Genomic DNA, 144179 nt, shown 5'->3' with positions numbered 1-144179 from the left:
CTAAAATACGTGGTTTATATTAGAGTTCACTCTTTGCGTTGTACATTCATGGGTTCTGGTGAATTTATAATGTATATCCATCATTAAGAATTATACAGAATAGTTTTGCTACCCTAAAAATCCTGTTTTGCCTGTTAATACCTCTTTCCCCCACTGAGCCCCTAGATACCACAGGTATTTTAACTTTGTCCATGATTTTGACTCTCCAGAGTGTTACATAGTTGACATCATATAGTACATAACATTTAACATGGGTTTCTTTCAATTATTAATATGTTTATGGTTTCTCCATGCTTTTATGGCCTAATAGCTCACTTCTATTTATTGCTGAGCAATATTTCATTTTATGAATATACAACAGTTTATTATTTTATTAGTCACCCACTGAAGGCTATCCTGGTTACTTCCAAGTTTTGGCAAAACCACTATAAACTTTCATATGCAGGTTTTTGCATAAGCATGAGTTTCCATTCAATTCCATTGGGTAAATGCCAAGGAGTAAGACTGCTTTGAAGTTTATGATTAACTTGATTTAATATTTGTGAAAGGTGTAGAGTCTGTGTTTAATTTCATTTCCTGGAATGTGGATGCTCTGTTGTTCCAGCACAATTTGTTGAAAAGATTATCTTTTTCCATTAAATTTTCTATGGCTTCTTTGTTCAAGATCAGTTGACTATATCTATGTGGGTCTATTTCTGTACTCTTTATTCTGATCCACAGATCTATGTCTCTCTTTGCACCAATGTCAAACTGTCTTGATTACTATTTCTTTATAGTGAGTTTCAGTCTCCTAGAGTCAGTCTTCCTTCTTTGTTCTTCCCCAGTATCATGTTGGCTGTTCAGGGTTTTTGGCATCTACTCTAAGTTGATTTCTATAGAGAAGCAGAAATTGATTTGTAAGTGTTTATGGTATTTGTGAAAAATAAGGAACTGCTGTTCATGATGGAGATCCACTGACAATAATGTTGAGTTGGTTAGGATAGGATTAAAATTATTTTTTTCTCTTGCTCTCATTTGGAATATATTTTACTGTATCATTAATTAATAACATTAATAATTATTGTTAATAGTTATTTATAGTATCGATTCATAATTATAATTAATTATTTATAATTATTCTGTACAATCTTTAGAATCAGTTTGTTAGTATATACAGAATAACTTGCTATGATTCATTCATTAAATTTTCATTTAGTCGTTTCATTTTTATTCTAATTTTTTAAATCTTCAAATTTAAAACTACCAGAATACAAATATCCAAATTATTTTCTCCAATACTTTATTAATCTTAAGCTTTAAACAGTGCGTTTTATGTACTGAGGTCACAATTCATTTTGAATATCAGTTAAATGTGCTACATAATAATATATTTTCTATTACCTCCAGTCCAAAGTAAAGTTGTGGGGTAAGGATACAGCCCAGAGGTAGAATGCTTGCCTCTCATGTGCAGAGGATCTGGGTTCAAATACCAACCCTGAAAAAAAAAAAGAAAAAGAAAAAATATTGTGTCATTCTTATGATTTAGTTGACTTTGATTTTTACTTATTTTTATAGATATCAATTAATTTATATACAAATTTTAAAGAATTTTAATATCAGCATTTAATATCAGGACGTAAAACTCAGACTAGAAAATAAAAGTAGCAGCATTCCCATTGTCATTTCAGTTAATTTGGTACCCATCCATTATGGTGTCAATTTAATATGGGAGTCTCCTAAAATATTTACAGGGTTGTAAAAATATTGTATGTGCTAATAAACAATATTATTCATATATGTTTGATATAGGATATATATTTTAAGACCAACTTTGTGAAAAAAATTGCTTTGTACATTTTATTTATGGGTTTGTATTAATCTTAGATTAATTAGTGCAATAAATGTTACCTTTCCCAAAAGGCATTTCAGTTCACTTATTTCCAGCATTGTTTGATAGAGCAAACTTCAATATTTTTATAGCCTTCAAATTGCCTAGGGAATTTATATACAAAACATTTTACTTGTAATGGAAATTACTATATTTAGATCAACTCATTTATGAAATACATATTTACCATGTTGTTTTTGATTGATAATATTAATGCATAATGACTGCAGGCTCAGGGCCCTTTCTTTCCTTTACCTTGTTTGAGTCTCCCAACAACCACATGCAATCAGTAGTGTAAATGTTGTTGTACCTACTAAACCCTTAAAGAAAAATTGTGGGAGGAGAAACTAAATAATGTGCCCAAGTTTAAACTAGTTTCTAGTTATCAGAGCTGAATACAAGTAAATCTGGTTCCAAGTGGGATTTTTTTTTTTTTCCAAGACATTATCTCCAGACATGAAAGAACAGTGGAAACTCTAACAGGCTAAACTGGAAGGTAAGAAGTCCCTCAAATTTTTCATTCATCTCCAAAACAGAAAAGTGCTAGGATTTATCTGACACTCACTTGACTATGCTTACTCTTAACTTACATACTAATCTATAAACGTTCAAATAGTTCACAGTATCAGGAATCAGTTAATACTCTCCTTTTCTAAGCTGGGCAGAAGTTCAAAATGATACCATCATATACCAATGTTAACCAGATATATTTTTTGTGGAGATTTATTTGCACTAGTAGTATTCTCTACAGAAGATTTCCTATTGTCATACAGTCTGCCGTACATTCATTTTCAAGTACAATGCTATTGGAAGCCTTCAGGGCAGAGGCCACTGGAAAAAGATCAACTCTGAAGCAATCTGTTCCAACGTTATAGGAACCCTGTAATCACATTGAGTCACTATCTTCAATGAAAATTTCCCACGTTATTAGGAAGATGGCATTATGTATACATAGAATCCTTGAAAAGTCCAACTTGTTGAGTGTTTCTCCTTCATATCAAACATAGCACTTAATCAGGTTCCTAATTCAGAACAATATGTCAAACCTCTCAAGTTTTCCTGAAATCAACTGTTTTCTGGAATTAGTGCCTTTGAGAGCAACCCTTCTCAGGCTACGTAGGGGTCCATTCATGTTAATACCTAACCTGTCTATTCTTGTTCCATAGACATAGAATAGATTTCTTCTGTAGGTTTAATTCCCTGAGTTCTGCTAGATTATTTTACTTTCCTTGTGACTCTTATATCTAAAGGATATTAATATCATACTGCTGAGCATTTGAATGAAAGAAGTACGAACTCCTGATAAGCTTGACTTTATTATGCTCAGGAGAGAAGAAATTACTCATTTTTATCTTTGACCAGGACAGAGAGGAATTGTCACAGGCAGCTTTTGATCAGCCTTGCTGGTGAACAGGGAGCATCAGTCACACTGGACTCTCTAGCAGCAGCAGTCCATGGGCAGTCCCCAAAGCGTCCACCAGCCCAAGATCACCTCCTTAATGCTCTTTCAGCCTCTGCTGTCAATCCCAATCCTGCGTCATCCAAAAATTTGCTTTTTCAACTTTTGCTCTGACTTCTGAACTGTATTAAACAAAATGCAGAAATAACTGGCCTAACTTCATCTGGGTCCTTTCCATTCCTGTGCATTTATTTCATAGATCAGTTGATTATTCTTTAGTGAAGACATCATGATAATTTCCTAGACCTTCTTTCTCAGGTCTCCTGTCAACCTCTTTCTCCATCCAGCTCAGTTAATATGTTTTAAATCTGTCCAGAGTGCATTTCCAAGTTTCTCTTATTTCAGGTCATCATTCTTCTGTGTCTATACCTATATTCATCTTTTCCCTTTTGGAATGAGAAAAATTATTCCTGTCTAAAGCCATCTCATTTGTAGTAAATACTGATTTTATTCTTATCACTTCCTACATAAGTTATTATTCCAAGGAATAGAAATATTTCTTCTATTGTTTTCATGATCAAAGTTCCTCTCCCATCAGCATACAAAGGTCTCTGTTCATCTAACAAAACCAATGATAGCTCATTTCAACCATCTCTATCTCATTATTTCATTAGGGTCTGGACAACAGAAATCATTGTACCTGGGCCAAAGATCTGAAATTTGACAGACTTGAGCGTAAGACTTTGTACCACCAATGCTATTACCTACAAGCCTCATTTTTTTTTTCAAATATAAAAAGAAGCAGCCATCACCTTGATTTGACTACCATTTTGAACAATCTTCTAGTTTGGCCTATGTTTGTTTACTTTATTTCTGCCACTGGATTTATATGAATGAAAATTTTCTTCTTTTAGAACTTTGTTCTTCTTTCCAAAATCCCTTGTTCATGAAAGTGATACAGAATGCTCATTAATCCATTAATTGACACCCAAGTTCTATAAAACTTGTATTTGAGTGGGGAGTCTGGCTGCTAATTAGGAAAACATGACTTACACAGGACAGAGCCTGAAGTCCTATCCCAGCCAAATAATATGGCTATTAGGTGATGAGTTCCATTTCTCCTGGGTGGAAGAAAGGACTCCTGGGCCAAGTATGAATTAGATGCAAAGCAAATAATCTAAGGTGAATGAAACATGGCTCCACAGTAAACCAATAAACCACATGGGCAATTTGATTTCTCAAGGGATAAAGTCTTTGTTCATAAATTTTCAACCCAATAAACATCATAACCTTGCTTTATTATCTTTTTGCTTATCATTTATGCTATCTAGAACACAGGATCATATATAATTCATGAGCACTTGGTGTACATCTGACAAAGACAAAAACCACACGAAAGGAAATGAAGAAATAATACTGGTGTGAAGTCTGAGCCGTGAGAGTTCATTCCCAGTCAATCATTCTCTTATCCTTAGGAGCTGAACATAGATAACATTCGGGTTCACGTGCAGGTGCAACATAGAGTAAGTCTTACAAAGGAGAAACTTTTGTGAGTGAAAGCAGCAAAATGTTTAAACTAAAACTGTCCTGTGAAAATTGCCATACAACTAAGAAGAGCATTCATCCTATAAAATGCTGTAAACTGGACAGTCATTAACATCATAGGAGCATCTTGATATTTTCTCATCTCTAGCTACAAATTCAAAAGTGAAATATTCAAAACATACAAATAACAACAGCAATTAAGTTCCAATACTTATAATTCCATTTCTAGTGCAGGGTGAACCACAGAGACTCTCATAACTGAATAAAATTGAATGGGCAACTTTCCCGCTCTGCCAACATGGACCTTGTTAGTGTGACTATTTACAATTATGATGAATTTTTTTTTTTTGCTTAGTGTATATTTTAAAATATCTGCTATATGCTAGACACCAAGAAATATATAGCAATACAGTCAACAGATAGAGGATCTGCTGAAAAGATCTGAAATGGAGCAGAATATGAGTTTTGGAAGTAACCATGAATACAAAAATATACACTTAAAAATTATCTTTTATTTCAGATTATCCACATCATTGGTACTGAAAATTGTTCAAAGTGATTGAGGAAAAAATAAAGAGATACCAAGTCAAATTTTATTATATACAATATACAAGGTAAGATAACTAAAATGTTAATTTAATTATCACTTAAAATATGTCTCCCCAGGAAATTCACAGTCATGTGCTGTAAACAAAGGAATTGTCTAAACTGTCAGTTACACGTGTTTTATTCCATGAGAAAATGTGCCCGCTGTCTCCCATGCACATCAATCAATCAATCAACTGAAGCATTCATACAGTGTGGGCAAAACTCTCCTTTTCCATTGACATCACTGAAATTTTATGATTTTTCCAAATGGAAAGTTACTACAACGTAACCATTTGTTGAAATGTCAGCAGTCATGAAAAAAAACTAGAATGAGAGCTAGAAAGATCACACTATTGCCATAATCTCAGTATCTTTAAAGTAAAGCAATATTCCATTCAGCTTTGAATTATCCTTATATAACTTACAGTCAATTGACTCTCATCACCTATAAAATATTTCATGTTTCAGGTTTTTTGTGAAAACCCTATAATCACTGATGTCCCCTCCATCTTTCTTGAACAAAGTTAATTATGACATTAGAACTTAAGAAGCTATGCCTGCCAGGAGTCATGTGATACCATGATGTCATGTACCTGTAACTGAGCTTTAGTGCTTATGACTCATGCTAGTAATCCATAATGAATCAGGCAGGCAGGGCTATTTGTGAGTCATTTAAGTCAAAAGATTTCTTTCTTCATTGCTGAATGTTCCTTAAGCATATGCATCTCATATGTGTTGTACACAATTTACCTTCATACATTCACTGTTCTAAAACCCATGTTTCTAAGAGGAACATATATTAATTATATGAATTAATAGCTGATGGGAATTGAGGGACTGAATTTCAGTTTTATTTTTGTTTTTGTTTTTTTTTTGGTTTTTTTTTTTTTTTGCTATTTAACATATACAATAAATGAAAGCAACAGTATTAGTCCCACAAATTAGTACCTTTCTCTTAAAATTCTGGATAACAATAGAAGTAAAACTGGAATATAAAAAGATGCAAAGGTTAAATGAAGGTAGAATGTATCAATTATAAGAAGATAAGGTCAATGGATCATTACAGGAACCTGTGATATCCAGATTAATAATTGGCAATGAAATTGCATTCTAACACTTCATTGGACCTAAGTATAGACATTTTACCCCCATTTTCCAAAAGATTTAGAGCTATTATTTATTCAAATGAAATGTCATGACTATAAATATTATATCTATCCTTTAGTTCTTCTATTCTTCATGGTCTTTCTGTCAGTCTAAATGGTAGGTCAACAAAATCTATCTTTAGTAAAATGAGTTTAATAATATGCATAGCACTGCCTAATAGAAATGCTCGATTGGTTAATTATTTGTCTCAAAATGCATATACTATTTAAAATAAAAGAAGTTATGACTGTAGCATAATTTGCAAACCACAGGTAAAGTGCCAGGCATATAAATTCATATGTAATATTTAAATATAGTTAAGATCAGCATCTTCTAGCTTGTCTCACTTGACAGGGATTGGAGGAGGAGAAGTTGAGGCACATTTTGCATAATACTGAGTGCAAAGACTCTAGCTAACTCTGGCCTTCCTACTGCTTCCTTCACATCTCCAGTATGCCAAGATAGGGTCCTTTCTTTCCTTGCTTACTATTAAAAGCCTTGAGTTGGAGTCAACCCGGCAAGACCCTTAGTAAGGCTAAACAGATTGTTTGACTGAAGATGGAAAAGTACAGAAATATTTTAAAGAAGGATTTTCTTTAAGAAGGTCAAAAATATTCAAAAATATTTTTACAGTCCCAGAAATGCTTACATCTAGGTCTCCCCTTTGGCTTAATCACTCTCTCCATATGGCTTCTGATAAAATTCAGTCAAGTTGCCGCTGTAAGGATGAGGGGAATGAAGACAGATCATACATTAGCACACATCTCATCATAGTTTGGGTGTGAAATGTGCCTGAAAAGCTCATGTGTTGGAAACATGATATACAATAAAACAATATTCAGAGGTCTTCCTCGTCAGTGGATTAATCCATTTGAAGAATTAATAATTTGAATGGACTACTAGGTGGTAACTATAGACGGGTGGGGCAACGGCCAGAGGAAGCATGTCACTGGGGGCATGCACTTGGGAATCTTTTTTTGCCCTTTGCTCCTCACTCTCTGCTTTCCAGCTATCATGAGCTGAGTAGTTTTCCTTCACCATGCATTTCCACCATGCCTTTCCACCATGCCTTTCCACCATGATTTTTTTGCCTTGGAGTCAGTTGACCATGAACTAAACCTCTGAAATCATGAGCCCAAAATAAACTTTTACTCTTCTAGGTTGTTCTTTTTTTTTTTTGGGGGGGGGGGGCGTACTGGGGATAGAACCCAGGGCCTTATGCTTACAAGGCAAGCACTCTACCAACTAAGCCATCTCCCCAGCTCTTCTAAGTTGTTCTGATCAGGTATTTTGACCACAGTGACTAACATATACCTTAATCACACTTTTGATAAAAGAGCACAGTCCCAAATGTACAAAAATGCCTACTTGAAAAAGGCAGGATATGCAGAGGCACAATAGAGATTGACCATTGGCAGACATGAGGGTTACTTGGAGATTATAGTAGTAAGAAAACCAAATCATTCAGAGGAGGCTCTGGAGAGAAACTCCATGGGAAGTAGCCTGGAGAACCATGCCAACTCATATGCCACACATTTGTGTCAAATTCTCACTTTTTCAAGGATGTAGACTTCATCTGGTTGCAATCCTTTAATTAGAATGTATGTGATTAAATTCCAGCAAAGAAAGGGAGACACCATTTGAATATAAACACATGTAAATTGGTTTTAGATAGCAAATGTTACTGAGTTCTTTTAGACTTTTTAAATAGTCTTGAGTTTTATATAGTTAATTTTAATATATGTTACTCTGAGGCTGAATTGCTCTAAATTACTATTTTGCAAGTTAAAAGTGAAATCTATCAAACACAGCAAGAATTGGGAGCTGGGAATGTAGCTCCATGGTAGCATGCATGGGTCCTAGGTTTAATCCCCATTACAGCAAGACAAAGAAAGAAAGGAAAAACAACAAAAGTTAAATGACAGGATCAAGCAGATCACAGAGATAATGTAACTTGGTATTATAGTCAGGCAGACCAGGAAACCTGAATTTACTCCTCAACAGTGTAGTCATAGTGGGCAAGTAGCTTAACCTATTTAAGTCTTAGTTTCTTCATCTATAATATAGGTTGAAAATAAGCCTAGTAGAGTACTCAGTAAAATGATCACTGTTATTATACAACAATTATTGTTGGTTTTGTTATTTATTTGCTGCTAACGCAAATAAATAAAAGGCAACATGTATTCTAAAAAAGTTCAAGGTTTTATGAACTTTAGCATTCTAGAAGAGTTTCACAGAAGAGACAGGGCTTGTACTGGTCTTCAAATATTGAGGAGATTATGTAGGAAGAAAGGATTCTGAGTAGATGGAGGCTTCTTCATTCCATGGAAGAGAAATGGTATAGTATGCTGGCAGAAATACCCTTCATTTAAAGAGATACTGGTATATTGAATATATTGATACTGGTATATTTCTAATAAGAAATCTATTTTATGGAGACATGGGTAATAAAGGAAGAAAGGCAAATTTGTACCTGATCATATATAGTCTTAAATATTTGACATCCCTTTGGCTTTTTTGTGTAGACAATTGAGAGCAAGTTTTATTATGATCAGTGCAGCTATTGTAAACCAGAAGAGGGATGCAGTGCAGGATTGTGAAGAGGGATGTGATTGTAGTCCATAGGGTTCTTCTCAGCTCTGACATTTTAAACAGGTTATTGAAGATCATCTAGCCTGCATAAGTAGTCAGACTCTCCACAGCCAGAGAACTGAAAGACCCATTCTATTCTTCATTCTTGAAGTAGAGGTCATGTTCACATAATATTGAACATGTAATTACTAAACTAGAAAACCTATCAAAAAGTTGGTGGGAAGGGTTGACATTGTCAAAGAAAATGTTTATATATGTTGTTTGATAACTGAGGATTTTTTAATGCTCATATAGTAATTGCAGTTGAATCCAGCTGTCAGAATAGCCAGTGTCCCCAAATAGAGAAATATATATAGTACTTACATGATAATATATAGCACAAAAGTTGCATTTCATATTTACTATACTAGCTTATGGTATAGTATATGATAGTACTTTTCTTTATTTTTACTTCAAATACTTATTTAAAATAAAAATATATATCTATCATTCCAATGGGATAACATTTAAGTCACTTTTATATAGGCAAGGCATTCCTGTGTTTGATAAAAAAGGAAAAAGACATTTTTTGACTTGTAGCATGACCCAAAGCTATCTGAGTCTGTTTACTATCCATGCCTTTCAGGAATGTAAGGCATTTAGAAATGTAAATTTACCAGAGTTGTGGAATGTTTCAGGCTCAGTGTCAAACCAGAGATGGGCTAGACTAATAGCAACATCAGTTCTACTTTTTTTTTTTATTCCATATGTACAGGAAGCACATACTCAAGAACACTATATTAGCAAATGTTGAAGTAATTAATAGATTGTCATGTGAAAATAAAATGTAGACTGTTTCTTTGTAATGCCACAAGGTAGAAATTATTTTGTGTATAAAAGAAAAAAGTCAATTTTATCTTTGTGTAAGAAATATTTTATAGAATTTGTCTGAAAATAGTCTGCTTCATGAAAACAAAAGATCTGTTGTGCATGAGGTAAGAAGGAACTGTCAATTAACTAATTCAGGAATTCTTTTCATATTATTTGCATATTAGCATAATCAGAGGGGTTTTCTAAAAATTGTAGTAACACCAGGCCCCTCCTCACATCAATTTAACAAAAACTTTGGTGGCAAATTCTATGGGCATTGGCAATTTTGTAAAGCAGCAGGACTGTAAATCGATTAACTAAGGTAAAACTGGTTCTCCCATAGCATCTACCCTATCTGTAACATTATGAGGGAGACACAAAGAATGACCTTCAGCAATGTCAATCATGAAATGTTTTTATGAATGGATTTGATAATTTGTTCAGAGACAACTGAGACAAGGAAGGAGAGTCCATCTGTGAGATAACCGAGACTCTAATGAGGAATGTGCATCGCTTTTATAATCAAGAAAAAAGTACTTATTTTAAATTAGCAATAACTATTAAAAATGAAATTCAAAATAGTATTCCAGCTTCATCTTCAGTCTCACATGAGACCCATCACTCTCTCTTCACCCCCATCACAAGCACTCATTCTTATGTTCACTGATTTCCTCATTATAACTGGAAACAATAGTTTCATACCTCATGATTTGGGTTATTGAGATCAATTTCATAAGAATAACTGTCTGCCCTTCTCTGCCATGTGAAATCATATTTATTTCCAAGATCCTGCTTGACTCTCATCTCCTCCAAAGTTTTCCCTGAATTCCTAAAAAATAATTACTTATTCTATTTCTGTAATATTTTGAAAATACTCCCAGAATTAAATTTATCATATTGAATTTTAATTATTTTTATCTTGGTGGGGGGACCAGAGATTGAATTCAGGGGCACTCAATCACAGAGTCACATCCCCAGCCCTGTTTTGTATTTTATTTAGAGACAGGGTGTGATTGAGTTGCTAAGTGTCTCACTACTCTGCTGAGTTCGGCTTGGAACTCTCCATCCTCCTGCTTCAGCCTAGGTATGAGCCACCATGCCCAACCAGACACAGTGCTTTGTGTAAGGGATAAAAAAAGAAAAACATGCTTGGATGTTTCTGTCCTATTGGACATTCCAGTGAAGACTAGAATGGTGGGAATGGATTCTCCCAGGCAGAGGCAAACTATTTCCACAGCACAGGGCTAATACATGGGCACTAGGAATGCTCAACTTAAGAAGCTGGAGAAGGAAAAGCAATTTGTTGACAAGGTAGAGGAAATCAGGGAAGTTAAAAATGATAAAATTATGGAAATGGTCTGAGGGAAATAGCATAGTTTGAAAGTAATTATTTTAATCTGGGAATATTAGAAATAGATTTCTCAAAGTATGAATATTTCTGTGCAATTTAGATATAACTTCTATTCCTCTCTTGTTTTTGTAACAGTGGTCCACTTTATGCTTTGAATAGGTACGTGCTGCCCTGCCACTATGATTTATTTTTAGAAGGACGTGCTTCTTCTTTCCTCTCTCCTCCTTCTCTCCTCTCTTGTCTCTCTCTCCTCCTCCCTAATCTCAGAGGAAACAGAAGTACCTTTCTTCCCCATCCTAGGTGGAGTTTCTGCCCTAGAGCACACACCCACTGCAGGAAGGAAATAATTCAAACTTTGGGGATGGCAACAGAAGATATAAGAAATGACTGTCTTCCAAATTAACAAGTGAATTACAGCTCCAGACAGAGAACATGTGGAATGTAGCCTTTGAATCACCTCTTTAAGAACTCCTTGTTCTCCTTGATGAGCAAAATCACAGACTCTGCTATAGGAGTCCCCTATGCTTCTCATTTGCTAGCAAAACAATAAAACTTCTTTTTCCTTGTTCTCAAAACTGTATCCTTATTACTGGATTGGCATCTGGAACAAAGATTGAGCTTTCGGTAATAATTCCTGTGGTTAAATCTGTTTTCCAAAAATCACTTGTTTTCCTTCTTTCTTTTGGCTTTGTGGTAATTCCTGGTCCAACCACCATATGTGTTTGAGAAAGTTCTTCATTTAGCTATTAGTCTTTCTTAAGCTGGCAATTTCCTATGAAGACTGAAAACCTTTCTGAAGATTCATTAACTGTGGATGCATATGGTAATTTACTTAACAAGTAACTTAAAAGATCTGTAGTTCAAGAACCATACCCACTGTCACTAGATATAAGATTTGATACGGAATTTGTCAGTTCCAGTAAAAAAGTGAAAATGGTAAGTCTCAAAAATTGTTAAGAATTTCAAGATGGCTATAGCAAAGCATTAAACTTGGAGCCCTGTATGATTGAACAGATCATATATCCATGATCACCAAAGACTCATCTAAAAGCAGTAATTTAAAAGAAGGATGCTACCAAAGCCATTCAGTCCATCAGTCATTCAATCAATGTTCAAGTGTATCTCATCAATACCAATATTTAAAATAAACATATGTTAAAAATCATTTGTTGTTTATCTGAAATTCAAATCAAACTGTGGATCCTATATTTTTATTTGCTAAATATATTAAACTTTACTCCAAAATGATATCATTTGACTCTTTGCAAAGTATGTTAAATACATTTATCTTTAGAATATTGCCCTATGTTGAGGTACCTTATGAAAAAAATATTAGTAATTTTGAAGTAGCAATTTTTATAAGGTTGCCAACAAAGACATTGTTCCTACTGTTAAAAATTGTTATGTGAGAAAATTCTCTCAGGTCTCATTTCTACATATATTTACATCTCACTAGTGTTTGAATCATTCAGAAGTTGTAAATTATGTATATGACATTTTCTTTAAATCATTGGCTTCTTAGATGAAATTGTTTAATGTATTTCCCATAAGAGTATATGAAAATAAATTGGGCTTCTTTATTCCTGGTTTGTATAGTTTATCTCCTGGGCACATTTTATGTGCTTCTCAATATATTCATGTGTATTTTAAACATTTTTAGTTTTCCTCTTCATTTTCTATGTATTTTTGTGAGCAGCCACTTTTAGAAAATATAGGCAGAGATTTAATAATAAAAAAAATAATAAACAAATAAGGAAACTTCCTGACAGATTTACATATTGTTGGTAATGTCAAATTTCTTACTAACTCTAATATCCCACAAATACTTGATAAACTAAATATATACCTGTTTGAAGTAAATACACAAAAACTGTTATGGAGTCCTCAAATTATAAGAAAAAGATTTAGAACAAGATCTTACATAAATTTTTTGAAAACATTCACTGAAAATCTTTTTAAAGTTTAGACAAATCTAGGTCTACAATATTATTTAAAGGAGAATGTTAACTTGAAGTCTAGATATCTGAATGGCATTTTAAACTCATTAAAAAGTATACCTTTGTACATTTGCTTATACGATAAATATTTATTATTGATTTTACTAAAAGGTTGAAGTTGATTAGAATATCAAATATATTATGTAATTAAAAGAAAGTTTTTCAATAATTTAACAACTTCATTTCTTAGCATCTAAAACTGCCAAAATTTAAAAGCATTAGATCATTTGTTATGTAAAATTAAAAGTAGTTGTTTAGGCCAAGTTATTTATTACCTTGTCTCAATAAGATTGGTATGAATCATTAACTTTTAATGACGCTTCCCTTTTATTAACCCTTCATCAAATATTAATAAGGTACACATATTGGCCCATTTATAACAGAAATTTACTAAATAAGAATTTTTATTCATCAGGTAGATTTCTGCCACAGTAATCAATACACTATTGTTGTCCATTTCATTACTAAATAATTTTATAACCTGAAAGTAAAATGGTTGCAACTCCTCAAGTACAAAAATCAATTTCTCACTTCAATTTACTAACATGGAAGATTAGATGAATTTTTGTACATTAGAATATATTGAGAAAATCTGATGTAATATCCTTAATTATAGGAATAACACAATCTTTACCTATTGATATTTACTATATTTATATTTGCTAGAGGCAGAACAGATTCTCTCAGGTCAATAAACACAAGTCAGACATTGTTAATATGCAGATTTTTTTTTTTCATACATTTTGATTCATTCGGCCTGGGGGCGATGCCTAGAGTACTGTATGTTTTTTTCTTTCTTTCTTTTTGAGGTGCCAGGGATTGAACCCAGGGCCTCAGACATGCTAGGCAAGCACTCTATTATTGAGCTACATCCCCACCCTAGAACACTGTATTTCAACAAGCACAAATCACTCAACATGTAACCACCATCTGAGAGACTTTCTCATCACCTTTGAGACACATAGCTCAATAATTATAAATATGAACTGTCTGTAAAATATCTTCAGTACAGAAGTCAGGATGCTTCTGTGTGAAAGCAATATAATAGAAAATGTTAATAATGTGTTTTATTTATAAATTTTTCTCATCTTTTTATTTGTTAATTGGTACCTTATACATCATAAAGGGATTCATTATGTGATATTTGTAAATGCACACAAAATAATCTGATCAATCTCATTCCCCAGCACACTCTCTTTCCCTCCCCCTCCTTCTCTACTCCTAACTCCCTTCTAGTATTTGTTATTGCTATTTTTATTATAATTAGCATATTATAATTATATATATGATTGTAGAATTCATTGTGGTATATTTGTACACAGACATAAAATAATTTGGTATATTTTATTCCCCAGTACATACCCATGCTCTTCCCTCACCCCTTCCTTTTGATCCCCTTTCTCTACCCTATTGATCTTTCATTTATTTTCCTGACATCTTCCCCCACATTTTTCAATTCCTCCCCACCCTGCCTTACTCTTTAGCTTCTGCATATGAGAGAAAACATCTGAGCCTTGACTTTCTGAGTCTGGCTTATTTAACTTAGCATCACATTCTTCAATTATCTATTTACCTGTGAATGACAAAATTTCATTTTTTCTTCATGGCTGACTAAAACTACATTGTGTGTGTGTATATATGTGTGCGTATATGTGTGTGTGTGTGTGTGTGTGTGTGTGTGTGAAACGTGTCCTTTATTTAGGAATGCTAGGCTGGTTATATAACTTGTCTATTGTGAATTGCACTGCTATAAACATTGGTGTGCATGTATCAGTATAATTGACTGATTTTAAATCTTTTGGATGGTGGTTCCATTCCTAGTCTTTTGAGGAATCTCCTTATTATTTTTCCAAAGTGGTTGTAATAATTTGCAGTCACATCAGCATTGTATGAGTGTATCTTTTTCCCCACAATCTCAGCAGTCTTTATTATTAATTGTTCTCTTGTTATTGACATTTGAATTGTAGTGAAATGAAAACCTCAGTGTAATTTTGATTTGTATCATCTTTATTGCTAAAGATTATAAACATTGTTTCATATACTCACTGACCATATGTATTTCTTCTTTTGAGAAATGTATCTTTAGATATTTTACCCACTGATTGACTGACTGATTGTTTGTGTTATTAGTGATAAGGTTTTTGATTTCTTTATGTATTCTATTAATCCCCAGTCAAAAGAGTAGCTGGAAAGATATTCTCCCACTCTGCAGTCTCTCTCTTTATATTTTTTAAATTTATTTCCCTTGCTGTGTGGAGATTTTTAATTTTATGCCATCCCACTTATTAATTTTTGGTTTCATTTCTTGAGCTTTGCGAGTATTATAAAGGAAGGTGGTGCCTGCACCAAAATGTAGGGTTGTAGCCCTCATGTTTTCTTCTAGTAATTTCATTGTTTCTAATCTCATTCCTAGGTCTTTGATTCACTTTGCATTGATTTGTGAGCAAGGGTCAAATTTCATCCTTCTACTTATGGATATCCAGTTTTCAGAGCATCATAGGTTAAAAGGGTGAATTTTCCTCCAATCTATGTGTTTGGTACCTTTGTCAAGGATCATATTACTCTATGCATGTGAATTTGTCTCTCTGTCTTCCATTCCATTGGCCCTCATATCTGTTTTTATGCCAATACCATGCTGTTTTTTTCACTACAAATGTATAATTTGATATCAGGTATTGTGAAACCTCCAAACTTGCTCTTATTGTTCAGGGTAGCTTTGGATATCTGGGTCTTTAATTCTTCCACATGAATTTTGGGAATTTTTTTCTAGTTTTTTGAAGAATGTCATTGGTATTTTGATAGGGATTGCATTGAATTTGTATAATACTTTTGGTAATATGATCATTTTGACAATTTTAATTCTGCCTATCCATGAACATAGAGGGTCTTTCCATCTTGTAAGGTCCTTTTGAATTTCTTTCTATAATTCTGTTCTATAATTTTAATTGTAGAGTCTTTCACTTCTTTGGTTAGCTTTATCCCCTAGTATTTTATTTAATTTTATTTTTGAGACTATTATGAATGGAATTGTTTTCTTAATTTCTTTCTCAATAGTTTATTATTGGAGTACAGGAAAGTTGTTAATTTGTGTATATGATATTGTATTTTGCAACTTTGTTGAATTTGTGTACTGAATCTAAAAGTATTCTGGTGGAATTTTTGCCATCTTCTATGTATGTTTCGTGTCATCAGCAAACAGATAGTTTGACTTCATATTTTCCTATTTTTATCCCTTTAATTTTATTCTCTTGGCTAATTACTCTGGTTAGAACTTCAAGAACTGTATTGAATAAGGATAGTGAGAAGGGATATCCTTGTCATGCTACTAATTTCAGAGCAAATGCATTCAGTTTTTCTGTCTTCAGTATGATGCTGACTTTGGGTTTACCATAATATAGACTTTATGATGTTGAAGAAATTTCCTTCTATTTGTTTCCTTAATATTTTTTTAATCATGAACATGTTTGGGATTTTGAAGGTCTTTTCTATATCAATTGATATGATGATGTGATTTTTGTGCTTGATTCTATTTATGCAATGAAGTACATTTATTGATTTATATATGTTGAACCAACCTTGCATTCGTGGAATTAATCCAACTTGACCATGGTGTATAATTTCTTAATGTGCTTTTGAATGTGGATTGTTAATATTTTATTCACTATTTTTTATAGTTTGAATATAAAGAGCCCCTCAAAATCTCCTGTGCTGATATAGAAAATTCACAGGTGAAATGATTACATGAGAGATATAAATTTATCAATCCACCCTAGTTAGTGGATGTACTGGGTGGTAACTTTGCACAGGTAAGCTGTGACTGGAGGAAGTGTGTCACTGAGTGCATTCCCTGGAAGGGTTCATCTTGCTGCAGCCTTTACCCCTTCCTCTCTTGGCTTTCCAGTCACCATGAACAAAGCAGTAATCCTGTGCCACATCTTCTGAAACAAGTTTTTGCCTGAAAGAGGGCCCAGAGCAATGGAGCCTGCCAATCATGGGTGAAACCTCTGAAATCATAAGCCCAAATAAACTTTTTCTCCTATATGTTGTTTTTGTCAAGTATTTTTTGTCACAGTGATAGAATGCTGATAAATGCAGGATTTTTGCATTTGGGGATTTTGGTATGTAGTAATTTTTTTTCCTTGATAAATACTTATCTGAATTTAGTAGCAGCTTGAAACTGGCTTCATAGAATGAATTGGGAAATTTCCCTAACTTTCTATTTTATGCAATGATTTGAGGAGTATTGGCATTATTTCTTTTTTAAAGAACAGGCAGAACTCAGCTGAGAATTCATCTGGTCCTGAGCTTTATTTGTTGGAAATCATTTTATTTCTGTATCAATCTTAGTCATTTATATTGGTTTGCTAGATTTTCTGTAGTCTCTTGGTTCAATTTGGGTAGGTTATATGTTTCTAGAAATATGTTAATATCTTCTAGATTGTCCATATACTGGAATGTAAGTTTTCAAAACAGTCCCTAATTGTTCCCTGGATTACAGAAATATCTGTAGTGATATTTCCTTTCTCATCTCTAATTTTTTTGACTTGTGGCCTCTGTCTCTTTTGATAAGTTTTGTTAAGAGCTTATCAATTGTTTTTACATTTTCAAATAATGAACTCTTTGTTGTCTTTATCTCAGAATTCTTTCATTCTCAGTTTCATTAATTCCAGCTCTAATATTGATTATTTTTGGTCTTCTATTGATTTTGGAACTAGTTTGTTCCTGCTTTACCAGGAGCTTGAGATGTAACATTAGATTGTTTATTTCTTTTTTTAAAAAAATGTAAGCATGAATGCCATATACTTTCATTTTAGAACCACCTTCATAATGTCCCAAAAATTTGATACATTATCACTATTTTTATTTGATTCTAAAAATTCTTAAATTTCTCCTCTCAATTCTTCTATGATTCATTTCTCATTTAAAACACAATTTCCATGCTTTATGTATTTTCTATTTTCTTGCAATTGATTTCTAATTTCATTTCATTATGATTTGATTAGACACAGAGGATACATATCATTTGTTTCTACTAAAAGTTACTTTGGGACTTAAAATATGATATGTCTTGAAAAATGTTCCATATACTGCTCTGAAGAAAATCAAGTCAACTCTTGATGGACAAAATATTCAACAGATGTTTCTTAGGTCCATTTTATTTATAGTAGTACTTAGGTGAGATGTGTTTTTATTGATTTTCTGCCTGTATAAACTGTCTATTGGTGAGAAGCATGTGGTTAAATCACCCAGTATTAGTGTACTGGAGACTATCTGGGACTTAAAGTCATGAAATATTTTGTGTAATTAGGTGCACTTACATTGGGGCATAAGTTATATCTTCTTGTTAGATCATTCCCTTTACCAGTATGTAGTGACCTTACTTCAAATGAATTTTTGCTTGAATTATGCTTTGTTAGAAATAAAAAATAGCTAGTTCTGATTGTTTTTGGATTCCATTTGTATCAAATATCTTTTTTCATCCTTTAATTTTCAGCCTGTGGGTGTCCTTACCTATAAGACAGTCTCTTGCAAATAGCACATGATTTGGTCTAGTTTTTTTAATTCACTTTGCCAGTTTATGTCTTAATTGAAAATTTACAAACATTACATTCAGAGTTATTATGAAAAAACATTCACTTTTTCTTGCCTTTTTGGTTTATTTGCTATACTTAATTTGATCTTAATTTTCATTTGCTTTATTGCTCTTTATGGGGTGTTTCATCTGTTAAAAAGTTCTGGGTTTAATTTTGAGTTCTTCTGTGAGTAGTATTTCTTTAAGTATTTTCTTTACTGCTGGGTTAGTGGTACTGAAATCTTTTAGTTTCTTCTTATTATTAAAAGTTTTTATTTCTATTTTGATTCTTAATGATAGTTTGCCAGATATGTCAATCTTTGTTGGCAATTATTTTTCTTCAGAGCTTGAATTAACTCATTCTAAATTCTCCTGGATTTCAGAGTTCAAGGTAAGAATTCAAAGTAGGCCTGCCCTATTAGTTTACTGCTTAATGTGACCTGATGTTTTTCTCTTGTGGCTTTGAATATTTTATTCTTAATCTCTACGTTAATCATTTTGATTATGATGTATATTGGACAAGTTCCTTTTTATCTTTCCTATTTGGGGTTATATTTGCATTCTGTATGTGGATGTCCACAACATTTCTAAGATTGGGAAATTTTTCTGCTATTATTTCCCTTAAAAGGATCTTAATGCCATTAGTCTGTGTATGCATGCTCTCTTCTGCCCCAATGCCTCTTAACTTTGAACTCTTGATGTTATTCCAGAGTACTTGTATATTTTCTGATCAAGTCTTTTCTTTGTTTATTTCTTTGTTGCACACTGAGTGCTCAAGTTCATGAACACCATCTTTGAGAGTTGAAGTTTTGTTTCTAAATAATTTAACCTGTTGGTTTAACTTTCTAGTGAAGTTTGATTTATTATGCCTTTCATTTACAGGAGTTCCGTTTGATTTTTTAAAGAGTATCTCTTTATCAAAATGGTCTTTTAACATCTGCATTTGCTTTCTAAATTTATTTCTTAGATCTTTTAGAACTCATGAATCATTCTAATAATAAATTGCTTTTCATATTTTGCTGAAATCTCATCACTTTCAATGTCTGTTGGTGTCTTTGTTGGGGAATTATAAATTTGGGGAGACTTGTTTGCCTCTTTTCTCATGTTTTCAAGTGGCTTGTATTTACGAATTTGCTGAGATGGTTGCTCCTTTTATGAGAGTGTTTGTTAGTGTGTAGTTTTCTCTTTTGCAATAAGCACTTTGTTGTTGATATATCTTAGCTTCAACACCTATGCTCATGTTTTCCATATGTTAATTTCAATTGCTGTTGCCTCTCAATGTGCCACTGCAGTTTTGCTGACTTAATTCACTTTTTATGATGTTGAGGTGGGTTTCTTCTATTCCTAGTCTTCCATGATTTGATTATGAATGGGTGCCGAATTTAGTCAAAGTCTTTCTCTACATCTATTGAGATGAATATGTGACTTTTGTCCGTTATTTAGTTTATGTGGTAAATTACACTTATTGATTTGTGTATGTTAAAACATTCTTGTGACCCATGTTGTCATCATGTTTTATGTCTTGAATTGTAACTGTAACTTCACAATATGTTGTTGAAAACACTTTGCTAATATTTTACTAAGAAATTTCACACCTAAGTTCATCGACAATATTGCTCTGTAGTGTTCTTTCCTTGTTGTGTTCTTATCTGATATTGAGATCAGGGTAATACTGGTTCTGTAGAATTAATTTGGAAGTGTTCTGTCAATTTCTATTTCATGGAATAATTTAAGGAGCACTGATATTAATTATTCTTCAAATTTCTAAGAATCCATCAGTTTGGGGCCTTTTGTTGCTACTGTTATCATGCTTTTCATTACTGCTTTTATCACATTGCTATTTGTTGAATGGTTTCAGTTTTCTAAATCCTCTTGAGTCAATTTTGCAGGCCATATATAGTTAGAAATGAATTCATATTTCCTATATTTTGCAGTGTAAGTTTCAAAATAGTCACTAACAATCCAATGGATTTATTTGATGTCTATGGTGATTTTTTTTCATCTCTGGTTTTATTAATTTGTGTGTTCTCTTTTTTATTTTTGGTTACTTTGGCTGAGGATTTATCAATCTCTTTTTTTATTTTTTCAGGGAATTCACTCTTCATTTCATCAATCATTTTATTATTTATTTATACATTAATTTCAGCTCTGATTTTAATTACATCTTTCTTTATACTGGTTTTGGAATTGGCATGTTCTTATTTACCAAATGGCCTTGAGATGCTTCATTTGCTTTTTATTTGTGACCTTAGTGATTTTCTTATGTGGCACTCATAACTACAAACTTCCTCTTAGAACTGCCTTCATAGTGTGTCCAAGAGGTCTGGTTTTTTGTATCACTATTCTCATTGGATTCTAAAAAAAATTTAAATTTCTCCCCTGATTTCTTCTCTCATTAGTTATTCAAACCAGTATTGCTTAATCTGCATGTATTTCTACAGATTTTTAGAGGTTGTGTGTGTGTCTGTGTGTCTGTGATGATTTCTTATTTTATTTTATTATGATGAGATCAGATGCAATGAATTATGTCAATTATTTTGTACTAGCTAAATGTTGCTTTGTGTTCTAAAATAAAATATATTTTGGAGATAGCTATATAAATAATCAAGAAGAAAATGAATTTGGCCATTGTTCAATGAAATATTCTATAGATTTCTGTTAAGTCCATTTGATTTATATTTTTAGGTCTAAATTGTCATTACTAAGTTTATGTCTAGATGACCTGACCCATCTATTTGTGCAAGAGGTATGTTGTTATAACCCAGTATTATTGTGCTGGGGTCTATCTGGGTCTTTAAGTGGAGTAGTATCTCAATTTTGTAATTAAGTATGTCAGTGTTTATGGAATAAAAATCTCCTACCATAGTATCTTCTTGTTCGATTTCTCTTCTAACAATATGAAGTGATCTACTTTCTCTCCTCTGATAAATTCTTTTTAAAGTCTGCTTTATCTGACAAAGAGTAGCTACTCCTGCTTGTTTAAGGGCTCCATTTTCTTAATATTTCAATTCCTACTCTTTTGCTTTCAGCTTTTCTATTTGTCCTTTTCTGTGAGTCTGTTTATTTTTTTCCACATTTTAATTGGAGCATTATAGTTATACATAATGATATGGTTTGTTGTTGCATATTCATACAAGCAAACAGTATAACAGTAAGATTTGGCCAATATCAGTTCCTAGCTCCCCTGGTTCCCTTATTCTGTTGAACTCTCTTTGATTTGAATGAGACCCCCAATCTCATCTTTCTTTTCCTTGTTTCTCTCTATTTTTCACATATGAGATCATTGACCTGAATTTCACTTAATTCACTTAATGTAATGGTCTTTACTTAGATCCATTTTCCTAAAAATGACATAATTTCATTTTCATTTATGACTGAACAAAACTCCAGTGTGTGTGTGTGTGTGTGTGTGTGTGTGTGTGGTGTATGTGTATAACATGTCCTTTATTCAATTATTTGTTGATGGATACCTAGGCCGACTCTAAAGTTTGGTTATTCTGAATTTAGTTGCTATAAAAATGGTTATGTGTGTATCATTGTAGTATGATGATTTTAATTCTTTAGGATAAATATGGAGTAGTGCTATTGCTGGGTCATATGATGTTTCCATGCCTAGTTTCTTGAGAAAACTGTATACTGATTTCCCATAGAGAGTATATTAGTTTATAATTTCACCAACATTGTGAAAGTGTTCCTTTTTCTAGCATTTATTATTTATATTCTTGATTACTGCCATTCTCAGTATAGTTTTCATTTGTATTTTCCTAATTGCTAATGATATAGAATATTTTTCATGTATTTGTTGGCCATTGGTATTTCTTTGTTTGAGAAGTCTGTTTAATTCTTTTTCCCACTTATTAATTGGGTTATTTGAATTTTTGGTGTAAAGTTTTTTGCATTCTTTTTGTATTCTACATATTAATTCTCTCTCAGAAGAGTGGCTACCAAAGATTTCTCCTATTTTGTAGGTTCTCTTTACATTTTTAATTGCTTTTCTTGCTATAAAGAGGCTTTTTAATTTGACACATCCTATTTATCAACTTTAGGCATTATTTAATGAGCTTTAGGTGTTCTATTGAAAAAGTTGTGACCTGTGCTTAAGTGCTCAAGTGTTGACCTTACGTTTTTTTCTAGAATTTGCTTATTTTCTGGCCTCATTTTTAGGTCTTTGATTCATTCTGAGCTGATATTTGTGCAAAATTCTATTAAAAAGACTGTCTTTCCCCCAATATATATTTTTGGCACCTTCATCAAGAATCAGATGACTGCGTCTGTGTGGGCTTCTCGTATCTTCTATTCTTTTTTTTTTTTTTAATTTTATTGTAAACAAATGGGATACATGTTGTTTCTCTGTTTGTACATGGTGTGAAGGTATACCATTTGTGTAATCATAAATTTACATAGGGTAATGCTGTTTGATTCATTCTGTTAATTTTTCCCTTCCCCCCACCCCTCCCACCCCTCTTTTCCCTCTATACACTCCTTCCTTCCTCCATTTTTGCCCCCTCCCTAACCCTAACTCTAACCCTAACCCTAATCCCTCCCACCCCCCATTATGTGTCATCATCCACTTATTAACGATATCATTTGTCCTTTGTTTTTTTTTGAGATTGGCTTATCTCACTTAGCATGATATTCTCCAATTTCATCCATTTGCCTGCAAATGCCATAATTTTATCATTCTTTATGGCTGAGTAATATTCCATTTTATATATATATATATATATATATATATATATATATATATATACCACAGTTTCTTTATCCATTCATCAATTGAAGGACATCTAGGTTGGTTCCACAATCTGGCTATTGTGAACTGAGCAGCTATGAACATTGATGTGGCTGTATCTCTGTAATATGCTGATTTTAAGTCCTTTGGGTATAGGCCAAGGAGTGGGATAGCTGGGTCAAATGGTGGTTCCATTCCAAGTTTTCTAAGGAGTCTCCATACTGCTTTCCAGAGTGGCTGCACTAATTTGCAGCCCCACCAGCAATGTATGAGTGTACCTTTTTCCCCACATCCTCGCCAACACCTGTTGTTGCTTGAATTCTTGATAATCGCCATCCTAATTGGGGTGAGATGGAATCTTAGGATGGTTTTGATTTGCATTTCTCTTGTTACTAGAGATGTTGAACATTTTTCCATATGTTTGTTGATTGCTTGTAGATCTTCTGTGAAGTGTCTATTCCCATTTGTCGATTGGATTATTTGCATTCTTGGTGTAGAGTTTTTTGAGTTCTTTATAGATTCTGGAGATTAGTGCTCTATCTGAAGTATGATTGGCAAAGATTTTCTCCCACTCTGTAGGCTCTTTCTTTGCATTACTGATAGTTTCCTTTGCTGAGAGAAAGCTTTTTAGTTTGAATCTATCCCAGTTACTAATTCTTGCTTTTATTTCTTGTGCTATGGGAGTCCTGTTGAGGAAGTCTGGTCCTAAGCCGACATGTTGAAGCTCTGGACCTACTTTTTCTTCTATAAGATGTAAGGTCTCTGGTCTGATTCCGAGGTCCTTAATCCATTTTGAGTTTAGTTTCATGCATGGTGAGAGATATGGGTTTAGTTTCATTCTGTTGCATATGGATTTCCAATTCTCCCAACACCATTTGTTGAAGAGGCTATCTTTTCTCCATTGCATATTTTTGGCCCCTTTGTCTAGTATGAGAAAATTGTATTTATTTGGGTTTGTGTCCGTGTCCTCTATTCTGTACCATTGATCCACCTTTCTATTTTGGTACCAATACCATGCCGTTTTTGTTACAAAACATATTAAAAAGATAGTGCACCATGATCAAGTGGGTTTCATCCCAGGGATGCAAGGTTGGTTCAACATCAGGAAATCAATAAATGTCATTCACCATATCAATAGACTTAAAGTCAAGAATCACATGATTATTTCGATAGATGCAGAAAAAGCATTTGATAAAATACAGCACCCCTTCATGCTCAAAACACTAGAAAAAATAGGGATAGTGGGAACATGCCTTAATATTGTAAAGGCCATCTATGCTAAGCCCATGGCTAATATCATTCTAAATGGTGAAAAACTGAAAGCATTCCCCCTTAAAACTGGAACAAGGCAGGGATGCCCTCTTTCACCACTTCTTTTCAATATCGTCCTTGAAACTCTAGCCAGAGCAATTAGACAGACCAAAGAAATTAAAGGGATACGAATAGGAAAAGAAGAACTCAAACTATCCCTGTTTGCTGATGACATGATTATATACTTAGAAGAACCAGGAAATTCCACCAGAAAACTTTTAGATCTCATAAGTGAATTCAGTAAAGTAGCGGGATATAAGATCAATGCACATAAATCTAAGGCATTTTTATACATGTGATGAATCTTCAGAAAGAGAAATTAGGAAAACTACCCCATTCACAATAGCATCGAAAAAAATAAAATACTTGGGAATCAATCTCACAAAAGAGCTGAAAGACCTCTACAATGAGAACTACAGAACACTAAAGAAAGAAATTAAAGAAAACCTCAGAAGATGGAAAGATCTCCCATGTTCTTGGATAGGAAGAATTAATATTGTCAAAATGGCCATACTACCTAAAGTGCTATACAGATTCAATGCAATTCCAATTAAAATCCCAATGATGTACCTTACAGAAATAGAGCAAGAAATTATGAAATTCATCTGGAAGAATAAAAAACCCAGAATAGCTAAAGCAATCCTCAGTAGAAAGAGTGAAGCAGGGGGTATCGCAATACCAGATCTTGTATCTTCTATTCTTTACCATTGGTCTATGTGTCTGTTTTTATGCCAGTACCTTCTAGTTTTTGTTACTAAGGCTCTACAGTAATTCGAAGTCAGATATTTTGATGCCTCCAGCATTGCTTTTGTGGCTTAGAATTTCTTTAAATATACTGTGTCTTTTGTTCTTCTAAATGAATTTTATTTTAGTTCTGTGAAGAATGCATAGATATTTTGATGGGGATTTTATTGAATGTATATATTGCCTTTAGTAGTATGGCCATTTTAACCAAATCGATTCTGCCTATCCATGAACATGGGAGGTTTTTCCATCTTCTGATATTTTCTTCTATTTCTTTTTTCAATGCTTTATAGTTTCCATTGTAGAGGTCTTTTACTTCCTTGATTTTTTTCAGTTGTTTGTTGCTTTTTGTTTGTTTGTAGGCTATTTGAAATGGAATCATTTTCCTGATTTCTTTTTCAGCAGATTCATTATTGTTATATAGGAAAGCTATTGATTTTTGTATATTGATTTTGTAACATGCTACCTTGTCAAATTTGCTTATTAGTTCTGGCAGCTTTTTGATGGATTTTTTTTTTTTTTTTTTTTTTTGCTGTTTTTATTGTGTAGGTAAAAGAACATATCATCTGCAATTAGTGATAATGTGACTTCTCATTTTCTAATTTATCCCTTTTATTTCTTTCTCCTATCTAATTGTTCTGGAATTTCTAAAATTTCTTGCTCTATACTAAATAGGAGTGCTGAGAGCAGACATCCTTCTCTTATTTCATATATTTTAAAGAAAATCCTTTCTATTTTTCCCCAGAGAGGTTGTCTTTGGGTTTTATGATGTTGTGGAAGATCTGTAAAGTGAGTCTCTTGCAAACAACACAAAGTTGGATATTGTTTTTTGCATTCTTTCTATCAGTCTATATTTTTAATTTAGAGAACTCTAACCCTTTACTTTCAGTGTTATTATAGAGAGATATTAAAAATTACTGCCTTTTTAATTTATTCTAATGTTTATTCTAATTTGGACCTGTTACTAATTTTCTTAACTATCTTTCTAATGAGATTTGTCCATTTGTGCACTTTGGAATTTGTGTGTTTTTGTTTCTTTGTTTGTTTTGTTTTGTTTGTACCAGGGATCAAACCCAGAGGCACTTAACCACTGAGCTGCATCCCCAACCCTTTTTATATTCTCTTTTATGTCAGGGTCTCACTAAGTTGTTTAGGGCCTAGTTAAGTTGCTAAGGCTGGTTTCAGACTTCTGCCTCAGCCTCCTGAACTGCTGGGATTACATGTGTCAACACTCCAACATGGAATTTGTTTTTGATTTCTTCTGTGTAGAGTATTTCTAATTTTTTTCTGTAGTGCCAGGTGAGTAGTCATGAATTCCTTGTTTCTCCTTATCTAGGAATATTTTTATTTCCTCTTCAATTCTGAAGCATAGATTCATTGGACATAGCAGTATTAGGTAGACAGCTATTTTCCTTGTCCATTTTAGAAATTGGAAGTAATTCTGATTAACTTAAATCTAAATGTGATTTGATGTTTTCCTCTTTGCAACTTTATCCTTGTTTGGTATGTTAGGTATTTTAATTGTTTTACAGAGAGACTTGTTTTAAAATCTATTTGGGGTTTGAATACTTCCTGTATCTGGATGTCCATCTCAATTTCAATGTTTGAAAATTTTTCTGTTTTTATTTCCCCAAAGAAGTTATCCATAACATTAGCCTGAATCTCACAACCCTCTTCAATTCCAATGATTCTTTAATTGGTCTCTTAATGTTGTCCCAGAATTCATGTATATTTCATTATTACTTTTCATCTTTCATTGATATTGTCTGATCATTCAAGGCTGGCTGCTTTGCTTTCTAGCTCTGAGATTCTGCTTTCTGTTAGCGAGAACTTCAACTGAACACTTTGTTTGCTATATTCTGCTTTTCATTTTCAAGATTTCAATTTTGTTTTTATTTATTTATTTGTATTGTAAACAAATGGGATACATCTTGTTTCTCTGTACATGGAGTAAAGGCATACCATTTGTGTAATCATATACTTACATAGGATAATGGTGTTTGATTCATTCTGTTATTTTTTCCTCCACCCACCCCACCCCTCCCACTCCTCTTATCCCTCTATACAGTTCCTCCTTCCTCCATTCTTGCCCCCTCCCACCACATTATGTGTCACCATCTGCTTATCAGCGAGATCATTTGTCCTTTGTTTTTTTAAGATTGGCTTATCTCACTTAGCATGATATTCTCCAATTTCATCCATTTGCCTGCAAATACCAAAATTTATTATTCTTTATGGCTGAGTAATAATCCATTATATATATATACCATGGTTTCTTTATCCATTCATCAATTGAAGGGCATTTAGTTTGGTTCCACAATCTGGCTATGGTGAATTGAGCAGCTATGAACATTGATGTGGTCGCATCTCTGTAGTATGTTGATTTAAAGTCCTTTGGGTATAGGCCAAGGAGTGGGATAGGTGGGTCAAATGGTGCTTCCATTCCAAGCTTTCTGAGGAATCTCCACAGTGCTTTCCAGAGTGGCTGCACTAATTTGCACTCCCACCAGCAATGTATGAGTGTACCTTTTTCCCCACATCCTCTCCAACACCTATTGGTTCTTGTATTCTTGATAATTGCCATTCTAATTGGGGTGAGATGGAATCATACGGTAGTTTTGATTTGCATTCCTCTTATTACTAGAGCTGTTGAAAATTTTTTCATATATCTGTTGATTGCTTGTAGATCATCTTCTGTGAAGTGTCTGTTCATTTCCTTAGCCCATATGTTGATTGGATTATTTGTATTCTTGTTATAGAGTTTTTTGAGTTTTTTATATATTCTGGAAATTAGTGCTCTATCTGAAGTATGAGTGGCAAAGGTTTTCTCCCATTCTGTAGGCTCTCTATTCACATTGCTGATAGTTTCCTTTGCTGAGAGAAATCTTTTTAGTTTGAATCTATCCCAGCTATTGATTCTTGCTTTATTTCTTGTACTATGGGAGTCCTATTAAGAAAGTCTGATCCTGGGCCCACATGCTGAATATTTGGACCTACTTTTTCTTCTACAAGATGAAGGGTCTTGGTCTGATTCCGAGTTCTTGATTCATTTTGAGTTGATTTTTGTGCAGGGTGAGAGATAGGGGTTTAGATTCATTTTGCTGCATAAGGATTTCCAGTTTCCCCAGGACCATTTGTTGAAGAGGTTATCTTTTCTCCATTGAATATTTTTGGCACTTTTGTCTAGTATGAGAAAATTGTAATTATTTGGATTTGTGTCCATGTCCTCTATTCGGTACCATTGATCTACCTGTCTATTTTGGTACCAATACCATGCTGTTTTTGTTACTATTGCTTTGTAGTATAGTTGAAGTTCTGGTATTGCGATACCCCCTGCTTCACTCTTCCCGCTAAGGATTGTTTTAGCTATTCTGGGTTTCTTATTCTTCCAGATGAATTTCATAATTTCTTGCTCTATTTCTGTAAGGGATGTCATTGGGATTTTAATTGGAATTGCATTGAATCTGTATAGCACTTTTGGTGGTATGGCCATTTTGACAATATTAATTCCGCCTATCCAAGAACATGGGAGATCTTTCCATCTTCTAAGGGTTTCTCTAATTTCTTTCTTTAGTGTTCTGTAGTTCTCATTGTAGAGGTCTTCCACCTCTTTTGTGAGATTGATTCCCAAGTATTTTTTTTTCAAAAGTATTGTGAATGGGGTAGTTTTCCTAACTTCTCTTTCTGAAGATTCATCACTTATGTATAAAAATGCATTGGATTTATGAGCACTGATCTTGTAACCTGCTACTTTACTGAATTCACTTATGAGTTCTAAAAGTTTTCTGATGGAATTTCCGGGTTCCTCTAAATAAATAATCATGTCATCAGTGAACAGGGATAGTTTGAGTTCTTCTTTTCCGATTTGTACCCCTTTAATTTCTTTGGTTTGTCTAATTGCTCTGGGGAGAGTTTCAAGGACAATGTTGAATAGAAGTGGTGAAAGAGGGCATCCCTGCCTTGTTCCAGTTTTAAGGGGGAATGCTTTCAGTTTTTCACCATTTAGAATGATATTGACCATGGTTTAGCGTAGATGACCTTTACAATGTTAAGGAATGTTCACACTATCCCTATTTTCTCTAGTGTTTTGAGTATGAAGGGATGCTGTATTTTTCAAATGCTTTTTCTGCATCTATCGAAATAATCATGTGATTCTTGACTTTAAGTCTATTGATATGGTGAATGACATTTATTGATTTCCAGATGTTGAACCAACCTTGCATTCCTGGGATAAAATCCACTTGATCATGGTTCACTATCTTTTTAATATATTTTTGTATGTGATTTGCTAAGATTTTGTTGAGAATTTTTGCTCGATGTTCATTAAGGATATTGGTCTAAGATTTTCTTTCCTTGATGTGTCTTTGTCTGGTTTGGTATCAGGGTGATATTGGCTTCATATAATAAGTTTGGGAGGGTTCCCTCCTCTTCTATTTCATGGAATACTTTGAGGAGCATTGGAATGAGCTCTTCTTTAAAGGTTTTGTAGAACTCGACTGAGAATCCATCTGGTCCTGGACTTTTCTTTGTTGGTAGGCTTTTGATTACTTCTATTTTCTTGCTTGAAATTGATCGATTTAAATTGTGTATGTCCTCCTGGTTCAGTTTAGTTAATTCATATGTCTCTAGAAAGCTGTTGATGTCTTCGAGATTTTCTGTTTTGTTGGAGTATAGATTTTCAAAATAGCTTCTAATTATGTTTTGTATTCACTCGTGTCTTTTGTGATATTTCCTTGTTTATTCTGAATTTTAATAATTTGAGTTTTCTCTCTCCTCTTTGTTAGTATGGCTATGAGTTAATCCATTTTGTTTATTTTTTCAAAGAACCCCTTTTTTTATTTTGTCAATTTTTTCAATTGTTTATTTTGTTTCAATTTCATTGATTTCAGCTCTGATTTTAACTATTTCCTATCTTCTACTAGTTTTGGTGTTGCTCTGTTCTTCTTTTTCTAGAAGTTTGAACTGTATTGTTAAGTCATTTATTTGTTCATTTTTTCTTCTTTTATTGAATGTGCTCCATGAAATATATTTTCCTCTAAGTACTGCTTTCATAGTGCCCCAGAGGATTTGATACGATGTGTGTGTCTTTGTTCTCGTTTACTCCTAAGAATTTTTTAATTTCCTTCCTGATGTCTTCTGTTATCCAAATTCATCATACAATAGCGTATTATTTAATCCCCAGGTGTTGGAGTACTTCTGTCTTTTATTTCTAATTTCAATCCATTATGATCTGATGGAATACAAGGTAGTATCTCTATCTTCTTGTATTTGCTAACATTAGCTTTGTGGCATAAAATATGGTCTATTTTAGAGAAGGATCCATGTGCTGCTGAGAAGAAAGTATATTCACTCTTTGTTGGATTATATTCTATATATGTCCGTTAAGTCTAAATTGTTGATTATGTTATTGAGATTCATGGTTTCTTTGTTCAATTTTTGTTTGGAAGATCTGTTCAGTAGTGAGAGAGGTGTGTTAAAATTGCCCAGTATTATTGTGTTGTAGTCTACTTGATTTCTGGAATTGAGAAGGATTTGTTTGACATATATGGATGAGCCAATGTTTGGGGCATAGATATTTATGATTGTTAGTCTTGACGATTTATGTTTCCCTTAAGCAGTATGAAATGTTCTTCTTTATCCCTTCTGACTAACTTTGGATTGAAGTCGACATTATCTGATAGGAGGATGGATACTCTGGCTTTTTTGCTGTGTCCTTATGCATGGTATGTTTTTTCCCATCCTTTCACCATTAGTCTGTGGGTATATCTTTCTATGAGATGAGTCTCTTGCAGGCAGCATATTGTTGGATCTTTCTTTTTAATCCAATCTGCCCATCTATGTCTTTTGATTGATGAGTTCAGGCTATTAACATTCAGGGTTATTATTGAGATGTTTTGTATTTCCAGTCATTTGGCTCGTTTTTGTTTTTTGTCACGACTTGGTTTCTCCTTTATTTGGCTATTCCTTTAGGATAGTTCCTCCCTTTGCTGATTTACTTCATTGTTTTTCATCTCTTCTCATGAAATATTTTGCCGAGAATGTTCTGTAATGCCGGCATTCTGAACTCCCTTTCTGACATTTCTTCTGCTATGCTGTCATTGGGTTTTATTGATATAGCATCTAGGTTTGTTTGGAACATTTTCTTCCCTTGTTTTCTCATGTTGGTCAGATATCAGTGGGACTGTGAGATATTGCAGATTTCCTCTATTGGATTATAGTGTCCCTGTAGATTTCCAGTATGTCACCTCCTAGCCTTCAGTAGCCTGAAGTCTTGGAGGAACTTGATAGTGCCATGCTCCAAAGAATTCTGCCACTATGTCCTGGGGTGGGGGCTGGCTGTGCGCAGAAATTCTGTCCCTGGGCGGGCCTGCTCCATGCAGCTGCCTGTGGACCTGGCCTGCCACAGGATGGAGCCTGGCTGCTTAGGGAAGTCTCTCGCTGCCCTGCCCTGGTCCGAGAAGCTGCCTGCAGACTGCAGTCTATCGCTGGACCCCGGCTGGGGCCTGACTGTGTGCAGAAAACCTCTTACTGGGGAGGCCTGCTCCCAGCAGCTGCCTGTGGACCAGGCCTGCCACGGGAGGGAGCCTGGTTGTTCACAAAAGGGGTAGCCTGGCTGCTCAGGGAAGTCTCTTGCTGCCCAGCCCTTCTTTGAGAAGCTGTCTGCTGTCCAGGCCTCCTGCCCAGGCTGAGCTTCACCCAGTGGGAGAGACTCACCCAACAGCTGTGAGTTGGTCTGGGTTTCTCAATACCTCCCCTTCTTGAATCCTGAATTCTGGAGCAACAGGAGATGCAGTCACCCTCTAGTCAGCCATCTTGGAGTCTCTCCTTCAATTTGTTTATTATTCAATATCTCTACCTTCTTATTGAATTTCTCATTCATATCGTATACTGACTTCCTTAATTCATTCAGTTGTCTTCAGTGTTTTCTTATATTTCATTGATTATTTTTATAATTATTCTTTTGAATTCTTTATTAGTTATTTCCTCCACTTCATTATCTTTGGAGTCAGCTGCTGATTAATTATGAATTTCAAGAAGGGTAATATTGCCTTGTTTTTCCATATTTCTTATATTTCTGTTTGGGGTCTTATACATATGTTGGAATATAATTTCTCTTATTTTCTCTGTGGGAAATTTTATGGCACAACCTTCTTTTGGCAAACTTTTCTGGGATATCGGGTTGTCGTGAACTTTTTAAACATTTTTCCAAATGAGTTTTGTATTATATTTTCCCTGCTAGTTTTCTGGTTGGTGATGATTAGTATATCACACAACATGTACAGTTGTGCTAGATCTTGAGGATTCCATTTTCCCTGTAGATCTCAAAAGAGTAGCATTTTTGTAGATGTGTCAGTGGAGCAACTGGAAATGCTACCTTCCTCAAATCCACCATCTTGAAACCCCGTCAATCTTTTAAAATACAAATGAAATCCAAAAAGAGAGGCTACTTTATGAAATAATAATTGAGTAATTTTCACTGAGATAAACGACCTGAAAATCTTGATGTTTCCACCTTAAGGGCTACTTTCAACTGTACTGACATTCATTTGCCACATCAAAACCCTTTTCACCTCCATGTGGTAATATTTGAAGAAACTGAATCATTGGTAATCCTAGTAAAAGGTCTGAACTGGACCCAGAGGGTGACATATTTGGAAGCAAACACAGTTATTTATGAAGGAAAATGAGATACTACAAAATGGCTTACCATGAATTATAGAAAGAGATGGACAAAAGAACAACAAAAACAACTGGCAGGATGAACTGAATTGTACATAACAGTCACTTCTGCTTCCCACTGTAGATCACAATAAGGGTTTTGAACCTGAGATTAAAAAAATGGTCCAGTACAGCTTTCTAGACTCCATCTGGCTGCTGTCTCATCTAAGAAATGCTTTCTTCCCTAATAAACTATATATAATTTGAGTGAATACGTTGGAACTAGTGAAGGGATACTACTACTTATCAGGAGATACTAATTACGTAGCTCCTTAGCTTACAATCATATAACATGATAGTAATTGTAAATTCAGTAATATTAATACCACTAAAATATCAATACTATTTATATAATAATTTTAAATTGTTAATAATTTATAATTAATAAGTTGCTATTTACTTGTCATTAAATACATTGCATTAAATTTAATTACATTTGAATCAAGCATATATAATTTCTGTCTAAAAGAACAACATAATATGCATCAAATGATCTAGATTCTAGACTAAATACCAAGCTTTGACCCTAGTTAAATGTGACATTTGTCAAACTATTTTTTATTTCTTGAGATTTCATTTCTTCATCTGTAAAAGATAGTATATATTTATTTTGCAGAATTATATGACTATGATACAAGAGCATTATGTGAAAGTATTTTGTAAGTTGTTGAGCATTGAAAATGGAAGTCATCTTTCTATTATGTTGAATAGTATAGATTCTGCTGAAAATATAGAATACTTTTATATTTATTTTATAATAATTCATTATTCCATATTATGATTAACATGTTAAGATTGAAAAGAGGTATTCCACAAAAGCTCATGTGTGACACAATGTAAGAATTTTCAGAGGTGAAATTATTTGATTATGAAAGGTATAATCTCATCCACTGATGTGGATTAACTGGTTGGTAACTATAGGAAAGTACAATGTTACTAGAGGAAGTAGGTCACTAGGGATACGCCTTTGGGGTTTATATTTTGCCCTTGGTGAGTAGAATGTTCTCTCTCTCTTTTTCCTGGTTGCCATGTCCTGAGCTGCTTTCCTCCATCATACCCTCAAGCCCAAGGCTACAAAATTGGCCAACCATGGATGCAATCTCTGAAACTGTAAGTCAAAATAATTTTTTCCTCCTCTAAATTGTTTTTGTCAGGTCTTTCAGTCACAGTGATGAAGAGCTAATTAAAATAGTCCAGGAAAATTTTCTAGTATGATAAAGAGAAAAGTTTACAATCTGGTCAAAGCCTATGAGGACTGGAACTCTTAGGAAAGACTTTGTTTATTGGTTCAACCAGTTCCCTTAGGAAACCCGAGGGCTACATGTACCAATTAAATAACCATCTGAAAATGAAGATCTAGCATTAATAATCTTGAAACACAGATTTGGTTCTTTTTCCAGGTATACTAGATTAAATATACTTTTGGAGAAACATGCTTTATTTCCTTTCCATCTATTTTCCTAAACAACATCTACACTATTACATAGTATTACTTGTTTCTCTTAAACAGGTTCCTAGGCTTTTCAACATCCATTTCATTCTGTCAAATGGTCTCTTCGTTTTTTCCAGTCCAATCCTATAAGTTTAATCACTCTATTATTTATTATATTAAAAGACTGAAAACGTGGGTGGTTCACTTCCTGTTAGAAATGATAGTTGGAAAAAAATGTGTTCATGTATGATACCAAGTATATATGACAGATACTTTATGTTTAGAATATAATACAAGTATGTATGACAGATACTTTATGTTTAGAATACAATAATTTATTGAGAATTTAACACAACAATTTCTTCTGATAATACATTGAAAGTTTAATTCTTATTGCTATCGGCTGTTCAAGAAAAAATTAGTCTCCTCTAGGTTCTCAAGAGGGTATCCAGTTATTATTTTCAAAATATGGATTCTCTTTTGGATGAAAATGTCAGGGGAAAAATAAACTAAACTTTTTGTGTTTTAGGCCTGGGAAAGGTTGCAAGTGTGTATTAAAACCCTGATGGTAATTCTTAACAGTCTTTGAGCAAGTATAGCATCCAGAAGGAAAATGCGATGCCAGCATAGTATTTGGAATTGAGGTACAGGGGGAAGGGCATAGGAAGAGGGTCCGTCAGGGACAGAAGAGTGCCAAGACAGAAAGTTCTGTTAGGGATAAGTATTTCTAGAAAGCTTATTTTCAGTGTATTTCTTAGGAAACACAATCTTTTTTAAAAATAAAAAAAAATAAATAAAAAATAAAAACAAAAGGTTGCCTGGGTATCTGTGAGCACTGGAGGCTGAAGTAAACAGCAAGACCTAGGAGCCTAAGCAAGGAGCTTCAATGTAGAGCATGGACTTAAGAGATAAGAACCACAAATGGAATGGTCCAAATGAATGGGTTCTATTGCTTTTGGTGGGAAATCAGGAAAGACTCTGCATTTAGATGTAACTTCAGCATTGAAAAGAGCCAACAGACAGTCTGTCAAGACATTCTGCATCGAGTAGGAAATAAGGTTGCTATGGAAACCATTGACCTTTTTTCTGAATTAAGTCAATGTGTGAGTCTAACATGAGTGTACAAATACAGAGATAGAGAAGGAACTTCCAGAAAATGCTAATAGTGGTAGCTTTGGCTGAATTTACCTTGATTTAGGTAACTCAAAAACATGTAACACTTGTTGTTGTTGTTTTTCTTAATTTAACTTCAGTAAGAACACTTAACATGAGATCTACTCTCCTCACAAATTTTTAAATGTTCAATTGTTAATGGTAGGTACAATGTTTTACAGGATATCTCTAGAGTCTATTTATTCTTCATAACTCAAATTTTATATCTACTGAAGAGCAACTCCCAATTTTCTTCTCAGGCTAACCACCATCCCAATTACCACCAACCTGCATTCTATTCTCTGCTTCTATGCATTTGACTATTTTATATGCATCATCGTAATATCATTGTAATATTTGCCCTCTTGTGATGGGCTCCTGTCTCTTTGTATAATGTCCTCCAGGTTCACTCATATTGATTTCTTTCTTTTAAAGTCTTTCCATTGTTATTATATAACTTTCCATTTATATGTATATGTATATTGATGTATTCATATATACAATACGTACATGTCTACTTATATTTATACATACATACACACACACTGCATTTTCTTTATCCAATCATTATTAGAATGATTATTTCCACATTTTTGGCTGTTGAGAGCAATGTTAAAACAAATATGGAAATGCAAATATCTCTTTGAGATGAGATCCATGTTTTAATTCTTTTGGATAAACAACCAGAAGCGGAATTTGTGGATTAAATGATATTTCTATTGTTAATCTTTGAGGAACCTCCACACACTTCTATAGTAGTAACACTACTTTACATTCCACCAACAGTGTATGCAGGTTCCACAGTCAACACTTGTTAATTTGCTTGTCAATAGCCACCCTATAGGTGTGAAGTGATAACCTCATTCTGGCGAAAATTCGCATTTTCCTCCTGATAAGTGAGGTTGAAGATCCTTTTATTGTCCATTTGCATGTCTTCTTTGGATAGATGTCTGCTCCAGTCTTCTGCACATTTCCAAAATCAGATCGAGTGTGTGTGTGTGTGTGTGTGTGTGTTTATGTGGCTATTGAGTTGAAGGGGTTCCTTATATATATCTTCGGTATTAATCTTTTTTAGGCATAGTTTACAAATATTTTCTCCTGTTCCATATGTTTCATTTACATCGTATTCCAGTTACCTTCGTTACACATAAGGAGTTTTGTTTTACGTTGTTCCACCTGCTTATTTTTGTTTTTGTTGCCTGTACTTTTGGTATTATACCCAAGAAATTATTTCCAAGGTCAATGTCATGAACTATTTTCTCTAGGCCTTCTTCTGGTTTTATAGGCATAAGAGCTATAATTAAGTCTTCAATACATTCTCAGTTTAATTTTTAAGCATAAGAATTCAATTTCATTCTCTTTTGTGGATAGCCAGTTTTCTGAATATATTTTCTCATGTATACTATTGACATCTTTATTGAATACCAGTTGACTGCATATTTGAATTTATTTGTAGACTCTCTTTTCTGTTCAGTTAATCTACGTGTCTGTCTTTATGCCATGATCAAACTGTTTTAATTACCATAGTTTTGTAAAATATTTAGAAATCAAAAATTGTGATACTTTTAGATTTTTTCTTCAAGACTTATTTGATTATTCATAGTCTTCATGATTCCATATGAATTTAAGTTTATTTAAATGTCTATAAAAATGCCATTGGGATTTTGATAGGATTTCACTGAATCTGTAAAATATTTTGGGTAAGAATGGTCATTTTAATATTTAGTGTTCTGAGATATGGAAACAATGTGTTTCCATTTATTAGTGCCTTTAAATATTTCATCCTTCTGTGTTTTGTAGTTTTCAGTGCAGAAATATTTAAATTTTCAATTAGGTTTATTAAGTAGTTCTTTTTTCGATGCTATTGTAGATAAAATTTTAAAAAAGTTTTGTTTCATATTTTTATTACTGTACAGAGTTGTAACCCATTTTACATTGATTTGTATCATGCAATTTAACTGAATTAATTTATCCTGTTTTTGTATTTTTGTTGTTGTTTGGGATTTTTGTGTTTTGTTTCAAGATGTATTCTCACTGTTAAGTAGTGAAATCTGAAACTGGTTTTGAACTCTGGGCTTAGCCATGAACCTGTCTTAGTCTTCTGAGTAGCTAGGACTCTAGGTGTGCACCATGATGCTCAGATTCTAATTGTGCTTTTTCTTTAAGTGTAATCTTTGGGGTTTTCTACATACATTATCATGAATTAAACAGCACATTAAAGCAATCATATGCCATGCCCTAGTGAGATTTATTTCTGGAACTTGAAAATGGTTCAACATGAAACATCAATGAATGTGAAACACACTTCAACACAACAAAGAATAAAGCCCATATGATCATCTAAATAAGTACAGAAAAAAACATTTGCTAAAAATTTAACTTTTTTGTGATAATGTTTTTTAACAAATTAGAAATAGAAGGAAATTACCTTAACATAGTAAAGACTAAATAGGAAAATCCCACAGCTAATATCATACTCAATGGTAAAAATAAATGAAAGTCTGTCCCTATTTGTTTTTATTATCTTTTTAAGATAGGGTCTTGCTATATTGCCAAGACTGGGCTTGAACTCACAGTCCTCAGTCTAGGCCCCCTAAGTAGTTGGGAGAATAGATGTGCATCACCATGCCTGGTACCTTTCCTCTATGATCAGGAAAAAGACAGGGGTCTTACCACTTCTATTCAATGAAGTACCAGCATTCCTAGACAGAGAAATTAGGAAAAGAAAAAGGAAAAAAATTGGCACCACTTTTGTGACCTCTCTATGGTATGGGGGAGTAAAAGATAACAATTATACTAAAATATTGTTGTATTGGCAAAAACACAAGGTACTTCTTTTTTTACCATTGATTCTTTTTTATTATCACTAAAGCATGCACAATGTAAAAAAACTAAGATATTTCCATTTACTTATTTGTCCATTAATGGATAAGTTCAGCTTCTTTAAAAATGGTTCTGATTGAACATTACTGATAATTAAATTGTGGCATAGAAATCTTAGAATTCAGTTTGGCAATGGATATTTCACCATGAGTTATCTGAAATATGCTGAAATTGGGTTCCTGAGATTTTTGTTTTTCCCATTAAGTTGTATTATTTAAGGTCAGTTTATCTAAAAGTATTCTTATCACAATGAATTAAATTATAAATCATATACAGAAATATTTTGAATTGATTTGCAATAGGATGGTTGCATAGATCTGTCTAACTGCATAAATGATTTATTTTTTCAAATTTATTAGTATGAAAATACTAGATTTCTCTCAATTATTAGTTCTAATGTTACATAGTTATATTTCCTCCTTTACTCTAACCAAAGGTGGTGAGAGAGATTCTGCCTAACTGTATATATTTATGTATACAAATACACTGAACATTAGTCTCTCTTTGCTCTTAAGTATTTGCACCACATGTCTGTCAAAGATAAGTCCCTACTGATTTATTTGGCACTTTAGTATAAGAACAAGTTTTCACAATAGCCCAAATCTCTCAATTACTGGAAGTATTTAGATGAAGGTTCAATTGCTGTACATAATCTAAGGACTGTCTACTATGAGACTTTTCCATGATATTAGTGGTACTGTTATGACTAATGATTGAAACATTAAAAGCTATTTTCTCTTTACAATATGCTTAGGTCTGAGAAGAGTAAGCCTGGAAATAGTCCATAGATAAATAACCCTGTTTATATATGAGAAACATTTGTTAGGCTTTCTTGATCATATCCTATGAGTTTGAGGGTTTAGGATATTACAGATTATTTTGGTAATGCCCAGAGATAATGAATAGGGGTTAAAATACTGGTAGGGAGATAACAAACACAACCCTGGAAGTCTGCTACTACCAGTAGGTAGTTCATGTTTTTTCTAATCTAGTAAATCCCTTCTACCTTTTCTTCTTTCCTTGTAAAATTGAGATAATAATGTTCACTGATATTTATAGACTGTGCTTTGGGATACTCAGATGAACCATGTAATTTGATGTATAGAATATTACACAGAAATATTCTAATTTATGAGACATGTTCTGTTTGGCATACATAATCTAATTTAATTCTTGGGCTAAGTGTCTAAATATTTCTGTGTGATCCTGGAATCTAAGGAATAGTAAAGGTAAATGAGAGGTGCTGAAAGTAATATTTAAGTAAAGCATGGTGTTAAAAATGTCACAGAGTGGCATAAAATGTGGTATAGATCTGGATAGAAGCATAGAAATTCACTGGTACACAGAAGTTTTAAATGGGTTTCATGGGCTGTATCAAAGTGTCAGCAGGGCTGTGTCTTCTGAAAGTTCCAAGAAAGAATCTGTTTTCTGACTTCCAGAAGCTGCCCACATTCCTTGGCCCATCCTCCTCTCTGTCTTCAAATCCAGCAATGGCAGGTCTGGTCTTTCTCACATTGCAATCACTCTGGGTCTTTCTCTTTGGTCTCCCTCTTATGCTTATACTAACCCTAGTGACTAGGTTGTCACCCCACCTCAGATAATACAGGATAAACTCCCCATCCCAAAGCCAGACAATCCACTGCCTTAATTCCATCCACTTCCTTATCACTTCTTTGGGACATAAGGTAACAAACTCAGATTGTGGGGATAAGGACACAGGTTATTTGGAGGGTCATTATTCTGCCAAATACAAACAGCAAGAAATAAAGGCTCTCAAGTGCATAGTAAGCATATGAAAATCTGAAAACTTTTACTTTCTTTTATTATGTCTAAAGGTTTTCTTATTAACTAGGCAAGCTTTTTCAAAAAATCAAAAGATTTTGTATCTAAAATTGTTTTTTTTTTCTTATTAATAAGATAAGAATATTCATGGTCAGCAATTATTTGAAAATCATACAAAGAATTAAATCATGTAATTATGTGTAACCAAAATAATATCATTTAGCCAGCACAAATTCTCAGAATTTGCTTGGTTGTAAGAATGGGAACACAACCTGAGAGAAATTATTTGAGGCATTTTGAAAAGAAAGCACAGTCTCATAATAATGGTGAGCAGTTCTCTTCCTAGAAATTTATATTTGAAAGTGATCACACATATTTTATACTCCATGAAGGATTTTTTAATTTTATTATTGAGCATTGAAGTCACAGAAATTTTGTTACAGAATCATACTTAGTTAAGAAAATAATTTGTCATATAGTTTTTCAAAAAGTTGATTAAAATATATTTTCAAAGGAATTTGCCTATATAAAATACTAAAAATAAGGATGCTTTTTTCCTTCTCATTAATACCACTATTCTAGACCCTCAGTGTTATAATTTATTTTTATTTTCTTCTCTACAGATATCATTCTACAAGATATTATTCTTTTGAAATTATATTCCCACTATTGTCTATAATAAGCCTTAATCAATTCATACCAGGATTAAATAAGGACATACTTTAAAATTAATCTACACTGATTTTTAATTTGTTTTTATATATGCTTTATTGGTGTATTTTATTTATACATAGGATTGGGATTCATTGTGACATATTCATATGTGCACACAACATAATTTGATGGCCTTTGTTCTCCAATACTTCCTCGTTGTCTCTCTCCAACCTCCCCCATCTTGCTCCTCTACTCTACTGGAAAAATCAGCTCACATTTATTGAACAACTTGCTATATCCTAAGTAGAATTTCAAAGATTTAAAATTTAATATTGATTTAATTCTCAATTTGGCTCTATAAGTACTATCTTTAAACTAGTTTCATAGATGAGAAAACTGAAACATGAGAAAATTAATTAACATACCCAACGTTGAACAAGTACAAGTAGTGAAACCAGGATTCAATTCCACCATGGTCTGGGCTGAGAGTTCATATGAAAATGTTCATCACATTACACAGGCAATTTTTAAGGTGCACGTACATTTGTGTTTTCTGAGGTTCCTGTGACCCAATAGGCCAATTCTAGTATGTTTTATGTTGACAGATTCCACAGAGAACCTGATAGCTTGTTTGAAAGAAAAGAAATTGCTACTTGTGAAGGCATCCATTACCAAAGGAGGAGAGCAGAGGAGTAAGTGCTCCCACACTCAGATAGAAACCAGCAGTGTCCTGTTTCCTCAGTCATTCCTTTCAGTCTAGCTAGACACAGCTGCCAGGTAATTTGTCCAATAGCACATCTTGCATCATGTTATTCTCCTACCCAAAACCTAAAGTGACTTTGTTATTCTTACAGGAGCAAGTCCAAACTACTCCACCTGGCACTAAAGAGTCTTTTATTTGGCTCCATTATATTTACCTAATCTCTACTTCTTCCAAACACAAGTCTTTTATTCCAAAACCTTAAAGTGGTCCTGATTCCTCTTTCTCTAACATCTTATAGCCAATCTATCAGAAAATCCCACTGACTCTGACTTTGAACATCCCAAATACAATCATTTCTCAATATCTTTGCTGCTACCACCCTGCAGCACATAACTATCACACCTTTTTGAAACACTGAATTAGCTGACTAACTGGTTCAACTGCTTTCACATTTATCCTTCCATAGAATCTTCCAAACAGTGCAGTCAAACATTCTTTGCACAGAAAGTACTCCTTTGCTAAATCCCTTTAGCATCTCTCTATATCATGCAGGATAAAAATTCAAAGAAATTACAAGACTTAAAATTTGACACCATCAATCTCCCTTACTTTCTCTTAATCTCCAAGCTCTTTCTACTCTTCTATTTGATCACTTTATACTAGGCACATTAGTGCACGTCATTCTTAGTAAAAATTATCCAGGAATAATTTCTAAAAATACAAATAGTTTCCATGTATCACTTCGTGGAACATTATGATAGAAGATGGAAACCTTGAGTTTCACATAAAAATGTTTGTCAATATTTCTAGGGATAAAAATAGTGGTCATTATTGTTGGAATGATGGTCTCTGAAAAAATATATAGTTTTTTTGAAAAAATACATCACTGTAGCTGAACAAAACAAGAATTAAAGGTAACTGAAATTCTCAATAGTTTTGAAAAAAGTCATTTAAGGTAGACATAATGTACAACTAATAAAGAACATAATGAGACATTAATAAATTGATACTTCTGATGAGAGATTATGAATATAAATATATGGCTCTGAATATCTTTTATTACAGTAAGATTATCTAATTTAAATAGGAGAACATGAGCCTGCATGATAGCCTCTGTATTTCCCTTCTTGAGGTAAAAATCACTGTTAAAACTAATAAAAGTACATTTTACTGCATCTTCTTTTAAAAAGTACACGTCATAAAAGCCTCTAAAATGGATTGAAGAGTTCTTTATTTTTTGACACTTTAAAAAAGAATTCCTTTTTGATGTTAAACAAAGTGTAAAATTGACTAAGTAAGCCAGGCATGGTTGTCCAGGCCTGCAATCCCAGCTTCTCTGGAGACTGAGGCAGGAGGATCACGAGAGAGTGGAGACAGTTTGAACAGCATATCAAGACCCCATCTCAAAAATAACAAAGAGAAAGAAAAGCTTTCCTTCTTTAAAATTGGCCAGGTTCTTGTAATGACCAATGGATCCAATATTAAAATTAACAATATGAAATTATGAAAGTACTAGATGATATCGTGGTATGATTCTTATTTTAAATTATGGTATAATATACATAAACTTTGTCATATTAATCACTTTTAAGTCTATAATTCAGTGATAGAAAGTGCATTTGCAGTGTTGTACATCATTACCTCTATCCATCTTCAAGACTTTTTGTCATCTAAATGGAAACTCTGTACCCACCAATCAATACCTCCTTGTTCCCCTTTCCCCATACCTGGTAGCCACTACTCCACATTCTGCCTATGGATTTGACAATTCTACATACCTCATTTAAGTGTATCATATAAAATCTTTCCTTTTGTGTTTGGTTTGTTTCACTTACCGTAATATTTTCAAAGTTAATCCATGTTGTACCATGTATTGGAATTTCTTCCTTTTGAAGGCTGAATAATGTTCTATTCTGTGCATATGCCACATTCTTTTTATCTACTCATCTGTCAACATTTGAATTATTTCCTCTTTTTGAGTATTGTGAATGATGTTGCTATGATAATTAGTATACAAATATCTGAGTTCCCAATTTTAATTATTTTATACATGTATACCTAGAAAAAAGTACAATTGCTGGATCATATGATACTTCAATGTTTAATTTTTTTGAGGAATTTCCATACTGTTTTCCACAGTAGCTGCACATTTGACATTCCCATCAGCTCTGACCAATAGTTCCATTTTTTTTTTAATATCCTTTCCAGTACTTGTAATTTGTATTTGTTTCAGGACTTACACGTAAGTGAAATTTACTGAATTCAAAGTTATTTATTGAAGCATTGTTTATTGCTGAGACAACTGAACTTAACACAAATATTCATTAATTGGAGATCACTTAAATAAGTAGAATGCGTTTATCATATAATGTGGTTGAGGATCTGGTGATTTGACAGTAATGATGTTTGATGTGGGGAAACCAGCAAAAGCAAAAATTATATTGCTTCATAAACAATCTGAAGTTAATTTCAGAAACAAGCAATTTGAGGAATTCAACAATTCTTTGAACAATGTAAGGATTAGAGGTACTGCTTATAGTAGTGGTTAAGTACTGATGAGGTCACATCTATAGGGCATATGAATACTTGAGGGAAGGGTATTCCAGGTAGAAGGAATGGCAAGGCAAAGGCGCCCAGGTGGGATTCTGATTGAAATGTATAAGTAACTGCAAACAGGAAAATGTGAGTTTGTAATTGTGAGTTTAGGCGATGAAATCAGAGAGGTAGCCAAAGATGAATTTGTGTAGGACCAGGTAAGATATTTTAAAGACATTGGATATGACTCAAGGTGGGATGATATATTAAAAGGTTTTTTGATGAAGAATGATATCACCAGATGTATTTTTAAATTTTTGTTCTGGATTCTCTATGAAAATAGTCGAGGGCAGGAAGACCAACTAAGAGGAACTACAATAATCATGGTGAGGGTCTCTTTTCAGTCACGTGAGAACTAAGCTTCTGGATAGTTGTTCCTGCCAAAACAATGGAACATGCTGAAGAATACACTATAGGAAAGTGTGATAAAACTACTAGATACCTCTCAGAGTCTCCCCTCTTTTTATTCTCTGATAACAGTATGAAATTCTTAACTTGACACATTGATGGAAAGACTTCCATACTTCTCTACTTCTCTTACAGTGGTGCATAATCCAGTCACAAAGTTCTGATTACTAAGCCATAAGTGGAAGTTTTATGCAAAGTCTGACAAACATTACTGGAGGGTGTGAGCAATCTCTTCTCTATGACCGCTCCCTTCTTGCCCCTTGGAATGAAGATGGGTGCTCAGCTCGAGTCAACACAGGTTGTGAAGAAATTCTCTCAATATGAAAAAACAGTGAGATAGATAGAAGAAGCCTATGTCACTAATGACTGTGGAATCTCCAGAAATTTCTATCTTCTTTATATCACTACTGTATTTTCTAATTAAACACAGCAAAACCTAGGTTTAATGAACATAGGAGCAAAGGTGAAAGCAGGTTGACTAGTTAGAAGATTTCTGCATAAGAAGTGGCCAGGAATAGGTAGCGGAATAGTGGAAAATGGTGAGATTCAAGATATGTTCTAGAGAATAATCCAACATTTGTTTGTAAATTAAATATAGATTAATTATAAGGTTAGGATTCAGCATGCATCCCTGTTTTTATTTGAAATTAAAAAGAATGGAGTTACTATTCATTGAGTTAAGGAAGATGGTAGGTGGGGCAGTGTTTTGTTTTGTTTTGTTTTGTTTTTGAAGGGCAGGTGGGCCTGAACAAAATTTCATTTTTATTTTGTTAGTTTTAGATAGTGTTACATTTTTAAATTGAAATAAAGTGGAAATATTTCTTAGATGCTTCCACAGTTCAAGGGAGTAAACTGGGCTTGAAATACAATTATGAATTTACCTGAGATCACCAAGGGAATGAGCATAGAAAGAGAAGAGATCAAAAGGCTGAGGTGAGGGGTACTCTGAGTTTTCAAGTACAAAGGAGGACAATGATACAGCAAGAGAACCAAGCAGTAACAGTGAATGTGGTGTCTCGGAGGTTGAATGGTTGTATTTCAGAAAGAATGGAGTGATTGCTTGTGAAGGATGCTGCTGATAGGTAAAATTAAATAAAACTTAAGAACTGAGCATTGGATTCAGCAATGTGAATGACACGGAGAGCGTCGTCAAGAGCTGTTTGTAAAAAGTGGTGAGAAAATGCCTTCCATGGAGCAGACTCAGTAAAGGAAAAGACAGGCATGAGAGACTCCTGGAATCGACAGTTCTTTTTGGTGCCTTTGTTGTGACGAACAGCAGAAAAATGAGAAAGAAAATAATAATTATTATAACTACACAGCTGTTTTATTCTGAAATATTTCATTGTGAGTAAGCAGAGCCCAGCTAGTAACAGTAAGAGCACACAATGAAGCTTTGTTGAATTACAGACACCGAGGGTGACATAAGGGCAGGAGTGGCATTGGGCTTCAGAAGACAATGGAATTTTTTCATTTTCTTTTGGATGGGAAATATTATACCATATTTATATGTTCATGAGTAAGATTCAGTGCAGAGGATCAGTAGAAAGTCTGAATCATTGGAGAGAGGAAGCCACATGCTATCTTTGAGTGGGTGATTGGGGATGGAATCCAGTGCATACATGGATTTATACACATAAAAAATGGCACCTTCTCAGATATTAAGGAAATCAGTCTAATAGAGAAGGCAAGCATGAGAACAAATGGCAATGCAGGGAAAACACATTTCAACAATCTGTGACACATTAACGAGAAATTATGTAAGTGAAGAGTCGTTGAAAGGAAAGCCTTCTGGATCATACACAAGTCATCCCTGGACATAGTTCAAACCTGGATCCACCTTACATGGGTTTACTTGACAATCCCTGGTGAATTCAGCAGTATGAAAGAGTGTACAGAGTGCAGTGGGAGATTCCATGATCCAGCACTTTCTAACCCTGCCTGTCTATTGAATTGCATTATGGCGGGTCATGTCATAGGCAAAATTCCCTGTGGTTAATATTTTTCTACACATTTTACTTAGGCAGCCACCTGGGTTCTGTTCAGCTAGGAGCAAAGTTGTTCTTTCATGTTACTTCAAATTGTCTGAGTCATGTAAGCATTTGTTTAAAGTTTAAAGTAAGAACTTCAGCTAGGAAAATATCAGGGGAAACAAAAACTGAGTACTGAAGACAGAGTACGCTTACTGTTATCCCTTTGAACATGTTCACAAGATTTTTTCTGAGAACTTAAAACAGGCAGTATCAGTGGGCTACTGGGTATTTTGTTGTTTTGAACTGTTTTTTAATCCTAGGGAAATTTTTTGATCAAATAATATCTGCAGAGTGGTTCAAAATACCATCTGATGGATGATATTTACCTCCTTATCCCAAGTCATAATGGTGATTAACCAGCACAAAGAAGAGAACTTGCTACCTTCCTGGTATTATTCCTCACTTTTTGATTAGAAGTTTATTACAATATCACAGTTAATTGAAAGAAACTCAATGTTTATTGATTCTTTATTTTGTAGTAATAACTTACTTGAGTAATTTTATGTAAATATATAACAATATATAATATTCACTTCCATCATATTTAAATTGGGATAATAATAGCACTTAGATCAGGAGCTTATACTGAGTGAACATTAAATGTTTCCTGAAAAACTATGAAAAATGTTCAGTATGTATTAGCTAACATTATTATCATCAATGTCATCATAATTATTACTGTAACTACACAGTTGTTTTATTTTGAAACATCTAGTTATGAGTAAACAGAACCCCTGCCCCAGTAATAGTTGAAGTATACCAATGACGCTTCATTGAATTTCAAGAGACAGAGGGATGGCATAAGGCTGGAATGGCATTGGGCTTCAGAAGACAATGAGATTAGACCCAGGAGAGTCATCAAAATTCTTTTGCAATCTCTCTTGTGTATTTATGCACACCTGCATCATTTTTGCATTTCTGAATTATAGTTTTCCTGCTTTTTGTCCCTTGGTGGAATAACATTGTCACAGCATCTTATTTTACTTGGGGTAGTTCCAGTTGCAAGCCAAGACTAGCTCATTCATTCTGCAACCTATCTCTTCATAGGAGAAGATATGCGATCACACAACCTTTGTTCAGAAATCTTCTCCTGACCTTGCTAGCATTGAGGAGGAGTTGTTATAATATAAAAATGATGCCACCTCTTCCTCATGATGCTTGAGAGTTTCCAGAGAAAGGAGGATTACTGTTAGGATTGCAAAAAAAGATTGATTACATCCTACTCTTGATTTCTCAGCAGGCTTTCTTTTCATATATCTAAAGCTGTCCAATCCTAGCCATGATCCAACTAAGTTACACATAACAACAAACATACATAATTATTCCACAATTGAAGGAATCTGATCTTGTTTTGGTTATAGGTGCACCAAGGCCAACTGTTCTAGTGAAGAAAAAGATATTTCTATCTGAAGCCAATTCCACAGCACATGTTTACCTCTAAGTCTGGGAATGTAGGTAGGCAAAAGTGTATAGATGGGCTAAGGCACGTAGGTGAGCTAAGGATGCACTCTGCGATCAACACCTCTATTGAAACCACACGAATGGGGAAAGACTATGTCCACAAAAGTGGAAGACCTAATGGAATGTTTTTCAACCCATTATTGTATTTCAACCCCACCTGCCCAACATTCATATTATAAACACTTGTTTTAGGTCTCTACCTAGTATAATTCCAAACATCACAAATGTATACTCAGTTCCTCCCCAAAAGACAATGAATCCCTATTATCTCCAGATGCCTGCATCTGCTGATATGCATTCCCCTTGATCATGTCTGGATGTGGGTCTCCATGATGAATTTAACTTCCCTAACACATTCTACCATGATGGTGGATGGGAGAAAAACAACTACAATCAATACAATAAAACATAATTATGAAAAGATAAAGAAGAAAAACTAAAAAATATCTTTGTGAATCTTTGCATAAATCAAACTGTACAGGAAGGAGCATTAAGAATCTCCACTTCACTTGCATAGTAAATTCCATGTCATGTATCTACCTCACTGCTTTGAGTGCTGGGAGAGTTGCCAGGGTCCATTTTCCTCCATGGCTATGTCTAAAAGGAGCATTTGGCAGGATTTCCTCTGTAGGACTATAATTACTAAGACTGCCTGTTTTCTGTAGATGTAGTTAAAATAAAATGAATGTTAAATTAATGGTTGAGCAATAACAGATCTCTATTTTTCAGGTTTGAGAATTCTCTGACAATTAAATTTCTTAAAATGCCTACTCTTTTACTTGCAAATTTATTTATGAAATCTCCACAGGATAATAATTAGCATTATAGATCCTAGATCAGGAGCAATAAAACTTAACTCCTTTGATATTTCTCCCAATAATTGCCCTGAGTGCTCTGCTGGTCTCTTGAGACCAGTAAGTAACTTCCACTGAACCCACTAGTGATAATGGTAAGGTGAGTTCATCCCTGCTGTCCTTCTGCATCCTAGTAGGTAGTGTTTTATTCTAGCTATGACCTGAGAGAGAATTTCCTCTGTCAGTCTGGGAACAGATATTAGGAAATGTTTAGATGATGAAGTCCAGGTCCTAAACTACTCCTGAGTACCATTTTTAGATTTATTTCAATTAACACACAATGATTATACATATTATGGTGTACAATGTCATGTTTTAATGCAGGTGTACAATGTGTACCAATATAATCTGGGTAGTTAGCATTTTTATTATCATTTCTTTATGTGTGGAGTCTTTAATCTCTTCTACTTATGCATAACATACTTGATAAGTCACTGTGGATTACAATCACTCCACTGTGCTATAGAACACTAGACCTCATTACTTGCAACTATTTTGCTACTCCTTTGCCAGTCTCCCAATATCCCTCCTCAGTCCCACACTTTTCAGCCTCTAGTATTCACTATTATATTTTCAGATCAAATGTTTTAGCTTCCATGCTAAAACCAACCCATGCAGTATTTTTTTTTTTTTTTTTTTTTTGGTCTGACTCTAGTTTCATCCATTTTGCTGCAAATGATGGGATTTCATTTTTTTTATGTGACTGATTGATTTTCCATTGTGTTTATACACCATGCATTCTTTATCCATTCATCCACATGTAGGTTGATTACATATCATGACTGTTGTCTATAACGTTGCAATAAACGGAGTGCAGGTGTCTCTTTGACATACTGATTTCATTTCCTTTAGACATATACCTAGTGGTGGGATTGCAGGATCATATATGGTAGACATATTTTTAACTTTTTGAGAGTATTTTGCAATTTTCACTCAAGTTGTTTTACTTCCTTGATTAAATTTATTCCAACTCCCTGTTTTTGCTTACTGTAACTTTTGCTTTGAAGGAAATAATTTATTTCATTTTAGAATTTGCAAGGCACTATTTTCTGGCTCTCAGGCATCTCAAAACCTGTGTTGTATTTTACTAGCAAAGTTAAGTATCATTCCCTTTCTGTTTTCAACTTGCTCTCTTGAAAATTTAAGCATATTCTTTTCTTATACAATCTTTTTGGAGGTTCCTGAAAGTGAACATTATTTTTCCCTCTTGTCCACATTCTCATCTATTTGTGAGGTCCCCAAAGATCCCTCTGTGGAAACACATACTTCCAACCTCCAACTTCCCTTCCAGAGATAGAGATCATTACTTCTTAAAATTACATCTGGACTCAGACATTTTCTTATTTCAGGGTTTTGTTATCTGCAGTGTTTCTTTTCAAAATACGATTTTATGTATTACTACTCTGGGTGTTATGGTTTGGATCTGAATTGTCTTCCAAATCTCATGTGTTGAGGGCTTGGTCTCCAACACAGTCATGTTCAGAGGTGGGGTTTTGAGAAATGGTTGGATCATGAAGACTCTAATCTATCAGAGAATTAATCAATTGGTTGCTTCATGAACTACTGGGAGATGGTGAAGAATGTGGAAAGTGATACCTAGTTAAAGTAGATGGTTCCTTGAAGTGTGTCTTTGAGGACTTTTTCTTGTCCCTGGCAGCTTTCCACCTCTCCCTTTCTGCTCCCTGGTGAACAGTTTTCCTCAGACATGCCATTCTGCCATGCTGTTTCTGCCTCACTATGAGCTTAAGAACAGTGGAGCCAGTCAACTGACCATGGAATGAAACCTCTAAAACCATGAGCCAAAATAAAACTTTCCTCCTCTAAGTTATTTAAGTTAGGTGTTTTGGTCATAGCAATGAAAAGTTAAAACATGGGTCATAAAGACTAAGTCCAATTGATATCACATTAAGTTTAAAATGTAAACTGGATTAATAATTATAGATTTGGTTGTACCCAGAACTCAATTTCTCTCTCTCTCTCTCTCTCTCTCTCTCTCTCTCCCTCCCTCCCTCTTTCTTGCCTTCCTTCCTCCCCTCCACCCCCACACTCACACTTTATTTTTCTTCATAACTTGGTTGCATTTCCTCCTTCCTTTAAATATCATTCCTTCATGCAGTTAGGAAAAATTGAGTCCTACTCCAACTTAGGAATCTCAACACAAAGATAGCTTCTAATTTCTGTAATTTCAATATGGTATAATATATGGCATATTAGTGTAGTTTCAAAGACTACAAACTAATCCTATATATCATTTAGAGATACATATGTATGCAAAAACATATATCAGGACAGATAAGAAGGATAAACACCAAACTGGGGAGAGTAATCACCTCTGTAGGACCATAGGAGACTGAGCTGCAGTGGGGTACATAGGAACTTTGGCTCTACTGGTAGTTCTCTTTTTTTAAACTACTTGGTGTTTATATGGATGCTTGTTGCATTATCCATTATATATTTAGTATGGCCAAGATAAGTTTAAAAAGAAAAACATATTGTTAATAATGTTGGAGTTTGTATTTTGGATACAATCTCTGCTTGGTCCTATTGGATGGTTTGAGAAACTGTTCACTCTTATTTTTTCTCCTAGTAAAATGTGAAAAGCTACGTCATGCTCAAATCTTTTTGTCTGTGGGTAGAGTACAGTGGTCCCCAGTCCCATTGCATCCAGATGACATAAGGAAAATCTGGCATTCTAGGGAAAAAGATATTGGCCAGACAAAAATAGTGAAGGATCATTTTAGTCTGGGCTAATGTTCCTCAATAATCCTTTTTCTTTATATAGTTCATCCTCAATTTGTTCAGGCATGGATTTTTACCACATTGGATATTGTGATTATAAATTTAACCATACTCATCACATTGACCAACAATGGTCAAGGAAGAAAAGGATAATTTATTAATGAAATAAATTTTAATCTTTTCCTCATGCAGTGCCATTGAAGGCCATCCCCAAGAGGAGTATGAGGAAGGTTCTTCTCTGTGTGGGTGTGTGCTTGCACACATGCATAAGTATGCAAACACCACTTTACTTCCTTGTCCGTGTTTCATTTTTTTATATGAAGATGACCCAAGCACTTAATGCTCTGCCTGCTAATTGTTATCATGAGTCATTGTTGTTCAGAGTTTTATACTATCTTAAAACTCTTGAGCTGCTTTTGATTTCATTTTGGATGATTCAGTTTTCTATAAAAAAATTAAAATAATTCTGTAACACACTACCTGTGAAGATGCTCCCCAAGTCCTATTTTACATGAAGTCTCCCTGCCTGTATTGATGGTCCATTGCTGGTGTTCGACCTTTCCCATTTTTCTCTATTGAATGAAGTCAGCCACAGACTGAAGATGGGTAATAATGGGTGAGGAAGTTGCCTTTATTACAGTGACCCTATCATGCCCTTCCTCCTAACAATGTAGTGATGGAATGTGCTTTATAATGTAATGCCCAGACTACTCCTTTTGTGATCAAATGTTAGACAACTGTTTTAAAGATATTGGGGTTGGGATAGAGAGGATGATCAAGTTGGATATTAAGATCCTGGAGCTTTCATTCCACATCTATCTTACTTATAGCAACTGTAGAACCTACTTACTTCCATTCATTTGATTCATGGTGAAATTTTTTTTTTTCCCCTGGACCCGAAGTGTTTCCTATCAATGCCTCACCTTTTTCTTTGTATGCTTACAACTGAGCTCAGAACAGGAACATGACTGGTGTGAAACTAAAAATCTAGGGGTGCAGACAACATACTCCCACATGTGTGGGCCTTTGCTGCTGTTTTCACTGAAGTTTCATCCTTGGTAATCAGCCTGCTTAAGTCTCAAGAGTCAACAGATAATAGCTTTATGCACTTCTTTGTGATGTAGCAGGGACTACCAATTTCCCACTCTGGGTGGGAAAACCCTCCCTGTACCTGATCTTACCTGACAGTCAGTTCCTCATTCTCTCAGGGTTTTTTATCATCGGTATGTCACCTGGCACTAAAATAGGTTACTAGATAGTATTCTTTAGATCACAAGTAACAGAAACCAGCTGGTGTTTACCATTGTAGGAAAGGAGAAACATGCTGAAAGGATATAATACACATTTCACACAGTCTAAGGACAAGCTCAGATTCAAGTTCCATATTCAAGTCCTGACCTAGGGGGCAGAAGGCAATGAGGTCTAAGTTTCATTTTTTCATCCCTAAGTTTCCCTGTTTTGTGTTCTCTTCCTCTTTATAGGTCAGTTTACTTCTCTATGTAACTAAGTATGACTATTCCCCAGGTTGATTTTATAGGTTTAAACACACAGAGAACTTGTCTCTAAATTCCAAGAAGGAATCTGATTGACTTATTTTAAGACAAATGCCTTCCCCTGGTTCATAGGTGGTGCTGGGTGAAACCTTAATTCTGGGGTGTTATTGGTAATCGCTTTGGAACATGATCATCCAAGATAAGCCACCAGAATGGAATTTTGCCTCTTAGAGAACAAGACTTTGTTTCTGTCCTAATTCATCCTAAAACTTGTCTTAGCTTTGATGTCTGAAATAGGTGTGGAATGTCTGCAGTAATGATAACCATAGTAATATTGGACTTTTGTACAATAATTGCAGGTTTTCTAAGCTAAACAACCTCTCTTTAAGGTAGGTTGGCATTATTATAATTATGTCAGATTTAGGGATATAGCTATGGAGACACAGGAATTTAAGTAGCTATGCTAAAAGGTCATGACCAATCCAAAATGAAACAAGGATTTGAATTAAAATCAACTGTCTTTAAACTTGGGCTGAAACTTAGTTATTGTATTGTATTCCAAACTTTATTCCATCTACATTTTTATTTTCTTTTCATGTTTCATTCTAGATAATATAATATCCCAAACTTTTCATAATAGATTATTTAAATTAGAAAAATATATTCATTGTTAATAACAAATAGCAATGCAATCTACTTTAGCAATAGTATCCTATAAGGTTTTGCATTTTTTCCCATTGGTTGAACACTCTCCCTTAATTTTTACCAACCAATAATCATACTGAGTATGGATCTCATTTTTGCCTACATTTGTAGGCAGAATTGAAGTTTTAGAAAATATTTGCTTAAATGAGCTTTAGTGTTTAGTGGGGATTCCCATATAATCTCCACTAGAGAAATATAATTTGGGTTAGAATATGGGGCAAACAAAAACCTTGTTCAAAGTATTTCTATTTTTGTTTTAAATGTGAGCAATTTCACTATAATGATTGCTTAGTATAGTAATTAGGAGATACATCTTTGTGTTAGAAATTTGATATTGAAAAATATAGATGTTGAATCCATTGAAGCGCACAGTCTTACATTTACAGTTTTCAATACTACAGCCACTACAGAGAAAGAGAGAGAAAGGGAGAGAGAGAGAGAGAGAGAGAGAGAGAGAGAGAGAGAGAGAGAGAGAGAGAATGCAAATGTTATTTGGTAGAGTAAAAAAATACTCTTAGCTATAATACTTTATGAATTAATTTATTTCATTCATTCCTTATTCATTCTTCAAATATATATTGAGCCCAACTATGTACCTACTGTGCAGTAAAGGCACAGAGGTGAACAGAACAGATACTTATTCCTTGGGGAGTTCTTTGGGAAGCAGAACCTTTGGTCTTTTGCATGACTAAATCTAAAATTAGAATTATAATAGTTTTTAGGAAGAAAAAATAAATGAAAGCTTATAACCTAAAGCTGACTTGATCTGAAAAGTCAGGAAATTTTCCTGTGAAAAGTAGAGTTATCTCTGAAGGACGAGTTAGTTCATAGCAGATGTTTTTTAATCATAGAGACATTTATTGCAATATTGTGAATAGTGGAAAAGTAGTCTGAATAGAAACTTCTAGTCAATAGGGGAATGACACATATATGGTTAGTAAATTCTCACAGAGGGCTAGTATGCACCCATTAAAATAATCAGTTAGATCTCTCCATTTTCATATGGTGGGGTTTCCATGAAGCATTGTTGAGTGAAAATAATATGCAGTGAAAGAGAGGAACATGTATCTAGAAAAGCACAGGAAATAGTTCCAGAGGGAGGTTCCTTCCAGAAAGAGAGGGAAAGGAGGGTAAAGAATTTTTTTAGGCAGAATGAACCACATGTACAATTGCCCTGAGGAAGAAAAGATCCTGGTCAAACAGATCAACTTACAAGAGGTTGATGGTGCTGGAGTGTAGAAAGTGTGGGTAGAGGATGCTGAGGAGGGAAGGGAAGAGAGAGAACAGGTAAAGTAGAGAATTAGGTAGCTGGATCACCTAAGAGAAGGACACATTGAGGACTTAGGGTATGAATGTTTTACACCCTTGAACTATTTCTTCTTTAATCACTTAATGATTGTGTATCATTACCAGGCTAGTCCCGCTGAGTATTCAATATATGTTAGAATCTCAAACACTATTTCTGGCACAATGGAAATACTTGATAAATCCTAATTTTTCACTTTATTTTTTCTTCCTTTCCAGTCTTTCTCTCCCATGAATGCATGTAATATCATTCTATAGTTTTCAACTCTCACACTAAAATGCCTCTTATTGGTTTTAAAAGAAATATTTCCTCATGACCTCTTAAACAGTGACATAAAAGAACTTATTGATAATATAATTTAACCTATACATATATTTGAAAACAAATGTCATGCCCTTCATGCCCTAATAGAAATGAAAGTAACATACACAATTCTAATTTTAGTTTGTAAACATTCACCTTACAACTATCAAAAGACAGGAAGAAATTGTCAGATGTCTGATCTATGGATGCAAATGGAGACTGATGAGCTTACTCCGTAGCTCTGAAGCCATTCTGTTAATGCTATAATATACAAAAGGATGAATGATTTTCTTAACGAATCTTTAAAGTAAGCAAAATATGTTGTAATTGGGTTCCTGAAATTCAGTTTATGGTAAAGCTGCTAAAAATGTCTTGTATGTGTATGTAAAACAGAAAGAAGCTCTAGACTTTGGTAATTATAAATGGATGTTTTTTAAACTTCATTTAGGGATGTTATTTACCACAGGCATGAAATAGTTTTCCATGGTGAAGGACACATTATATATAGGTCATTGTCATTCTCTGTCTTGCAAATACTAGTAAAGGCTTCCATCGTTGTAATAATTTTCAAGTGTCCCCAATGGGTTGGTACACGGAGAACCACTGGAAGACAAGACCTGGGAAGATTATGCTATAACAGAAAACTTCAGTCATAGATCAGAAAAACAATAAAAGTGTTGTAATAAGGTCACATATTGTTAGCAGAGAGTAAGTAAAGGGATTAAGACAGATGCATTTCAAAGAACCCACACTAGTCAAAGCTGGAATTAGACTGAAGAGTAGAAAAGGGTCTCAAATGGTGGCTAATCTGAAGAGAAGAGGCAGAGAAGGAACACAAGAGCATCACAGGCTGAAAGCCACTGAGCAGAGGTGGGTAAAGGTATAATGGGAAATAAACATAGTACCTCTGGAAGACTGTGATACAGAGTTGCGACATCCCTAATTAGGCCTCCCAGAAAAAGCAGTTGGTGCTGGCAGTTCACTGCTGCTCTGTTTTCTTTGTGTGTGTGCCCTGTCCTTGTTTCTGCCTCTCTTTTTCTTAATTATAAATATGCAATTTATATCCCAGACCTTGGCTGACCTTTTTAAAATCAAGTCCAGATTGTGAGTGACTCTAAGGAGAGTGATCACTGCTGATTTCTACATAATTAATACAACATAGGGTAGCAAAGGGCCTATGATCACGTCAATGACGTTGGCAATAATGACTTCTGTTTATCACTGTGACAAAATACCTCTGAAGAGAGTTATTCATCCAAATCCATAACGATGGTAAAAACTAATGATTTTTCAGATGTTACATTTAATATTTTAAAAGATATTTAAAAGGATGATTTTCAAGTCTTATCAAATACTGGTAACAAAAAAGACTAATGGGTATTTTTTTATGTTAAATAATTAAAATAATCAGTACTTCATCTCAAATATCTTCTGTTAGCTCACTCCATGTCCTGTCCCTCTACCTAGCTCCATTATTATGAATTGAACTGATAAACACTTATGTGTTTTAGGAAAAAGGAAGCAACCTAATATTTTCATGTGTTTGATCCACCCAGGAGAAGAGGAAATGCATTCAGGAGATCTAGTAAGTTTAAGCTATTAAAAATAAAGGACCATGATTTTCTGCTCTTCTAATTAAGTCATTTTGTTTCTATTTACCTTATTCTTTAAAATGATTTGTTGTAATTACATAACCTTTAACAGATGCTTGCGGATTAAGAAAAATTTGCCCACTACTACACCACAATTTTGAAGAATGGAGGAAGGACTAAATATAATAATACATTTCTTATCCTTTTAAAGAAACTTAAGTGATGGGGAAAAAAAGCAAGAAAAAAAATTCTCAATTCACAAGTGTACTGAAGTCTAGGTAATTATATTTGTTTCTATGCCTCTTTTCACAAATGTTCATATCATTTTTCTGTGCTCCAATAGTATTTGTTTTTCCATCTTTACACACACGAATGCATTCACACAAGAAATCAGATAAACAAAGATACTTAGTCACGTTATCTGCTGTGCTATATTTATCCTCTGCCCTAGTGTCTGACATGATGTCTTCCCTATAGAAAACTCTCAATAAATATGTTGAACTTATTAAACTTATAATACTTTAACAATTTGAATATGATAGATATAAAAATGATTATGATGTTCATTCAATAATTTTCAGGTTTTACATGAAATGTCATAAGAATATTCAACTAATGTAATGATTCATCTAATGCAGGTTTTGCTAACACTAGTAGGAATTTTGCTTAAATTCCTCACAGTACTAGGGAAAAATGTTTTTAAAGAGCATATCCATTTTCTTGTTGTTAAAGGTGACATTCTTTCTATATCCATGGATTTATTTGCATGCCTGGAAGCTATCACCTGTAGTGTGTTAAAAAAATACATGTTTTAGAATTCTTGAAGGAACTAGTATTCTTTTGTATACAAATAATGACTAAGGTCTGGAAACCAATTGGAGTAACATTTCTAAGAAATTTTGAAGGAAAATATTTTTGTTAAAAACAAAATAAGCAACTGAAACAAAAATGTTAAAGAGAATATAATTTCCTTCTTTCTCAGTAAGTTTTAGACTATCTTCTAAGGTCTGTCTCTTTTACTTTTATCTGTATTTTTGTGCATATGCATATTATTCTCTGGATTACTATTTTTTGTTGTTTTTGTTAATGTTAAAATACTTAGATACAGGTTAACTTTTGCAAATGACTGTTTTACTTTTCCTGAAGTAGGACATATGTGCACTTTCATAAAACAGAATGAAAAGTCTTAACTCATGGGAGTTTCTGTAAAGACTCTGCTCCTCTCTGTTGAGACCTGAATTCCTTATATTTGCTTTTTTCAGAGTATAAGAATGATGTTCTGTGTGGTGAGAAGCAGTTGTCATTTTCTCTGTATTATACTATTCCATAACTGTTTTGTCCTCTCAGTTAAATGTTATGTAATTTAAGCACATAAATTACCCCTTTCAGCCCCCTTGTGTGCTTGAACTCAATATGGGAGGTAATTAAATGTCTGCTGGATATAATTTTCATATTTTCCTTGATCTTGGACTTCATACTAAATTTTGTAGAATAGGGTAAAGGTGCAATGAAGATTGCCTTGTTTTATTTATTTCGTTGTTCTGGGAGAACAATAATCAGATTGAATACAATCTTTCATTCTGATAAGTTACTTTTTGAGGATTCACTGCAAAATTCTAGTTCCTGTTTCAGTTTAATCTATCTGTTTAAAAAAAGAAACTCATAGAGTGAGGATGTATTAGGCATAGTTTTCATATGGATACTAAAATTTTGTGATTCCTTTCTTATCCCATCTAGACCTTGCTGGTCTCACACTGTTGTGTCTATTCTCTAGCATTTCCTTTCCACTGTCTTTTTCTGAGTACCTATAGTTACAGAGAGCTTCCCACCATCTTGAAAACACCTTTTACATGTCTCCATTTTGCCTCTTTCCTGTTTTCAAATACATGGTGACTTTATTTCCACTGCTGACTTTTGGCAGATTAAAAACCCACTTTTAAAAAAGTTTCTTTCCATTTCTCTTCCACAACAAATCTGACTCAAGTCACATTAGTTTTCACTCTCACTGGCTCTCAAATTTGTTCTCTTCCTTTCCATTTGTACTATTCCCACCCTAGCTATACTTTGCATATCACAGCTGGGCATAAACACTATTACTGACTCTTTAGAACTTAGTGCCAAAGGGCACAAATTATTAGATGAATTGTTGTATCCGAGTCAGTAGACACAGTCCACTTCAGCTTCGAGATCAAGGTTCTCCTTTACAACCTCACTTTCAGTATAATAGTAGTGGCCACTTATTATGGTATTAACACATATCTGAAGTTGGGATGTTTAATATATGGTATTTCTAATCCATAATTTTCACAATATTAGATTGTAAATAATACTGTAGATGAGAAAATCATTCCAAAAGTCATTTTAAATGTACCACAAACATGCTATGACCATGGCCAAATCTAGTAATGGATTTGCACATTTCTGGAACTTTGTTTTACTTTCTTGCCTCTAGCTTTACTCTTTCCACATCTAATCACATGTTGATTTCATTCTCCAGGTAAGTTTTTTCCTCAATTAGGGACAAACTCAAATTCCACAAGTTTCATGAACTTTTGTCAGCATTCCTCACCTACTTTGTGAGCTCCTTAAAACTTGAGGTCAATTTTATATATTTCCCAATTTCATAAAAAAATGGAAAACACATGGTCCAGGGTCTTCTCCCTTTCCACTTACATTTTTCTCTCATTTACTTGCTTTTAATAATGACCATACTAGTAGATATCCTCCTTTGTGATTTCACTTAAGTATGAATGTAAATCTTAATAAAATTATATTTCCTGTAGTCCATTAAAAATTTTTTTTGGCCAAAATATCTTTGCTGTGTGTGTGTGTGTGTGTGTGTGTGTGTGTGTTTGGTACAGGGGATTGAACTCATGGGCACTTGGCCACTGAGCCACATCCTCAGCCCTATTTTGTATTTTATTTAGAGGCAGAGTCTCACTGAGTTGCTTAGTGCTTTGCTTTTGCTGAGGCTGGCTTTGAACTCATGATCCTTCTCCTTCAGCCTCCTGAGCTGCTGGGATTACAGGTGTGTAACACCACGCCCGGCTCTTTGCTGCTGTTTTTCAAGTAAAATAAGCATATATTTACAAAGACAGTCTCAAATGCTTATAACTATTGCACCTTTAAGAAACATTGAGAATTATTTTTGAAGGATGAAGAAGCATACCAGTAAATGAGGTGCCACACAGAATAAAAACTGAGTCAAATGATGGCAGCATGTCAAAAATGAAGACCAGAATCCCAAAAATATCAAAATATCAAAATGCAAGAAACAGAAACTAGCAGAAACAAACCAACAAAATATTATATATATAATATTATATATATATATATAATATATATAATATATATAAAGACAATTCTCTACTTTTTTTTTTTTTTGAGGAAAGAAACTACAGATCACAATACTACAACCTGAAAGCTTAGATATGTACTATTCTTAAAGTTGCTTTTACTTTTCCTACCTTTATCCTTGGCTCAGATGTTTCAGTATCTCAACTATGTAAATTTTATTCTCCAGTCTAAATCAGCTCATCTGTCAGGACCTAACTTAAACCTTACACTTTAGCATTTTCTCCAAGTGTTTTATTCAGAACAAAATATCCATAGAAGTCATTGTTAAGGGCCTATTTCATTTTATGATAATTTAAATATCCTACAGAAAGCTTAAAATATACATATTATGACCCTATATTTCATACATTCTGGTACCAGGCTGCATTTTTAATATTTGCTGCAAATGACTATGTCTTGAAGACTGATTATACAAATTATTATAAACATGACATGTACTGAGATGTAAGGCAAGGAAATAATTATTTATTCTGTATTAAAAAAAAAAAAAAAAACAGGACTGGGGTTGTGGCTCAGTGGTAGAGCTCTCACTTAGCATGTGTGAGGCCCTGGGTTCGATCCTCAGTACCACAGAAAAATAAAATAAAGGTATGTGTCCACCTACAACTAAAACAAAATATTTTAAAGAATTTTAAAGAGCCCAAACTATAATGTCTCTACTTCCATAACACTGCTCCACAATATCCCACCTGGAGTGAGCTAATTTCCACTCAAGCTTCTCTATTTTAAATTATGCCCCTTTCCTCCCAAATCCTTCCAACAAATTTGAAAGTTGGTACCAAATCTTTGATATTTGAAACTCATCTCATTAAAAGGAAAAGGGAGAGCACTTTCCCCGCTCCTTGTCTTTTCCAAGTCTGGGACCCCTCAATATCTTCTATAGGTGTTGCATTGGGAACTGCTGATTGGGATGATCTACTGAGGGTTGAATCCTCCCCAGTCTCTCAAGGGTGATATGACCCTTGCTCTTAACCTATGGCCTCCTGGTGTCCTCCAGCGCATTCCCGAACACAGACCGGACGGCAGGCAGTACTACGGCGGCCCTGCTCCAAGGTTCACCTTTACAGGTGAGCGTCCCTGTCCTCTGGGTCTCTGCCTGCCTCAGCCCAGGTGTCGGGACTTGCAATGGCCTCGCAGCCCCGGGGCGAGCAGGAAAATAAGACTTTTTTATTTCGGGGTAGAGGATTGGGTTTTTGAGTTCAGACAGGTTCCGAAGCGCTTTCTGACTGTTCAGGCTGTGGTGTGACAAGACTTCGGACTTGTTGCAACCCGTCTCCACACCCGCCCCGTCTCAGCTCCGCACCTATCCCCAGGAGGCGCGGTCCCGGCCGGAATAAGCTTCCCTCCACCGACCTGACGCTCGCAGGTAACTCCCCCTGCCCGCCCCTCCCCGGCCCTCGCCGCTTCCTGGGAGGCGAACCTTCGGCGGCGGCGGGCGCGTTGCGGCAAGCGCGGCTGCGCGCGGCTCAGGACGCTCCTGGCGGTAAGTGGGGCCCGCGCTCCGCCGCGGCCCTCGGGGGCGGGAGGCTGGCGGGCTCTGGCTGGGGGTGCCCTGGGACTCGGCTCTGCCTGCCAGGCCAGAGGGAAGGGAAAGAGGCCTCCCTCTGGGAAGCGTGCGCGGGATTGGTAATTCGTTAGGGTGCAGAGCTTGGTTTCTTCTGTCTTTTCTACTTTGCTTTCAATACCGTGTGGGTGGATCGAGTTGGGAAGTTTGAAAAGTTGTCTCAGGCGCAGTAGGTTCGGGTCTTCAAGGACAGGCGCCGCCCACCGTGGACGCAGGCTTCGTTTCCTCTTCTGCTAGAGGAACCCCGGGAGAGGAAATGGGAAGGGAGGGTCCGGGAAGAACCTTGTGCAAGGAAATAGAGGGTGGCAGTGGGAAAATTGAGGGCACGGGGGTGAAAAATGGGGCGCTTGAGTTGTAGAACCGTGTGGGTGTTCTTTAGATCTCTAGTGCAGAGCAGAACTTGAAAAGGAAGACAAAGTTTTTCCAACACAAAATCTCCTATTTGCGTAAGATCCCATTTCTCTCCACAGCATGGTAGAGTTCTGTACTTTCAACACTTGAGTTGGCCTGTGTCGGGGTCTGGGTCCTGGACTAGTTCTCCAGGTGATTCTTGAGAGCTGTCCGTTCATCACCAATTGAAGAATTGCTAAAAGAGATTGCGCAGATTATGTACATGGAGACAAACCACACCATACTAAGAACCGCTTCTATAGGTTGGTGATCTTAAGAGGAGAGTGACTACAGACGTTTGATCCTGGAGAGGTTCTTGGAGGCTTTCGCCTTTTCTGTGCGTTGTTTCCTGTATACAGTGTATAAGGAGGCAGAGAATGTGCCTGTGTTAGTTACTTGGAATCATGGGTATGTGAAGAGACAATAGTGCTTTATAGGGAAGATACTGGGAGTTGTGGAGCGCTGGTCAGCATGTTGACCATTCTTGGAATGATAAGGTTGTAGGTTTTTGTGTCTCTGACCCAGAAGTGTAGATGAGAACTCAAGTGACCAGAACACCAAAAAAAAAAAAAAAAAAAAAAAAAAAAAGAAGAAAGACATGGTCCTGGAAACCAGTCAGAGCTAGATTATAAAGCCCAACAGCTCATTTCCAAATTCTCCTTGCTAAATATCTTCCCTCCTTACTGGCAGGCACCTCCCTTCTTTCCCTTTCTCATCCCAACAAGCACAAGGGCCCCAAGGAAATCTATGACTGATGCTGAATCAGTGCTGACAAGCAATGGGAAAGGGGACAGGTGATGAAAGGAACTTAGAAGAGAGAGCTCGGTATTTTGGTTTTTCAAAATGACTAAAGAAGGAGTATGATGTGAAACAGGATGAAACAGAAGGGTAGGAAGGTCTTTTCTGTTTGTTTTCTTTCTTCCTATATAGTTCCCAGAATGTAGAAGTCCCCACACTTTGAGATGGCTGTTTCCACTCCCTTACTTTTGGGGTTAGGGCACACGTGGTGTGTACATCCATTAAGGGTGTTGGCTGCACCCTGCAGAGCTTGCCTGAGGGAATGGGTGGAACCTGCCTTTAAAGCTGGCAGGCTCTTGACCACAGATGCTCAGAATTTATTGTGGGAAGCATCACCAATTGAACAATTGCTAAAAGGGATTGCGTAGATGGAGACAAACCACACCTCTGGTGCTGACTCAGTGATGTCTTTTGTGATTATGCTTTTGAGTTTATTACTTTATAACTGACTAACTTTGGGGTGGATTAATTAATTTTATTCTATTATATGCCTTCCTGCTACCACATCCCCTCACAGTTTACAGTGGAGGTTCTTTCATTGAGTATTTTCTTGACCAAGTCTTACCCTGCAGCAACTGAACTAGTGTTCCATTAAATTACACTAAACAGTGCAAGGTTTCCAGGGTGTAAAATTGTTGTATAGTTGCCTCTGCAGAATTTTGTGGTGAAACTGATCCCAGTGAAACAGATCTTTTCTAAAACAAATCTGGTTGGAGGATACGTTTTAAAAAGGCTCCACTTAGCTTAATTTAACTAATTATTTGTAAAATTACAAGTTGTCCTTGTCTAGCTAGTTAGGTAAGTTCGCATGTTTGTCCCTTTGCAAAATGTGTCTCAGGGATGTTTCACAATTCAGGTCTGTTAAACACAATTTTATTGTTAATTCTAAATGTTCTTGTGGTCACTTAATTTATACTCTGAAAGTGGGGTATGTTTTAGAACTTTGTTGGTGAACTTACCATTTGAAAACCAGAATACATTCCTCCTCTTGGAAACAGTTCTGAGTAGAGCCAGCTTTAAGGATGCTATGGATAAAATTTTGTTCAAATAGCACTTAAGCGCTATCAAAACCGAAGCCGCTAACATTTCTCAGAGAAAATGTGTTAGAGCCTTCAGAGGGAACTTCCTTCCTATTGAGGTAGACTGGCAGGCATGGGCACTGTATTGAGGCATCCCAGAACACAGGGTAGAGCAGTATGCCCAGGAGGGTGGGCACTGCCAGTCATTGGCAAGCTGAGTGCTGTAGTCTGCTGAGAGTGGGAGACCCCAGGAGAAAGAATGTGTGTGGAGATGGAAGTAGAGGTGGGGGATTGTGAAAGTCAAAGATGTTTTTATTGGTTTGATGCTGTGGACAATGATTTGGGTTAGAGGATAATTTAACTATAAGGGATATCCGTGGGCACTTCTGTATTGGGAAGTTCTTGAATTACATGATCATGGATGATGGGGGAAACTTTTCCTCTGGGAACATCTAATTACTACACAATTTGTATTTTGTTTTATTTTTGCACTGTCTTCCTAAGTGGAATCAGACACACCCTATGGGTGCATGCAATTTATATTTTGAACTATGTATCTATTTTACGTGGACTCCCCATCACTGTAGTAAAGTAGTAATAATCTGTCTCTCATGCATACTGGTATAGGGTAAAGTGTAATTTCTGTCTTACTGGCTGGAACCTATTTTAAAGAGTTTGTACAAAAGCGTTGCAGTGATGATATCTAACTGCTGTAACTTGTGTTCTTTTATGTATTAAACAGTTGAATTCATTAAACAGTTATTCATTAAACAGAGTTATTCACCATTATATGCCAAGCAGTGTGTTTCCCACAGGGGATTGGAAGCTGATAAGATTCTGTTCCTGGATCTCAAGAATATCCCAATTTATAGACTTTAAAATAATTATAAATATGCATAGAAATGAATGCATCAGATTCTCTGATTTATCATTTCCTTCATATTCTCCAAAGGTCCTATCCTGTGGTATGTATACTTATTAATCATTTGAGAAATTGGATATTAGCAGATATGGGTTAGTCATGATTTTGGACAAAATACTTCTATCGGTCTCTCGGGTTTTCCACTGTCATTGTGAAAGATTTGGAGTATACCGTAGCTCTGTTCTCCCACTCGCTCTGAAATTCTGTGTGATCACTTCTTACTGAGGGTACCATAACATAATGTTAACTAAGGGCTCCCCACAGTATCATTGGGAAGTTCATTATTTCCTTATCTATTGTCATATTTTCATTTCAAAGGGTTTTAGTTCTCTATTTAACATTAGACTGCTTCTCTGATTGTATAATCATTATTCACTGGGGGCAGAAAAGGCAGTTTTCACTACACTAAAGAGCCACATCTTCCATCCCAATGGCTGAGATAGAATCATTCAACAGGGGATGTTTGTCGGGACTGTCATTTATAAACATGTGCAAGCAATGATGGCTTTAATTCTTAACAGCACGTTGCTCCAAATACTTGGTCTCATCTGACTCATTGAGCAGCTGTTTCCTGATGTTTTAAAAGAATTGTATTTTCCTCAAATAGCATAACTTCTGAATTATTTGCTAGAGAATGGTGCAGACTAGCCAAGTTGTTTTTAGAGTAACAATTGACAGTGTCCCCCTGTGAATTTTTTTTCATTCTTGCCCTTGCTTCCTATCTAGCCCCACTTTATTCCTTCTCCTCCCTGTACCACACTTATGCTTCTCTTTTATTTCCTCTCTTGCTTTCCTTTTCATTTTTTGTTTTTTTTTCCTACTCTTTCATTTCTTTTTCCTTCTCTCCCATTCCCTACATCTTTGTCTATTTCTCTGTTCACCTATTTATTTATAGATCTTTATTTCTGTCTCTATGAGCAAAGTTCTACCTTAAAACACTATATGTTTCTGAAATCTATAAAACTCAAACAATAGAAAGTCAGATAATGAACATGTTACATGGGGGATTTTATTCCTTAGTAGCTAAAATATATTATCAATGAAATGACAATTATACTTTGGATAGTAAATACAATATTCAGTAACACCCTTCTAGCATTTTATATATTTAAGAATTATTCCTTTCTTTCACAATAGAACATGTATACAATGATCATCTAGTGAAAACTAAAGATCTGCTTCTTTGAACATGTTCAGTGTGTTCCATCTTTGCTTCAGTTATATTCAACTTAAGAGATAAACATCTGTAAAGTCAGGACTTCAATTTTTCCATTTTCCTGGAAATTATAAGTTCAATTTATATTATTATATTCAAGTAAATGTGTAAATTAGGGGAAAATGATATTATTGAAAGGCCATGATAAGCTGACAGTCCCAGTGTGCAGTAAGTAGAAATGTTTGATAATTGATGGATTAAACACAGGAATTATCAAAAGAAAGCCATTCTGAGTTTCAGTGTGTATGTAGAAAAGTCCAGGCTGTTCAAAGGTCAAAAGAAATGAGTACAAGGACACTTGTACATACAGTTTAACCTTTATTTTAAAAAAGGGTCAGCAGGAAAAGAGTTGTGAAGGAAATTACAATTACAGTGTATGTCTATAATTTCTGTCTGTTCATGTCAAGCAAAAAATCAAAGTCCATATACATTGAAAGTGATATAGAAGGTGCTTTATTACAGAAGCACTGATTTAAGCAATAGTAAGCCAATTCATGTACATTCAGATCCCTATATATTATCTGAAAAGTCAGTCACCTTAGGTTTGCTCTCAGAGACATGACTTAGAGCCCTTATGAATATAGGGTCTTTAAACTGAAATTTTGTTTATAGAGTAAAATTACTCCCATTTATCATGTTAAATCTTATAGGTAGAAGACTTCAAATAATAAATTTCAGAAAAAGAGTAAAACCTCTCTAAGGTCATTGAATCCAAAATGTGATTCCAGAAAGTTGAGACAGGGGCCCTTGAGCATGCTAAATAGGTGTGTGTGGATGTATCACATATACATGACTTGATAAAATCATTGACTGAGTTACAGAAACTAATCAATATTTTTATTTTAATGTAATAGCATAGTGATGCCATTCTCCCCCAAATAATTCAGTTTATTTTGTGTACATTTTGAACGAGTAAGTGTCTTGATTTGTATGGTGGATTGTTAAAACCGAAGCAAAGGCTGATTGATTTAGATGACATAATCAATCATGACACCATGGGAAGAGTGCCAAGGGGGGTTTTCATATAATAATATGTAATGTGATAAGAACTGAGAAGCACTAGCCACATGTCTTTGGGGTAAGCTAAATTGAAATACGAAGAGAAGAGGCCTGCCTTTGAAATCAGCTTGAGCTTTGAGCAGCAAAGGAATAAAAAAAAGCAAGATTTACACACTCGCACACATAAACACAGGTAACATAAACACAGGTAAAATGTGTGGAGCAGAAAGTAACCAGTACAGTACTGTGTGGTCAAGCTGTCTCCTTCTCCCTCACTGTAACACTGACACAGGGCTTGAGGACAAATGAAAGTGAAACAGAGGAGCTGCCAGGTACACTTTCTGGTTTAGGTGTGGTTTAGGCATCTGTGACCAGAGTCCCATAAAGGTCAGATTTGTTTTAGCATTACCTTCCAGTCTCCCAGGGTAGCCCCACTCTCAGGCTCCCAGATTGCTGTTCAGCATAATCCACAAGCCCCAGAAATACATTAATACAAATCCAGCAACATTTTGTACTTTTAAAAGATGAATTTATTTGTTCTGTATCTATTGATTTCCATGTGTGCAAGGACTGTATAAACAAATGAGAGGAGCCAGTGAAGATTATTCATAAAAGAATGAAAGATTGGACAAGAGTGGACTAGTTCCCAGTCAGAATTTTTGTTGGGAATTTCTGTGGAGAAATAAAAACACTTTATTTCAGTTTTGACAGCTGTTTCTGCAAACTTGATTAAGAGGGAGCCCTGAGGGAAATGCCTAATAAAGAATGGTAGACACTGGAGTTGTTTTAGATATTCTGATTATTTATATACCTCTTTACTGAAGTTAAAACAAAAGTCCAAGACTAGATTATATTGTAAAATTTAGTATTTTTTTTGGCATTCTAATTACATAAATTTGTTTCCACCTATACATTTTCCACAGAATTGTTTGTTTTAAAAGTTATTTTAGTAGAGTACTTTTCTGTCACTACAAATGTATAACACGTTGACTTTTAATGGATATTCCCAGCATAAGGAAGCAAAATATATTTTTGTTATTTATACATTTACTTTTTCATAGGTGAGGCACACTGCTCTTGTTAAAAGTGGAAAACCATTTTAAGAGTTCATATTGGAGTCTATATTTATTATGTTTTCCTATAGCATTTGTTCTACAAATGTCAACATGTACCAAGAATGACTTTGTTATTTTCTTAAATAGATTCAAAAGGTGGGACAAGAGTGCACATGTTTAACATTTAACTCCATGGGGTGCCTGTTGCCTGGGGTATTTTTGTCTAAATATATCTGCAATTAATTCTACTAAGGTTCTGAAACTGAAGTTGAAAGATCCTTAACCCTACTTCCTATGGCATTTGGGAAACTGTGGATGGGTGTTGTGAAGTGAGGAGGAGGAGAGGCAAGGCAAAAAAGACAGATCCCTGGTAACCTCTGCTTTATAAGTACATGCCGAAGGCAGAACTGAACATACTTGCCCTGTGAGAGAACAGGCCTTATCAAGATGGCAGTGAGAGGGCACTGATAAATTAGAATGCACCAAGCAATTGCAGCTTTAAGGAAGGAGCTTCCATTCTAGTGAGGTAATTCAAGCAACTGCAATAAATACCTTCATTATTTCACATGGGAAGATTGTCGGTTAAATTAAGTGGGGTGAGGGGAGTAAGCACCACAGTGAGGGTGAGTGCTCTTTAAAATGGGTAGGCTGGAAGACCTCTCTAAGGGGATGACAGAAGTAATCTTGGGAGGTCAGAAAGGAATGAAAATAGGGAGCATTCCAGGCAAATGGAAACACTGGTGGGAAGATCCTGGGGTGGGGATTAACTGGGGGTGTTAAATGTAAATAAGGAAACCCTCTTGATATCTAGGGAAGTGTCCATAAACCAGCTGGATATGTGGGTCTAAAGCTTAGGGGACCAGCTGGGTCTGGAGATTTGTGAGTTATTCACGGATCTAAGACTGGAGGAGACCCTTCTGGGGAAGAGTAAAGACTGAGAGGAGTAGGGTTCCCATATCCAAACCCTGACAATGAGAAAATTAACACTTTCTTGATATTTGTGGGAAATTCTTAGCCTTTCAAAGACCCCAGCACTCAGACTATCTCAACAATAATTTCAGACATCATTGGCACTAATAGTAGTCACCATGTAAAAATCACTTCCTCACCTGGTAGTGTTTTTAAGAAAAAGACATCATCCTGTTGCAAGTTTTCCTATTTTTAGAGTGGAGAGATAAGATAATATATTCTTTTTGAAGTCAGAATCTGGGTTCATAGCTGGATGATTTATTAGATAAAGTTAAACTCCACACTGCTCTATTTTGTCAAGTCGTAAAATATAGTCTTGTCAACTTCCCAGGGGCTGCTCTGGAATAGAGTTCACTCTAATTTCACCTTAATGATACATCAGACTTCCATAATCATTATTAAACACCCAACTAATCCTTGCTTCCTATTGAAATAAGTATATGTAAAAATAAAACCAACACCAGAAGCACAAGAAAAATGAGTCATGCTTCACAGCTAATTTGTATCACTTCTCCTTGTTGAAAAAATAAGAATTAGAACCTTATTTCATTATGATTAATTTAGATGTATAGAGACTGTGGAATGATTTTAACATAATTAATAAATTAAAAATAACCAATTTTCAGGGGAATTCCCCAAAGATACTTGATATCTCTGTTCTTTTAACAGAGTTCTCATTTGAAATTATTATTTTTTTAATATAGATCTATCAATTTATGGAATTGCTTTTGCAGTACTCAGTGTGTTTCTAATTATTCTTTCAAAAGCCTTCAATAAATGGATAGCATGTCTTATTTCCAAAACACTAACCTCCATTTAATGAATATGTGCTTAAATCCTAAAAAGTTCAGATATTTTGATTTTTTTAAATGGATGCTTCAACATTTTCTAGCTACCATACTTTAATCCACTCTCATCTGTTACCTTGAGTTATTAAGGCAGTACTCTTAGCTTATCACTTAACAATTATGTGGTAGACATTTAGAATTGTGCTAAATAGACACAATCACTGCCCTCCCAGACTCAGTCTAGTCTAGTGAGGAGAGTAAATGGTGCATCTAAATAAAGGCCGAGGATTGATGACATGAGCTGTGGATTGCTGTAGCAGCTCCTTACAGTTGCTTCAGCACAACCCCTGAAGGTTGGGTGGACACTGTGTCAGCTATTTACGAAATCCTAATTAAGTGCATCTGGTTCACTTTTTTTCTTTTATTGTCCTTACTCAAATAGCTTTAATTTCTGGGTATTTTGCATGTGTTTGTGTGCTACTCTGTAAGAGTATTAAGCTGCCTTTCACTTAAGGTTTCAAATCACCAATTACCATCAATTTAATGCATAAAGAGAGGAGAGTGTTCTAAAGTCAAAATTAACTATTCAGGTACTTTTTAAAATGTTCTTTTTTTCCCCTTTGCAAACTAATGCAAATTCATTGATAAATATGTGTTAAATATAGAAAAGTGAAAAAGGAGCTTTACAAAGTCTCCTGTAGAACCACCATTCAAAGAGAACCACCCTCATTTTCTGTGTGCATGTATTTTCCTTTTTAGATTAATTTTCTCCCATTATAATTTTGCTCTTTTATAGTATTGTAGCCTCCTTATTAAACACACAGCATTGTAACAAGCATTTCTACATGCTAGTAAAACCAGTAGAGCAGCCTTGGCATTCTTGTTTTTTATTTATTTTTTGTTTTTTTAATTATTATTGTTATTATTTTTTTTTGATACTGGGGATTGAACTCAGGGGTGCTTAACCACTGAGCCACATCCCTAACTCTTTTTTATATTTTATTTAGAGACAGGGTCTTGCTAAGTTGCTGAAGCTGGCTTTGAATTTTACATCCTCCTGCCTCAGCTTCCCAAGATGCTAGGATTACAGGTGTGCACCACTGCACCCAGCTATTCTTGGTTTTTATGATTTGAACGTGGTGTGCATAAAGTTGTTTAGTTAACTTCAAAAACAAACAAACAAATGTATAGCTGGCACTTCTGGATTAGGAACACATTGACTTGCTGGGTCTATTTCGATCACATGGCCAGTTGAGGCTGAGCACAGTGTGACCCTGGAGAAGGGAATAGCCTAAGAAGGCTTAGCCCCGCCACTGAGCAGCTTCAGGGTTTACACCCTGATAATAGAGAGGGAACTAGACCCTACTATGAAGTTGGGATTATGGGAAGAGCTCTGAATAACAGTTATCTGACCTGAATTCTTACCCAGGATGGGCCATTATGTTACTCATTTGTAAATCTTTAATTTACAGTGTTTCCTCTTCTTTTTTTTTTTTTTCAGCCCATTGTTCCACTAATTAAATATTTTTCATAAAATGCAAAAAAAAAAAGAAAAAAAAAAAGAAGATGAACTTTGAAAGCCAACTTAGAAAAATTTGGGAATAGGGTTAGTGGGCAGTTTGTTGTCACACCCCCTAATTACCTTCTCACCTCCAACTGAAGTTTGGTGAACATCACAGTTTTTTTTTTTTTAGCATACGAAATAAATAACATCTTAGCATTTTTGAGCAAGAGTATAACAGGGGATTTTTTTATTCAATAAAACTGTCTTGGATTAATAACTAACAACATTTTTACATTTTTTAAATGACAAATGTAAAGTTGAGGAGTTACATCTCATTTAGTACCCATAGAAACCCCTGAGGTCAATATTATTACTTTACCCATTTTCTTGATGATGAACCTGAGACTTAGAGCCTTTATATAACAGAACCGAGAGTGTTTACAATCAGTAAATGGCAAAATAGAAGCCAAAAGCCATAATGCCACTGAGCCAATCTGCAATTTGTCATTGGGTCCTTAAAATCTACTCTCCGCTTCCTAATTGAAGACTACTCTAATGCATCTCTCTTAGTGTTCCCTCTGCATTAAACATTTTGATTTCTCAATGCCATGACATAATGGGCTCCATACCTGCATAATTCTGTACTTAGATAGTTAACTTCTGATGTAAATTCAAGCCTTTAAATTTATTATAGTTCAACTTAATGCTGTTTATGTTTGTTTATTATCTATGTTAATATCATTTTGATTATTCTGACATATAAGAAATATGCATTTTTCCACAAATTTACCAGTGCATTTCCATTTATTCATCCAAACAATTATTATCCATATTGCTCAAGCTTAGACCAAGAATGGCACACACTAGCACAGCACAAGATGCCGTTCCATCAAGATGCCTGTGTCCTGTTCACTCTTACTTCTGGAAGGCTGATATTATGATAAAATGTAATTCAAGAATAATTTAGATGTTAGTGAAAGAGTAATTTACCTTACCTTCACTTGCACTTTAAACCATGCATTGAGAAATCCTCTATAATTTGACCATTCAACATAGACTTTCCCACTAAACAGTTTTTCTCATGAATCTGTTTATAGGAATTGCTCAGTATGTGCTTCCAAATGACATAGGAATGATTATATTTTAATGTCATTAACATTTATTTGAGACCATTTGCATTTGATACCAGAAATTCCTTGAGTTTAACTTAGGGACGGCAAGTGTATTGAATGACAGTCAATATAGACAAACCCTGGAATTATATTTATTATAAAAGTGATATTGCTATCCATACTCTATAATTAAAAAAATCAAAGAAATTAAGAAACAAGAAGTTTTAGGCAAATGGAATTTCCACTTGGGATTTGTAAAATGAATTGGAGGAATATCGATTTGGCCTTTTTGTGAACTTGATAAGATGAGGGATTCTGCTGGTGACCCAACCATGCAGATGTTTGTACATAGCACCCCATGACAGTGTGCCATATAGTCATGTATTCCTCAGCCTGTTGAAGGATGACTATCATCTATGCTTTGGGGCCATTTTCTCATGCATGTTATTATAAAGCCCGCTTAGACTCTTAATGAGTTTGAATGTCAAAATTAGATATCAATTAGTACTTGACAGCTAGGGTATTACTGTAAATTTTTAATTTAATTGTAACTTCTTTCATGTTTTAATTGTCATCTTAAATTTCTGGTAATCAAATTTGAAGACAAACACTATCTTGGCAGCTAAAAAATTGAAAATAAAAGAGATCTATGACTTTTAACTGTTCTGGGCCATAGATTATGATTTTATAAGATAGATGTTTTGAAGCAATGCTTTATGATATGTTTCCTCACTTTCTATGGGTGGGTATTTTGATATACAACATAAAATTAATTATCCAAAACAAGACTGATTCAAGAATTTTTTGATAATGTTTCAATGATTGCAAAATATTCATTTAACTTAGAGAAATAATCCCAGGAATTTTATAATGTAGAAAAAGTATTTAAAATATTTTCTAGATAACAAATTTAATATTTACTGGTTTTTTTTTTTTTAATTAAGATTTAAAAATAAGGGCACCAAGACATATTCCACAGTAGGTTCTTTGAAACACTGGGGAGAACCTGTGCCTTTGTCTTATCTCTGGTTGCTGGCCATCTTAGGCTTTCCAGTCTGCCTGTGTAGTCTCTTGATTTCTTCCTGTATACCTCCTCTTCTCTCTTTATAAAGACACCAAGCATACTAAATGAGGGCCTACCTCAATATCTACTTCCAAATGGCAGTGAGTGATTATGTTTTAATGTCTTGAGCATTTATTTGGGAACTTTTCCATGTGATACCAGAAATTCCTAGAGTTTAGCTTAGGAATGGCAAACGTATTGAATGACATCCAATGTAGACAAACCCTAGAATTATATTGGTATGAAAGTGACTTCTTTCTTATTTGAAGTGCTTTTCCTAGTTTATTGTAACTTCTTCTTAGCTTGATTTTATTTGTAAAGACCTTGTTCCCAAATAAGGTCAGTGTCACAGGTAGTAAAGGACTTCAATGCTTCTTGCTGGAGGACACAATTCAGAATCCTTAATACTATTCAGTAGTAGAAGAGAAAAAGCCTAGATAGGTTGGGGAAGGGACTGCAACAGTATTAGCACCTTTTTGATCCTTTTCACCATTGTTTTCAAAGACCTGCCTCAGGCTATTTGTGATTCAAGAAAGTTGTAGCTTCTTTTTGGAGGATTTTTCCACTAACCTATTATTTCAGAAGTCTTTTCAGTGTATCTTCTCAAACCAGAAACTAAACAAACAAACAAACAACAATAACAGCAACCACAAACAAAAAACTTGCCACTAGTTTTGTTTTATTGCTTTTGCAGATGATGAAATAATTTCAAATTATATGCCATTACTAAGGGTATGACACACACAAAAATTTTACCTCTTTTTATCTTAAAAAACTCTTCTGATCAAACATTTCTATTTTCAAAGCAGTTGTACTACAACATTGTGAAAGTGTTTTATCTTTATAGTAATTATAATGTAACAGATTGTGAAAATGTAAAATAGTTATAACCACATAATAGTAATATCAAATGCTAAGCACCTGAACTGTATTTCTTCATTTATCCTATAAAATGATCCAATGAGGTGAAGACTGTTACTCTTCCTCCTTATCCCCAAACTGAGACTTGTTGAAGTAGGTATTTTATCCGAGAGCTTCATGGTAACTGGTGAAGCAGGGTTTGGATCTGACATCCTATAGATAAACTGTCATCCTCTCTGCTAGTCATTTTGTGTCTGTCTGTCTGTCTCTCTCTCTCTCTCTCTCTCTCCCCACCCCCAAGCTTTGTGAAGTTGGGTATTAATATGATATTTTATGTAAACTTTTTTGGGGGGCAGGTATTGGGGAATTGAACACAGGGGCATTTGACCACTGAGCCACTCCCCAGCCCTATTTTGTATTTTATTTAGAGACAGGGTCTCACTGAGTTATTTAGCCCTTGGTTTTGCTGAGGTTTGCTTTGAACTCTTGATCCTCCTGCCTCAGTCTCCTGAGCTGCTGGGATTATAAGCCTGTGCCACCACTGTGCCTGGCTAAATTTTTTATTTTGAGATAATTGTAGATTCACAGTTGAGAGAGATAATACTGAAAGATTCCTTTTATTCTTTATTCTGTTACCATCTTGCAAAATGGTAATACTGTATCCCAGCCAGTTTATTTGCATTGGTACTGTCAAGAAAATGCAACAAAAATGCTCTTGTGGTCCTTTGGTAGCCCTGTATACCTTTCTCCCACCATAGCCCTTCCTTCTTCCTTGGCAACCACTAATCTGATCTCTATTCTGTACTTAATGTGATTGCAAGAATGGAGCATGTAACATATAACCTTTAGGGATTTGTGCTTTTTGTTATTGTTGTTTATCTTTGATCACTATACCTCTGGAGGTTAATCTAGGTTAATCCAGGTTGTTGCACAGATCAGCAGCTGTTTTATTCCTGAGTGGTATGTTACAGTATGGATATACCACTGTTTAATATGCACTGGTTGAGAGATGTCTAACTTGTTTCTAGGTTTTTGCTGTTACAAATAGAGTTTCTATGAATATCCATGGATAAGTTTTTCAGAAAGAGAAGTTTTAATGAGTCCTAAGAATGATATTGCTATAATGTTTGTGGAGTTTCACATTTATTTTATAAATGAAATTGCCAAAGTGTTTTTCAGAGCAGTTCATGAATTGAATTGAGATGTATATTTTTTCTATGATTTATTCTATATCATTTATATTTACAGAATGTAGTTTTGGAATTTCTACTTGCCAAAAGTGACCCTAAAAATTCTGTATCAAATTCAATTTATAATGTTTTTAGGGTTTTCTCCCCCCGACTCTGACTTACCAGAATGAATCACTTTATTAGTAGAGTTAGCCCAGTGGTCTGCTCAACATTTTATCCTAGGGAGATGTTATTTTTTATTATTTATTATATTTTTATATTATTTTTCTCTAGTCATTAACTCTATGTTAATAGAAAATATATTTCTGACCTATGATTTTTAATAGGTATTAATAAAATGATACTTTATTTTTCTAAATTTGAAGCCACACCTAATTTTGTCCTTAATAAGCCTTGTAAATTTTCAGTGAAAGTTTGCAACTGCTGTTCTTTCTTGTTCTCTGTTAAAATTAGTTTGAAGAAGTTTTCTTCACAAGAATCTCTTATAAACAGCTCTGTGGTAAAGGGGTATGTCTACATTGTTACCCACAGGACCAATACCAAGTGTGTTTATTTCTTAAGTTTTATACATAATGTCTTAACTTATTGCTCATAGTTGCTATGTTTTTCCTATATTGTGTTTTTCTGCATGGCACCTGCATTGACTGTTTGATTTTATACATAGTTCAAGAATGCATTTTTTTATAGTTGCAAACTATTTATTTACGTAAGTAAAGTTCATAAATTAAAACTATATTTAAAGCATTGTATGCATTTTAACTTCCATATAGATAACAGGCATTTAACATTACATATTACGGGAAATAATAAAACTAAAATACAGAAGTTAAGAAATAATGCTCAGAAAACTTGGATTTTTAAAAAATGAATGACCAGTAGTTGCCTACCATTTTAAATAATTACAAATAATAGATGTGATTTTTTTTTTATATAACCACATTTTTCCCCAGTATGGGATGGCATTATCAAAGGAAAACCGCACCTTACTAAATCTTAGGAAGATCAGTAAGCATATGGATTGATTTTGTAAGATGATCATGAACTTTGTTAAAAGTGAGCATTATGTACAAAAGAGAACTTCAATGAATGTTGGAAATATTATGAATCAGTATGATATCAGGTTGTCTTAGTCCATTTTCTATTGCTATCACAAAATACCCCAAATTGCTATTTTATTAAGAAAAGAGGTTATTTAGCTCACAGTTTGGAAGGTCCAAGAGCATGGCATTAGTGCCTGCTTCTGCTGAGGGCCTCATGCTGTGTCATTTCATGATGCAGTGGAAAGAGGAAGAAGTGAGTGTGTATGGAAGGAGCCTATGTGAGAGAGAGGCAGAGGGGGGTCTGACCTACCTTATAACAATGCTCTCTCCTGGTAATTGATTCAATTCCACAAAAATAACTCACTCCCATGACATGTAGTCCAGTCTCAAGAGAAGTAACCCAGTCTCTGGAGGAAGACATCAATCCATTCATTAGGGTAGTGCCTCTGTGCTCTAATTACCTACCCCAGGCCTCACCTCCTACAGACCCCAACACTTCACAGTACTGTTGTATCTGGGACCACGCTTCCAGCACATGAGCCTTTGAAGAACACCATAGCACATGTGTGTGAAGTGAGCAATGTGATAAGCCCTCATCATTGACAGTGTTAATATTTTGGGCCAGATAATTCCTAATTGTGGGTGTCTGTCCTGTGCATCATACTATGTTCAGCATCATTCCTGGTCCAATAGATGCCAGTCGTGCCCCTCCCTGCAAGATTTATATTTTAAAATATCTCCAGATATTATCCACTGGGGTAAGTCTCCCCTGTGGAAAACCACTGAACTTGAATGAAATGAGGTTTGGAACAAGCTAGCACCTCCTATAATGATGGAGAAACCCATACATGTGTCAGCATGTGTCCCTGGTGCATGTCAATAGATTAAATTAATTTTAATTAGGTAATAAAAAGAAAAATTGTCTTTCTATACCAGAGCTTGCACACTAACAGATGAGCAAGGTATTCCTTCTCTTGCCCTTGGAGGACAGCCTGTTTCTGCTGATTTTTGTCAAATCAACTTTTCAGTGCTTGTAGTACATAATGGAGTTATATCTTGTTTGAACCCCACAATGGTAATCATGACTTCAAAAGATTGAGAAGTCCCTTATCTGTCTGAGATAACATCTGCTCCAGTATCTCACAGGGTGCAGTCCTGAGTGAATGATTGAATGAAAAGCATTTTGTGAGCATTGTATGGGATTGAGCATGAGTTTGGATAGGAAGATTTTTATTTCTAAATCTCTGATTTACCTTTGATGTTCTAAATTTCCTACCTGTACACTGTTTAGTCACTATATTTCAGGTTTGTTTTTTGTTTGTTTGTTTGTTTGTTTATTTTTTTCATTTAAACCATCTCTTGAATATTTGTGTTACTTCCTCACTGTGTGTTTGAACACTGACTCTTGAGCTAAGTGACTGCTCCACTCCCCAGCTACTGCCAGACTAATTGTTTGCAAAGTAAGTTTTGATGACTCAAAAGATCTCCTGGTCCCTCTATACTTGTCTCCATCTTATCTGTTAAACTTCATCTCCTACTCCTAGTAAACGAAACCTATTCAGCATACCAGATTTCCCCGATTTCTTAATGTATATGCTCATTTCTGTTCTGTGCTGTTGCTTATATTTTTAGCCTTACATGGAATGAAAATGTTTATTCCTGTCACCTGATCATACTCTTACTCATAGCTCTTGGTTGAGTTGAAACCTTCCTCTAGCACAGGGCTATTCATATCTCCTGTATTCCATATTTATCTCTACTTGCGTTTATTTTTAAAGCATTGAATATAAGCATTAATTAATCAATTAATATGAATGCATGTTCATTTTGGTTTTTAGCAATAAATGACTTTAAGAAGATAACTAACAGTTTTTTGTGTATATTTTGCCACCCACCTCAGCTAATTAGTAAATTCCTGGAAGACAGGTTTATTTTTGTGTGTGTGTGTGTGCTTTTAACATATTTAGTATATTTTTATACACATAAGAAGTATTTAGTAGAGATTTATACTAATGGCTAGTCAGACATTGACTGTATTTTTATTCTATTTTAAAAGGGCTTGTAGAAACTGATAACTACCCCGTGTGGTCCTAGATTTAAGAATTTCTGAGTGTATTGAGAAAACAGGTGTATTGTCTTAGATGAGAAACTGGAAGTAGAGATAACTTGAAAAAGGAAAATCAAATAACAGTTTTTAGGAAATGTGTTTAACTGTAATATGTAATAGATATATGAATTGCAGTGCTATTAATGTCATTTTGGATATGAAATACATGTCAGTTTAAGCTTCTAGTAATATAAATGAGTAAATGTAAAAATAGTAGTTGACATTTATAATAAAATGTTTGAATACAGAATTCTGAATGATCTTGATTTTCTTCTTTTCAAACTCTCAGATACCTCTTGCAAATGGACATTTGAAAGTGCCACTGTCAAATTCTTGCAAGAATGGAGACCTCATCAATGCTTTCCTCATTGAATGAGGAGTGTAAATCTGACAACTACATTGAGCCTCACTATAAGGAATGGTATCGAGTGGCAGTTGATACCCTGATTGAACATGGACTAGAAGCATACCGAGAATTTCTGGCCAAGGAACGTGTTGCAGACTTCCTAGCTGAGGAAGAAATTAATTATATTTTGAAAAATGTTCAGAAGGTTGCACAAAGTACAGCGCATGGTACTGATAACTCCTATGATGATACCTCGTCTTCAGGGACTTATTGGCCCATTGAGTCTGATGTGGAAGCTCCAAATCTTGATTTAGGCTGGCCATATGTTATGCCTGGACTCTTAGGGGGCACCCATATAGATCTTCTCTTTCATCCACCAAGAGCACACCTACTTACAATAAAGGAAACTATTCGGAAGATGATAAAAGAAGCAAGAAAGGTAATTGTATTTTTACTTTGAAATGAAAAACATTTGAAATGTAGAAAAGCATAGTGAATACATAGATAATAGCCATGGCTATTATTTTCAGCAAGTATACCTAAGGATATATAGAAAGATTATATTTCCCATATCATGAATATATTTGAGAGAGAGGCAATAGGGCCCTGCTACAGGGGCAAATTTCCTTCTCTTCATAATGTACGCAAGAAGCCTTCTACCCTTGAAGACTACCGTAGATGGACTGGGAATAAGATGATTTGACACTTTCGTAAGTCTCTAAAGCACTTAAATATTTCTTAATCTTTGAAAAGAAATATATTGGTGGATCTGGTAAAGTTTTTACTGTTAGAAACTGTACTAAATACTGATTGTTGCTTTGGATGTGGTTTATGCTGTTATACAAACTAAGTTTCACTTACCTGTTTTCTGAGTTAATATGAAAACCATATAAAATCAACATGATAATGTAATATTCTAAAGTAAGATTCTGAGGTACTTAGCTTTTCAGGGCCTTAGTGCTCTTTATCAAATATTTATATTGGCTTATAAGTCTCACAAATCCTTTTTAAGAGCTCAAAAGAATTTGCAGAAATACTGTTTATCAGTAAAAGTTATTGGGAGTTGTTTTGTTTTGGTTTCTTTTTTTTCCTTTTTATGTACTGAGCACCATGGAAGGCACTTTGTAGAATCCAACAGATTTCCCAAGCACAACTAAAGTTTTAAAATGTTTGAAAAAAAAGATGATTTTTAAATCACAAAGTACATATCAGTTACAGAGACTTTGATTCAGAAGCTTAGATCTGAAAGGGGCCTTAGGAGGTACATATACAGGTCATTGCTTTCTTCCACTCAGCAAGACATAGAAATGCTTGAAAAAGTATAGTGTATGAGTATGGAAATAGAGGGCCCTCCGAGTCCTCAATGACATGACAGTTTGCAAGACAGGAAGTCAAATTTCTAACAATCAGTTTTGGGAGACAGTGTTCTGAAGTTAATGTCAAAGATAGGTTTCATAAAAGTGATATTTTCCTCCAGATTTCTTGAACTCAAATAACCTGACTTCTTAGCTAGGTTAACTCCTTGAGCACTATTTTTTAAATGTGAGGACTAATCTATTTCAGTTGTTAAAAATTAGCTATAGAATCAGGCATACAGAAGATGACCAGATGTTCTTTGAATAAGGTAAACTGTCAGTTCAATTTTCTGAATTCAATCTTTAGTATTTTTAAAACTATCCTGTGCTCTGTGAAACAAGTATACAATTGCACTTTGTAAAAAACAGAAAATTCAAGAATGTATATGAGTACTTCTAAAGGCAAAATACATATTGATAGTTAACTTTGTTAAAATCTGTTAGGGGACATAATATGCATTTCAACCACAATATTAAGGGAAAATTAGAAACATACCCATTCAGGTTAAGACTACACTGAGGTTACTTAGTAGGTATGCACATATCAGCCTAGGCCAGAGCTAGTCTTTGGGGTGTTGCATTTTTATGATGCCTAGTAGACATAATTCAAGAGATATCATACATTTTTGAGACTAATACTCACTTAAAACTAAATATTAGTTATGACCTTTTGATGTGTTTTTCTTTCTAATGTGGCACTGTGTATTTAATAAGCCTCTAAAAGTAATATCCTCTACCTGGTCATTTTCTACTGAGAACTCCTGCTTAAATTAGCAACAGAGGAAATTGAAGTCCATACTGTAAAACAATGTGTGTTCTGCTCTCTTCCATAAAATCAGAGTGGCATAAAAGAAGGAAGAGAATCTTACTTTTATTCAATTTTTATGTATATATGTATACACACACACACACACACACACACATATATATCCATATAATCTGAATTAAAAATATTATTTGATCTTACAAATTATATTGCAATTGAAATCATAACAGATCACTTTTTTTTTTTTTCAAAAGCATTGGGGAATATGCTAGTATCTGCCCAGATGCAATAAATATTGAAGTCAAGTTGTTTGTATACACATGGAAAGCTTATTTCTCAAGTATTTGGCAAGTTTATTCGTATGGTATTATGTGTACTTAAAGATTTTTGAAGGATAAAATATTCTAGGGAAATTATTGGCTCAGTTTTTTAAAAATTCAGATTATTTATCCCTACATCTGGACGAAGTCCTATAAACTTTTTGAAAATAAAAGCAAATAGTATGGAATAAAAACTTGTCAGAATATATTACTTTTAAATGATTAAGTGTGGTTTTTCTTACTGCCATGGATTCAGCAGAAAGCCACATTTGGTTTTAATCTCTCATAATCATTGGAAGCATATTAATCGTCAGAATAAACTTTCAGGTTTTAAATCTTTTTCAGAGGATAAATTCTCTTTATTGGCAACTTGGTGAATCATCATGACCGTATAAGAGGTTGATCTTTTTTCACAAAATGTTTAAATAAGGCAGAGTCTAATGAATAGAATAGATTTCTGAGGGAGATTCTTTTTGTAATCAACATTGTAAAACTGTTTGTAGATAAGAGGCCAAACAAGTAGGGCTAGGAACCAGCAAATCAGAACCCAGAAAGCAATCTTGGAAAAGAACTTAAATATACTTTTACTGCTCTGTTTGCAACTGAGATCAGGCATTTATAAAAATAAATGCCATATTATGAAAATAAATGCCACATTGTGAAAATAAAAATAAAACTTAAAAGAATTCAAATAAAATCTGCTTAGCAGTCCCAACAATGGAAGTCTGATCAATCATAAACATCAAGTTAGTCTTCTAGTCCCTTGAAAAAAGGATTAAAAGTAATAATACTCTCTCTGCTTTGTCTCTACCAAGAATATCTAATTTTTTCCCCACTTCATTGATGGGAATTGAACCCAGGGTCATGTGCTCCACCACAGAGCTACACGGCCAGCATTTTGTTTCTTAATTTTACTGTTATAATCCTATCTCTAGCTTGAGTTATATGACCTCCGAATCATGTTCCTTTTGTAATTAGAAATGATTTTATTATAAATTAAAAATCCAGATTTTTAAAATTTATATATTTTTGTCAGTTTTTACTTAGGATTATTTAGAAAACACTTTTTCTCTCTGTCTTTTTTTCTTTCTTTTTTGATGAATTTGCTTCATTTGAGCATTTTCCTTTGGAAAAATCCAATTATAGATAATATCTTACATGTGCCCTAAAGCAACATATTTTGATTTACTGGCAATTTTTTAACCCCTTTCTACTTTTTACTATGTGATTGACAGTTGCATTTGGATCTGCTTTTTAAAGTCTGAAAGTATCTTGCAAGAATTTTCCCAGGTAATTACTTGTCTCTCAAGAAGTGTTCCCAAGATGATATATGTATATATTCTTAATTACTGTGAACTCCTCTTATGAAAACATCCTCTCTAATAACTTTAAAAAGTCATCTTTCATTAATTTTTTCTAGCCACTCAGTGGCACATATTCACAAAGTTTTAACTTCTGGGAATGTTTAACCAGAATGTTATTTGCATTTCTGTTTCCTAATTCTAACCTGACTTCTTCTCTGAGATGTGCCTCTTACTCTTGTGAAATATGGAATCAAGAAGACACATAACCGAAAGTCTAGTGAGAATTAGGGCAGAACGATTCCTGAGGTGCTAAGTACCACATCACTCCCATTCAAGTCTTGGTTCATCCCTGAGTCACTGTTCCTGGGTGTGTCTGTTTGGCCTTGGGAGTTATTAGTAATACAGGACAATATGAACCATCAATTGGGCCCATAGATGCCAAAGAGGAGGTGAATAGATGATGGGGGATTTCTTTGGGGGGCTCTCAGCTGGTAGTATAGAAGTAGTACTGAGCTACAGGCTTGGTCACCAGGACTCTACAATAAGTAGTGGCATTGAACAAATCTTTGTCCCTTCCCAAGTATTTTAATTAATTAATAAAAGATAGGAAGCAGTAATCATCTGGTATTTTCTTTCTTTCTTTCTTTTTTTTAATCTAGCATCTTTATCCACATCTCTAATCATGCTTAAAATAATGTTCTACTCTTTGGTGAATCAGTTTGCGATCTGAATGATTTTCATTGTGGTGTTGTATTACTTCCATTCACTTCACTTTGCAACCATGTCCTGACCAGCTAAGTGTCATTTATGTGTTTTGCATCACTGCCTTCATTAGGCCAGGATCATCTCTCTCCCCTTTCATTCTTCGAATTTGAGTGAAAATTAGTTTCCTCCAGGAAATATATTTTGCCTAGTCAGATTTAATGACCTTTCTATCCTGTGATATTAAACTGAACATCTTTTCTCTGAAAAAAGTGCATTATATGTTAATGCATGTTTACATTAGAGTATTTGTGCCTGAGAAGGAAAGGTGGGAGGGTGATGGAGTAGTGGAGATTAGGGAGGTAGGGAAAAAGAGAGAGAGGTACTGAGAAGAGGGCGGAGAGAGAATAGAGAGACAACTTGTTAAAATTGTACTAGCAACTGTTGCTCTGCCTATATGGGAATAATCTCTCTATGCCAAACTTCTGGTGCTACACAGAGAGATAACACATCCCTCATTATTCTCAGTGATACACCCACTTGCTGTATCAGTAACCCTGGTGATATTAAGTATGTTATTTTCAGTGCACTTATTTAAGGGAGAAGAGAGTAAAGAAGGTACCATTAAGAGAACTTTTAACCTTCCTGTAAGACAGTTTGTGCTTCCTTGATTTACTTGATAACCTTTACGGGCAAAAGGAATAGTCTCTTTTTATTTTAATTACCCAAATTTAAATAATGCTCTTATTTAATAAAGACATCCTACAATGATTTGAAGGCTCAGAATATTGGAGTCAGCTTAAATCCCAGGTCATTTTATTAGACTTGGCAAATGCAGCCTCTGAGTTATTTTTCCCATGTGTGACATGGGAAGTGCTAGTACTCCAAAGGATCCTTGTGAGCACTGGAAGAAATGGCTGACTTTTCCAACATTACACCTGCCACATATTTAGCATTCTAGAAAGATGGCACTAAGATCTCTTCCCACCTCTTCCACCAGCTTTTCCTTTCTATTACTTTATTTCCTAATTCTGTCAAATTAAACTTGTTTTTGCAACCTTATTTTTGTATCAGCTTGTATTTTTGCATCACTGAATTAGCATTTCTTCTTCTAAGGTGAGAACAATTTTTTACCAACTTCAGGATTTAATAAGACAACATCTTACTAGGAATGCGAGCTACAATGACTAGCCATTTGTGATATGAACACTCCTGAAAAGATCTAAACATATGTCTGAAGGTATCTTCATGATTATGTACAGTAAATTAGTTGCAGAACAGCACAACATTTTTCAAATATTGTTGCTTAGAAGATTCAAATCAGGGAAGTAATTGATTCAACACAAGTACATTTGAAAATAAGACCTACTGTGAAGATAGCTTCAGTATATGTATTTTATATTCAGATTGTGCAAAAAGATATCTTCCTTTGTGAAAGAAGTGATGTTGAAGAAAAAAATGCCAAACTGTACTTTCTTACCTAAGGATCTGAAGATCAGAAAGATCCATAACTCTGGCAGAAAGCTAAAGGAGCGGGGCATGCTTTACAGAGCAGGAGGAAAAAAAAATCATTTTTTTCTCATACAGCACTTTAAAAATGACAAAATTTACTGTTTTTTAAAATAAAGATATTGTAGCAAGAGTTCTGTATTTATGAAAGATTACACGGTTTTGTGAATTTCTGAAGTTCTTATTAATTACAGCCTTGCTGTCTTGGTGTCAAAACTTCATTTAAGTATCTCTTAGTTCATAAAGTATTACTTACCAAAAATTTCTGATACAATTCAAAAGCCATGAAAAATATTTCTTATGGCCTGCCCTACTTAGTCTTCTTACCTTAAAAACAAAATTATGCTTTGATGACAGTGTTCCTGTTTTATGCTTTGTTGAAGCAAAAATTTGGAAAGGTATAAAAAATGAAGATAAAATTATATAAAATCTTCATCTTGGTTGCTCATCAAAATCATCAGTAACTTATGAGCTTCATATGTTTCAGGGAGTATTTTGTTAAATAATATCTAAAAATTCACTATGGCTTTTATTTTCAACAGATTTTCATGCTAAAATGGCAACTTACCTGGGCACAGTGGCATAGGCGTATAATCCCAGGCACTCAGGAGGCAGGAGAATTGCAAGTTCAAGGCCAACCTGGGCAATTTAGCAAGACCCTGTCCCAGGGGGAAAAAAAAAGGGTTTGGGAATGTTGCTTAGTGGTAGAGTACCCCTGTGTTCAGGCCCCAGTACCAAAATAAATAAATAAATAAACAAATAAATAAATGAATAGATAATATAGAGTTATAATAGATAAAATAGAGTTATTTACAGATGACAGGAGAAACTTTCCCTTGATAGTATTAACCCACAGCTCTAGTTAATACTTGGAAAGAAACAATTTAACATTGGAGTTAGTTAGGAGTGCATATGATTTAATGATTTATCTAAGAGAAATGTTTTTAAGACCATTTTATCTACTCAAATATTACTCTTTGGTTCTTAAAATGTCTTTTTTTTTTTTTTTTTCCAAAATAGGTCTGTGCTGATTGCACATGATGTATGCAATCTTTCTTTTGGACTCTGTGGGAATGTTATTGACGATGGTACAAAATTTAGCTGTGTCTTCTGAAGTAGGTCTCTGAAGGAATATCTAAAGTAGAATGCCTGCTTTTTATGATTATTTATGTTTGCTCATTTTCTTTCCTGTCACAGGCTTAAAATAAAGAACAGTTACTTATTGAAATGTGAATTATTTTTCTGATGATAGACCTAGAGTAGTTTGTTGAAATGCAAAGCTAATTGTCATCTAAAACATTATCATAAAACACTGAGATTTCATAATGCCTATATAACACCTAAATTCCATAGGAACAGAATTTCATAGTTTTTCAATCTCAGGTGCTTTAAGTCTAAGCCAGAAAAAATAACTGCAAAGGGAAAGGGAGCAAGTGATATCCAATAGTGAGTGAAGGAACATGGACAAAAAAGGGAAACTTGACCTGATGGTGGGCATTTTTGTTGAAAATATTATAGAGATGATAAGCTCAAGACCTCCAGGACACTTAGGGGCATCTTGTCAAAAGTTCATTTTCATGAGAATATGGGAATGTTGGTTTCCTTCACTTATCTGTCCTCTTGAAGTAATGATGTTTGCTGTGGGAACCTTGTTGAGTTAACAGAAGCTGTAACACTAGACTGACATTTTGTATTTTAAGGGTTCTGCCTGCTCTTACACAGTTGGTACAGATGCATCATGTGGTGTGTACCTTTATATAAGTTACTGGAGTCCTAACTGATCACTCTTCAGATGATCTTGAAAAACTCAGATACAACTGACCTGAACCAGAAGAAGATTATGTTAAATAGATAAGGTCAACAACCAGAATGCACGCATGATCAGGAGGTACTTTGAAAGGAAACAGGTATTCTGAGTTCATATATAGGGGAGATTTGAAGTGGGAAGAAAAACCAGACAGACAATGAAGTTGTCCTTTGACCTCTGCTGACTTCAACCTTGTGAGAGATCTGTCTTTGACCAGGTTTAAGAACTTTAAAGTATGGCCCAGGCCATTCATTCATCCAGCAAATATTTGTTTAGTGCCCATTGTATATCAGGTACTGTTCTAAGTTCTGATCATTCTCCAGAGCTCTTGGCTGGTGCTTACACACAATTGGGGAAGAGAGATAATAAGCATGATAAATGAGGAGTACTGTGGAGAAAACAAATCAAAATACAAATATGGTTGGGTAAGGGAAATTGGGAGAGGTGGTGGGGGTGATTTGCCATTTTTAATAGTGTGATCAGAATAGGCCCTAAGAAAGTGTCATTTGAGCCAAGATTTGAGGAAAGAAGGAGTGAGCCATACATATATTTGTGGGCAGAATAGACCAGACATAGGTGAAGGCTTAGGACAGAAATATGGATTCTTGTTTGCTAGAGAAAGAGCAAAGAGGTTAATTGGTGGAACCAATAGAGCAAAAGGGGAGATGAGTAGATGATGAGTTCAGAGCGGTAACCTAGAGGCCAGACTTTGTAAACCTGTGGACCATTAGGAAGAACTTGGCTTATGATCTGTGTAAATTAGGAACCACTGGACAGTTTTGGGCAAAAGAGAGGCATGCTCAATTTTAAATATGCTGCATTTTAAAAGGATGCCTTTGGCTGTGAAATTAAAAATTAACTGTAGAGGCATAAGTCAGCAGCATATTAGAGGCTACTAAAATAATGCAAGTGAAGAATGATGATGTCTTAGTAAGGATAGAGGCAGTGATAGCCAGGTTTTGGATGTATTTTGAAGATAGTGAATTGTAGTATGTGAATTAACTTGAAAAATACAAGTGTCTCCTACATGTTTGGCTTGAATAATTGGTAATGATGACCTTGTCATTTGAAGTTGGTATTAGAGGTCTCGAGAGCTAGGGTCAGGAAGAAGACAGGAAACTAAGATGCAGGGACCTTCAAGTTAGCACTTCACCACAGCCTTGGAGTGGCTGACCCATAACCTCAGGCTCTGTGACCTGGGCTGCAGACATGTCTAGTTCAAGAGAAAAGGGTTCACATTAGAACACAAACAGAGTGACTGAACTTGGAGAATAGTCATGACCTTGTGGGCCTACGTGAGAGAGAGATTTGGAAATAACTTGTATAAGATTCAGTTTCAGTGGAAAGGGTAAATAGTGTGACTAGATGCTGACCCAGGACCTATGATAAAAAAGATCATATATATGCCTTCCTGAGAAATAGAACCATCACTTAATTTTTTTCAAGCAAGTTTTACAGGGAAAAATTAAACAGTTCCTATGTTCTGGGCCAGGGAAGTAAAAGACAATATTAGAACTAGAAAGGTGTCACATAGAAAGTCACTTTTTTAAGAGACCTTTTGGGAATTTTTTCCCCGGGGTCCTTAGTAATGAACTCAAGGCCTCACACATGCTTTGGTGAAATTTTGAGAAATAGGAGCTATTTGGTGGAGATCATAGCATTTCAGACTGCAGAGAATGTGAGAAAAGTACAATCAGGTAGAAGAAAAAGAAAAGGCAAGGGATGCTTGCAACAGGTAGATTGGGGCAAAATTATAGAAGTTCTTTGATATAACTTTTTAAAACTGGAGTTCGGGAAGTCATGAAGTGTGTTTGAGTGACAGTGATGTCATCAAAACTGTCCTTGTACAGATTAATGTTTTGATTAGTTAAAAGTTGAGAAAAATAAAAGAGGTTATAACAAGTATTGAGGTAATGATCACCAACAAACTAATTGGCTGGAGCCAGCTGAAGTTCAATAGAAAACCAGTGTCTTCTTGGAGTATGAAGATATCTTCAGTTTACTACTACCACAGGGAAACTTAACTGCTTAGTCCTATGTCTCAAGGAAGGGGCCTTTTTTTTTTTTTATAATAATATTCAATGGTATACACTAGGCTTAAGTCTATATATGTTTACAAAGTACCTGTTATATGAAAGACATTCTTTGATCATACAGATGTGTACTGTGAGTATATTGGCATCACCCAAGTCACTGTTGTATTAAAAAGGGTCTGAATTTTTTCCATCATTTTGCTCATTAGGTATCAGAGGATGATAGAGACAGTTGTATTATAAATCTAAGATTTTCTTTTTTGTTATCAGAGAAATAACATTCCTTGTGGAAAACATGAAAAAATACAGAAAAGGTTTAAGAAAATAAAATTCAACTACAATTCCCAGTGGAAATAATAACTGCTGCTAGAAATTTTCTTCCCTATTAGATAACAAGATGGATAGAGAAATTTGTGCATACAAGTTTGTTGGTATGTCTTTCTCTTAATGTTCTATATAAATCTCTGAAAAGGAAGGTTAATATGTAATATACTTGATATATACATGTTGTATATAATATAAAAAATACCTCCTGACTTCTTTTTATTTATGATTTTTTCCATAGTAAAATAATTGGTTTTCTGTACTGAAATGTGATGATACAACAAAGTAGGACAATGGGTGCCTTCCCTAGGGCAGGTCATAAAGGGAGGATCCTGTTCTGTGGGGAATTTAAAAACAATAATAAGATTGACCAGAAGACTGTCTGTGCTTTATTGCAGCATATACTGGCAACTATAAATATTATCAGTGACAACATACTTTCCTTTATCATTGCTGCCTCCACCTATCTCTTACCCATTACTGTACCCCTTGGTATACCTGTGCTGATAGGATGAAAATCTCATGTTGTATACCTTCAGAACTATTTTTATACAAGTATTAGCTATTAAATAATTACTTGACTTCTGATGCTTTAAAATCAGAAAAATACAGTAAGTCTATATTTTCTTCCATAAGCCAAAACTTTCCTTTAGGCTATATTAATTTCTTAGTAATAATCACCTTTTTATTCCCTTCCCCCCCATGAATTCAAATACAGGAAATATTTTAAACTTGTAAATAAATGTGAAAGGCAAAACATTGTCATTTGGCTAAATATCAATCCAATATGTGCCACGGAAGAAAATCCATAATCATGAAAAAAAAATCAGTATCTGAGTCATAATAGTCATATTTAAACTGGCTGAAATTCTAGAGCAATTACTGCAAACAAATCCAATAGCCAAATAAACAGCAAGAAAGCACTGTGGTTTGTCTTTTTACACATGAGCAGAGAGAGGGAAATTGACAAAGTCCAAAAGTCCATGCATAGTCACCCAACTGATTAGTATACTTAAGGACTGATAGGTGTTTTTGACTTCTATTCCAAGACTCTTATATCGTGTTACTTCTACTTTCAGAGGCAAAGAACAAAAAGGTTAACTGATTTGTCCTCAGTTTTAGAAGTAGGAAATGATGGGCTTGGAATTGGAGCCCAGGCAGTGGGCTTAGAAGAACCTGAACTTTGAACCGCCGTGGTATGTTGCCTATGGTAGTCCATTTGGGCTGCCACTATGCCAACCAACTGAATTCTCCCAATCACCATGGATACTAGTACAGTTGACCCTGGGAATCTGAAGGAGAGAACTTTGATCCACAAGCAGGACACACAGGAGACTTTGTGCTTTTTCTATCTCCCTCTACTTTTTTTGGTTGGTTTTTAGTGGTTTGATACAGTCCTCTCATATGCCTGGAGTTTTATGAATGAATGTTGGATATTTAGTAGGAAGAGGAGTGGAGGATTTACACAGGATTTACTTTTCTTTGGGTTAGCAATTCAAGTTAGGACTGATTACCTTATTCCAGGAAGGGAGTGAGATTTTATGAGATGAGGTTTAGCCTTGGAATAGTGGTCTTGACCAAGCTTCCATTTATTCTCTGTGTATGTAACCTTCTGGGGTCTCTTATAGCCTTTCTTGGATCTCATTAAAAGCCTAAATGTGTGTTTGAGCCTCTTTAGGGAGACTCTGAACTACAATATTTATCTCCCCAGTGTGAATGTCATAAGCTTCTTACCCTCTTAGAGCCTTCCTTCTGTTTGGTTTCTCATGTTTTGTTCAGTGAGAAATTCAGACTTTGGCAAATGCTATAAGGGCAGTTACTGCATAGTTTCTTGGTAGTACTTTATCTTACTCTTTCCTTTTCTCTCTGTTTAAGGATCCTTAGTTCCTTTTAGCTTGGTGGCCCTCGACTCCAGTTATTATCTTCTTTATCCTTTTGAGATTGATGAAAAGCTCTTGGCCACAGTTTACTGTTTGGCTGCAATGTCTTGTACTGTGAATTGGCAACTGTGAAATTGTGAGTAAAAATATGGTTGAAAAAAATCTGATTTTATCTGTGATCTTGGCCCTTACAGTCCTGGCTATATTTATTTTATTTAAAGTATTCTTCGGCCCTTATTATTTTCAGTGAAGAGTTGATCTAGTACAAAGTACCATGGTCTGAAGCAGGAGATTCTTTCATTTCATTTTGAATGAATTAATATAATATTATAAAATCTACATGTGACTTTAAGAAAAATTATATGTCACGTATTAAAGGAGTTGAAAATACAAAGAAATAAAAACTACCAATATTTTAATGTTCAGAAAGATTTTTTAAGTTTATTTCTGTTACTAAAATACAACTTTTACTCTTTCAGTGAAATAGTTAGGGCTATTATGTTTTGAACATTTCAGATATTCTCATGGGTAGAGACCATTCTATATTTCATTTTTCACTTTCTGTGTCTTACTTTCCCAACATTTCTCCATACAGAGCACATCATGAAACTTATTATTTCAAACATTATCCTAGTGAAGACTTATTTTTAAAAATCTAAACTACATATGTTAAATCCCTGGGTTTAAAATACTCTTAAAAATTATCTACATGTGGGAATATGTGCATGTATAGCTAGCCTGTACCTGTAAGTATGGAGGATGTGTGCATGTGTGAAGAGACACAACCAGCTTCTGTTCCTCACTTCTAAAGTCTTAGAGAAAGACCTCTTGAGTCCTCACTACACACTTTTCAGTGCTTGACTCTAAGGGAGATTTAACAGGGTTTACATGTTCCTACTTTTAAAATCTTAAATTCTTTGTGTATATTTTAAAATATATCACACAACCATGTATAATTTAATAGTGAAGTGTATATATAATATATATGTAATATATATATACAAAGAATTTTTATATTTTAGCTATTTATGTTAAGCTTAACTGTTAAAACCAGCTAGTGCCCTGCAACCCCTTCTGCCACTGCCTTGTCCCTGCTGGCCAGAGCAAGGCCACCAGGTTTATAACAGCCTGACGTGACACTCCTAGGGTTGGGTGGCTTTGCTTTTGTTGAAACTTCCTCTGAATGGTTTTGTGAAGTCAACATGTTTTAATTACACACTCACTCTAACTTAAAATTATGTCTAGTTTTTGAATATGAAAATGAACATGAACAGTCATAAATCAAACCAAATACAATAACTTTATAGCATCATTCGTCATAGCTTTTTTAAAAATAATTTCATTCCAGAAAACAGATTTAGGAAAGTGTAATATTAAAAATTTTTAGTTTGTATTCATTGATCTTTTTTTCTTCAAAATCATTGTCAAGTTGAATCAATATAGGTACTCCTTGAGTCCTCTTATTTCTAAGTTAAGTGTTCAAATACTTTTTTTCAGTTGTTAATAACCCGATTTGAAAAACCGCGCAGCTCATTCCCAAAATAAAAGATTGCTTTGTCTGCTCCCTTTGATATTTTTGTAAAAGTAGACCAATTTGGAGTCCATCAAGGGTTTTCAGGGTTTGTTTACATACTTTCACAGCAGCCAAATCCCTAGAGCTAAGAGTCACAGATATCCAAGGGTTTAGTTTCACGTTAGTGCATGTGTCCACACTGTTTTATTTTTTAGGGTAAGATCAAAGAAGTTGAGGACCCAAATAATTAGTTAAAAATAACACTGCAGAAAAATGTGGCCCAAAGAATGCATGCATCAGTTGCATATGTAAAAATATGCCCCTCAACTCTAGAAGTAGACAAGCTCCCTTAGTTTTTTTTTTTTTTTTTTTTTTTTTTCCTGGTTACTACTAAAGAAACTGCTGTGTTGCTGTAACCCCTGGATCACTGTGTTCCCTTGATATGACCAAGGAGGAGCATGGTGACCCCCCCTGGAAGCGCCTGCCCATCTGTGGCTTAATGTGAAGACAGCACCTCTTCATTCTCCTTCCCTGAACACATCCTGATTGAGATGTTCAGGGTGCTTTCCTTTAAACTTCTCATCTATTCTCCTCCAACACCTCATTTCTGCTTCTTTTTCTTCTAATGTGTTTTCTTTGGAGAAGGGAGAAAATCTGTGATCTTGAACCCCCTGCATTCCATTTCTTTCGTCCTTACACCTTTAGTTTGTATTTACGGTTTTCTCTGCTTCTAGCCTGACATTCCTCTAGAGTGAGTCGCTTTCCTTTGTCCTTTTATCTTCTCATGCTACCATTCTTTCTTAACCTTTTAACCATTTTATATCTTTAACAGGAATTTTCCATCAAGTGTCACTATTTATTTCTCCTTCCTCTCAACCCTGCAGTCTGAATTTCACTTGTTCCTCTCCTAACCTGTGTGTCTCATAGGCCTCTTTTGTTCACATGGTGAAGCCATGCCAGCAGCCTTTCCATATCCCTAAGTCCCTCCACCTCTCCGGCTCCGTAGTGTCTACTCGTAGTTCATTTACCATTAGTTTCTCTGCTACTTCTCTTTTTGTTTTTCTTTCGCTCTCTAACTATTGCTGTTTAAACTCCTTTGCTGACTCAACTCCTGAAAGTGAATAGTTCAGAGATTTTTAATCTGTCTTTTGTGTTTTAATTTCATAAATGCTATATATGTAGCATGGTCTTTGGTAACTATAGTGTCTGTTGATTTAAGTGGCTCTCCCAAGTGTCCCATATTTGAATACAGGAAACAATGGGTCTGCCAAGAATTTGCAAATGTGATTCCTAGGAACCTTTTTTTGGACTTCTTCAATAGGAAGTGGTCACATGTTCTGTGTGGACTGTTCGAATTCTGATGAATTTCCTGATTTTGTTTAGGATGACAATCTCATAGATAAATTGGGAAAATATGATCTCCATTCTGTAATTTAAAGTGTGTGTTGTCTGCTAAGAAAATGCATGCATATGCCATACAAAATATATAAACACAATCTAGTCCATACAAGTATCTTATATTTGAGAGAACATATTTGAAGACATTTGCATTAAGAATATGGATCATCTTAGGGAACCTGAGAAATAGAACTCTACAGGAGTTTGTCCTCAACCATCTGGTGTTTAAGTTAACATTTTTCTTAGGGGAGTAGACTACAAAGTCAGCTCCTTGAGTTTTCATAGAGAACATAGCGGAAAGATTAACAGGCCCTTTAGGATTCAGGATTCAGATATAGGATGACGTTGTTTGGAAAAATATTAGAATAAGCAGATACAAATCTAATACTGTGCCTTCAGTGCAGAAATGCATGAAGCAGGGGTATAGGGCCGTGGAACTATGGATACAAATTGCCTGACTTTGAATCTCAACTCTACCACCTCACTTTTACTATGAATTTGGTATGGTGCAACCTGTCTGTGGTACAACCTGCCTAAAAGAGTATTTTAGCTGATCCTTAAAAACACTATGGGATTAGTATTAATTTTCCTTTATTTTTTTTTATCCTGATATAGAAAATTAGATTTCATATAGTTAAGTAGTTAGCCCAAGGTCAGCAGTGTGGGGAGCCATGATTGCAACCAAAGTCTCTGACTTGAAAGCTTAGATTTTAACTCATTTATGGCCAGGGCCTTTAAAGATTTTGTGACTCAGAACGGATGTGTTGGAAAAAGGAGAGTAACATCCCAAATCTGGATCAATGAGAAGGAACATTACAACGAGATCTGGAATAAATCATCACTGTCGAGCCTGGCTTAGCTTGAATAGCTATGTTCTTGGTCCAGTAGAGGGAGAGATTCAGTGTCACTGCAAGGTCCCTTCAGTCTGTCATTTTAGCCTTGCATGAAGTTCTGTTATATATTTTTGACTTCGTTGAAACTTACACATTTAATTTGGTAATACATATATTTTAATGTTTTTTTTTAGTAAATTATAATTATACCTAATAGAGAGGTTCATTTTGACATACATGCATGGAATATAATTTGCTCCATTTCAGTCCCCAATACTTGCTTTTTCCCACTCCTTTTCTCTCTCCCTATTCCCCTCCCTCTCCTTTACTGATCTTCCTTCTACTTATTTATTGTGTTTTTAATTGGTGCTTTATCTATATACATAAAGGCGAAGTTCACCGTGATATATTCATATAGGTGCGTAGCATAAGTCAGTCAGTTTCATTCTGCAGTTCCTCCCTCATCCTTTCCCTTCCCACTCTCCTCTATGCCCTTTCCCTACTTAACTATATCTTTTTTTATGTTCAGGAAAATATGCCAATTTATGATTCTGGCTTTTACTACCTTTTTTATTTTTTTTCCTTTTCTATCTTTTTACCTCTATAAAGCAGTTGTTCCACTTAAGAGTTTAACACACAGTCACATATCACGACATCACAAATTCTAAAAATAGGCATGAAATTCTTGTTCATAGTTTTCATTCCTCATGTATTGTATATAATGTTTGTTTCTGCTGAGAAGACCCTATTATATAGTTTGTCCACAGTCTTTACCATTGTCATTGTCTTCCAGTACGTTTAAATAGCATCAAATCTGCAGGGAAGAGTATTCTGTTTTAAAGTGTTTTCTATTCAAAATTGACAAAATGAAAATGACAAAAATATTTGGGTATTTAAAGTCACATTTCTATAACTGTCAGGGAAGTTTACCTGGTTTGAGTTTAAATGTTGTTATTAGAATTCTTGGAAGGAACCTGTGTAATAAAAATCAATTACATTTGTAGAAAATTAAATATAATCGACTGTTAGAGTCAAGTCTAGTTTCTTAGAGGCCATAATGAAATAGGAATGCAAAATGGTGTGAAAATACATTTTCATGCAATCTTATTAGTAGTTAGCTAGAAGTTATCTCTGCCTTTCCTTTTGGGATTATTTTTACTGTTCCTGTTGTCATTGCAACATTCCTTCCCATATCTTTTCTCTGAGATCCTTTAGGCTGCTCACTACTTTATAGCATAGTGGGTACAACTTTACCAGCTAATGGTTATGGCAGTGGCCCATGGTATGGCCTAATAAGGAGGAAAAAAAAAGAAGACAATCATCTGGATAGTGGGGAAACCGCAGATGGAAAACAGTCATGGTTATCATGATTAATCTAAATAACATTTATAATCCCTTTGCTGATAATGAACGTCTTAATTGCATTGTTATGTTCTGAGTAGTTTAAATGTTACAAATAGGAAAGCCCTTAAATGAAGTTAAACATTATAACATTAATTATATGTTATTTTATTCCCTAGAATTATGTTATAGGGACAGAGGGCTCAGAACAGTTTTCTCAGAGTTTTTGACAGAAATCCTAATAATTTCCATCTGAGAAATTCTGCAGATGTCTGGAAAAAAAGCAAAACAACACAAAAAGCTGACTTTCTAGCTGTCAGAATCCAGGTCAAAAGTTTAGTCTTTGATTTGGTAGATTTAGATCATAGAATTTCTTAGTCACTCTCTTTACTTTTGACTGGACTAGTAGAATAATGAAACTGTAAAAAAGAAATGTAAGTCGCACTAAGATATCCAGTAGGGGAATGAAACAAGCCACATGCCAGTTCACAACCAGTGTTGCTTTTGGCAAGGGCTTAGGGGTTAGACAAGTGTAAAATGGGAGTCATACCTGAACTAATTTCTAATCAGCAACCTTAAGATTGAAAGAACTTTGTTGTTCTAATGAAAACATAATCAAATAAAACAATCAATTATTTGGACCAAAGAGAAGATGGGAGTGCATAAGGAAAATAGCTGAATTATTATGTTTTCAGTTAGCATTATCAGAATTTTTTAAGATTATAACACTTATATTTCTTGGTTCTATAAAAAACATAGTTCCTCTTTTCCTCAGGTTGTTTTTCATGGAGTGCCTAATGATATATTCTTCTTCCCCTTTTTGGCTGTTTAGCTTACATGTTTTACTTAAACAGGGTTTACAAGGAACCAACATAGTTTTCTTTGCTTTCACTCTTAGAATTGATGCCTAAGAGGATCAAGGAGCATTTGGCACCCTTGATCCTACCCTTTGCTGCTTTCTGGTACTCTTCTCCCCACAAGCTGTCTCTAGCTCAGATAGCAATTCTCTGCTAGCCCACATCAGTGCAGGTATAACAGAATTCCTCAGGAGACTCTTCCCTAGCTCTGTGCTCTGTGAAGCAGATTGGGTACTCTCTGTACTCTTTGGGGACTCAGAGATGGAAATGGCTGGCCTTTTTAGTCATTGATTATGTGTTGAAAATTAGGACAAAAGCCTGAAGAACTGAAGTGCCGCTGGTCACCACCAGTTCACGGCTACTATTTTCTGGTTTTAGGGTTTGTAGGTTGTTGGTTGTTGCTATTACTGTTTTGTTGTGTTTTGTGATACCAGGGACTGAATCCAGAGCCTCATGCATGATAGGCAAGTGCTCTACCAACTGAGGATCACCAGCTCTGACTTCCCCGCCAGAGTGCCCCAGAGACCCCACACCAGTACTTCCCCAGCTGAACTCCCATCTCTACTCTGCTTCCAAACTGGACTATTGCATTTATATTTTCACACCAGAATAATGGTATCACCATCTAACTAGTCATCAAAGGAGTGACTCCTTCCTCTCCCCTCTGCCTTCCCCTAGTCCCATTTTTGTCAAGACTTGTTGATTCTGTCACCAGCATGTCAAATTGGTCCTATCTTCTCTATCTCTAATGCCATTTACTCTACTCAAGGCATGTGTGGTCTCCTCTGAACTATTTCAGGGACTTTGTGACTCATCTACTGTTGTCTCGCAGTGTCCTGCGTTTTCCTCTTGAGATTTTAGGTAGCCTGTCTTTGCTGTTGGACATTCATTCCCTGAACTTGCCCAGTGAGCTCAGTGTTAGCATTCCTCCTCCGCAGGCATGTTTTGTGTAGCACTTCATCGTGCAGCGATTCACGTCTTTGTTTCTGCCTCTCTTCCAACTAAACTTAGAAGTCCTCAAGAGAGCAAGTTTGTTTTATACATGTTAGAATTCCTAGCATGCAGTAAGTGCCCAGCTTATTTCTTCAATAAAAATGGTAAATACAAAAGTAGATTCTGATATGCTGTGAAATACAAAATTAGTGGTGTAAATCGATAAAATAAAATTGTAAAGCCTTTCTTATAATTTTTAAAAGGGCATTACTCATATAACATTTGTGTGAGTATAAAAATAAGTTCAAGGTTTTCCCAAGCACTTAAAAATTTCAAGAGCTGAAGGTATATCTCACTGGTAGAGTGCTTGCCTAGCATATGTGAGGCCTTGGGTTCAATCCCAGCACCACCAAAAATAAATAAAATTGCATAAAACAAAATAAAATAAAAATACTAGAAGCAAAGATAATTTTGCATTTAATTTTAGGATTCTTTGTTATAGTAAATGCAGCAACTCTAGGCCTGATTCAAAATAGGCATTTTCTTAGTCTGTCTAGTTAGCTATAACAACATACCATAAACCACTTAGCTTACAAACAGCAGAAATGTATTGCTTACAGTTCTGGAGGCAGGGAAGTGAAATATAAAGCACTGACATATTTTGGTGTCTGGTGAAGACCCATTCCTGATTCACAGACTGCCACTCTCTTGCTGTGTCCTCACAGGGTACAAGTGGCAAACCAGCTCTCCAGAGCCTTTTATAAGGGCACTGAGCCCACTTACAAAGGTTCTTCCCTCATGACTTAATCACTCCCAAAGGCCAATCCTAATGCCATCCTCTTGTGGGGTTTAGGATTCCAGCATAACAGTTTGGTGATAGGGGATGCGTGAACATGATAAGAACAGAGCAGTCCAGGAGCTTGGGAATGTGGTCAAGCAGATGCTGCTCAGATGCTCAGTGTCACATTTTGGTGACTGAAGTTCAGTTGGGCTCCTGGAATAAAAATGATCCAGAGCATATATTTTAATCCTAACTAAATGAAAGGATTCACATTAAAACAGATAAAAATAAAACCTGATGTATGAAATAAATTAGAATAATTTGTCTTATGGTACATAGTTTATATCATAGAATAGGTAAATCAAAACATAGCATCACATATAGCATGTAAAATTTTGCCAGAAGTCATTAGATATGTATAATATAATTATGCATGTAAAATTATTAATGGAAATTATTATTGTAACACACACTTGTTGGACTTTCCTGGTTTTAGTATCTTTTTATACATACAAGGCACAAACATGAAAGCAAGAACAAAGAGTCATTTTTAGATCTAATTTGAGATCATTGCCTTCCAGTGGGATGGAGTGAAAAAAGAGCAGTCCGGCTCCCCACTCCATACCAGCATGTCAGAATCTCTGGGGGTCCTTTTCAGGTGCTCATTCTCCTCGTCCCCAGTAGGAAGCACCAGGTGTCACGTAGGCTTTTACTTGATAGGACTGTGCTATTCCTGAAGAATATTGAGGCATCAAAGTGTGCTGTTGAAGGACAGAGTTGATAGTTGAGCTGATTTGTGTTTCATGGTTTGAGAGTATCAAAAATAAAATGACTTTTATAGTTTTAAATATCCAAAATGAAGTACCTATTAGAAATAATTTTGGTGCCAAAGATTCTATTTTTGCTGCTAATTATTGGTGACCAATAAGTAAAAAAAAAAAAATCAAGACTAGCTATAGGTATAATTGTGTTAGTGACAAAATACACACACATACATATGCACATACAATAAATATACACGAGATATTCACTGCCTTACTTAGGAAGACTCAGGTGACTCTACAACTCACAGCCAAATGATGGCCTTTCTCCAATAATATCATTTAACAAGAAAGTGAGAAAAGGCAAAACCAGAATGTGGTAGACCATCCCATTCCACTCAAAAAGCCTGGGGTGTGTGGCTACAGACGCACAAGAACTATATACTCATGCATAGCTAATAAGTAATAGCTGTCAGTGGAATGCTCAACATTCAAAGCAACTTCAGTTATCTATACAGACATTAAAGTAACCATAAATCAAAATTTAATTTTTAAGTAGGACCTAACTATTCTTTGATATTGGAAAACTTTGCTGAGTTGCAGACTTAATAGACTATTGTTGACATGTATGCAGAGCTGATCATCTATCTGTCTAGCAAAATGAAGATTCTTGAATAGTCTACAAAAACCTAGAGGTTAAAGATAATACATCTCAGAATATACTTTAAACTGATCTTACTTTTGGACTGTTATCCTTGAGTGCTATTGCCTCTTTCCTAATAGATTCACCATGTGTTCCCACATGATAAACAGTGAGATAGGGGGATTTGATAAATACCTAGCTCAATAATGAGTATCAGTAAATAAAATGGTATCAGGCTTACATTGTTTCTCATGATTATAAAAAAAAAAATCATGTTGTTGTCCTCTTGAACAAATGTGGTAGGTGCCTGTGTTGTAATAAGGCAAATAGAACTCATAGTCTTATTCCCTGAAGCCACTGTGTTAAAGAATTTCCTGTCATATGAAAAAATATATAATAAATCACATAGTTATTGAAAGAAAATTTTAAAGTGTTTTGACACAGCATTGCTATAATATAAAAATTGAGTAAAATATTATGGAGGTTCTTATTTAAAATAGCATTGTTTCCTTTATTCATTGCTTTAATGTTGTAACATAAATAGCTGTTGCTGGTTAAAATTATGCAGCACAATTTTTAACTTCTTCCTTGGGATGACCTTGAAATTTTACTATTAACATACACATCATTTTTATTCATCAGATCTACAGAGAAATAATTTTAGGTGATTAAGCACTTTAGCTCTGACAGGTGAATGTTATTTAGTGACAGATGTAGTGTTTGTACAACAAGTAGCTAGTTTGAATGTTCTATTTCCTTCCTATGGACTCTTCTTTGCCTCATTTTAAGCCATTTGAGGTCAGCTGCCTCTCCGTCCCTGAGTCCTTCCTATGTAACTGATAAGACTGATTTCATTCTCAGTCATAATTTGTGGATTTACTATCTTGTAACTGAATCACTTTCAGCATAGTTATTTCTTATCTAACTCATAGCACAGGGATTGACTGATTGGGTTAAATATTATTTCCTATACTTGAGTGTTTTGTTTCTGACATTGGCAACAAGTTGCATGTTTTTTTTTTTTTTTTTTTTTTTTTTTTCTCGTGGTGCTGGGGATCGAACCCAGGGCCTCGTGCTTGCAAGGCAAGCACTCTACCAACTGAGCTATCTCCCCAGCCCAAGCTGCATGTTTTGAGAAGGGAGAGCAATGATAATTTATGATGTAGACTTGGAAAAGTAAAGCTCTGTCCCCAAACACCCCAAGATCCATTTAAGAGGCACTTGCAGATCTATAAATGGTGATTTTGTTTTTAGTCATCTTGTGTTGTTTCCATTTCTTTGACTCTGCCAGCTTCCACAGATAGAAATATTGTAGGTCCACCATGTACTGCATGGGATTTCTTCTTTGGGAAAATATATTATTACAGATTGTCCAGTTCTCCTGTTTCAGTCATCAACTCTGTTGTGATCATAATGTTTCTAATTTTTTTTCTTCAGTGCCGGGTGGAGGGGCAGGAACAACACATGTTCTTCTTGATTGTCACAGTTATTTTATTTTTGACACTTTCCCATAATTTTGTGTTTGTCCTAAAATAAAAGGACCACAATTCTTTTTCCAGAGAAATCCCTCCCCTCATTCTGTATGAGTCAGATTGTTCTTCTCATTTTATGTCTAATACTCTATGAGTAATGCCCAACATTTTGTATACATCTAAAAAAATCCTATTAAGAAATTTTGAGGAGTGCTAATTATCTCCTTTGTTCTCTCTGTGAACAAGCATCTTGAGTGGTTTTTTAACTTCAGCTTTTGAAATAAAATGAAAATGACTTACATAGAGTGACTGACCCCCTAATGTGTAAGATGAGATTTATGCAGTTTATTTTCAAAATATTTAGAACAACTTATTTTGGTAATCAGAAAAAGCAGAACTAATTATAATGCTCATGCATCACAATCAATATATAGAAGTTAATAAAAATAACAATTTCATTATTATGGATTTTTTTCTATGTTTATTTCAATAAATGGGTTCCCATTTACCATACTTTTTTTTTAACTGGGCCTGTTTTCCGTTCTATGAGTATGCTATAAATGTGGTGCTCTGTTACATTTTGGACTATTCTGTTTAATACAAATGTTTGCAATTACAGAAAGTACATAAATCTCTGTAAATTTGAGTGAGGTTTTCTCCTCAGGGTAAGTTGAGAACTGAATGGTATGATAGAAGAATATGACTTATTTACCTAGTGTATGTAAAAAAACATTGCCAGACCAACATCCAGGAGTATTGACTCAAATTATACCACCACTGAGATTTCCTGTGAGTTTTTGGAAAAGATAATAAGCAAAACAGGATAGTTCAATTTTCAGTTTTCTGCTTTGAGGTCTTTTTATGTTTAATGACTGCATACTATTTGTCTTAATCATTTTTCTATTGGGATATTGGTCTTTATTTTTCCTCATTTCCTAATTCCATTAATGTAATACTCATTCTTTCTTAATTATTCTAAAGTCATCCTTATCCAAAAGCACCTTGAATGAGTTTTTTACTCATTCTTTTGTTTTTTATTTTTTCTTTTCTTTTTTGCAGGGTGCAGGGGTGTGCTGGGTATTGAACCCAGTGGTGCTACATTCATGGAGCTACATCCCCAGCCCTTTTTATTTTATATTTTTTTTTATTTTGAGACAGTGTCTTGCTAAGTTGTTTAGGGCCTCACTATATTGCTGAGACTAGCTTTGAACTTGCATTCCTCTGCCTCAGCCTGGAGTTGCTGGGATTTTAGGTATGTGCTACTGTCTCTGGCTCTTTATTTTTTCTATATTCCTTTCTACTGACTTATTCTTTATAATGCTAGCATCATACTCTTTTGTTCTAGCATTATACTTTTCATTATTATTTTCTCTGAATTTTTCTGTATATTCATACCTTTAGTTTTCCATGTAAGTTATTGCCATCATTGCTACCTACACTTCTATACCACTCGTACATGGGTAGGTTCTTATCTCACTGACCAGTTGCTTCTTACTGAGGAGTTCATGTCAGCCTTTGTCTAGAATGACTAGAAGAAGCATTTTTTTTGTTAGATTGGATACAGTCCTATGTGTCGTAGGTTGTTTTTGTCCTACTCTTTTTGGACAAGATAATTTGCTGCTAACTTTGTCTCCTTTGACTAATCCCAAATAGTTTGAAGTCTTTGCTTAGATATTGTTTAATGTTTGATTAAGTAATGAGTCAGTGTTTTAAAAAAATTACAAATAAGAGACTATTTTTCTATTCTAGAATGCTATACAAAGCAGTTGATTTTCACAGGTATTTAATGATGTTTAAGGGTGATGCATAGTGTATATTCTGACATGCAGGCAGATATCAAATCCACCTTGGCCAAAAACTTGTTAAAAAACATTGAATAGCATTATCTTCCAAGAGTCCGAAGGTACACTGTTGAGGGAATCCATAGGTACCACCAGTTCTGTCTACAAGTACTGTTGTCTAAATATTAAGTACTCTTCTAATCTATACCACTGCCACTCCACCCACTTCTAAGGTCATTGAAGATAAACAGTCCTCCATATGCCCTGCCCCATGCTGCAGCCTTGGTTGAATACTTCTCATTGTGCCTATCAGAGAATACAAGTTCAATATGTGCATTTTAAATAGGAAGTAATACAGTCCCACCTCTGCCTACCTGGTCTTGACTGTATTCTGTCTGAGTGCTCCAAAGAGATTAGACTGAGAGAGACTGAGTTCAGTTGATGACATCAGTGCTAGATCCCTGTGGGCAGGAAGTAATAAAAAGCAGAATCTGGCTGTGACCATGATAGCCATGGTTGGCAGATAGGGTTGGGTGCAAATGCTGAGAAAAGGAAAATATATAAAGAGGTCCAAGAAAGGAAAACAGAAAGAGAAGGAAAGGGAATGATAGGGAGGGGAAGAAAGAGAAATAATAGGAAGAGGAAGAGAAAAGAGAAAAGAGCAGAGGGAAAGGGAGAGAGGGGATGGGAAGTCAATTATGTGTAAAGGAAAGGAAAGATGTTCTGGCTGGGCATGGGTGTGCTTCCAGTGCAGCAGCAAGGTGGTGAGGCAGGAAGGGAGGAGGCAGATGGGAGGAGGAGCTGCGGGGCACCGGGGAGTGGTGTGCTGCTTCCCAGAGGGAACTCCTCTCTGCTTCCATTCAAAGAGGAAGAAGTGAAGAAGAGGACCCAGAGGGACATTTATTTGCTGTAGAGAATGTTAAAACTGTCCAGCAGTTTGGAGCCACTCTAGACTCTTGCTGGACTTCCATAGCAGCTTTCATATTGGCCAGTTACCAGGAATGCATTCATTTCTATTCAAAACTTGTAAGAATATAAACAGTAAAGGTAGACTTGAGAAAATTGAATAAAATGAAAATAAAATCAGGATTTGGCCGTAGGATCATGATCTTTCATCATACATTATTCTCTGTATTATGAATCTTCCACTTTTGTTTTTCCAATTTACACCCATAAACATGATTTTCTCTCCACTGAGGAAAAACCATATCCACCTGCTTATGCTACTTACATTAGCTGTGATCTTTCTTCTTTCATTTTATTATTAAGAGTCTCTAAAAAGTCACTTAAATGTATTCTCCCTGTCTCTCTTCTTTTACATCCATCCCAGTGTACCTACTATTATTTAAAAAAAAAAATCCTTATTAAAATCACCAGTTAAGAAGACTCTTTGTTTCAGCTAATCATACTGTTCTGTCTCTGTGGAGAATCTAAATTCTATTAAAATGGAATTTTCAAAAGAGCGTAACATACAAAATGTCTTGTTTAATTAAGAAATAAACTAGGTCATTTATTCCACTATGAACAGATAAAAGTGCTAAAACCTGAACAATGATCCTCTATAGGTAACTTAGGTGGGCTAAATTGAGTTGGTGCTTTGGTATCCATGTTTTTCTGATTTTATCATCAAAGTTAAGAAAAATTTAATTGTTTTTCTCAACTTAGATCTCAGTCCGATATAATATAGTGTTTAGTTACATCAAAACAAGATTTTTGAGTATTCCTTCAGTTAATAGGTGATTAAAAATGGTGATTTGATGGATAGAGGATGTGGCTAAGAATTATATTTAAATCTTGGTTATATATTTCAACTGAATAACACACAGGAGTCTGCATTCACAGGTGTAACCAGATATATACTCTCTTTCTTCCAGCATATCTTTATGAAACTTTTGGTTAGACATTCCTTCCTAATTACAATGAAATTCAGTCCATTTTGTTTTATTATTGTAATGTGTTCAGGGTGAACAGTATCATCAAAGTTAAACTTCCTTACAGTTATATGGAGAAAGCCTACTTTTAAATATATGCTCTGCATCCATTGTTCCATGTACCTTTTCCTGAATACCTGCTAACTGTAAAAAAAAAAAAAAATGCTAAAAATATTTTGCAGCTTTTTGTTGTTTAGTGTAGAAAAGTATAGAAAAGCTACTATCTATATTAATCATTACATTATAAATTAAAGAATATTTTTCCTATCATTGTTGATTCAAGTAATATTTAAGAATGTGTTACATTTTATAGATATTACTTATAGATCTCAATGGTTTTGAAAGGCTATGAAAAAATAAAAGAACCATAAAGAATTATTCATTATTGCTAGTCTAAAAATAATCAGAAGGGCTGATTTTTTGAATGAGGCTAGTAGTCATACTGATAAGCTTAACACTATCTCTTCAGTTCTTTATTCTCTTGGCTTTAAAATGAGTTTAGTTCTCAAGCTTCTGTATACCTTCTTGTTGGCTTTCTCAAAGGAGCATACTGAAGTAGAAAAGGGGTCTTAATAATATTTTCATGGGGAATGTCTTCAGAGTTTTTAAAAAACGAAATCATAGAATCTCAAAGTTTGATGGCATCTCAAAGATCAGAGTTTATTTAATGTATCTCTTCACTCATCATATGAATTTCTTCTATTCCACATAAGGTTCCATTTAAACACGATAGTATTAACTGAATTTCAGGATATGTATCAAGATTTGAAGGAATCTTAATCTCTAATGTAGTGCTGGTGATCCAATCGAGGGCCTCATACATGCCAAGCAGGCACTGTACCACTGAGCTACTTTCCCAACCCTAATGCTAACATTTAATATGATATGATGTAATTTTTATATTGGCTTGGTAAGAGACCTAAGGCCATGCATATTGTTTTAACACATTTAGCATGAATAAGTCACCATATAATTTTTATCAAAGGAATGGCAGGAAACAGATGTGATATAGGTCCCTGGTGTGAAAAAATATCCATCCAAGAAATACAAAATTAACATTACTTATTTAAGGCTCTCCTTGACCCAAAAGAAGAAGATGGGAACAATAAGTGGGCATAATACTTGGGAAATAAAAGTCATCTATTACCTCCTTCTTATTCCTTAATAAATAAGTCTTTCATTGTTAATATTGCTCCTAAAATGTGTATCCTCCAAGGAGAAGAGCTTCTTTAGGTACTCTGAAATGTATCTCATTTCAATGCTATATACATATTACCCTTATTGAATATTTTATTTATTGTGATTATTGAATTTTTAATTTTTAAATTAATGAGGTTTTTCAAATAATCACTTTCTTAGCTGTACATTTTTAGAAAAAATCTAACCAGAGTTTTCATACCTCATATAATTTATGCATACATTGAAACCTGTCCATAAAGAATTTAATACATTTGAAATTGAGCCTCACAGACTAAAATTCTGCCCAGACTGGCTTCAGATTTGTTCACCATAGGCTATAGGGGAGAAACAGTATTAATACTAGCTTCACCCATTGACAATCTCATGAAATGGCCAGAACTTTGAAACAGGTCTTAGAAGATGATAAAAGTATAGTTCAAGAATAGAACTCTGCATTCAACTATTCTTTGCCACTTATTATTAATGGAGCATTAAATGTACACCTAAAATCATATTCTACCAAAAAAGGTGGCCACTATATTCTAGAAACCCTCAGTGTATGCATTTCCCCCTGACTCAGGCAGGGGGCTGGGGTCATATGGAATGGTAGGGTATAGAAGTAGAAGAAAACTAGATCGAGTCATAGCTTTTTCACTTTCTGTGTGATTGATTTTGTATAAATATTGGTTTCTATATCTTTAGCTTTTTGTCAATGTCATTCATGTGTATTTGTATTAATAGAGATAGCACTACATGTTTAACCCAACACACAGAACTGTTCTTGAGAAGTTTGATCTTATAACACTTTCCACTATGCAAGTGTTATTATTCCAAACTTACTAGAATTCATGCTTCTTACAGTTTTTACTTTTGGCATTTAGACTATATTTTAGGAATACTGCCATTTTAAATATCAGGCACATGACCCTTAGGGTTCTTCTTGCTGTCTCATACATGTGTTCGTACATAAAATATTCCTAGAACCAGAAGACCAGGCAACAAAGCAGTAATGTCTGTCTGTCTGTTCGATCCCAGTTCCCAAGCAGAATACCATGGGTTTCAGATGAAACATACCTTGAGATACTTCTGAGATGGTGCTTTATTAAGAAAAATCATGGTTAGGAATGTGGCACAGTACTTGTCTAGCATGTGTGAGACCTGGGTTTGATCCTCAGTACAATATATAAAAAAGAAAGAAAGGAAGGAAGAAAGAAAACAAGCAAGAAAGAAAGGAAGAGAGAGAAAGAGGGAGGGAGAGAAGGAAGGAAGGAAGGAAGGAAGGAAGGAAGGAAGGAAGGAAAGAAAGGAGGGAGGGAGGGAAATCTCACTAAAATTTCAAGAAATTCAAAATGAAAACATTTATTTAAAAATGTATATTCATATATATTTATGTATATATTTGTGCACTATTTGAAAATATCTACAGTTGATGCTTTGGAGAAACCACAATGAATAATTTAGTAAATTTTATTGTTACATTTGGAAATTGGGATACAAAAATGACCAAGGTACATGCTCACTCTCAAATAGCTTATTACCCCTGAGAATGCAGTATGTAAATAACAAGGCTGAAAGAAAAAGCACTGAAGTACAAATATACTGTAGATGGAACACAAGTGAGGATGCAGTTAATTTAGGTTAATAAAATTGGCAAAGGCTTTGGGAAGGTGCCTATGCCTACAAGTAAGCTGTATCCTTAAAGATAAGTTGAATTTTTACAGACGAAGAAAAGATGGGGTTTTAAGACAAAAGGAACCACATAAATATGGTGTTTTGAAAGTGTATGCTTATCTGAACAAAATGCATGGAATATGCAGTGAGGAATAAAACCAAGAAAACGTAGTCAGATTGTGATAGATTCTGAATACCACTGTAAAGAATTTATATTTGATTCTATAAATTGTTTAAAAAGGCTTTATATTCAAAAGATAGAAAATTGGCAGCAAGGAATTTGATTCTATAAATTATTTTTAAATAGTTTATCCAAAAGATAGAAATGGGAGGCCAACCCCCAGTCTTACACCCTGATAACCAACTGATCATAAAAATTTCTACCCTTCTAAATCATAGATAGCTGAAACTGAACAAATCAGTCAAATCCATTCATTCCAACCTTACTCTGCCTATGTCTGTTATTGACAGCTGCGGTCACTTAGTCACCCAGTGCAGAAATGTTGAAGTTACCTGGACTACATCGTCTTTGTGTATCCTTGCATCCCATTGATTGTCAGATATTTTTTCCATGTAATTCCTAAATATCTGTAAAGTTGTCCTCCATTCTACATTGCTGAGCATGTTTCTCTTTGTCCCCACTGCTGCTCTTTTCTGCCCCTCTCTGGTTTTCTCAAACTGGTGCCATAGAAGGTATCACCTGCTCTTTCTTGCTGTTTGTATTTCTGGTGGGGAGCAAGTTGCCTAGTGGGAGCCACCAGTAGAATCATGGAACACTGGAGGGAGAGGAGTCCTGTTGCCCTTGCTGGTTCCCTTAACAGTGTTGACACTTCTGAAAATGGCCTTTTGATAAATGTCCTACTGATAAAAATTTTTAGGGAGATTTGGATTCCTTCCAGAATGCTGAATAATGTAATACCCTTTGCCAATTAGATATGATGCTCTCAGAACTTGTGATTCTCCTGCTTCAACCTCCCAAGTCACTGGAATTTCAGGTGTGCGCCACCACCTACATATTTTACACCTACATTTTTTTGCCTACAAACTACATATTTTACACTGTTTTGCAGAACTGATTTTTCCAAATGTAACATTACAACCGTTTGTAACAATAGGAAAGTATTTATTCTTTAATGATAAATATACAACATTCAACATTATATAATAAGATAATCTCAGCTTTATGAAAATATGCAAATACCAAGATGAAAGGAAAAGAAGCATTGTTCTTGGTTGTGAAAATAATGCTGTTTTTTTCTTAGAATTTTGTCTATAAATTTTCTCTGGGGATAGAGCAAGTGCAAAAGAGGAAGACAGACTGTCCAACTCTGTTTGTAATAGATATTTTATAGATTTTTTTCATGTCCTAAGAATATTACTAACATCTTATTTCTTTTTTTACCCAAATGCTTAGAATTCATACAAATACCCTAAATTTTACTTAAAACTTTTGAATTTAATTTGACAAAAGGCTATCTGATATAAAGTTTTAAAAAAAGTGAGATGATCTTTTAACTGAATTTTTAGTGATAAGGTTGTCATAAGATGTGAGGTCGGAGTCTGTTTTAGATGCTCATGAATTGTAATTTAGCTTAAAATTAAAAATTTATCAGAGTATTTTGCATGACCATTTTCTCTCCGAAGACAGATCACTTTGGGCCTCTTATCGGTTGTCAGACTTACTGTTGCATTTGATCAGCTCAATGAAAAAAAAAACCTAAAGGTTAGATTTTGTTTAAACTGCTTCACATTTTAATAATTTGGATAAATTTTCCTCTATTATGCCCTATCTGATTGCATTAATTTTCTTATGCATTTAATTTATTTCAAAAAGGAAGTCTTAGTAACCTAAATCGCAGGCTTATTTTCTTATGCATTTAATTTATTTCAAAAAGGAAGTCTTAGTAACCTAAATCGCAGGCTTATTTAAATTGCCTCAAAAAATGAAATTCCAACTTGAATTTTATGTGTCAGGATGCATGTACCTTTTTAATGTTATTTGTGTCCTTACATATGGAAGATAAAAAATGAAATTATTCAGGATGGCAATAAAGTTCTAAAATGCCATTTTGTATTTTTGCTGCAATAGCCAAATTTAATGAATTGCTCCAGGGGAATTTTTATACAGTTTTTCTCCTCCATTTTGTTCTCCTCATCTCATTCTGTTCCTCTTCTTTAATCATTAACTTTCAATTCCCCTAGATTTATAGTTTAACTGTCTGCTGGAGGATACATTTATATGGAACATTTTATTTTCAAATAACGTTTATTTAGAATATCAATGAAGTGTGATACATACAGACATGGAAAATCCTTAATTTTATGATACAGCAATTTGGCTTAATCTAATGAAAATATTTGAGATGAATGTGGTTATTTCAACCTTTGATAGGGCCAATATCAATTTTAATAAAATGTCAGTTTTTAGATGTAAAATCTGTAATAAACAAAAACAGCCTTTTAGCCCAGAACACTAAGTTCCTTTTTATGAACCTGCTATACAGAAAGGAAGTAAAAGATACTTTATAATTTTCCCAACAGAAAAAACTAAAGATTATATCAATGAAATTTTAATTATATTTTGAAGATTTGAGAATAGAAGCTGCTAATAAATATAAAATTTGCAACTTTCAGCGCAGCTGAAAAACATTTGCTATGTTTTGCTTTATATTTTATTAATCTGTGTGGAGTGACTATCATTAAGTATTCAAAATACTCAAGAAACTTGAAATGTGACGGGGAGTTATCCAGTTAATATTCTAAATAATATGGCTAAAGTTTTTCACTTTAGTTTGATGGACTCCTGGAAATTATTTCCAATAATTCTTTTAGGACAGCTGTTCCCTACCACCTAAGGTATACTATGTTTTCAAGTTTCAGTACACATATGGAAAAAAATACATAATTTATAAAAGCTGGTAGAGTGAAAATAATTCAAGAGAGGAAAGAAGAGAGAAATAAAAAAAAATTAAAAACATGTAAATTGACTATAGGACACAAGTGTAGGAATTCATTGCATTAAATATAACCTGCTTTTTTAATATTTCATGACCTTAATGAAACTCCTTTATATTTGAGTTTCTTATTCAATTGGAAATGAATATAGAATAAGTCATACTCTGTTGCCACATGGCCAGTTGGATTTTTTAATGTCAGGTTAATTAATTGTGTATAGTTGGTGTTGAATTGGAATGGTTGTTGCCCAAGTAAAGGATGCAGCCTCTTAGATGAGAACAGAAAGTTTTGCCTTTTTCTATTGTTGTTTTAATTGTTGGGAGGATCTTTGGTTAAGGTCAACAGGGTTTTTAAAAATATCATCTTATGGTCAATTTTGCTGCTTCTGTGTCCCCTATTCTTGCTTAAAGCAAATTTCATGCCACCAATCATTTAATTTCATTTGAACTGGTTTAGTATGATTGTCTGGAAGAAAAAAAAAGACTTTAAAAACAAAACCCACACGTAAATATCAAACCTAAACAACGAAAATGTCAATCATATTTTCAAATAACAAGTCAGTGTTGAAAGTTCCCTGATTGTTACATACACATCTTTTTACAGTCATTTTGTTAAAGTCTAAAGAAGGTCCAGGCCCCATATTACATTTGGTTGACATGTCCTGTAATTGTCTTTTAATCTATACATTTTCTGCTTTTTATTTATTTTTTTTTAAAGTAGCAGTTAGGTATTTATTTCCTGAACATTTTCTAGGTATCTTCTAAATGAAAGAAACCAACAGTTGTGTTCATATTAACACTAGCAAAGTAATGCTTCAAATAAGAATTCATTCATAAGGCATGTGTCATAAAACACTTGCCATAGGAAAAGACAAACCTAAGTTCACTTTGCACGATACAAGACCAAGCTTAATAACATAATAAAAAAATAACATTTATTTATTTATTGAATTCAGCACTTACCTGCCTCACCCTAAAAGGTCACTTTTCATCAGATCCACTGGACTTGAATTTGTGCCTCATGGTGATTTCTGGTTTCTCCACATTCTTTGCATCAATCTATCTGTGTCTTTAGATGTTGCTTAGTACTTGATGTCAGGACCCAACTCTATCAATGTGAAGGTAGCCCCACCATCTGCTCCCTTTGCTTCCATTCCAGGGCTTGTTGAACATTACTAGAAAATGTCTCAACAACGTGTTAAAACGTTAACTTTATATTTTTTAAGATTGGGCTCTTATTATTAACTCTGCCAATCTCTTAATGTCTCACTAAGTTCTTACTGTATTCTTCAGAGCAGTTTTTCTGAGTCTTTTTCATTCATATGCAGGCCCACTCTTTGAGTGTTCACTGTACACTCAGAAGGAAACTACTTCCAAGCAGAGGTGTGTTAAGGGCATCAAGTGATAGTTCCTTAATCTGTTTCCCTTTCTCTTCTATGTCCTACATATTATCAAAAAGTTTCCATTATAATGTATTTTCCTCTCCCTGTTGTCTTAGCATATTTGCATGGTCTATTTCTGATGTAAACTCTTTCTTCTGTGCTTATTCTATTCCATTTCAACACCATTGAGATCTTATAGTATCAAATGGATCTTGTCTTCCTTGTTTTATATTTTGGTGTTCATTCATCTTTTCCTGTATGTATAAACACGTTTAAATTAACACACAAAGAAACATGCATATTTGGACGGGTCAATGGTTGGGTGGAAAGTAGAAAGGAAAAACAACTTTTTAATCACATTTTACCCAGTTCAGTGGCTTTCCTTCTGCACATGAACAAAATGCTGTTTTTAAATGTTAGGTTTTCTTATCATGGTACAGTAATTTGTTGTGGAATATAGGTCTCTAGGCCCTATAGGTCCCTATTTAATCTTTCTCTCTTGTCCTTCACCATCAGTCAGCCTGTACGTCTTATCAAATCTTTATGTCACCCCCATTCCCTAAGGTAATTTGTTTTTTTCCACTGCTTTTTTTGATTTAAATTTTTAAAATTTTTAACTTTGTTCTAATAAGGATGTAGCTGGAGAATATTATACTAAGTGAAATAAGCCGATCCCAAAGAACCAAAGCCCAAATAAATGTTTTCTCTGATATGTAGATGCTAATTCACCTCCATCCCTTTTATTCTTGCTACCACTATCCATATTGGGATCTTATGCTAGATTGGGACTAAAACTCATTCCTCTCCCTGCTATTAGCTATTAACTCACCCTGCAGATACAAACATATTGATCTTAAGTATTGTTTTTAAACCACATTATTCTTTAGCTATGAAGTTTCAAGAGGTCCTTTCATTCCTTGGTGAATTTGTAGTTAACGTGGCATTGAAGGACTTCTATCTATAGTCTGGGCCAGATTTGCCTTCATAATCTTTCTAGCTCTATTGCTAACTCCTTAATGTAATTCCATTTCCTATCAGAAGCAGTCCCGTAACTTTGTTCTGCTTTGCCTCTGAACCTTCCTGATGCCTCAGTTCTTATTACCCAAACCACTCATCTTCATACTCTAATCTACAGCTTTCCTCACAAATCTGGACTCATGACATGAGTCTTTCTCTTGCCTTTAGTGTCCTTTACTATTTTTTTTTAATAATTGGTACTCCTTTATATCACTAAAGATCAAGTAAGGTAATAGCTATCCCAAGCCCCTGATGATTTTGTTACTGAGAAAAGGCTATCTCCCAAGAGGTCCTAGAAAAATACAAAATACCATAGCCAGTTTGCTAAGATCTAGATTCTGGACCTTAGACTTAAGAATTGAAAGCCCAGTCCATAAATTCACTTTGACTAGTCTTGGAACACTGATGTCTGACAACAGAATGCCATTTTACAGTGCCAGTTGCAATGGCTTACTGTCCTAATAGATTTGTGTTATCCAGCTGGCTCATTTTCTTTTTGTAGCAATATGTACACAGTTAGCCCTAATATACTTGAAGGCATAAAATCAGAACAAGAAGAACTCATATGATGTCTAGAATGCATCTGGCTCAGATGCCATTACTAAACCAAGTGTACCAAGCCAATATTAAAAAGATCAAATCCATGCCTTTGAATACCGACCCTCCCTTCTGGACAGTATTTAGGTGAACATGGGCGCTATTTGTATATGTGATTCTACTTTATTCCCCTGGCTTATCAACCAACTGCCATACTCTCATACTGACATATCTACTTTAGTATGTGTCCCTCTTATTCATTTGGCTCTTGTCACATCCTGTGCTCCCCATCCTCTCTGCCAGGGGACTTTGTGCTCCAGTGTTTTGATCCACTGTGCATTGATCTTGAATTCTTAGGAATGTCATTATTCATTTATAAAATGTGAGGGGATGTCTTATTCTCCAGGTACTAATGACACAAAATTCTTAGAAGTAATTGTTCCTTTGGTTTGGTCATAATTTTTTATAACCAGTTATACCGATTTATAGTTTTATGAATGAATTATTCACAAAATCATGTGCTCCTTGGGAACAGGCAACATGTAAGCACTGCATCCCAACAAAAATTTATTGAACATCTGATATATGTCAACTATTCCTACCTTAGAAGCAAAGTATAATAGTAAATACGCTCAAGTTATATCATCTTGATTGTGGAAAGCTCTAACTAGCTTTGATGAACATTTATTTTCTCCATAATAAGTTTTCTTTGAAATATCACCAGTAAATATAACCAGTTACACATATTATTATAGTGCAACTTTGGAAGGTTAATAGCAAGCTATTAAGAAATTAAGTAGAACAATATTTATTACTTTTGTTGTATGGCCTTTGATCGTCAAACACACACACACACACACACACACACACATACACACACACACCTCTGTTTTAGCAAGTTGCCTTCTGTATGACTGTGCTCACTGGCTAACTCTGGTTGAAATATAGTCATAATTGAATTTATTTAGTTTCTTGCTCTAAATTTTGATCCAAAATTATGAACATTTATCTGTAAAATTAGATGAAATACAACAAATTTTTAATTTTTAAAATATTGATGATGGATTGTAGAAATGTATTATTTTAACTTTTCTATAAATTTGACTTTAATAATAAAAGTGAAAATGAAATTAAAAGACATAAATAAATACTGCAATTTTATACTTTATTCCTAGTGAGATAATACTACCGTATCTGTCTATACTTTATCTATCTACCCTGAAATATTAAAGTACTACGTAGCATGTATTTTGTGTTCAAAAAATTATGAATGTATCATGATTTCTCAGCAGTTTATGATTGCTTTTCAATGAATATATAAACTTAACTTTCTTCTTCTGTTTTTACAAATGTTTTTAAAATTTGACTAAAATGTAACCCTGATTCTTTAGTAGCAGTACTTCAGAAAAGATTAGCATTTCTAGTTGCCTAACTTTATATCAGTTATCTCAATTTTATAAATTTTTAAATAGGTTTGTTTTTTAAATGATACATAAAAATACAAATATTATACGTATTAATGGGGTACCATGTATACATAGTATAATCAGATTAGATTTATCTCTTCCAACATTTATTTCTTCTTTATGGAGAAAACATTCAAAGTAATTTCTTCTAGCATTTTGAATGTCCAGTACATAATTCCTTTCTATTGTTTCCTTATTGTGTAATAGCATGCCATAAATTCTTCCACCTAGCTAACTACAACTTAGTACCCAGTGATCAGCCTTTCCCTGTCCTCTCTCCACTTTCACCTGCCTCTGGCCACCACCATTACTGTCAACTTCTATGAGGTCATGTGGTGCATGTCTTTCTGTGCTTGATTTACTTCACTGAAAGTACAAGTCTCCCATTCCATCCCAGCTGTTGCAAATGACAGGGTTTCATTCTTTTTATGGCTGAATAGTATTCATTGTGTACTTGCACCATGTTTTTATATGTTTTCAGTTGATGGACATTTAGGTTATTTACATTTCTGGCTATTTTGGATAGTGCTGCAGTGAACATAGAAGTACAGGTTCTCCTCAACACACTGATTTTACTTTCCTTTGTATATATACACAATAGTGAGATTGCTGGATTATATGGTCATTCTGTTTTTAATTTTTCAAGATACCTCCATTTAATAATGGCTGTAATGATTTACATTCCAACAATAGTGTGTATGAGTTTCTTTTTCTCCACATTCACACTAGCAATTGTTATCTTTAGTCTTTTGATAACAGCAATTTCTCCTTGAGTGAGGTGATAATGTAGAGTGCTTTTGATTTGCATTTCTCTAATCACTAGGGATGGTAAGCATTTTTCATATACCTATTGGCCATTTTTATTCCTTCTTTTGAAAAATGATTTTTAAGTTCTATTGACCATTTTTTATTATTGTTGTTTTTGTTTGTGGTACTGGGGATTGAACTCAGGGCCTCACACATGCTAAGACAAGTGCTTGACCACTGAACTACATCCTCAGTCCTGTACTGACCATTTTAAAATCAGGTTATTTGTCTTTTTTACTGTTGAGTTTTGGAGTTCCTTACATATTCTGGATTCTGACCCCTTGTCAGATGTATACTTTGCAAATATTTTCTCCCAGTCTGTAAGTTATCTCTTCACTCTGGTTGTTTCCTTTGCTGTGCAAGAACTTTTCAGTTTGATGTAATGTCATTTGTTTATATTTTCTTTTTTTCCTTTACTTTTGGGGTCTTGTCCAAACATTCCTGCCTATTCCACTGTTCTGAGTATTTGCCCTGTTTTCTTCTAGTAGTTTAATTGTTTTGGCTCTTGGATTTAAGTCTTTTCACCCATTTTGATTTGAATTTTGAAACCGGTGAGAGAACAATTTTATTTCAAAGAGTGTGACTGTGATACTCATAGATATGGGTTGTGCACAAAGTTAGGAGCATTTTAATTGTTAGCTGGTTGGACAGAATCTGCTGTGTTGTTCCCTTCTCTCCTTTCTAGCCTCAAACAATGTGGCTCTCCCAAGAGCTCCATCTTAGGCTCTGTAAGATGAACTGTTCCTGTGGTCCTACAGCTTAATCATCATAATACAAGAAAAGCTGGAGACTCCTGAGCTCATTTTTTACCAACACTACCTACTTTATCTAGATCCTCTGATACCTTGGCTTTTGGGACACTCACCAGACCAAGTTTTAGTAAAAAATCACTTTTGGAGAAGTATTGAGAAAATGAGAACATGTAAGAAGATAGAATTGCTGAAATTAGTAGAAATGACTCTCTTTGAAGTTTCACATAAGCCTGTTTTTCTTTCCTCCCAGTTTCTTTTAAACTTCTTCACTAGACTAAACATTATTTTCAAAAGCAAAGAAGCCTACTTGCACAGTGCTATTATAAAAGTTTGCTTAAATACAATAAAAATAAAGGCATATTTTATTTTTAAGCACTTCAGTTTGAAGTATAGTTAGTCATGTAATGTCATGCAAAGAATGTAGGAAATAACACCAGTTTCTCTTCAGAGTTGCCATCCATATGTATCAGTTCTATAAATTAGTGCCATTGCCCAAACATTCCTCTTTATATCATCTGTTGACTTTTATTATAATACTCTAGATTCCCCCCACACTTTAACCAAGTGGTGATTGATCAGATTTTTGTAAGCTTTATATAATGCACCTTGAAATCTTATTGTTGTGTAGTGAAAACTGATTATTTTTATGTCCTAGATAATATGACTTACAAGTATCAAGTCTTTGTTTTTTCCCTCTACTAATATATGAATCAGTTTTGAATGATGAGCCCCTAATATGTCTTGGAAAAATCAGTTTTCATGGTTTAATATATAAAAATGGAGCTCTGTAATACATATTCATGATAGAGTTTGAAATCTGTACTATTCATGTTATTTTAGTCATTTTAATCAGTTGTAAATTAATAGTTATTGAAGTATAGAATTCCAAAACCTGGTACATGTGAGATCTTCTCTGTTTTAATTAATTTATTATATATCAGCTGTTCCAATGACTTCTCCAAGATCATTTAATTTATGGTAGACCAAACTAAACTAGTTGATTTTAGCCATCATAATCAGTTGTGAATTAATAGATACTGCAGTGTAGAATTCCAGAACCTGGTACCTGTGAGATCTTCTCTATTTTAATTAACTTATTATATACAGAGCTGTTCCAGTGACTTCTTCAAGATCGTTTAATATATGGCAAATCAACCTATTTGATATATAGTCATGGCTATTAGATCTTATTTAGGCTGCACAAGAATGAGGGCCAAAGACACTTATTCTTCATCTCAGCCTCTTTTTTGTTTTTTGAAACCCATTTAGCACATTATTTTTGACAGGTTTTATAGACCTAAAAATATATATTCCTTAAGTGATTGTGTCCTCTTTTCTATTGCTCAATTCCTTAAAATTTTCCAGTTGTGTTCAATTTAGTTATAAATACAGTTATTTTAGAGCTCCATTAATCTTTTTTTTTAATTTGAACTCCCTATTAGTTTTTCTTCTAATGAGAAAAATAAATTCTCCTGTCTCTGTTCCATTACCAAGGAAGTCTGAATCCCTTCAAATGAAGCATAAAAGATATAATATTCCTTTTTGAGGGGGATAATGACAGTTGTGTTACTACAGAACATTAACCTGAGGTACACCTACATTTCATTAAGTATCTAGGTCATATAAAAGTATGTTGCTAATAGCTTTGTGTCCTAATAGATGACAGAGGTAAAAGGCAATGTAAGATTTGAAAATAAAATGCTGAAGATAGTGCAGCATATTTCTAAGGAAGTGGAAGTATTCAACATCAACATTAAAATGAACATTTTCTATCAAATATGTCATCCAGTTTCAGTTTGTGCATGGGTTTGTATGCCAGGGATTAAGCCCAAGTCCTTGCGACTGTTCATTTTTCATATCACCCGTTTCTACCATGTGTTTTTTTTTTTTTTTCAGTGTACTTACAAATATGAACATTACAATAAAGGTCATTAGATGATTTCACAATCTCTTCATGAGCCAGTAGAACCTAGGTACTTTCCGTATGCATATTATTATTAGACACATTTTCCCAAGACACCATTTTGACCAGATATTCTCTTTTTAGGATTTATATTGTTCTACATATCAAATCTAAACATGTGTCAGATTTTCAAGATCTTTTAGGACCTATATAATTCTCTGATTACTTTTATTTTATGCTCATAAGCCTGATGATCTTTGGGTTTAACTTTAGGTGAATTCAGTACACATCTGTTAAAATGTTGTCATCATTTCATTCCCATCTTTGCCTGTGTGTCTTTGCAATGCTAGTCTTCCAGCTTAGATGGCTAAAATAATCTTTATTCATTATTTAAGGCTTATTCTTGAAGCCCTGTTGTCTGTTTCATTCTCCTGTGCTCCCACTCCTAACCACCATGCACATACAGACTGAATTTTTAAATTTAATACTGTACTGTGAGAAAAATAAGTCAAAACTAATGTCCTTGAATCAGGTTCTCTGAAACTACTAAAAAATATCATGTTTCTTTCAAACGTTAAAAGTGACCCAGGATTCTTTTAAAAATGTCTCCAATCTGATGATGAATGGACTTATTTCAATTTATAAGGCAAGAATAAAACAAGAATATAGAATCAAGAGAAAAATTTAAGGAGTATGTACTGTTGTGGTAGTTTAATGGAAACCACTTCCCATAACTGGTTTCTGTATTGACATATAATCAGTTGATATACTTTGTGAAAGCATTATTCTAATCAGGCATATGCTTTGTCTTTGATTACATATAGTCACTGTGGTCACATCTACTGCACAGTGTGATTTAAATAGCTTGCTGGGCAAATAGTTATTTCAGATAAAATTTGGAATACATCATTTCTAATCATTACTCTCCCCAGAATGTAATCCACCACAAAGAAGAGCTATATTTTTTTTGTTGCCTTTCATGAAACAGCTGAAATGTTCTGTAACTCTTATGTGACTTTTCACCACATTGACTGAAGGTGCAAAACAGAAGCCCTGAGAATTATCAAGAATACAAATAATAATAAGTGTTGGTAAGAATGTGGAGAAAAGGTACACTCATACATTGTTTGTGGGACTGCAAATTAGTGCAACCACTCTGGAAAGTAGTATAAAGATTCCTCAAAAAACTAGTAATAGAACCACCAATGATCTAGGTATTCCACTCCTCAGTACATATCCAAAAGATATAAAATTGGCATAAGACAATGATACAGCCACATCAGTGTTTATGGCTGCACAATTCACATAGCCAAGCTATAGAATCAGCCTAGGTGCCCTTCAACAGATGAATGGATAAAAAAAAAATGTGGTATATATATAAATGGAGTATTATTCAGTCATAAAGAAGAATAACATGACATTCACTGGTAAATAGATGGAACTGGAAACTCTCATATTAAGTAAAATAAACCAGTCCCAAAGAGTCAAAGGTCGAATATTTTCTCTGGGTAGCAGAAGCTAATCCAAAATAAGGGGAGGAGGAATAAAAACCATAGAGGAAAAAAAAAAAAAAGGAAAGATAATTTCATCAAAATAGAGGAAAGATGAGTAGAGTAGATGAAGGGGATTGAGGAGGAAGAAGGGATGGGAAAAAGGAAGTACAGCAGAGTGAATCTGACCAAACTGTTATATATGCATGCATGCATTGACACAGTGAGCCCTGGCATCGGATGTATCCACAGGACACTAATAAAAAAAAAAAAAAAGTAAACTGTAATGAATTGAAGAGGGCTCAGTGGAGCAGAGTGAGGGGAGCGGGTGGGGGGCAGGAAGTACTGGGGACTGAATTGGAGTGGGTTGTGTTCCATGCTTTTGTGATAATTTAAAAGAGCACATTTTTAAAAGAAAAAAAAAATTAGAAACAGAAGCCCCAAGAAGTAGCCGGTTTAGTTGACATTAGATAAACTTGCTGAAAATGTATAATCTAATCTTCTGGATGCTGATTTAATATATCATCTGCATGCAAGAATGACTGTTATTTGTTCTACTTTTGATATGATAGAATCATCCAATGGCTGAGTGACTTCAATTACCTTTTTGCAAGCAAAATACTTTATGTATCGGTGATATGTTTCTGTTCATTCCCAAAGTCTAAAATAATTTGTTGCAGGAGGATATCTGGTAAATTAAAATGGAATTCTTAGATATACAGATTAAAGAATACCATGTTGTATAGTAGTGATTCTTTGTATTTAAAAAAAAAAAACTCTCTAGTTAAAAGAAATTAGTGATAGACTTTCAGCAGCAATATATTGAAAAAAATATATTTACGTGTGTGTGTGTATCATGAATATTTTCTTTTTGTTAATGCTCATGTACCATCACAATACTCATTAATACATAGAAAATACATTAAATTAATAATTGTAGATGGGCTTTGAAACTTCACATACTTGATATTACTGAAAATATTTTCAAGGTGCAGGTGAGGTTGTTTTCATCAGTTTCTCCCTTCTGGTGCTTCATGCCAATTCAAAAATAAAAAAGAAATGAGAGACACCAGTAGCATGTTAGAAATTGTTCTTCCTGCAGACAGTCTGACTGAAACGTTTTTCAGGTAGTGTGAAGAAGGTTATCAACTTATAGGACCGTGGTCCAACATTTTGTTTAAATGTAACATTAAAGTAAATTAAAATGACTTCATATTATCCATGACTTGATTCTCTTCTAACACATTCCAGATGTGTCCATTGCTTTTTTCTGATATGTTGTCATGTGCCTGTTCCCAGGCCATTCCATTCCCTTTCATTTCTAACAACTTTGGACCCTACTTCCTATTACTCTTTTTTTCACTTTACCTTGCCTCTCTATTACTCCCTTCCCACAGTTCCTGGCAATTAAAATACACAGGTAAGAGATCTTTCTATAGAGCACTTCCTTGTCTTGTCCTCGTGATCTTTTTCTAATGAACCTCAGCCATTGACTCCAGTCACATCCTTGAATTTATCAAGGCCTGTAACATGCAGATCCTCCCTAATTCATGCATCCCTGACAATCCCTTCTGTTTCTATTTCTGCCTTACTGACTCTAGTGTATACTTGTACCAAATATTCTTGTCTTTTTTTATTTTTTAACTTTGTTTTATGGAAAGTTTCCAAACTAGAAAGAATACAAAAATACCTCATGTATAGTTAACCATCCTCAAAAATTAAGAATCTATGGCTATTTTTGTTTCATTTCTTATAATGTGAAGTAAATACAAATCAACATTTTTTTCCCTCTGTGGCCATATTAATGTGTATATTTAAAAGATGAGATACACACTAAACCTAAACATGCACAATTCCTTTCTTTTTAATTTTTTTTTATTCATTGTACACAAACGGGGTACAACTTTTCATTTGTTTGGCTGTACACTATGTAGAGTCGCACTATTTGTGAAATCATATATGTACATAGGGTAACGATGTTTGTCTCATTCCATTATCATTCCTTCCCTGCCCCCCTCCCCTCCCCTCATTTGCCTCTACACAATCCAGTGTTCTTCCATTCCCACCCCCCTGCCCCCATTATGTATCATCATCCATTTATCAGAGAAAACATTCGGCCTCTGTTTTGTGGGGATTGGCTTAATTTACTTAGCATGATATTCTCCAACTCCATCCATTTACCTGCAAATGCCATAATTTTATTCTTCTTTATGACTCAGTAATATTCCATTGTGTATATATGCCAAAGTTTCTTTATCTATTCATCTATTGAAGGAAATCTATGTTGATTCCACAATCTAGCTAGTGTGAATTGAGCTGCTATAAGCATTGATGTGGCTGTATCTCTGTCGTATGCTGATTTTAAATCCTTTGGGTATAGGCCAAGGAGTGGGATATCTGGACCAAATGGTGGTTCCATTCCAAGTTTTCTAAGGAATCTCCATACTGCTTTCCAGAGTGGCTACACCAATTTGCAATCCCACCAGCAATATATGAGTGTACCTTTATCCCCACATACTTGCCAACATTTATTGTCACTTGTATCCTTGATAATAGCCATTCTAATTGGGGTGAGATGAAATCTCAGGGTAGTTTTGATTTGCATTTCTCTATTACTAGAGATGTTGAACATTTTTTTCACATATTTGTTGATCGATTGTACATCTTCTGTGCAGTGTCTGTTCAGTTCCTTAGCCCATTTATTGATTGGGTTATTCGTATTTTTGGTGTAAAGTTTTTTGAGTTCTTTATAGATTCTGGAGATTAGTGCTCTATCTGAAGTGTGTGTGGTAAAGATTTTCTCCCACTCTGTAGACTCTCTCTTCACATTGTTGATTGTTTTCATTGCTGAGAAAAAGCTTTTTAGTTTGAGTCCATCCCATTTATTGATTCTTGTGCTTTGGGAGTCTTGTTAAGGAAGTCTGATTCTAAGCCAATATGATGAAGATTTGGGCTTAAGCATTTGATACAATACAGCACCCCTTCATGCTCAAAAAACTAGAAAAAATAGGGATAGTAGGAACATACCTCAACATTGTAAAGGCTGTCTATGATATCTATGATGTAAACCCAAAGCCAACATCATTCTAAATGGAGAAAAACTGAAAGCATTCCCTCTGAAAACTGGAACAAGGCAGGGATGCCCTCTTTCACCACTTTTCTTCAACATTGTCCTTGAAACTCTAGCCAGAGCAATTACATGAAAGAAACTAACGGGGTACAAATAGGAAAAGAAGAACTCAAACTATCACTATTTGCCAAGGACATAATTCTGTATTTAGAGGATCCAAAAAATTACACCAGAAAACTTGTAGAACTAATAAATGAATTCAGCAAAGTAGCAGGATATAAAATCAACACTCATAAATCTAATTAATTTCTATTCATAAGTGATGAATCCTCTGAAAGAAATTAGGAAAAGTACCCCATTCACAATAGCCTCAAAAAAAAAAAAATGGGAATCAATCTAACAAAAGGGGTGAAAGACCTTTACAATGAAAACTACAGAACACTAAAGAAAGTAATTAAAGTAATTAGAAATGGAAAGCTCTCCCATGTTCTTGGATAAGGTAGAATTAATATTGTCAAAATGGCCATACTACCAAAAGCACTATACAGATTCAGTACAATTCCTATTAAAATTCCAATGATGTACCTCACAGAAATAGAGCAAGCAATCATGAAATTCATCTGGAATAATAAGAATCCTAGAATAGCTAAAGCAATCCTTAGCAGGAAGAGTGAAACAGGGGATATTGAAATACCAGAATTCCAACTATACTACAAAGCAATAGTAACAAAAATGGCATGGTATTGGTACCAAAATAGACAGGCAGACCAGTGTACAGAATAGAAGACACAGAGACAAACCCACATAAATACAGTTATCTCATACTAGACAAAGGTACCAAAAACATACTTGGAGAAAAGTAGCCTATTCAACAAATGGTGCTGGGAAAACTGAAAATCCATATGCAGAAAAATGAAATTAAAATCCCTATCTCTCACCCTGCACAAAACTCAACTCAAAATGCATCAAGGCACAATTCCTTAACATCTACCTGTCCTTTAAAACCAGAAGGACCTCCAACTGTTGATCCTGTCCCCATTTCTCTGCCTCTCACAGTCATAACATCTTCCTTCCTCTTTACTTCCAGCTCAAATCCCACAGTTAGCCATTGCAGCCTCTCTACCTTATGCATATCTTCAATTCCTCTGTCCTTTCTCAATTTGTTATACTATATGGCAGGACCACAGCCATAGTTAAATCCAACTCTCTGGTTACTCCATGCCTACAAGTTTAGAGAATAAGTCACAATCATTATGTACTGGTCCCAGTTTGTCACCTGGTGAGTCCTTATGCTAACCAGCAACCAGACTCTATTTTCTTAGTCTATTTCCTTTCCTACCCTTCTAGATGACTTCTTAGTATCCTTTCTTCAGACCTCTAAAATGTCTTCCTAATGCCTCACTCTCAGTTGAGGGCCTCATTTTCCACTACACACAGAAAATCTAATTTCCTCAGTGTCTCTACCACATTCTGTCTCCCACCAGCAACTGAAAGTTTGTATGTGGCCTTTAGATTTCGTGTAAGAGATGATCCTTTGTTGGTCTGTGCAGTAGATGCCATAATTCCTTTACTTTTGGCCTACCTTCTATCCCTCATTGCCCAGTCATACTCAAAGACCTTATTCCAGAAACTCTCCCCTTTCCACCTCCCCACTCGCCTTCCTTGCATCATTACTTTTTGCTTTTTACTGGAACATTTTAGTAACATACGGCTATCATTTCTCTCACCTTAAAGCAAAACAAGTGCAACTTCTCTCGACTTAACTTGACCTGCAGTACTGCTCCATTTCTCTGTTTCCTGTTGTAGCCAAATTACGAAAGCATAGTTGTCTGTTGCAGTAATATCCGGTGTCTGTCCTCGAGTTCTCTTCCAAACACCATCCTTTAAGGCTTTTGTTCTTACTTCTTCACTAAATCTGAACGTGGTCTAGCAGTTGGACTTGGCACTCTTTAGGAACACCCTCCTCCTTGATACTTTGCTTGGATTTCAGGATGCCCTCTCTGTTGCCTTCTCTTATATTAGACTGTTTTCACTTTGGAGTGTACCAGGATTTATTCCTTGCTCTTCTGTTTATCCTCTCTCCCTTGATGACTGGAATTCAATGATCTCTACACCACTGACATCTCATTTACATCTCTGGTCCAGGCCTCTCTACTCAGCATTCTATTTGGATATCCAGGCCCCCAAATCTCATTTCCTTCTTAATATTGCACCTAAAACTTACTGCGCCTGCGGTCAACTCTGTGAGACCGAGAGTTTCAGAGTCGCCCTGCTTTCCCCCTTCCCCATTTCCTACACCCAGTCCGTTCACAAGTCCTTTAGGCTCAGATGCCCAGCATCACCCATATTTTGCATCACCAACACCACCACCCTGGTTCTCACCATCATCTGCTGCTGCAGTTACCCCAGTTGTCCTGTTTCAAACTCTGCCCCCACCCCTGAAGTCTGTTCTTAACACTATATCCAGAACTGTCCTTTTAAAACATAGACCATTAGGGTAACAATACCATCAGGTATGTTTTTGCTTATTTTTAATGTGTTTTACTTTGTATTTTAGAAAATGGCACACGTTACTATATGCATTTACATGTGTGTATATATATATATATATGTGTGTGTGTGTTTGATTTTTTTTCCATTCTGTGCAGTTTTTACTGAAACTAAGCAACTTCTTAATCTTCATTATGTATCTGAAATTGTTCATATCCTTTCTTTAACAGGTCATTGCATTAGTGATGGATATGTTTACAGATGTGGACATTTTCAAAGAAATAGTGGAGGCATCAACCCGGGGGATATCTGTATACATTTTACTTGACGAGTCCAATTTTAATCATTTTCTAAATATGACTGAAAAGCAGGGTTGTCAGATTCAACGTCTCAGGGTAAGAATTCTGTTTTTTCTCAAGCATTTTTGTGCATCATTTTCATCTCATCCTGTTTAAGTCATGCTAAGATAGATTATTCCAAAAGTAAAAAGAAAAAAAAATGTATGTATACTTAAGGTGATGCAATGATCACAAAAAAGGCCCCTGCTGCTTTTCATAATGTGACTGAAAAGACATCGTCATATTAGCCCTTTTCTCAGTTAACTTTGCTAGGAGGCATCTTTAACGCTTCCGTTTTGCAGGTATAACCTTGAATTCACTGACAAGAGCACTTCTACAATTCAGTATGTATTGCTTGTCAAGATCATTTGGCTTACGGTTTGATGTTTGAAAGGAAGAGAGACTTTAATTTGTTGTTTTATCTTCATGCTACTATAATTCAAAAGGATTTATCACAATAGGATCCTAAGTGATTTATAAAATCATTCTGTATAAATATAAACCACTATCTATCTCTTCTTTAAGCTGTGTTGAAATATATTTTTCAAGTGATTATTTTTCTTGAGTAATTTTTGGGAGATTTCATTTCACACATTTTTTAATGTGTTTTAAAAGTTGAATTCAAGTAAATGTTTTTTGTTATTAAGGTTTTATATTGATATATTTTTGACTTTTCAAAATATCTCCTTTCTAGCCATAATTTAAAATTATATTTACATATAATTCTAGAATATTCGAGTGCGGACCGTAAAAGGCCAAGATTATCTTTCAAAAACGGGGGCAAAATTCCATGGAAAAATGGAACAGAAATTTTTGTTAGTTGACTGCCAGAAAGTGATGTATGGGTCTTACAGGTAAGAACACTGTGTTTGTTTTCAGCATTATCCATCATTTAAATAATTTATTAGTTTCAAATTTCAATACAACCAACTTAGCTCGTTCTTAAAAATAAGAAAAGAACACTTGCATGGAAGATTGGAGATCATGTTTCAGTTTTGGTCCTGCCTCTAAAAGATCTTAAGACTTTAGGCAAATCCTATATTCCCTAGGACTTCAGGTTCTAGAAAATGAGAAGGTTGACTAATACCTTAGGTTCCCTACAGTTCTACAATACTGAAGGCAGTTTTTCTCCCATGAAAACACTGTGTAGCGTAGATTAAGTAACAACTGCTCATAAAAAGAGAAGATCTTTACTGCTTTGAAGAGACTGTTGAATAGATTTTTTCTTGTTTTGGTGTTACTCAGAATCTTATCAAACCAGAACCGCAGCCCCAATCCAGATCAGGCTGATCCAGAGTACAGACACTTGTCAACATTCCCTTTGAAATCCTGGCATCAGTCCTGCAGGAGACACAGGATGAGGCTGTGTGAACAAGCAGATTAAAGTACCTGCAAACATCTATGCAGTGCCAGGTCACCAAGGCAGTGCAGATTCACTATTAAAGATGGGGGAGACCCCAGAAGAGAAGTGGATGTAAATAGGACAGTGGGAGGGGAGTCTGTGGTCTCTTTTCTTAAAAGCTTAAAAGGTCCCCAGGAAAGAAGAAACACACTGAAAGTGATAGCCTTAAGCAAGTCACTTAATTTGGTTGCACTTTGATTTGCTGAGCTATAAATGAGGATATTCATAGAGCTTGCCTCATGACATTGTTATGAGAATTAAATGAGTTAATCTTAGCTATTATTTCAGGACTTTGTTACAACTGTTATTTTCTGCTACCATTCCCTTTAAGCTCAGGCAGTTTCTTCTTGCTCTTGTTAGTCCTGTTTGGAGTTCCATGTGAGCACTTGTTAAGAGCAGAAATTACAATTAATGCTTAAAATTAATGAGTCCTTTTAAAGTCTTATTATATGTGTATATATTTGTTCAGATTCACTTAGTTTTAGAAAGTTTTTAATTGAAATTGTAATTAAAATTGAGAACTTACTTGACTCACAGAATGGTGTTTCTTATTTAAGTTCATCATAATTAATGCTTTGTGTTTTTAATATTTAACTTGACTTTTAAGATTGTCTTCAGTAGTAATTTCACCTCAACTTTGTTTTGCTACCAGTAGGTAATAGGTGCCAAGTGTTTGGATTACTGTTGCTGAGCTACTTTAGATTGATGTGGGGTAAAACAGATAATTGCAATCACCAAAACCAACAGAAGGCAAAACTCTTTGTCTTTCTATCTATATCATAGGTCAGAGGTATAATTGGAAATGAATGTGGAATTCCTAGGAATACAGATAACAATTCACCAAAACTTTTTTCTAACAATTTTATTCTCTTTGTTATTTCAGGTTCATTTTAATTATACATCTTGAAAATTTAGTGGTTGTCCATCATTCTTTTTGTTTTTCATTACTGACTATCATAGATCTTTCTTATTGCTAACAATATTTTCATGGACTCTGTTGGAATAGTTACAAAGCAGTTTGATTAAAAGAAGTATCTCCTATACTTTGAAAACAGCCTTACTCTTTCATATTCTAGTATTGCCATTGTTTTCCTCACAGGCAAATTGAAAAATGGCTTTTTTAATTCAAAATTCTTTGCCATGGGATGTCCTTGGGTTCTAAACTTCCAGCCTTTCTGAACAGGCTGGGAATTTGTATTCCCCATAGTCACACATTTGTCGGGTGACGGCTCACACATTGTGATGACAGTTTTATCAGGAAAACACAACAGGCGTTTTGCTGTAACATGATACTAAGGCTAATGATGAGATAAAACACATACTTAAAGCAATGTGTATAAAGAATATCTTGAATTTGATAACCCATTTGAAATTCTCATATAAAAATCTGAAAGATATTTAGTAAAGCATTTTCCACAAATTGAACCAAGAAAGAATTTTATAAGCTTCTATTTTTTAAATCTTATGATCTCTATGAAAGTTACTTCCCAAAGACACCACTGAAGTTGGTGTCTCTCCAGTGCCATTTTTGATCAGACATGAAAATTATCACATTTGGGATTTATCCCCCAACCAATATACCATCACTACTTAAACTGCATGAATTTTACTCTTTAACGCCCTGCCAGGAACCCAGAGTTTTTAAATCCACTTTTTGGTATGAGAATTCATAGCCACACTTCCAACTTCATGACTAATATATGCCAGTGTGTGTTTAGAGGAGGTGAGACTAGTTTTTTTTTTAAATAAATATTACTAAAAGATGTGTAATACAAAACAGTATTTCTTGTGTTTCATCTGTACTCACTCTTGGTTCTGACCTTTAAATGTAATTATTCAGTTTCTTTAGCTAGTTCTTCTGATTCTTATTACATTCTTTCAATAATGTGAGTGTACTGTTCTTTCTTAATTTATCAATTTCAGTTATTGTCTCTTAGCTTTTCAGAAGAATTGTATTTCTCGTCCATTCGCATCCACTTTCCTTTCTTGTCTCCAGTTTCTCAATATAGTTTTATCACAAGTTTTGCTAAATGAAAAGTCCAGGATTACATTATTAAAATTCTGCCAAAATTGATCATTGCTAAGCTGTGGAGTAATTTATGGTATATGTCATAATAGAGTAAATAATAACCATTTTATTTTTGCTTTTATTCATTGTTCTTGTTTTCTCTCTATCTATTGCTATTTTTTCAGTTGACCATACAGATTTTGCAGCAGGTAAATGACTTTTCCAAGATTTCAGTATCTGACAACTATCTGTGATGTTCAACCTGGCCTAGCTGGTCCTTAAACTAGGAGCACAACTAGAGTCCTCAGATATTCCATATCCCTGGGTGATTTGATCCACAATTTATTAAATCCCATTTTTTTGTTGTTTACATTTCCATGTTCCACTTTTCTCCCAAGTTTGCCCAAGAACATTTTAAACCCCGAAATTTGTAATTCTAGGTGATTTGAAGCTTAGTTTGAGATGAAATTCTTGGCTGAATCATTTTCCTCCAAATTTGGAAGGCATTATAATCAAAGTTACTGTTGAGAAGTCTCAACAATTATTATTCTCATTCTTTTCATGTAAATCTTTTGTTTCTCTTTCTTGAAGTTCTAGGACTTTTTCCTCTCACCCTCATTTTCCTTTTCTAATCTATACCTATTCTCTTTTTTTCCAGTTTATTGAGTATAAAGTTAAGTTGCTGATTTGAGATCTTTCTGCATTTTTAATGTATGCATCCACAGCTTTAACTTCCCTCTTGGAGGTATCCTCACTGCATTCCATAAATTTTAATATGCTTCATTTCCATTTTCATTTGTCTCAGGGTATTTTCTGATTTCTCCTGTGACATTCTTTGACCCATTTGTTGTTCAAACTGTTAATTTACAAATATATGTGGGTTTTTCAGTTTTATTATGCTATTGATTTCTAGTTTTATTCCATTATAATCAGAGAAGTTACTTTGCTTGATTCAAATCTTCTTTACATTGTTAAGACTTGTGTTTGATTTTTATGTGGTCTATTCTGGAAAAGAGTTTATGTCAATGTGAGAAGAATGTATATTCTGGTTTCATTGAGTGTGCTATATGTGTCTGTTATGACCTATTGGTTCATAGTACTGATCAAGATGTCTGTTTCCTTGTTAATCTTCTCTCTTATTCTAACCATTTTTTGAAAGTGGCTATTAAATTTGTAACCACTCAGTTTTGTCAGAGTTTGCTTCTGAGTGATTGATGATAAGGCTGATTTGAAGTTGGGTAGGAAATACTTACTAAAGTTGAACTTTCAACTGATGATTGGCTAGGGTCCTGGCAGTTTTATACAGGGATCCACACATATCAATAAAAATAACTTGTCTGGGGCTGTTCAATGTTTCCTGAGAATAATCTCTTTCCCTGACCATTTAGTAGAAGAGGGCAGAATTTGGAGGTGATGTGATCCCGACCACAGTTGGGATTGCCTTTTCCAATCTGTTTCCAGTATACAGAAACAATCTGTATTCTAGAAACAGACTGGAAAAAGGAAATAAGGATTTGGCAATTCTTGTTTTCAGCTTCAGCTTCATCTCTGCCTTGTGCTGTTTAAAGATCCTGAGTTAATATCTTCTCTGGAACAGTTTCTGCTGAACTAAACCTTAGGTTTCCTGAAAAGGATAGAAGGAATGCTGAAAAGGTAAGGGAAGAGAAAGGAACCTATAGGTCCAACTCTTCCAAATAGAGACTTTATTCAATCCCCATTTCCGTATTTTTGTGACTTTAATAACCTCTTGTCTGTTTTATAATTGAATACCACAGACTGGGTAATTTACAGAGAAATTAAACTATTTCTTACAGTCCTTAAAGCTGTAAGGTGAAAGGTCAAGGGACTGCATCTGGTGAGAGCATTCCCACTAGTGGGAATTTCTGCAGTCTAAGGCAGTGCAGGGTATCACATGGTGTGAAACTTGATATCTTGGGTCTTCTTTTTCTTATAAAACCACTAATTTCATCATGGGCGTCCCACCTTCATGACCTCATCTAATCCTAATTACCTCCAAAAGTTCTGCCTCCACATACATTAGCATATGACTTTGGGGATTAAGTTTCCAACACATGAATTCTGAAGGACACATTCAAACCCTAGCAGTGAACCATATGTGTAGTACCATGTGTAGTACCCATTGCTTCCAACATTGAATCCATAATCACAATAAATTTTGTACTGACCCAAATGGCTTATTCCCATTGGTACTCAACTTGCACAAACTTCTTCTGAATTGTCAGTTACCACTCCTCCTTCAATTTCTCTGCCTCAAAATACATTGACTATTTCCACCAGTTATTGATTCCCTTTGTTGTCTTCCTAGTAGCATAAAGAGAAGAAAAATAAACATGCTTGATAAATCAAATTTAACTTAAACCTTTTAAACTTTCCACTGACATGAACATCTCTGCCTTTTAATCTTCTGTGACATAGAAAATAATAATTATTTATATTTTCATGTGTTTGTTTATAACAAATATTTTAAAGTGTCTATAATATGCCAAGCACCATTCGTAACTTCTGAGAATATAGTCCTCAACAAGGGATACAAAATAAGCTGAGAGAAGTTTTATTTTAGTGAGCAGGGAAAACTGATGATTAACAAAGAGGAAACAAATAATAAAATATCAGATAGTAATAAGGAGGGACTGGAGGAATTAGACCTGGAAAATATAATAAAGTATGATAAGATGGATACTTTTAATAGAGTAGTCACAAGTCAGTCAGTCAGGGACTATCAGAGGGAAGAAAGTATCTTCGAGTAAATAGTAACAACAAAAATCCTAGGGCAGATATCTGGTGGAGCTACTATCTCTGGAGAAAAGGCCAGTATGGTAGGAATATCTTCTACAAGGAGAGAGCTATTTAAGATAGGACAGGGATATAGAAGACCATAGAAGGCATATAGAAGAACATAGAACATAGAAGGTATTCTTTTAGGCCAGGTAAGGAGTTTGGATTTCATTTAAATAAATAGAAAATTGGATGTGGGAATGTGACATGACCCAATTTATATTCTGAGTAGATCACTTCTGCTACTGTTAATTGAAAAATAAGCAACTGAAGAAGAGCCAAATTAGCGGATGACACTTCAGACTAGGGTTATAGGAAACAGGAGAGATCTGTGATAGGTTTGGGAATCAGAGTCAACAGAACCTGTTTATTCCTGTTGGTTCTGGGAAAGAAAGCATTCAGAGGTGGCTCCTGTTTTCTATCTTGATCACCTGAAAGGATGATTGAGCCACTGACTTAAATAATTAAGACTTGGGGAGGAAACAGATTGTGGGAAGAGGAATGTTGAATGAGGATCTGTGGCATCTTAGTTTTATGAAGTCCATTAAAATTGCAAGTTCAGATTGGACCTTAGTTCCAGAGATGAGGAAGAGGTTAGAACTGACAATACAGATCTTCTGGACATTTAGACAATATAGATCACCTAGCATGACAGAAGAACACAGGAATCTGTCCCCAAACTCTGCAAAATGTTCCTTTTCTCCAGATTCTCAGATTTACTTATTAAATATATTAATCGAATGTCTGTCTTCCTATTCCCTGAACTTTTATTACAGTATTCTGATTTACCAAAACTAGAAACTTTTTTCATTTGTCCAATATCTTCTCAGGTTCCTAAACTCGACACCTGGAGGCTGTTTTCACTTTATAACCTGTAGTCATCCTTTGTGGCATGAAAATCTTCTGGTCCTTTCTTTTCTTTTTACTGGGTCAAGTTTTATTCATCATTCCAATTTCTGCTAAAGTTTGGGCTCTTACGTTATTCTAACCACTTTATTCTTCATGGTAACTGTAGTCCCTCATCTTTCAAATCCAAACTACGAGCCATCACTAAACGAAAAGTAATTCTTCAAACATCTCTTTTTACTGTGGATTATCCAATTTCAGAGACAAATCCTAAGCAATCCAACTTTCTGCTTTGCTTTCAAGACATCTTCTGTCTTGCTTTCACAACTGGTTTACAAATTCCTTACCTAACTCCTTTAATCTAACTAAATTAATCTGTTTTCTGTGTTTGACCAAAACGTAGCTATTATTGCTTCCCTTACTTTACCACATCTCCTATTCCACACAAATTGTCTTCCCACATCTTTCATGTCTGAACTTCTGAATATCTAGTCTCTGTCAAAATTTCACTAAGCTCCCACTCTCTCAAGGGATTTCCATATACTTGCTAGCTATTTATTTCATTACTTGGTTTTTCTAACATATTGTATTCAGATCTTCAATCAAATTGAAGCTTGTTTATTCACTTTTGTACCATTTCTTTTAAGTCATTCTGGTGACTCACACATTCACCTAAAAAGCAGCTGGTAAATATTATTAAACTATGCATTCCATCAGCATAACAGATATATAAATTGAGCATGTCAGAATGGCAAGTTTCTTATGTGTTATATTATTGTTTTGTGCATTTTAAATCATTACTCTTCAGATTAAAAAAAAAAGTCTGTGTTTGTTGTTGTTTCCCCTCTATAGATAGTAAGATACTTTAATGTGGAATGTATCTCTGTCTCCTTTCTCTTTTGTATAAACCCCATGTGTCATATAAATTATTCAAAGCATAGCATATTCCCAATGCATTTTTTTTCAGCATAGTGGTTCTTTATATCATCTAGGTTTTCAAAAATCAAATTTAAAATTTGATAGGAAATTTCAAGATAGCTGTCACTTCTAAACTGCAGGAAATTGAAAGTTCCATAAAGTACTATGAAGTCATTACAAACCTTAGTGTCATAGAAATCATATTCTATTTTAAAAGATCCTGATTGGCCTTTTTGAATGGCATGGCTTATGAGGACTATAGTTACTTGTCCTGTGTACACAGTGAAGTATGCCCATTAGTGATTGAGGCAGCTGCCTACAAATCCTGTTTACAGCTCCCTGCAACCTAAATTACACTTGCTGAGTAGGCCACAGAGATAACAGTCTGAAGGCATTGAGACTTTCAAAATACATGCATTAGCACAGGCCCATCTTGCATTATTACATCTTAGAACCATAGGGCTTTGTAGCTATTATTGCTGTCTATGTCCTTATTTTGGACATGAGGAAAGTGAGATCCAAGCTCATGTGGCTATAACTCTGCAGAAGTCAGGCCTCCTAGCTTTTCCTTCAACTCTGACTTTTCTATACCCTGGTAGGATAGTATATGTGAAATATAAGATTGTTTACTCCATAAAATCTTGGTAAGTGAAGATAAAAAAATGCACATCAAGCTTTTCTTTGAACTTCTGGAAAGTAATGTAAGAAACCATGAGTGAATTTAAAACCAGAACTTGAGTTGCTTAATTGCTTTGTTCTTTGAATATGAATATGTGGATAAGGAGACACATATATTACAAGTGTATAATAATTGAAAATATTCTAAATTATGCTAGCCAAGTATAACAAACAAAAGTATTTTTTTGACTATCAAATGATATTGTAGAAGTATAAATTATCATTATTCTTTTAACCTAGCAAATTTACAATTTTATTTTCTTTTCCCCCAGCTACATGTGGTCATTTGAAAAAGCACACCTCAGCATGGTTCAGCTAATCACAGGACAACTTGTTGAGTCCTTTGATGAAGAATTTAGAACCCTCTATGCCAGATCCTGCATCCCCAGTCCATTTGCTCAGGAGGAGTCAGCAAGGGTGAAGCATGGCAAAGCACTCTGGGAGAATGGCACTTACCAGCGATCAGTTTCTTCACTAGCTTCTGTTTCCAGCCAAAGAAACCTCTTTGGTAGACAAGACAAAATTCATAAACTAGATTCTAGTTACTTCAAAAACAGAGGGATATATACCCTAAATGAGCATGACAAATACAGCGTAAGAAATCATGGATACAAACCTCATTTTATTCCAAACTTTAATGGTCCAAATACCATCCGACAGTTTCAACCCAGTCAAATAAATGAAAATTGGAAAAGACATAGTTATGCTGGGGAACAGCCAGAAACAACCCCATACCTGCTGCTTAATAGGGCTCTGAATCGAAACAATAATCCTCCTGGGAATTGGAAGAGGCCTTCAGATAGTCTCAGTGTGGCATCCTCCTCACGGGGAGGCTATACAGGCCACCAGAACACACCTGCCCAGAGTTTTGCTGATCGACTTGCCCAGAGGAAGACAACAAATCTTGCAGAAAGGAATTCAAATGTGCGAAGGTCTTTCAATGGAACAGACAATCACATTCGCTTTTTACAACAACGAATGCCAACCCTGGAGCACACCACCAAATCGTTCCTACGCAACTGGAGAATTGAATCCTACTTAAATGACAATTCAGAAGCCACACCTGATTCAAATGGCTCGGCTTTAGGTGACCGATTTGAGGGCTATGATAGCCCTGAGAATTTGAAAGCCAATGCCCTTTATACCCACTCTCGGCTTCGCTCCTCTTTTGTATTTAAACCAACTCTACCTGAGCAACAAGAAGTTAACAGTTGTACAACCAGCTCCTCAAATTCAACTATCATTGATTCCCAGGGAAGTGACACACCTAAAGAGATCCCAGATACCTCTACAAGTGTACAGCATTTGACAGAAAAACCTTTGCCTGAATCGATCCCCAAGCTCCCGACACAGACAGAGGCACCAAAAGTGCACACCTTGCAGCTTCCTGAAAACCAGTCGCCAGTCTTCAATCAGACTACAAATGCCCACACAGAATCAAACAACTATATATATACAACGTTGTGTGTAAATAAGCAGACAGAAAATCTAAAGAATCAACAAAAAGAGAATCTTCTTAAAAGGCGCAGTTTCCCATTCTTTGACCACTCAAAACCCAATTTAGATCATGGAAATAGTAAGCATTACGTATATAGTACACTTACCAGGAATCGAGTAAGACAACCAGAAAAACCGAAAGAGGATTTGCTGAAAAGTTCTAAGAGCATGCACAATGTGACCCATAACTTGGAGGAGGGGGAGGAGGAAGCCTCTATCAAGAGAGATGCTCCAGGTGGCACCACAACCAAATCGATTTCCATGGCTGCTTTACTTGATGTGAATAAAGAGGAACCCAACAAAGAACTCACATCAAAGAAGGAGGTAAAGGGTTCCCCAAGTTTTTTGAAAAAGGGATCTCAGAAGTTAAGGTCATTACTTAGCCTTACCCCAGAAAAGAAAGAAAATCTATCCAAAAATAAAGCACCTGCATTTTATAGAATGTGCAGTAGCTCTGACACATTAGTATCTGAGGGTGAGGAGAATCAAAAACCAAAGAAATCAGAACCAAAAGTTGATTCATCTCCTAGAAGAAAGCGTTCTTCCTCATCAAATTCTCAAGGGAGCATTCACAAGAGTAAGGAAGATTTAACAGTTAGCTCATCTCAGAGGATGCATTCTCCATCAGATGAAAGTGATAAAGTAATACCTTCCTCAAGTCCTGTTGAAAGAAAGTTCTTGGAGAGGGCAGGAGATGCCTCTGCCCCAAGATTTAACACTGAACAGATCCAATACCGAGATCCAAAGGAGATGAGTGCACCTGTTGCTCCTGAAAGAAGAGCAACCTCTTCTCCAAGGCCAAAGCCCAGTGAGCTTCTACGAACTCATTCAACAGACCGGCGTGTTTACAGTCGATTTGAGCCATTTTGTAAGATCGAGAGCTCTATGCAGCCAACAAGCAGCATTCCAAATACCAGTGTAAATCGCCCAGAAATAAAACCCACAGTGATGGGCAACAGTTATGGCAGGTCCAGCCCAATGCTTAATTACAACACTGGTGTTTACCACTCCTATCAACCAAATGAAAACAAGTTTCGAGGATTTATGCAAAAGTTTGGAAACTTCATCAACAAAAATAAATGAAATAATGTAATTTCAAATAGCTATTGAAATAAAAGTGAATGTAACTATATATACTTATCCAAAGAACACCGTGGACAATTGTTATAGCATGTTATAACAGGTTTCTGTAATGGAAGACCGGTGGGTGTGACTTCATGTTCACCAGTGTAGTAGTGTACAGCAGTTATTCTGTATGATAAAATTAGTTGTGCTTAATTACCCTATGGATGGACTTCTTCTGTAAAAACATGATTTTAAAATTGTAATGGTAGAAAACAAATGTAAACTAAATTGTTTTTTTCAGACTGAAAATCTTAAGTGTTTAAATTAGAAACTTGAGTGAAGAGATGATACATAGATTTGACCATTCATTCTAAAGTCTGTGTTTTTGAAAAAGGAGCATACTACAAAAAGTGATGCTTTATGTCTTTATGATGTTTTCATATGTTCAAAAATACAAGAAAATGTGATAAAGCCTTTTTCATTTTTAATTGTTTAAATTTACAAGAAAACTTGTTATGTTTTATTAATGTTTTATTAACTTTACTGTGGAGCATTGTACAATGGTTTGGGCAAGAAGACTAGCATTTAAACTGTATAGTTCACACTTTTATTCTGCCTAAGTGTTTGCAAAGTTTCAGACTCATGTGTACAACTATACTCATAGGATCCTATTTCCTAATCTTTTAAAAACAATCTTGAATGTACTTCTTTCCAGTTTGGACCCAGGGAGCCTGCATCCCACCTCCCTCACCCCCAACCCCCAATTAATTATCCATCTTTTATCACCATGGCTTATTCAAATTTACAGCAAGCCAGTAACCTAGACTATTTCTCCTACTTTTTATAATGTATATAGACTTCAGAAATATCATCTCTTGCCTAAATTTTTATGTTAAATTAACATAACAGAACTGAGATGTTTTGCTTGAAAAATTATTTGCTTTTTGAAAAATGTGAGCCAAATATTATATGATGGTATAGTGCTTTCACGAGGGTACTATGCCAAAAGTGAGAACAAGGCCTAGTTTTTCCATTACTATAGGACCTGGTTGGTTTTAAGTCTTTCTATATCTCGATTTGATGATGATATTCAGATCATATGATACCGTTTACCTATCCTTAAATTAATGAAATAAAAGCTCCATATTCCTTGCAAACACTTACCTTGGCTTTGCTTTATGCACAAGTATAGAATTTGAGAAGCAGTGGATCATGCCAGAAATGCGAAGTGCTTTTCTAACACTTTAAATGTATTAACATCTTCTAAGTCATTATGAGGGACAGTACATTGTTTTAAAAAAAATCCATGGTTCAGTCAACTATTAATTTCTATATCATTAAAATAATGACAGTATTTAAACACATGAAAAGAAACATGACAGAATAAAATGTGACAGGAGGGAAAATAAAAGCTAACATTTATTTAGAACTTACCTATAGACCAGGTAATGAGCTAGAAACTTGAGTTGACAGCAATGTTTTGTGGGCAACATTATCCTTGATATTATATTCATAGATGATTGATAAGATAATTGAGACTCAGGGAGAGAATGTCCCAAGCCACATAACTAATAAGTAATGACTCTGAACTGTCTGTAACATTCTGCCACAATCACTACCTCCCAGTCAGTTTGGTACCTGCCCTGCCCAATGTGGTAGGATTAAAAAAAAGTTATTTCCTGACTCAACAGTGATCAACCAGGAAAGGTTAAGTTGATTTTCACCAGGTAACACAGACGGACAAGCCTTAAATTGATCACAATAGGTGAGGTTGAGGGATTAAAATGATATTAAGTTCCAAAGATAATCTAGCAGGGTTAGTTTTAATTGCTAAGAAGCTATTGTCTTCTCCTGCCACCAAAAGACCTATGACAGTGAGGACACAGCAAAGGGAGCTAGACTTGAGTTGTGACCTGTAGGCTAGGGGCTGAAGAGGGGTGCATTCAGTCAGGAAGCTTAAAGTGGAATACACTGTCTCATTAAATATTTACAATGACCCTGTGAAGTAAGAATCTCCTTTTACAGAAGACAAAACTGAGCTCTGGAGCGGTTACATGACCTTTCAAGAGTCACATAGCACTGAATTGGCAGAACTGGGGTTTGAGCACAAAGCCTGTATTTTTCATCCTATGCTGGCTGCTCCCCCGCTGTTCTTGAAAAACTGTCTTTTGCTCTTTCTCCTTTTACCAATCATAGAAATATACCAGTAACTGTACAAAAATAGCATTTTATAAATACAAATCCAGAATGTATACTTAGTATTTTTATCATCCACAAAAGAAGGGTTTAAAGCCCCCGTTATAACAAAGGAAACTCCCAAGTACTGCAACATGACTTTTTATTGTTTTGGGAAAATGAGAATCATCAACTCGAAATATTCACACTCCCTAATAAATGAATAGCATAAACATAAAACTTGAGTTTTCATTTATTACAAGAAAGGCACCCAATTTTATTTGCAGAAAGTCCAATTACAAAATAACCTTTGGAATATGTATTTCAAACAAAGGATTCAATGACAATGAGAAATATTAATTATTTTGTTGGTTAATTTTCATAGTTACCTAGAGATTTTATGACCTTCATGGGTTACTGTCAGGTTACCAAAAAAGCATTAGAATTGGAGCTCAGTGGGTGGAAGAGATTATTCATTCTGTTCTTAGCAAAATTCACTCTGATAATTCTGGACCATAGTTCTTTACCCACATTCCAAAGTCCAGAACTCACAGTTCACCAAACTAGATGGACTTCAATTTATCTTCTGTTCTTTGTTGGTACTTGACTGGGCATCTATCAGAGATAAGAGGATAATGAGCTAATTGGCATTAGGCAACTCTGAAATAAAAAGCCCTGAAGTTTACTGCAGTGTGACTTTGGAGCTGAAATGATATAGAGACCAAAACTTCCTGTTTTAAGCAACAGTTGTTGCCGTTTTGTACAGCAACTTACATAATTTCTGGAAACATAGATAGCTTTTAGGCACATTCTTTTAAATAGTTACTGAGCTTTTCATCTTAGTGGAATTGGGGAGTTTAGGATGTTTTATTCCATCCACACTTGACAGGTAATTTAGGCTTTTACACAACAGATTTATTCTCCTTTGCCTTTTTTCTTTGATTGTTTTCCTTCTATTTTTCCCTCCAGAAATACCTGTATGTCAGAATCTGTACATAAAAACCTTCCAAAGTTTCTGAGCTGATAAATTCCCCAGGGTTAAGACAGAGCAAACACATAATACTTCAGAAAAATTAATCAGTGTTTTAGTTTTATACAGACACTAGCCAAATTTATGGATGTAATAATTTCAAGCAATATATTTTCTCCTTTCTTCCCCATATGATTATTATTGGAAAGATAATGTCATTTAGATGTACTTTGATATTAAAGTTTGATAAGGCAATTTTGACACCAATAGTATAAGCAGAAACTCAAGAAAAATGGGTATAAATTCTTGATAGTTGACTTCAAAATAGTGTGAATACACTTGCATCCTGAACACTTATGTACTTCTATTATAATGGAGATGCTACAGTTGTGACATGGTGTCTTGAGATATGGGTTCATGTTGTAGGTCTACACTTGTAGAAGCCAGTATCTTTTTTAGCCAAGATGACATCTAGTGCAATCTAGGTAAACAACAAAAGAGATTGAATTTAACTTTACTCAATACCTATCCTTATATAACTACTATTCCACAGATATTTGGTTTAGTAAATATCTGTTGATTCTTAATATGCATATAACTAAGGGATATAAAGTAGAATTATTATTTTATGTTAATATATCTGTGACTTATTTGTGATGTTTAAAAAATTATAATGTTCAGTTTGGTTCTTCAATTCTTAAAACCAAAAAAGAGGACACAATAAAACAAAGAGCTTGTTATCTTTTTATATACATACAATGTTACAAAGAAGTATTCTTCCAAATTAACTTTTGTTTTTAGATCAATAAATGAATACTAAGTAATTTTGTACAAACATCAATGCATTCTCAGGTTGTTTTTTTTTTAACCTATATACCCTGGATGTCTCCTTTCAAGTACACTCATTTAGTAAATATAATCAGTAATTTAGATTGTTATACATTTTAAAATGTCTCCATGAACTTTAAAATCTTCTCCAAAACACTTTAGATTAGCAACTGCATTTCATATAATTATTTATCTATATTTGGTATTCAGTGACAATACTCTACCCTTGATAATATATGCAGTCATGTGCCACATATACAACCATATGTATGAAGGTGGTCCCAAAAGATTATAATGGAGCAGAAAATTTCTATTTCTGCTCCTTCTCTATGGTTGGTATGTTTAGATAACAAAAACTTACCATTGTGCTGCAGTTGCCCCCAGTGTCAATACTGCAACATGCTGCACAGGTGTGGCCTAGGAGCAGTGGACTGGCTAAACCACATGGCCTAGGAAGGTAGAAGGCAATGCCATCCAGGCGTGTAAGTTCACACTGCAATGTGAATACAATGATGAAATCACCTAGCAATGCATTTCTCAGGAGGTATCCCTATAGTTTAGAGGCACATGCCTTTATATTCATCCTATTTTTTTATTTCTGGAATAGTTACTTTTTTACTTTCAAAATACAGAATCCATTTTTTAAAAGAAACTTTGGTAGCCAACTTTTATATAACTTTTGGTTTTGGTAGCATTTGGTTTTGAGTAAAATATTCTGCAGGTGTATTTGTATTAGATGAACATTAAGTACCCTATAGTCTGAAAGCTAGCTATTTAAAACTCAAAATTCCTTAAATGTAACACACCATAGATTATGACATAATTGAAATGCTAGATATGTATTAAAAGTAGTTTCTGTCTATAGGCAAATGTGATTTTGAAGTAGATACGTGTAATGACAAAAAAATTTGATTTATCATAAGTGCTGATGTTGAAACCCTCATTCAAGTGGGACAGTAAATAGGTAAGGATTCACTTTGTAGCCATCCTAAAGGAAATTTATAAGTAGATTCAGTTAGCTGGAGGAGTCAGAGACCATCCTGAAGTAATCAGGCCTGAAAGAGATGGAAGGACATTAAAGGGCTTATGTTTATATCCTCTCTGGGGAATGAATCACACAAGGGAGTTACCTGAGCTGAAAGCAATGAGAAACGAAAGCAAGAGATCTATATAATTTCTCTGAACTAACAAAGATCAGGGTAATATGTTAAGTTGGGCATTTCTCCCATGATATTAATCTGTTTCAACAGTCTGGCTCATTGATTCCTTTAATACTGGTACAGGAGGCCTACTTTGTTCCAAGTATGTTTGCTGTAGTAGATTTTTGATGGTAAAAAAATAAAATGGATGGCTGGTTATTCAGAGGCTGACAACAAGTTTTCATGACTGTTTTTAAACAGCCTAAAAGTCCACATGCTGCTTGAGGACAACTTGTCTAAATTATGCCTTTGATGTACTCTAGTGCCCAGCAAAGGGTACACATAACAGATGCCTAATAAATATTTGATAGGTAAATCCAATTATTTCCTGGCTGCAGTTAGGAAAATATATGGTTTATTAATATCCATTTATTAAAGTAAGTCTTTTATAATTACCATTAAAAGTCACAGATAAATGCAACAGGATTCCACATCTAAATTTTAGCCACCTTAGCCCTAGAATCTGTACGTCTTTAAAGATGCAGCAGGACTGGTCTTCCTAGAATATGCATTTGAGAAGGGGAGAAAATTTCTGTTGAACTCATTTCAAAGGAAATGTAAGTAGAGCTATAAAAATTAAGTTAAAAAACAGTTGGCACAAAAGGAAAGGGAACAGTGATTTTACATTAGTCATTTAGATTGTCAACTAATGCAGGTTGGCAATGTGGGAATGAAAGGACAGAATGGCTTCTT

General features: G+C 34.7%; 1 protein-coding gene across 2 annotated transcripts; it reads left to right on the top strand.

Annotated features, from left to right (window-relative positions):
- The first annotated feature begins 62189 nt into the window (after nucleotides 1-62189).
- Nucleotides 62190-142208, top strand: Fam83b (family with sequence similarity 83 member B). Of its 2 annotated transcripts, none has more exons than XM_047559749.1 (5): nucleotides 62190-62344; nucleotides 79748-80243; nucleotides 126997-127161; nucleotides 127834-127958; nucleotides 136025-142208. In XM_047559749.1, exons 2-5 carry the CDS (start codon nucleotides 79800-79802, stop codon nucleotides 138330-138332), a joined length of 3042 nt encoding a protein of 1013 aa, XP_047415705.1. In that variant the 5' UTR covers nucleotides 62190-62344; nucleotides 79748-79799; the 3' UTR covers nucleotides 138333-142208. The 2 variants fall into 2 exon arrangements, with proteins under 2 accessions (XP_047415705.1, XP_047415706.1); XM_047559750.1 differs by having other exon boundaries at nucleotides 62211-62227.
- The last annotated feature ends 1971 nt before the right edge of the window (nucleotides 142209-144179 follow it).

This window comes from Sciurus carolinensis, chromosome 7 (genome assembly GCF_902686445.1).
Source record: "Sciurus carolinensis chromosome 7, mSciCar1.2, whole genome shotgun sequence".
Lineage (NCBI taxonomy): Eukaryota > Metazoa > Chordata > Mammalia > Rodentia > Sciuridae > Sciurus > Sciurus carolinensis.
Note: the sequence above shows the minus strand (reverse complement) of the source record. Positions and strands in the feature narration are given on the sequence as shown.

What these genes read in the sequence shown, in the direction of transcription:
- Fam83b (XM_047559749.1), top strand. Translation starts at nt 79,800, where the DNA reads ATGGAGACCTCATCAATGCTTTCCTCATTGAATGAGGAGTGTAAATCT. An exon ending in TGATAAAAGAAGCAAGAAAG is followed by an intron (nt 80,244 to 126,996) that starts GTAATTGTATTT and finishes TTTCTTTAACAG; the next exon opens with GTCATTGCATTAGTGATGGA. An exon ending in GTGATGTATGGGTCTTACAG is followed by an intron (nt 127,959 to 136,024) that starts GTAAGAACACTG and finishes CTTTTCCCCCAG; the next exon opens with CTACATGTGGTCATTTGAAA.